This window comes from Rattus norvegicus, chromosome 7 (genome assembly GCF_036323735.1).
Source record: "Rattus norvegicus strain BN/NHsdMcwi chromosome 7, GRCr8, whole genome shotgun sequence".
In the NCBI taxonomy this organism is placed as follows: Eukaryota; Metazoa; Chordata; class Mammalia; order Rodentia; family Muridae; genus Rattus; species Rattus norvegicus.
Window position 1 is genome coordinate 126,007,890 of NC_086025.1, and position 144,179 is coordinate 126,152,068.

Consider the following 144,179-nt stretch of genomic DNA (forward strand, 5'->3'; position numbering starts at 1 on the left):
GGGCATCTTTTGGGTATATGCCCAAGAGAGGTATAGCTGGATCCTCAGGCAGTTCAATGTCCAATTTTCTGAGGAACCTCCAGACTGATTTCCAGAATGGTTGTACCAGTCTGCAATCCCACCAACAATGGAGGAGTGTTCCTCTTTCTCCGCATCCTCGCCAGCATCTGTTATCACCTGAGTTTTTGATCTTAGCCATTCTCACTGGTGTGAGGTGAAATCTCAGGGTTGTTTTGATTTGCATTTCCTCAAGAGCGCTTCTATTCTGTAGTTGTTTTTATTTTAATAAATTCCACAGTGTAATCTCCATAACTCAAGTCATAATGGGCAGTTTGCTCAAAGTCACAAGCTCAGGATCTATGAACACCTACATCACCCCATAGCCCAGTGTGTAACCGGAAGCCACCACTCTAAGGGTGTACAGTGCAAACTGCAAAGGGCAGCTTCTTATACCGGGAGAAACTTATGACCACTGTGGGCATCTAAAGATCCCAGGAGGCTTGAGACAGTTGTTGTAATCTTGACGTGAAGGAATTTCCGGGTGACACTAATGGTTGACACGAACATGAATAGACCCACTTTAAATGTTTCCAATCTGTCAACAGCGTAAGTGTGTACAACTAAAGCTTGCAGGTAAAGAACTTCCTCCATTCTACAAGAGCTGAATATGCTAATTGTGTTTCACTGGGAATGATGGGAGATGCGACGGCTGTTTCAGAGAAGGAGCATGTTTAGCAGAAACAATAACTAGACCCAAGGGTTACTGCTTGAGGGAGGGACTACGCTCTCCACACCACTCATATTATCATCTAATGATCTGGCTGTCCGGCATGATCAATACCAAATAGTGAGCAGGAATACAGTTTCTAGGTCTTGTGCTTTAGGGGTCAGGGACTTTTTACAACACTCCTGTATTCACAGGTATGGCTTGAGTGTGTTAAACTCTCTGAAAAGAAGTGGCATCCATGGGAAGTTATGCCTGGGTCCCTAGAAAAAGTTGGACATGGCTGAACTCTTGCCTGTAAGGACTGTGGTGGTGAAAGGCTCCTGAGATGTCAGAGCTGAAGGTAGTCTGTGGAGGGAAGGCTATTCAAATAGACACTGGGCAGAAACCTCACCCAAAACTGCAATCGCCAAATGATTTCTCCATTGCTGATTGGAGTCAGAATTCTAACCAGAACAGTTCTGGGGATTCACCAGCGATATCGCCACAGCACTGAGGCTGTGGTAATTCACTGTACTATGCTGTTTCGTTTAGATTTGAGCACTGGCCACAGTGGCTATTAAAGAAAGATAGAGCAGGAACAGAGTGTCCCTTCCTTTGGGGACCTGCTGAGGGGTCTCCATGGCTGTAGTTCAACCATGTGAATGGGGCAATAGGGATCTTTTCTGTCAATCTGTCGGTCAGTGCTCAAGATGCAATTTTATACATTAATGATTCAGCAGGTCAGGCATCTCTGTGGCTACGGGGAATTCAGGCTGGGTAACAGTTCCAGAGGAGAAGGGAGCCACACCTGCCTCCTTCTTTCTATATTCTATAATACTGGTGAGCGTGGACGGACTTCCTTGTCTAAATTCAATATCATACTGGTGCTGGCAGATGCTAAGATTAGTTTAAACCCTGTGTGGCACAGGCGTGAGAACAACTACACGGTTTTTAAGAATCTGTTTTAGTCTTTGTTTCTTTTCCCTCCCTCAATCAAAGTGTTCTTTCGATTTTTGATTGGCTGGGGTAAGGTTGTGTATATAGTGGATATATATATATACATACTGAAGAAGAAATAGTATATTCTCTCCACCCTGTTTTATATTTTCACGTTCCTCTTTCCTGGGTGTTCTAAATCGGTGTCATCAGGGACAGTGAGGTCATCACTGTTAGTCACTGCTTTCCTGTGGTTTAGAAACTGCTAAGATTTTAATATAAAATGGCTCCCGGAGGCTCCTGTGTGAAAGACACCGCCCCCACTTGATGGCACCATTTGGAGGAGACCCTGAAAATACAAGAATGTATGACCTAGATAGAAAGGACCTGCCACGAAGAGGTGTGGTTCTGCAGGACATCTTGTCCTGAGTTTTTCTGGTGTTTCTTGCTCTGTTTCCTGATTATTGTGAGTTAAGCTGTTTACTCACACATTCCCCCTGCTCTGATGTTTGTGTTTCGTCTTGGACTAACAACTGACCTTAGACCAAACCCCCTGAAATCATAAACTAAAATTAATTTTTTTCCCCTTAGAAAATTGTTGCTATGGTCCGTATTGTTCAAGTGAGCACGGGGACCTTGAGCTAAGTGGTTGTTGGTCGTGACTGGAAGCAAAGCAATCAATTGTACCATTACAATTGTCCATTAAAGCAATGGTCTCTTACAACTCTTTATAGGCTATGAAGCAGAGCATTGAAAATGCTTTCCCTATCGGTGCCATAGGTACAGTCCCCTAAAGCCCCCAGGATCCCCGAGGGGGTATCGATAATACAAGTACATGCAGCGGCAGAATATAAATTCTATAGCATCCTAGTTATAGAATTAGTTATTAGAATTATAAGTTAGCCATCAGGGCAGCGGGGGAGGTTGGAGTATGGAACTCAATACACAGTGATGGACCTTTCTCATATGAATGGTCCCCCCAATGAAACCAGTACTGCAGTGGATCTGAGCAGTCTATAGAGCCAGGGCCAGCACCTGACTGAAGCACAAGAATCACAGGGTGAAACTTTTCTACCACAAGTCACTGCACCAGACAGAACACAAGACTCACGGAGGTGTCCCAGCTGAAACTCAGAGCCCAGGGCCATGGAACAAGGTGTCAGCATTCTACTCTTGTCCCTGAATGCTAGTGACCACAGTGATTCAGCTTATATCAGTGAAATCAAACAGAGGTTTGCTAGGGGTTAGAAAATGGACCATGAAACCCCACAGCTCAAAGCACATGTCCACCAGCAGGCAGCAGCTCAAAGCGTATGCCCAGCAAGCAGGGAGCAAAGCCACAGAGCAAACAGATAGGTAAAGAGTTAATGTGGAAGTGGTCTAGCTTAGGGTGGTCCACCCTGAGCTCACACGCTGCCCACAGCAGTGATCATTCTGTGGCAGCCTTGTAACAAAAGAATTACTATATCCCGCATACCACGTCTACTTGGAGAGAACAAAAAAAAAAAAAAAATTACCTATATCATGAGGCATAGGTTGATGTCATTATGTAGGTGAAGGCAGACACAAGATAAAACGAGGCCTGTCATTGGACAAGAAGGAAGGGAGGCGGGAACAGAGGTTTTAGAAGGAGAGGGAGAAGCAGAAAGGAGGGAGAGGCAACATGGAGGCAGACGTAAACGATCCTCGCCATGCATCTCTACATAGATACAGGTTGTTATGAATATTTCTTAAGGGATGGATTTCTATAGGTCAGTTTATCTTATCTAGGTGGGTGGTTTATATCTTTATCAATTGGTTGTGAGTTTAATGTGGGGATGTATTGTGGAATGGGAATTTAACATATAAATCTGATTGTTGAGTTATAGTTTATTGAGTCTTGATTTTACCAGATAGCTGGAACCAGAGAGTCCTCGGCTAGCAGAGAGCCGCTGGGAGAGATGCTAACCAGAGATAAGTCATGGTTAGTTCCATATGGCCCCACGGGTGCCAGAACTGACTCCATGGACAGCTTGAGGATCGCGGTCTGAGAGTACATGGGACAGCGCGGAGCTGCTGAAGTACAAAGCTTAAGTGTAAGTGGATCAAGGACCTCCACATCAAACCAGACACACTCAAACTAATAGAAGAAAAACTAGGGAAGCATCTGGAACACATGGGCACTGGAAAAAATTTCCTGAACAAAACACCAATGGCTTATGCTCTAAGATCAAGAATCGACAAATGGGATCTCATAAAACTGCAAAGCTTCTGTAAGGCAAATGACACTGTGGTTAGGACAAAATGGCAACCAACAGATTGGGAAAAGATCTTTACCAATCCTACAATAGATAGAGGCCTTATATCCAAAATATACAAAGAACTCAAGAAGTTAGACAGCAGGGAGACAAATAACCCTATTAAAAAATGGGGCTCAGAGCTAAACAAACAATTCACAGCTGAGGAATCCCGAATGGCTGAGAAACACCTAAAGAAATGTTCAACATCTTTAGTCATAAAGGAAATGCAAATCAAAACAACCCTGAGATTTCACCTCATACCAGTGAGAATGGCTAAGATCAAAAACTCAGGTGACAGCAGATGCTGGCGAGGATGTGGAGAAAGAGGAACACTCCTCCATTGTTGGTGGGATTGCAGACTGGTACAACCATTCTGGAAATCAGTCTGGAGGTTCCTCAGAAAATTGGACATTGAACTGCCTGAGGATCCAGCTATACCTCTCTTGGGCATATACCCAAAAGATGCCCCAACATATAAAAAAGTCACGTGCTCCACTATGGTCATCGCAGCCTTATTTATAATAGCCAGAAGCTGGAAAGAACCCAGATGCCCTCCAACAGAGGAATGGATACAGAAAATGTGGTACATCTACACAATGGAATATTACTCAGCTATCAAAAACAACGACTTTATGAAATTCGTAGGCAAGTGGTTGGAACTGGAAAATATCATCCTGAGTGAGGTAACCCAATCACAGAAAAACACACATGTTATGCACTCATTGATAAGTGGCTATTAGCCCAAATGCTTGAATTACCCTAGATGCCTAGAACAAATGAAACTCAAGACGGATGATCAAAATGTGAATGCTTCACTCCTTCTTTAAAAGGGGAACAAGAATACCCTTGGCAGGGAAGAGAGAGGCAAAGATTAAAACAGAGACTGAAGGAACACCCATTCAGAGCCTGCCCCACATGTGGCCCATGCATATACAGCCATCCAATTAGACAAGATGGATGAAGCAAAGAAGTGCAGGCCGACAGGAGCCGGATGTAGATCTCTCCCGAGAGACACAGCCAGAATACAGCAAACACAGAGGCGTATGCCAACAGCAAACCACTGAACTGAGAATGGGACCCCCGTTGAAGGAATCAGAGAAAGAACTGGAAGAGCTTGAAGGAGCTTGAGACCCCATATGTACAACAATGCCAAGCAACCAGAGCTTCCAGGGACTAAGCCACTACCTAAAGACTATACATGGACTGACCCTGGACTCTGACCTCATAGGTAGCAATGAATATCCTAGTAAGAGCACCAGTGGAAGGGGAAGCCCTGGGTCCTGCTAAGACTGAACCCCCAGTGAACTAGATTGTTGGGGGGAGGGCGGCAATGGGGGGAGGATGGGGAGGGGAACACCCATAAAGAAAGGGAGGGGGGAGGGGGATGTTTGCCCGAAAACCGGGAAAGGGAATAACATTTGAAATGTATATAAGAAATACTCAAGTTAATAAAAAAAAAAAAAAGTACCCCAGAGCGCCATGCGATCCCATGGGTGCCAGTGCTAGCAGGGGATGAAAGGTTACCAGAGTTTTAATATTTACCACAACAATGAACCTGTTCAGAACTATAAAAAAAGACAGCCAAGTGGGTAAAAGATGTCTATAATGAAAGAAATACATTTGTTGTGTTTTGTTTGTTTTGTTTTGTTTTGTAGATCCAGGGTGAGTAGAGCGAAGAAGAATCTACTAGAGTGAAATTCCTTAGGATTAAACTTGGGCAGTACTTCCTGCTATGATAAGAAACCAAGTAAATGTGTGAGAGCCTACAGGATGGCTCAGTGGATAAAGAGGCTTGCCACCAAGCCTGACAACGTAAGTTCAATCCCTGAGACTCACACAGTGGAAAAAGAAAACTCCTGCAAGTTATATGCTGACCTACACACACACACACACATACACACACACACACACACACACACACACACACACACACAAAGTGAAATAAAATTTTTAAAAGAATGTGTGGATTTTCTTACTCATTTACACAGATGGGGGACAGAAAGAGAATGGCTTGAATATAGTCAATTAAAAAAACATCAAAACTGGACCCAAACTCCGTATTAAACATAGTCTAAGGACCTTCACTCTAAAGTAAGCGCTTGTAAAAGTCTTCTCTTGGTTCACTGAGTGATCATTTTCCTCCCATGTCTTAACACAAGACTGTCTACGAGATCTATCCTTCGAGTCCCCGAATCACTGGAATTTTTCCTCGTGCCAGGAGGAAAGATTTAAACTCTAGATGTACGAGTGACAAATGGTCAGAGGAACACCTTCAGGCTTCGACATAGTAAAAGGCATGGATTTAAAATCTGAAAAATTGATTTATTCTGTTTTCATGCTAGATGTAGGAACTAGGTTGCAGCATTTTTTTCTCTTGCCAAAAGAAAGATGTGTTCGTTTTTATTTTAAGAGAAAATAAAAATAAAAATCATGATAGGGAGGGGGGAGATGGGAAGAGAGGGAGAAGGGAAGAGATAAAGAGAGAAAGATAAAAGATAGAGGGGAAAGGGGGAAATAGAGAGGGGAAAACGAAGGGGAGGAATGGAGGGAGGGAGGGGGAAAGAGAGAGAGAGAGAGAGAGAGAGAGAGAGAGAGAGAGAGAGAGAGATCCTAGATCCATAAATGTAAAAATTAAGTTTGAGAGAAACAAAGAATTTGTCTGCACTGAGCACTTATCCTTCTCTGGTGGGAGAAGAAGTAACATCTGCATCCCGGCCTCCTCAGAATCCAGCCTTCGGGGACTGAGTGATGCTGGTGCTTTCTAGCCTAATTGTTTTCTGTTTTGTTTCTTCCCAAACAAGTTTAAAAGATTCCTTCGCAATCAATGAGCTCAGCTATCTGGTCAATTCAACTTAGTTATTAAGAAGGAAACCCCAATGAGCTGACCGTGTTCCGGTGCAGTCGTGTCCCAGGAGATATTTCACTCTGAAAGGAGTGATTATTGCGCGTGGTCTCTGAGAGGAAGTCTGGTGGGGAAAGAAATGGCTGCGTTTGTTAATAAATGTTGCTTTTCAAACCAGCTAATCCTCTCGGAAGATTTCTCCCTGTCTGGAAACTTTGGGTAACATCAGGAAAGAAAATGCATCAGCCCTTGAAGCTGTGTTAAGGTTTCATCAAAGTCACTTTTTTTCCCCTCTTTTCTTTTTAAACTTTTATTGAGAATAGATTCTTTCCGGGTGGTGGTGGCATACATCATTAATGCCAGCATTCAGGAATGAAAGCCAGGCAGATCTCTGTGGGTTTGAAGCCAGCCTGTTCTATCCAGTGAATTCAAAGACATTCGGGGCTACACAGAGAAACCCTGTCTCAAAAACAAAGAAACAAATAAAAGACACAGATTCTTCTCTTATACAATATATCCTGATAATAGCTTCACCCCCTGTACTCTTCCCAGTCACTTCCAACCTCCCCACTTTGCAGATACATTATATCCCTCATTAGAAACAAAAACAAAAACAAGACAAAACAAAACAAAAAGCCAAAGCAACAGGCCTCCAGGCAGTAACAATCAAACATGACAAACTAAAATATAGTAAGATAGAATGCCTATCCCACTGAGGATGGACAGGGCAACCCACAGAAGGAAAAGAGCCCCAAGAGTAGCACGAGAATCAGAGACCAACCTGTTATACACTCCGGAGTCCATAAAAATGCTAAGCTGAAAGCTATGATAGCTTTCATACACACATTCATAAATCCATAGCTGAAAACCATGAAGACCATGTGGGGCAGCCCTGTGCTTGCTGTTTCACTCTCTGAGTTCATATGAACTCTGCTCATGTTGGTTTAAAGGCCCTGTTCTCCCGGTGTCCTCCATCCGCCCTGGCTCTTATATTTTTTCTTCTTCCTCTTCCTAAACTCTGAGGAAAGACATTTAATGAAGACATCCCATTTAGAGCTGTGTGTTCCAAGGTCTCTCTCTCTCTCTCTCTGCACAATGTCTGGCTGTTGGTCTCTGCATCTGCTCCCGTCTGCTAGAGGAGGAAGCTTCTGTGATGATGACGGAATAGTGCACACATCTATGAGTACAGAAGAATATCTAAGGAGGCATTTCATTAATACTTTTTTTTAGGCCAGTAGTGTTTGGTTTTACCCTAGTTTTCTGGGCTCTATAGTCTAGTATAGTCTGGTTCTTGGTCACTCAAAGCAGAGTCAGGAATGAGTTCCGTCTCATGGGACACATGGGCTTTAAGTCAAACCAGGCATTTGTTGGCTACTCCCACAAGTTCTGTGCCACCATTGCTCTACGAGTAGGAGAGACTATATAGGTCAAAGGTTTTGTGGCTGGATGTGGGTCATTGTTTCTATTTTGGTAGCCTTCAGAGTACCTTCCCACATGAATAAAACTAAAATATAAATGGAAGGCTCCATTTAGGCACAAGTTCAGCCTCTCTATGCTCAGTGAATAGTGTGGGTATTATCATCAGCAATGGGGCCCCCACTGTCATTTTGTGGAGAGCAACCCTGTTATCCTGGCAACAGCCTGAATTGTTTGGTGATTTCCATGTGACTCCCTTGGCCAACAACTCAACTGAATGAAAGCCAGTTCTGCTGCTGGAAGTTTCGTTTGGGGCTCCCTATCTCTCATCATTAGGAAACCTCACTAGGATTGGCTTCATATATTTTAAGGAGGTTTTCACTGAACTATGTTTCCATCCAAAAGCTTCTCAGTTCCTACTGTCTCTCCTCATATCCCTTCCCTCAACCCCCAGTCCCCTCCCACTCTTCACTTCATGCTCCCATTCCTGCCTCCCTCCCCCAGTCCACGTGTAAAATCTATGTATTTGCCCCTCCCAGGGGATCCATGTATCCCCTTAGTCTCTTCTATACTTAATCTCTCTGGGCCTATGGATTATAGGTTGGTAAAATACCCTATTCCATTTAAAATTAGAAATGGAGGAGGTCACCACCTGAGGGCTTCCAGCAGGGATAATGCTATGGCATCTCAAAAGGGGAGACAGATCCTGCCTAGAAATAAGGACATCCGCCAGGGGTGGGATCTGGAAGATGTTCACAGAAGTCTTCCCAGAGGTAATTAATTCCTGGAGAAGGCATTTACTTTGTAGGTTGATGTCTTTATTCAGGAAGGCAGGGACAGGATAGAATAAGGCCTGTCAATGGGCAAGAAGGAAGGATGGGCAAAAGGAAAGTTTTAGAAAGTGGAGAGGAGGGAGCCCCATCGAAGGAAGGAGGAGCTGGGAGAACATGGCAACAGATGTTAAAATTCTTCTCTGCACGTAAGTACAGGTTGTTATGACTATTTTTAAGGGATCAGTGTGTACTGGATCTTGTGTTGTCTAGATGGGCAAAATATATCTTATCGACTGGATCAGAGGTTATTGTGTGGTGTGTTCATTCATGTGGCAACTTAACTGAGTTCAAGAGAATGTGTGGTGGTGGGAGGCACCGAGACCACCATGGAATTGGGATGTGTATGCCTGGTGTGGTAACAATCCACCAAGGGAACTACGAGTGAACAACTGGTTGGTCGCCCAGGTCAGAAGAAGCCTGGGAGAGAAAGCACAGAGCGGTATGTGCAGGAGAGAAAGCTTGGAGTGGTATAAGTGGGAACTGGTCGTGAAGCCGCCTTTTTATTTTTACCACATCACTCCTTCCATTAGGGAAAGATGGACGCCTGCTCTGCAAACCCGGCTCTTCAGAAACCTTTCTTTGATTTTTTTTTCTCATAAATTCTTCCCCGAGCCTAAGCTTAGAAACCCCTGTTCTGTCCAGTAACAAACAATATAAGCGGATATATACTACATATTTTCATATCCTTGATTAGGTTTATTCCAAGAGGTTTGATTGAGAAACGGTGATTTTGGGCTGGAGAGATGGCTCAGCCGTTAAAGGCTAGGCTCACAACCAAATATATAAGAGAAACAGTGATTTTTCATTCTTTAAGAATGTAGTAGAATTTCACAACCAATCAATCTGGACCTGGTGTTTATGTGTTTGTGTGTTTGTTTTGTGTATGTTGTGGCGGTTGTTTCTTATTTTTTATTTATGTTTTTCTATAAATCGGGATTTTTTTTTCTCCCTACTTCGATCTCATTACTTTCTTCAGGCCTTTTAAAATTGTTTATCTCACTTTGGTCTAACTTTGGTAAGTGGTATACCTCTTGAAATTCGTCAATATCCCTTGCATGTTTCAATTTGATAAAATACAGGATTTTAATGTACATTATTATTTTCTGAATTTCTCCCAATATCTCCCCCAGTGGGTCTTCTTCTATCATCATCATCATCATCATCATCATCATCATCATCATCATCATCATCCAGTTACCATTGTAAAATTGTTTCATAACCTTGGCCCTGGTTTTCAAAGGTACATCTTGTCTTTGGAGGCTACTGTGGATGGGACCGTTTGCCTGGCTTGTTTTGTATGTCTGTTATTGGTATACAGAAAAACTAATGAATTTTTATATGTTTACCTTGCATCCTGCCACATCGCTTGGAAGGGCATGGTGGTCTTTGTGATCACAGATAAGCACCAAGGGAACCAGGAATATTAAACACACAGGGAAGGAGTGCCTTAACCTGTTCCTGCCCAGAAGGCTGGGAACAGACATGGTTAATAGTCCCATTACCTTTGCTCTATCTGAGTGTCTAGAGACTTTCCTATCACCAGATCTACCTCAGAACCTTTTAGTACATTTATTTATATGGTCTATAGGGCCCATCTTTAGGAACTCTGCAATAAGTTACAGCATAGTGGCGTCTGGTCTGTCCTTGGCTTACTTTGTTCCCCAGAGAGATGTATGTGTGTTTTCTTTTGAACACAGGATTGAGTTCATCATTACCAGGATAAAACCTTACCAAATCGTGCCATGCTTTAAGATATGCCTACAATGAACTACTCATGGTCCAGACAGCAGAAGTTTGAACCAACAGCGGCTACTGAGCCATGTACAACCGAACTGCCTTCTTGTCTCCTGTGGATTGCCACTGCTGGCTGTGGTGGTCACAGAGACCCCTGAAACTGGTTCTCAGCATGTGAGGCATAACCCTTGGTGAAGACAAGAAAATTTTTCTTGAAAACAGAAGCAGAGGGTTCAGTCCTCTGCCCAAGGAGTCGTGACCATAAGTGAGACAGGGAAAGAGTAGGGTTCTTCTCAGACCTCTGAGGCAAAGTATTTCATACAGTTATTAAGACGTATGTAAAGATCAGCGAAATGGAATATTCAGAGCAGCAGCTCTAAAACTTTGTATAAGTGGCTGAAATTCAATCCTTGGCTTCGTAAACAAGGAGCCATTGATGTTGAAACTTGGAAACCCATACGAACCAATGTAAAACAAGTCTATAAAAAGACATAAAATTTTTGTCCACTGTTTTGCAATCTGGACTGCAGTAATGCTTGGATCCCCTTCAGAAGAACCATAAGGATCCGCACAACACCTCTTGGCAAAGGATGAGGCAGGCTAGGGGCCTTGCCTTTGCCCAGGGTAAATTCTGGGCTCAGGAATGGCTCTTTGGTGAGAAAATATTATGCAGGCCCAAGTTCTAGTACAGGGACAGTTGCAACTAAGACATATAGAATCTTCAGTTGGTGCTTGGAATTTTTGTAATTCATAAAAGGGCAAAGACTAAGTTTCAAATGTTAGGTGATTTTGGGGGCATAAATGCTACCTTGAAAATAATGGAGGTCCTCCAGCCAGGGCCTAGGACATCATCATCATCATCATCATCATCATCATCATCATCATCATCATCATCATCATCATTATATTTATTATTATTTGAAGTACTGTTTCTCCTCTATTCCTTTAGCTCCCGATGATGAGGAACGTGTTTGCATTCCCTGTTCCTACCTTAAGCCATCTACACTCAATGACCCTATTACCAAGGGAAAGTTTTACCACCGGGGATGAAGCCTGGCACCATTATATGTCAATGTTATATACACAAAGCACTTAAACTGGTGCTGGTTAAATTTCCTGAGGTATTAATCATTCATCAGATGGTTGATATTCTCCTGTCCTGTTCACCCAATAAATACTTAAATGAATGTTTAACTCCCATGGCAAATAAACTAAAGAAAAGCAACATTTAAAAATTACTCCAGATAAAATACAAAAGCCATCACTGTGTAATTATTTAGGATATCAGCAACAAATTTACCATCATCTTCTCAGCTTAAAACTTCCCAAGCAACGTACCCTCAGTTGTGGGGGAATCCTGCCAGGTGTCAGACAGAGAGTTGAACTGGGCAAAGAGATAAGAATGGTTCAGATAAGGGGTTGGGGATTTAGCTCAGTGATAGAGCGCTTGCCTAGCAAGCGCAAGGCCCTGGGTTTGGTCCCCAGCTCTGAAAAAAAAAGAATGGTTCAGATTGACACAGAAGATTCATTGTCAACAGATTTAAAACAATTTGAGAAGAGGTTTCCAGGCAACAATCAGCCATTTCCAGGTGCACGATAAAGCTTTAGGCGTGACTACATAGAAACTCTTTTACAAAGTACATTTGACCATGAAAGTGGGTTCTAGAGCTAAAGGGCTAGAATCTTGTGTGGTCACCAACCAATAGCATAAAGGTAACCAGGCAACAAAGCACATACAACATCTCTTCTAAAAATGGGTAGTGGTCTAGGGAGGGAAGAGTCTGGGATAATCTTTTTTGGGGAATTTGGATGGGGTCTGCCTCTATAGCAAAAGGTGGGTGAGGTCTGTCTCTATAGGTAGGTTTCCAGGTTGTTAACAAAATCCATTCTCGGACTTGCAATGGTAAAACAGTTATTTTATTTCCTCCACTGGGAAGAGACCCCTGTGTGTTTAACATCGGTGGTTTCCCTTAGCACATCTCTGTGCCTCCAACACTCACTCCCTTACAAAAACCTTGGGGCCAAGTCAGTTGGGCATTCTTATCTGCCTATTACTTATAAGGATTTGTCTCTGTTCTTGAAGTACCTTCCTGGAGACTCTGGGTTAAACTTTTATAAGAAACATGGCACCTGAAACGGAGTGAATTATGAGTTTATTAATGATGACTCTGCTAAAATAATAGTAGGGAATAATAGAATTAATGCCTCACTTCCTTATCAACCACTTATCCTTCCTTTCTTCCTTGTGCCTACCGGAATCTACACATCAACAGGTAATGGTACCTGTTCATAATTCTCCACGGTGATCTGTATGCAACTCCTTACTTATAAGAAATTATAGATGTGATAGCGATGGGAAGGCCATGTCCTCGACAACATACTGGTTAAGAGTCTACAGGAATCACTGTGCAATTAAATAAAGTATATGGTGATGACTCGTCCAGTACTGATACTACTAGGCAGACAGGATTAGCACGTTACAGGGTCACTGTATAATTTTTATAATAAATATCCCTTTCGGGATTTTCACGAAGATACTCCATGGGTATTGATTAAAATTATATCTAAAAATCCTGTCGCTGTCATTTTTAATGTGTCTACAGATGGCTCTTCAGAAGTACAAGGGGTTTATGTTTTATATACAAATTCCACATCCTCCATGAAGACACTGCCTTCTTGCTTTTTCATAGATCATTACCCGGCTGGAAAGTGTTGATCAGTTATATGAGTCTTTCTGGATCCTTTATAGAGTCTTTCATATAGAGAGTCACTTCAGCTGCAGATACTAACACTTCTTTTTCACAGCTCTGCAACCTGGAAGAGACAGAGAGCAGCTGAGTTGTGTGAAAGACGCTCAGACAAACCAAGCTGCCTGGAGGAGACACAAGAGCCCCTTCAGTCTGTCAAGCTGCCTGCAAGTCACCCAGTAAGCTCTGTTTCTAGATTTTGTAGGCAGTCCCTTGCTGAGGTTGGCTTTGGTCATAAATCTGACTCTGAGTCTTCTATGTTCCTCTGAATAACCCCTTCCCCATACTACTGCAGCAGCACTAATGAAGCTCACTGGTTCACTAAAGCTGGACTTGGTGGTTATCATTCCTTTGGTCTGTCATGGACTCCGTACCTCAGGATCGTAGGTATTTGTTCACATCCACTCAAGAATAATGTAACAAAATACAATTGGCAACCAAGACAAGCACTAACAGAACTGAAATGGACTTTGGGGAAAGCAATCGTACTGTATTTTACAGGAGTAGCAAGGCACGCAACTGAGGCTGAACAGCTTGAGAGTGGAGCACCCAAGGAGTGATCCCAACATGGCTACCTTTCCCTATATGGTATGGGATCATGTGCCTTCTTGCTATGATATATGACACATATGTATCATATACATGATCTATGTTATTGTGATGTGATATCATATTATTATATATGTTATATATGACATTTCATTGTGATACATATGAGTGCTGTAATGTGAGCTATATTATAGATTAGATAGATAATATAGATAGATAGATAGATATAGATATCATAGACTCATCCTTGCTTGCACATCTCAGGACCCACTGTAGGAGCTACACAACACACACACACACACACACACACACACACACACACACACACACACACCATCTCAGGATTCCTACAGTGGGTCCTGAGATGTACAAGCAAGGATGAGTCCTCTACCCAGAGGTGTAATTCTAGGTGAAGCATCTTCAAGGGAAACCCTGGCGAGGCTGCCTTCTCCATGGGGTGTGGCATGACACGCCATCTTGATGAGTAGCATCCAATGAGCGAGCATATAGATACCCTAAAAAGACATTTAGACAAAATCTTGTGGTCTGTTGCTTGTATATGAGAAAGTAAGACAGATACGCTGACTTCCTGTTTCCGGGAATATAAGAGAAAGTTGTCAGGGTATAAGAGAATGTTAGATCTTGGAACACACTGGAGGGGTCTGCGACTGAGGAGGAAGTCAGAATGAGGGTTGTTACAAAACACACACCTCAGGCGAACCCTTCAGCAGAAAAGGAAAAAGAATAATCTGTGATTCAGCATGTGTTATGGAAGCCCTAATCATGGTCCAGTACAGGAGATCATCATAATCAGGGACTACTGAATGCCTAAGCTGCCTGAATTGAAAACGACTTTAAACAAACAGTACAAGAGCATCTCACTGTATAGAGAGTGAGGCGATAACAATAGAGGAACACATAAGAACATTCTAAGTGCTGTAGAAGCAGCAAATCTGGGCCATAGGACTACCAATCACTCCTTAAGATGGAGACCGGAAATGGTACCAGAGGAATCATTTCCTGTGGGACCGTCTCATGTGAATCATTTGGGAAGGTCAAGTACATGGCCAACCACATTTTATTTCTTTTACACAGTCCAGCTTAATGGAGTAAAACCCTTTAAAATTTTGTCCTCAATGGTTTTCTGAATTTCACTGGTATGTATTTGTGGTGGTTTGAGGTGGAATGACCAGCATATGTTCATATATTTAAATATATATACATATACATATATATATATATATATATATATATATCCTTTAGTTAGTGCAACTGTTTGGGAAGCATTAGGGGGCTGAGCATTGTTGGAAGAGTTGTATCCACTAAGAGTGGGCTTTGAGAGTTCAAAATGACTTGTGCTATTATCCAAGTTCTCTTTCTCTCATCTGCCTATTGATCTATCTATCTATCTATCTACCAATATCGATCTCTATCATCTCTATCTCCCTCTGTCTTTTACTTATGGACCAAGGTGTAATCTCTGAGCTATGTCTGACATCAAGGCTTTTCTCCACTACCCTGGACTGTGACCCACTGAAACTGTAAACCCGGATTAAATATTTTCTTTTATAAGTTGCCTTGGTCAATGGTGTTTTATTACATACCTGACTCTGCTTAAAGTGACCAAGAATGGACCAGACAGGTCATAGGCCTGGAGTAAAACTCAATACTGTTTGGTTACATGTTGACCTCGTGCTATGCCCTCAGATCTGACCTTTACTTGACCCTAATCAGAGAAACGGCTTCTTGCCATAGATGGTAACTGACACAGAGGCCAACAACTGTGTGATGTGCAGAGAAGGAGAGGCTGTGGAGCAGCCAGCCATAGAGCACCCAGTCATGGATGAGATGACTCCAGGGAAAGAGCATCTTCTATTCTCACTAGGACTGATTCACATATAAACTCACAGAGACTGTGCTGGGAGCACAGGCCTGTCCGGATTCAAGCCTGATAGGCTTCTAGAGCTTAAAGGGTCAAGTGGACATGCAGTCCCACCTCTGACCAAGAATCCATTTGCGATTGATACCTACTGGCAAAGAGAAACTCTGTTTCCTTCCATGGAATATCCTCATATATATGAACTGCAATCAGGCAGGCCCCATGCCCAGGAAGGTGTTTGCCAACATAAAAATGAATTCCATGGTTTTGGAAGGGGTGCTTTTTGTTTCTTTTTTTTTTTCTTTTTGTCTTACTAGTTATTTGCTTTTTTTATTCTGATTTTTGCTTTCGTGATTTTATTTTTATTTTTGAAAACGAGGAGGAAAGAGACGATAAAGTTGAGTTGGTAAGGAGTTGGAGAGGTCCTGGGAGAAGCTGGGGAAAGTTGGGGTGGGGGTGGGGGGCTCCTGGGAGAAGCTGGTGAAGGGGAAAACATAATCAAAATACATTGTATGCATTTTTTTTCAAGAAGCAGTTTGTACTGTTTGGATGCTTTCTTCCTCCTGCCTATTTTTATTAATTTGGTTCTTCTCTATTTTTGATTACTTTGACTAGGGCTTGATTGGTCTTGTTTATATTTTCAAAGAAATAATTCTTTGCCATTGATTTGGAAGGGGGGGTTGTTTGCAGTTCATTGATCTCTACACTGATCTTAGCTATTTGCTCACATCTACCAAGTTTAGGTTTAGTTTGTTCCTAGTCCTCTAAGGTCCTGTAGTGCACTGTCAAGCTATTTATCTGAAATCGCTTGGATTTATTTGAAATCCACTAATTTTTTTAAATGTAGGCATTAGCATTTATCATCTTCCTTCTTCGGACTGATTATTTACTTTAGGTAAAAAGTACTTCCATTTCCATCTGATTCTAACGTGTTTTTAATTCCCTATTGATTCCTTGGATGACATAGTCATCATTCGATAGTACGTTGTTCGACCTCCAGGAGTAATTTGTCTTATTATTGACTTTTTGTTTGATTCCATTATGGTCATCTACAAGAAATTACCTCAATGTTCCTACATCTCCTACCTCTGTGCCCTATTAGACGATACAGTTTAAAGAACATTCCACGGGCAGCTGAAAAGAACGTGTATTCTTCAGAGTCTGAATGGAATGTTCTGGAGAGGTCTGCAGTGCCCATTTGATGCACAGTGTCATTTCATTGAGCGGTTACTATTTCTTTTCTTTTCTTTTTTTTTTAGGAATGACCTGCACTGAGTAGGGTACAGAAGTCACCCTCTGTTATTGCATGGAGATTAATCTGTGTCTCTACAACCAGCAGTATCTGTATTACGATATTTGGTAGGCTTATGCTGAGAGTATGTAAATTTTAAACTGTAATGGCATTTTGATAAATTGTTGACTCCATCAGTATGAAGTGGCTTTATATTTACTGATTAATTTGGTCTTGAAACATCCTTTATCAGATATTAGACTAATGACACTTAGAAAACAAAAAATTATATTTTTTTAAGAGCTGGAGAAATGGCTCAGCAGTTAAGAAGGCATCCTATTCCCCTATGGGATCCAAGTTTGGAGAAAGAGATACTCGGAAAACCTCAATTTGGCACTTGAATATGATAATGATAGGACGTCATTTTGCAAAGATCAGAGGAGTATGAGATTTCATTTTTAAAATCTTGCTATGTCAGAGGCTTGGCGGCCTCAGATCCTCCATAAACCAAACTCTAGGAAAAGTCAGAACAAGGGTCATGGTGCTAGATGACTTCCTCCAGACTGCAGGAAAGAGACAGTAATACCCTGAAGTACTCAGAAAGGTAGAACTCTGATCAGAGTCAGAATGTGACCCCTGGAGGAATGCCCAGCATCTTGGACCTGACTATGCGGGATCACCACCAGAGACAGGAGGAATGTCTGTCCACGGCATTTGCCCACTTTTGATTGGATCATTACGTTGTTCGCTAGTTTTTTAGGGTTTTCTATCTTTTCCAGATGTCAATCCCTTATCAGACATATGATTTTCAAATATTTTCTCACATTCTTTGACGCATCTTCTTACTCTTTTTTTTTCAACAAACATTGTTTTTCGTCTTCTTATTCTTATAATGTCTTTTGATGTACCAAATTTCAATTTTCATAAAGTCTCGTCTGTCTGGTTTTGTTTTGTTTCCTTCATGTACAGTGTAAATTTAAAAAGTCGTTGAAAAATCCAGTACCATGAAGCTTCTGCTGTTTATTTTCTAAGAGTTTTATAGTTTGGGGGTCTTATTATTCAGATTTGTGGTGCACCTTGAATTATTTTTCACATATGGTATTAAGCTTATCTTTTGGATGTGAACATCCAATGACCCAGAACCATTGGCTGAAAAGACCGTTTCTTCCTACAGTGGATCCCTTTGGAAATCTAATCATCTGACACGGCTGATTTTCAAACTTCGTTTTATTGCCTTCTTGAGTGCACTCGTCTGTATACCAGTATTACACTGTTTGTAGCATTGAAACATATATCCTCCATCTTTGTTTTTCTTATTAAGCATTACTTGGATATTCGGGTTAAATATACGTACTGAAATGGGTGTCCATTTAAGGTTTTATGACAATTAGAAGCCCACTGATCAATTAAATATTTCAAATTAAAATATGTCAAATATCAGGAAGAGACAATAATGTTGCTGAAGAAAAAAACATTAGTATTAATCGGGAAGTAGAGTTGCAAAATCTGAAGAAATGTATTTTGAGGAGGAAGAAATGAAGTCTGAGTGCAGAGAACACGAGAGAAAATGCAAAGGCAGAAAGAGCCATCTGGGAGAATCTGGAAGACAGAAACTCACTTCCCTCTTTGTTTCCAGGGAAACATCATGCAGGAGGAGCCATTTAGGATTTGAAATATGGTAGCATTCTAAAATATGGTGAGAACAAGACAAGGACGCTAGGCAAACTGGGATAGATTGGAGAAGAACTGAGGCGGGGAAGTCTGAATATATATCCCATATGAAAGAGACTGGATGCTGTCAGGATATCCGATTGGAGAGAGTTACAGGGGCTTCCACACTGAGGGGATCTTCAAATCTGCCTGAGAGCCGAGTACATAGTCCAGTTCATTATTTCCCCTTCTTTTATTCTCAGAAGAAAAGGTGTGTATGCCGTGATATAAGAGACCATGAAGAAGACCGATGAGGTCACCTCCGCATGGCTAAACAGAAGTGTTTTCACTTTCCTAAAAGTTATTATATATTGTATAGTTTGTATACAGGATCCATTATGCATAGCCTAGGCTGGGCTCAAATTTATGATCCTCCTGCCTCTGCCTCCCACATATAGGGATTTTAGGTGTGCACCAGGAAGCCAGGCTTCTAAATTCTCCACAGTGTTACTATTGTAAGTAAAGAAGAAGAAACAATATGTTGCTGCGGTCACAGAAATATTTACTACAGGAACAGCCCAAGTGAGCATGCTAGAAAGGTTAGTGAGTCCTGAGTGGGCAAGCACATGGAAACAGAAGGCTCCTGTAAGGCAGGGCCTGTTACATATTTAAAAGCAAGTAAAGGAGCCATAGATGGTGACATTTGTTTCCATTTCATCCAGCTGTTGGCAGCAACTTTATCCCCTCTCCCCTAATTCGAAACAGAGAAACAGCCAAATTAAACAAACAAAAAAAAAAGTGCAAGGTCTATAAGTGGCTACAGTGTATCCCCTTTACATAACTGGTTTTTAACAACTCACATTCCATTGTAAAAGAGAAGTGATACAAATGTCCCAAGTTCTGAGATCCTTTCTTTGGAGACATACCCAGAGAAAGTCACAGGGGCTTACCCTTTTTTTCTGAAGACACTGAGGGAGTCGCCAAATCTGCCCAAGAGCAGAGTTCACAGTTCCCTAGTCATTGTTTACCCCCATTTTTATTTTCAGAAGAAAAGGCATGTACACCATGATAAGAGACCATGAAGGCCACAAAAGAGGTCACCTCTGCATGGTTAAACAGAAGTATCATCCTCCATCACATAGTGGGGGAAATGAACATCATAAGAGAGAGAGCCCATCAAAACTGCCAGAGATACAATGGTCCCCACATATCAAATACATATATTAAAGTCTGGACCCCCAGAACCTTAAGAAATGGCATATTCATAAGGGTTATGTGAATAGGGAAGCTTTACCCTTGTACAAGCAGACACCAATAACTTGATCTCTGTGAGGACAGAGCAGGAAGGCATCGGTCTGTTACAGGGAAGAGAGGTCTCACCAGAGCTAAACCATTGTCTGAAACTTCTAGCCTCCAAAACTATGAAAAAGTCTGTGGCTTAGGCTAGCCAGCCTGTGGCATTTGTTATGGGAACCCAAGCTCTTAAAAAAAAAAACCCAAAAAACTTCCTTCTCCTCAGTTCCTTCTTCTCCCATTGTTAGCACCAGTTGGAGGGGGGATTATGCTCATCTGAATTCTAGATGTTTCAAAACTCTATATTGCATGGATATCTGGAAACTAGAAGCCTCTTGTCAGAAAAAGTGTTATGTATGTATTCATCTCTCAGTTGCAAAAAGGAAGCAAGGAGTTACCGTATCCTAATCATGCTACCAAGCCCTCCAGAGGGATGCCAAGCACAAAGTCACGAAGCCCCACAATAGTAAAGGTATATCAAGACAGACATGTATCCAAACAGATATGTAACAAGTAAAATGTGCACTACTGTCATGGTGCATGGGGAAGAAGTTCTTCCTGCACCTGAGAAGTACAGAGAGACTAAGACCTCCCAGGTCCAGGAACTGGAGAGAAAATGAGCTCTCCACAAACAAGGATCAAGCTTTGATTCTGGAGAGGGGATAGTGTGATGCTGATCCCCATGTATGCCGGGGAACACTAAGCAGTGTGTCTGTGCATTCAGGTGCACATACACATGTAGGTACACATGTGCATGGACCTTTAAACTTGTGTGTGTGTGTGTGTGTGTGTGTGTGTATACATCTGTGTGTTCATGCCCTAAAGGCGTTAGAGGTTATAAACGTGGAAACAAGTGAGAACACATACAGGTTGAGTGTGAGTCAGAAAGGGTGCCTGCATAAAAGCCTACCGATATTCTATTTGAAATATCAGGTTTTAGGCTACTTGCCATAATTTTTAATGTCTTTTTATTAGCTCTTTTGAGGATTTTGTACAATGTGCTTTGATCATATCCATTTCCTTCCAGAAACTCTTCCTAAATCTAATCCCCTTTTCCTACTCACCCAATTCTGTATCCTCTTGTTTTGTTGTGGTTAGCTTTATTATTATTATTATTATTATTATTATTATTATTATTATCACTGTTGTTGTTGTTTCTTCTTCTTCTTCTTCTCCTCCTCCTCCTCCTCCTCCTCCTCCTTCTTCTTCTTCTTGCTTTGTTGGTTCCAAGGACAATTTGTGCTGCCTTAATATTCTTAGACGTGTGATTTCCATTGGAGCATGGTCTACTGATCAAGGGCTACACTGCTAGAGCAGGCTGACCCTCCCTCTCCCAGCATCTTAAACTTGCTAATACCACCTCAGCCAGAGCTAAGACTGTGCCCCCACCCACTCACCTACTCCCTCCCATCTCCCTGCCCTGGCATCCCCTACACAGGGGTCGGGGGGGATCAAGCCTTCACAGAGCCAAGGGCCTCTCCTCTCACTGATGCCTAGTAAGGCCATCCTCTGCTACATATGTGACTGGAGTCATGGGTCCCTCTTTGGTTGGTGGTTTAGTCCCTGGGAGCTCTGAGGAATCTGGTTGGTTGATATTCTTGTTCTTTCTATGGGATTGAAAACCCCTTCAGCTCCTTCAGTCCTTTTTCTAACTCCTCCATTGGGGGTCCCGTTTTCAGTCCAATGGTTGGTTGAGAGCATCCGACTATTTGTCGTGCTCTGGCAGACCCTCTCAGGAGACAGCTATATCAGGCTCCTGTCAGCATGCACTTCTTGGCATCTACAATATTGTCTGGGTTTGGTGACAGTATATGGGATGGACCCCCGATTTTTAAGAAGGGTCTTGAATGATCTAATCTTTATTTTAAAAGAAAAAAGTCTCTAGAAAAGAAGACAGTATTTGACATGGAGAACCTAGATTAAAGAAGATTAACAAGGAAACTATCCTAAAGAAATGAAGGAAGGTAGGCAATTTCATGGACATTTGGAATCATATATTTGGGGTTTTTTTGTTGCATTTTTTTTAGGGTGGGCTGTTTGTTCACTCACTCTATATCCCTAAAAAAATGGTAAACCAAGCAACAGATGGAAGGTTTACCGTCAGTGAGTGTAAGAAGGCAAGTTCTGCTGAAAGTTACAGTGTCTCTATTGCTCACAATGCTGGGAGCCCTGGGGGTGAGGGGAGGGGAGGCAACAGATGCCCAGTAAGGCTAAAAGTCTAGTATCCGAAGAAGACAAAAAAAAAAAAGCAGAAAGGGATTTTATAATTTAGCATTTTAATATTGAAAGCAGTATAAGGTAAGATGAGAATTCACAATTGTCACATGTGATTAAAGTAATTCATAATATACAAAGAAGTGACTGTTCTTAGAGGAAATCATGTGAAGGTATTGAGAGACTCAGTTATTAGGTGGATCATAAAGAATGTTGAAGGCCCCCAGGATACGGACCTGGGCTAAAAAGATGAGGCAGACTTCAGGAGATTGCTCTCACCCTCAGAGACATGTGCAAAGAGGTTGCAGGCCCAAAGATAATGGCCTGAGTGAATAAGGAAGTTCTGATTTGGGCTGTTTCAGCAGTCAATGCATAGTGCAGAATACCGTCTGACAGCATAAGGGGGAAACAGGAAAAGTGCAAGCCCTATCCCCTGATCTTATCATGTGTCTGATGCCAATCCTGGTGCCCCAGGATTAGGACAGCCATGATTCCAGAAGCTTGCTTTTTGGTGATCCCAAAAATCTCACTCTGCCCTCTGAGGTCAGCATACTTCCCTGCACCCACATGCCTCTGGGAAAGCCCTGAAGCAACGCTCTTTCTCTATCACAAGATGCACATTTCTGATATTGGACACCTTCAGAGTCTTCTTCCTGTGAAACCCCTGATTCTTCGAACCATGGATATTTGATACAGTCTTTATTACTATCAGTCATCCATCTCTTGGTTACTTCTCCTAACTCCATAGGGTTTCTTGGGTCCCCGTATTATGGTCCTCTGTTTCATAATTCCTTTCTCCATCCTCATTAAATTGACCATCCAACACACAAGCTTAAGCTCCTCAGAATCCACCCTCAGCCACATTCTGCATCCTTCACCTCCAGAAATAGAAGACATCTGTATTGATTTTCAAATCTATTCTGAAGCATGATTTCACCCTCTAAACCCCTTTCTCAGGTACCTCCAATTTTACAAGTCTATAAATATTATTCATCAGAACGTGAGCAACTCGGGTTAAGAACTATGCAGATAGACAGCCTCACTGTCGCAATGTACAGTTTCCTCAATTCATCTTTCATTTTATGGATCCTAAAACATATGTACATCCGTGCTCCAGTTAAGACAAGGGTATTGTCTTATTTTCTTTTTGTTGTTGTAATGAAACCACGACCAAAAGCAACATGGGGAGGAAAGGGTTTATTTAAGCTTAAAGTTTAGAGTATATCATTGGCAAAACTCAGATTGGGAACTCAAGGAAGGAACCAGAAGGCTAGAACTGAAATGGAAGCCATGGAAGAATGCTGCTTACTGTCTTTCTCCCCAGGGCTTGCTCAGCTTGCTTTCTTAAACAATCCAGGACTGTCTTCTCAGAATTGCTGGACCTTCCCAAATGAATCACTAACTCAAAAAATGTCCCACATACTTGCCCTCAGGCCAGTTTGGAAGAAGGAATTTATGGATCAATATTACCCTCTTCCCATATATATCCTAGGTTTGTGTCAGGTTGTCAAAAATTAACTAGCACAGTTCCTCTCTTGTCAAACTGGGACACAAAGACATCAGTATGAAACCATAACCTTTTCTTTATTTGTTACCCAATTTACATGTTGATATCAATATCACAGTTTAAAATATAAGTAACATTAAGTCTCATGGTCTTTTGTAAAAAAAAAAAATCTCAACACTTCAAATATTCAACTTCTCTTTAAAAAATATCCAAAGTTTCTTTCAAGGTCTCTCAACCATGGTCTCCTTAAAAATCAAACGTAAGTTACGTAAATCTTGTCACAAAGGGTAAGAATCAGAAAACAGTCACAATCAAAGCAAAGCCAAACTCCAGCAGTGTTAATCATGTCTAACATCTGAAGCTCGCAATTTTCTGGGTTCTAATGATCTTGGGCAGCTCCACTTATCCACCCACTTCTTCATACGCAGTCTACACAACTTGTCTTACAGGCTCAGGCCAATTTCACTCCACAGCTGTTGCCAACCTTGGCAATTGGTCATTCCACAGTCATGGCACCTCCAATATGCTGAGCTTTTCACAGAAATCAGCTTCACCAAGTCTCAACTTTTTACCATGACCCCTCCGGCCCCTGGGGTTTATACTGGAATTAAGGTGACACTTTCGGCAATGTCCTCTCCTGACCTCTCATGATGCCAAGCCTCAGCCATTCTTCATGATCGCTTCATGCCTTCAAAACCACTACCACCTGGGAGTCTCTAACACATTACCAAGTTCAGCTGTCAACACAAGATGCAGCCTTGACAGGCCCTGGAACACAGCTTGTGTGCACTGACCCTAAAAAAAAAAAAATGCTCCAATAAGACTTCAGCCCAATGACATTGGTCTTTTCTTAATCACATCTGATTTCTCAGCCACGGCGAATAAGCATTGATTATCCCAATAAAACAGAGGTTTAACTTCAGAGGTTATGGTCTCTTGTTAGTTGCCACCGAGTCTTGAACCCAATTGACAAGAAAGCACAGGTTTTTAATTCAAAATATCACATGAATGACCCTGATAAAGTCTTTAAGGGACTGTCAAACTTCCCTCTAAAAGTTCCTAAGCCAGGACTTTATCATATGCACTGCTCTCAGCAATCTTCCAAGTCGCCATCACAGCTCGTTAAGCTCTGAATACTCATTTACCTTCCCAGACCAAAGTTCCAAGCATTTTCACAATCTGCTCCAAACAGCATGACCAGGTCTGTCACAGCCGTATCCCATAGTCCTGGTACCAATCTCTGAGCCAATTTGGTTTGTGTTGCTATGATAAAACTATGACCCAAAGCAACCTGGTGCAATCAGGACAGGAACTCGAGTTGGGAACTGACACATAAATCATGAAAGTTTGCTGACTACTGACTTGCTCATGAGTGACTGGCTCACCCTGCCTTCTTATACAACCTACAACCACCTTCCCAGAATAAAACCACCTACAGTTAGCTGGGCCCTCCCATGTGTCTGAATTAGGGTTTTACTGCTGTAAACAGACACCACGACTGAGGCAACTTATGAAGGACAGCATTTAATTGGGGCTGGCTTACAGTTTCAGAGGCTCAGTCCACTATCATCATGGTGCAAAACCAGGCAGCATCCAGGCAAACATGGGGCTGGAAAAGAAGCCGAAAGTTCTACCTCAGGATCAGAAGGCAGGCAGGAGAAGATTGATTCTTCTGCATCGGGTGGAGCTTGAACAGCAGGAGCCCTCAAAACCCACCTACACAGAGACACACTTCCTTGAACAAGGCCACACCTCCTAATAGTGTCAGTTTCTATGGGCCAAGAGTATTCAAACCACCACACCACGTCAACAACAAGTCAAAATAGGTGTCCCAGAGTTTCCTACAGAGGAATTGGATGGAAGCGATGCCTCGGTTGAGATACCTTCTACCCAGTTATGTCTAGGCTTGTGCGGAGTTGAGACTCATCAGCACGGATATAAAATGACACCAAGGAGAAAGCGGAAGAGAAAGGAGAGAGCATTCAAAATGCCAAAGTAATAGCAATGAATGCTTAACATAGGGTATCTCTTGACGCGAAGACAGGTAGACAAAAGGCAACTAACATCTATACACTGACAGAAAGAAAGGAAAAAGAAAAAGCTAGAAGAGAATGAGTCCACTTGGAGATGCCCTCACTTTCAAATAAGATTCTCACTCTGTAGCTGTAGCTGGTCTGGAAACTCACTTTGTAGACCAGGTTGGCCTTGCTTATTGTGGCCAATATGTAAGGAAGAAAGGCTTATTTTGGCTCGCATTTTCAGAGGTAACATTCTATCCTGACAGGGTGTGTGTGTGTTCATATGTGTGTGTGTGTGTGTGTGTATGTATGTATGCATTTGTGTCTTCCTGTGTTCATGTGAATGTCTACATGTGGGTATGTGTGCATGAGTGTGTTCATGTGTGTGTGCATGTGTGTTTGTGCATGAGTGTGTTCATGTGTGTGTGCATGTGTATGTGCATGTGTGTGCATTTTTATGTATCTGTGTGTGCATGTGTGTGCATGCATATGTGTGTGTGTGTGTGCGCACCTAGAGCATGAACATTGAAGAATCCAGGAAACAGAGAAACAGAAGAGCAACCACACACACACACACACACACACACACACACACACACACACACACAGGTAACCTTCAAATGCCCTTGGTGAGGGTGATGTACCTGACAGAGCACATCAAAGGCAGAGGAAATGAACAAAACAAAACAAAACAAAACAAACAAACAACAAAAAAAAAACTATGGACATTCTACCTCAAAGTTACTGCAGCCCATGGCATAACAAAAAGCCTTAGTAATTCTAAAAAGAAAATCATTTGAAAGGTTTTAACCAGCTTCAGTTTAAAACTGCATGACTACAGAAACCCGCTTCTCAACCCGACTGTATTCTTACAATCATTTGCAATTAAAACTCATTTTGAGGCCATCGAAATTTTATCAGACTAAGTTTGGTCACATGCACAAACTCCAGGAAGCTAATGGGAAGCAAGCCCCTCTAACCACTGCCAGCCCCAAAAGGCAGAACAACAGTGACACTTCCAGTGGCCTCAAATCTAGAACTGTGTGATAGCCACATCAGTGCTGCACTCCACTCTCAGACCCAGGCCGGCACGCAAATTTGCTGTGGTTGAGTTAATGGCAGGAATGAGGAAGCTGTTTCACTTAAGTTGTTTTCACAGCTTCAAGGAGCAAGATATACCTGTCAGTTTGCTCGGTTCTGAAAGAAGAACCAGCCATGGTAAGTCTGTTTTTAGAGGATAACAAGAAAAAAAAAACATCTTACATTTTGGAAATTAACTTGTGCCCCTGCTTCTTTGTGAGGGCCCTCTTCCTGGTTAGTCTACCCCTAGCATCCCAGTCTCCTAGCTTGCTTCACCCTCAAGTTCCACTCACAGGTACCTGTCTGCTTCTGTCAGGTGTGAAGCCAGAGGGACCAGAGCCTTAAAAAAAAAAAAAAAAAAAAAAAGCACTGCCTTTTGCTTTCCTGTGTCTCACGGTTGAGAGATGGTCTATGGTTGCCATGGCAATGATATCTTGCAACGATGCTGGGCAGCCTTCCAGGAGCTGAGGTTGGAAGCAATGGTTGCTAAAATACATCTGTCAGAGGTAACAAAGAATTCTCTGTGCAAACATTTCTGTAAGATCCATCCCCTGCATGGATCCTAATGCAATGGGTGTGGTGCAGGGCTGGAAAGCTGGGACAGGGTGTGTTGGCCTGAGACCACCCTATTACACACTATGGTCTCTGTTGCTCTGTTGTATGCCTCAGAATGAGGCCAAGACTTTTCACACACAGATGATGCTCTCTGGATAGCAAGTTGCAAGCTGATGCTGGGTCTGACCTAGGCCAGCCTTTGTCTAAGATTCATCTAGGATTTATAGTCACTTCCTCATATTTTCCTTCCATACCATCTCTAATAATTAAGTTCCTTGTTCTGAATTTACTGTTTCTATTAATGCTATTTCCTTATCCTATTTTATATATACTTATTATATAATAAGTATTTGATAATGCTTACTCAAATATAAGTAACTGAGCATTCAAGTTGAGCTTTTTGTCCCATCTTCAAACTGTGCCAAGACAAAACAAAACAAAACAAAAACCCCTATTGGATCTGCAGTGATAATTAGGGGTAAAGTGTTTGCTACGCGAGCATGAGGACTTGAGTTTAGACCTCCATCACCCACATAAAATCAGGGTGTGGTAGTGCATATATTTGAAACCCTAGCATTTGAATGGGCAGAGGCTGATGATTTCCCAAAGTTCACTGACAAGCCATTCTAGCCGATCACAGAGCCCTGGGTTCCCTGAGAGACTCTGTCTCCAGAAATAAAATGGAGAGAGATAGAGAAGAACACTCAGAACTGACCTCTGGCCCCTACACTCACATGTCCACATGCACATCTATCTGTACATGTAGATACCACCATTCTCTCGGGGAACAATTCAGAGCATATGTTCATCTAGACCAGTGGTTCCAGTGGGTCATGATATGTAAGACAGTCATATACCAGATATCCTATATATCAGATATTTATATTAGAATTCACGATAGTAGCAAAATTACTGTTATAAAACAGCAAGAAAATGATTTTAGTGTGTGGGGTCAGCACCTCATTAGGAACTGTATTAAAGGGTCTCAGCATTAGGTTAGTTGAGAACCACCGATTTTAACCAAGAACAGATCTGAAGTAATAATGCTAGTAAGTTACTGGAGTATAGCATGTGGTAGAGCAAAGCAGCTCACTTCATTGTTGCTAGGGAGGAAGCACCCACACTAGAAGAGCAGAGACAAGACACATCCTTCAAGCAGGCCTCTGCTGAATACTTTCTCCAAAGCACCATTCTACCTGGTTTCCATCAGCTCCCATCAATGTCACCAAATTATGTATCCACCATCAGTCAATCATTGATAAGGTTAGGTGCCTCATGATCCAATCATCTTCAGAAATGATCTCACAGATGAACACAGTCAAATCGGTGATCAAAGTTAACCCTAACACAGAGCACTGTGTAGTTACCATACCACCAAACTCTCTCAATATCCAGATATCCATGATGGTGTATCCTGCACACGTAGCATCTTTCCCTGGGCATATCAAAGTGCATAGTGAGATAATGACATTTTGGAAGACCTTAGGAACATGGAATCGTGCTCTCCAATGTGCAGGTGCTGCTGTTGAATGTCTATGCTGACAACAGCAGAGTGAAAATGAGCCGGAAGTTTATTACATTTGCCAAGACCACCAGTGATGCCTGGCAACAAATTACTTATAATATTGGAACTCTGAGTTATTTAAGCAACAATCACTGTGTGGCTTCCAACCCAGACCAAACCCCTGAACTGCATTACCGCAAAGTTTGTGTGCAAAAATAAATCTGTGTTTTCCTCACCATCTCAGGCTTGGTTTGCTTTTTCTCCAGCTGTTCTGCGTTATCAGTATGCAAACATTCCTTTAATTATGTAGTAGTAGAAACTTCATGAGAGCTCTGCAGGTATTTTGGGGGTCTGGAAAAACATTGCATCCTTACCAAACGTATTTGCCCAAGTAATTGAACCCATGTCTAAGAGGGAAGAGTGGCATATTACACAAGCCTTGATCGCCAAAACTGAGCAACGCTCTGAGCGCACACTGAGTGACCTGGGTTTCTTGCTTGTTATGTTAGTCAGAGTTTCTACTGCATGATGAAAAACACCTTGACCAAAAGCAACTGGGGAGAGGAAACAGTTTATCTGACTTGAAATTCCATATCACTGTTTATTATCAAAAGAAGTCAGGGCAGGAATTCAAACAGGGCAGAAATCTGAAAGCAGGAGCTGATGACCATAGAGGAGTGCTGCTTACTGGCTTGCTCCCTATGACTTGATTAATCTGCTTTCCTATAGAACAAGGACCTATAGAACAATGGGCTGGGCTCTCCCCCACCAATCACTACTTAAGAAAATGACCTATAGACTTGCTTACAGTTGCGCCTTTTGGAAGCATTTTCTTAACTTTCTCTTCAGCCTTCTGAAACTTTTTCCTAATTGCCTGTGGGATCTCTCCTCTCAGGTGGCTTGGCCTGTGTCAAGTTGACATGAAACTATCCAACACACTTATGTCTGTCAACTTTGCTTATGAATTGTGTGAAGAAAACTTAGCTAAGATTGAAAACCCCACATCTCTCTACCACTGAACAGTTTTTATAACCTTGGGTCTCAGGTCCCACAAGTACAAGACTCTTCTAACTGGATAGACACAAGGACAAGTGTCCCTCTCGCAACAGAACTGTTGTGGCACCTGGAGGAAGTCAAAGGGATTTAACATCCAGTTAAAAAATGCTGAATATGGGTCTGTGCCCAGATCCGACCCTATGCCACAGCTCTCTGTACCCAAATCCTGCCTGTGAGAGCTAGTGTCCCAGAAGTCCTGACACACAGGCCTACAGGAGGATCAAGCCACTGTCAAAGACAGCAGATGAGCTAAACCAGAGATAACCAGATGTCAAGGGGCAGGGCAAGGACTTAAGCAACAGAAATCAAGGCCACTTGTCATCATCAGAACCCAGTTCTCCCACCACAGCAAGTCCTGGATACTCCAACACAGGGGAAAACCAAGATTCTGGTTCAAAATCACATCTCCTGGTGATGTTAGAGGACTTTAGGAAGGACATAAATAACTCCCTTAAAGAAATACAGGACAACACAGGTAAACAGGTAGAAGCCCTTAAAGAGGAAACACAAAAATCCCTTACAGAATTACAGGAAAACACAATCAAACAGGTGAAGGAATTGAATAAAACCATCCAGGATCTAAAAATGGAAACAGAAACAATAAAGAAATCACAAAGGGAGACAACCCTGGAGATAGAAAACTAGGAAAGAGATCAGGAGTCGTAGACACAAGCATAACCAACAGAATACAAGGAATAGAAGAGAGACCCTCAGGTACAGAAGATACCATAGAAAACATTGACACAACAGTCAAATAAAATGCAAATAGCAAAAAGCTCCCACCCAAAATAGCCAGGAAATCCAGGACACAATGAGAAGTTCAAACCTAAGGATTATAGGTATAGAAGAGAGCAAAGATTCCCAACTTAAAAAGTCAACAAAATTATAGAAGAAAACTTTCCTGACCTAAAGAGATCCCCATAAACATACAAGAAGCCTACAGAACTCCAAATAGATTGGACCAGAAAATAAATTCCTCCCATCACATAATAATCAGAAAATCAAATGCACAAAACAAAGGGAGAATATTAAAAGCAGTAATGGAAAAAGGTCAAGTAGTGTATAAAGGTAGACCTATCAGAATTACACCAGACTTCCCACCAGAGACTATGAAAGCCAGAAGATTGTAGGGAGATGTCATACAGACCCTAAGAGAACACAAATACCAGCCCAGGCTACTATATCCAGCAAAACTCCCAACTAACATAGATGGAGAAACCAAGATATTCTGTGACAAAACAAAATTTACACAATATCTTTCCATAAATTTAGCCCTACAAAGTATAATAGATGGAAAATTTGAACACAAGGAGAGAAACTACACCCTAGAAAAAGCAAGAAAGTAATCTTCTTTCAACAAACCCAAAAGAATATAGCCACACAAACATAATTCCATCTCTAACAACAAAAACAATAGGCAACAACCATCATTGGTCCCTAATATCTCTCAACATCAATGGACTCATTTGCCCCAATAAAAAGACATACACTAACAGACTGGATACCTAAAGAGGACCCACCATTTTGCTGTGTAGAGAAAACACACCTCAATGACAAAGACAGACACTTCCTCAGAGTAAAAGACTGGAAAACAATTTTCCAAGCAAATGGTCCCAAGAAACAAGCTGGAGTAGCTATTCTAATATCAAATAAAATCTATTTTCAACCAAAAGTTATCAAAAAAGATAAGGAAGTACACTTCATACTCAACAAAGAAAAAGTCCACCAAGATGAACTCTCCATTGTGAAAATGCAAGGGCACCTACATTCATAAAAGAAACCTTACTAAAGCTCAAAGCACACACATTGCACCTCACACAATAATAGTGGGAGACTTTAACACCCCACTCCCAGCAATGGACAGATCATGGGAACAGAAACTAAACAGAGACACAGAGAAACTAACAGAAGTTATGAACCAAATGAAATTAACAGATATCTATAGAACATTTCATCCTAAAACAAGAGAATATACCGCCTTCTCTGCACTGTCTCCAAAACTGACCATAGAATCGGTCACAAAACATGTCTCAACAGATACAAGAAGATAGAAGTAATTCCATGTATTCTATCAGATCACTATGGATTAAGGCTGGTCTTCAATAACAACAAAACAAGTCCACAGACACATGGGAGCTGAACAATCCTCTACTCAATGAAAACTTGGTCAAGGAAGAAATAAAGAAAGAAATTCTAAATTTTTAGAATTTAATGAAAATGAAGGCACAACATACCCAAACTTATGGGACACAATGAAAGCTGTGCTAAGAGGAAAACTCATAGCTCTGAGTGCCTCCAAAATGAAACAGGGGAGAGCATACATCATCAGCTTGGCAGCACACCTAAAAGCTCTAGAGCAAAAAGAGAAGCAAACACACCCAAGAGGAGTAGAGGGCAGGAAATAATCAAACTCAGGGCTGAAATCAACCAAGTACAAACAAAAAGAACTATTCAAAGAATCAACAAAACCAGGAGCTGGTTCTTTGAGAAAATCAACAAGACAGATAAACCTTTAGTCAGACTTATCAGAGGGCACAGAGAGAGTATCCAAATTAACAAAATCAGAAATGAAAGGGGAGACATAACAACAGAAACTGAGGAAATCCAAGAAATCATCGGATCCTACAACAAAAGCCTATACTCAACAAAACTGGAGAATGTGGATTGAAATGAACAATTTCCTAGACAAAATTCAAATTTAAAGGCAGTGAAGTACTTTTAAATGTTTACCTGCTGCCTTACCACATACCTATTTAGTATTTAACTCAAATAGTATCACAACCAACCATAAGCTTCCCATTCCCATGTTCCATTAATCTTTTGCATCACAAACAAAATTTCGCTGTCCTTAAAAAAACAAAGATCCGAATATGAAGCCCAACAATATGCCTTCATGAGAAGCCGCTTTTCTCTAGAAACATCAGTATCACAGTGTCATTCTTGCAGAAGAGGAGAGTGCCCACTCTATGAGAGAGGTGTCACAGAGGCCCAGAGGCGGTGTCCATGGAGAGTCCCAGGCACAGTAGCAATGTCCTGGCAGACAAGGCAATGCTCATTCAGGAAACAGTAGCAGGAGAGGCAAATAGAGCACCATAAACCCCACAGGAGATGTGGGACACTCTTTTGAAACTTCCCTCACAGAAAGTTGGGAAGAAGTTTCAGAAGGATGAAGAGGAAGTTAGTACATCATAGAACGTTAGGGAACTGGGGTTCGTGGTAACCCACCCAAGGTTAGCACTTTAAGTTCTTCTTTGAGAAGTGTATTTAAATGCTACAAACCCAGGGGTGAAATACATCGTCCAATGAACTCTATGTGCATGTTTTCTGAAAACCTCATACCACTCAAGGCAATACCTACCTGGTGGTCTTTGTTCTGTCCACTATGGAAAGAGGCCTGCTGGTCCCTCTAGAATAACTTATTGAATCACGTTTTATGAATTCTAAGGGTCCAGCTGAAGGTGTCACAGGAAGAGAATGGTGTCTATGAGAGGAGTTCCAGTGTGGTACCAGAAAAGGAGGATCTTCTCAAATCAAATCTATGTTCTATGACAACATAGACAGCTTATTCATCAAAACAGTAGCCCTCGAAATACTTGAAGACGACTGACTGTCACAGCTCTGTGTAGTCTCTCCTCACCCTCTCTGTGTTAATTTGAATGAAAATGCCCCCCATAGGTTCTTGGATTTAACCACTTGGTCTCCAGTCAGTGCTGCTCTTTGGGAAGATAGCGAACCTTGAGGAGATGGAGCCCTGATGGATAAAGTAAGTACCTCACGGGGATGGACTTTGAGGTTTCACAGCAAATGGTCCCACATTCTGTTCTCTTGCACTGAGCTTCCTGCGTGTGGATGAAATAAGATCACCCTGCTTCCTGATGACCAGACTGGCCTCGAACTCCTGCTTCCAGGCCTTACCCAACATGAAAGACCATAGCCTGTGGAGTCTCAAGGTACCCAGTGGTGAGTAACTGTCAAGTCCCAACATGCCCAGTGGTGCTTAAAATTTGGAAGGGAAGATTATCAGTAAGGTAAAACAGAGTGATGGCCTTGAGAACAAACCATGAGTGACCAAAAAGCTGCTATAGAATCATCTGGAAAGGAGGAACAAGGCAAAGCAGCAGCTCCTTCCAAAGCTGCTTCCGGTCAGCCCCGACTGCAAATGGAGGTGAGGCCAAACTCCCTTGCCTGGCTCCAGCACCATATTTTAGATCATCTAATGGAAAACGCCGTCGACTGTGCCTCTCAGATCTCAAACACAAAGCTGTCTCCAATCAGCCTCAGAAATGAGGGCAAAATAATCAGGCTATTTATGTGCCGTGGGATCCATGGAGACCAGAGGCAGGTGTATTTTATAAATATCAAAGCTGACCTAAAAATGTGTTTAATAGTGAATCTTTTCTAAGAACCAGAGCAATCAGATGTACCTTATGAAAGACCAAAACAGTGCTCACCCAGTATCAGGTAATTGCTATAAGGGCCTTGAAGAGTTTTTCTGACCTACTGTTTTGTTGATTTTAGGGATAATTCAATAAGGTCATTTGCAGAGAGTTCTTTTTGGTTTACAAGGCGTAGTTTAAAACTCATTTCTGCTCTGTAGCCAACAGTACTTTAGTGTCTGCAAACAGCGAGGGCCACCGGAGGCCAGCACTCAAAATAAGACCATGACTATCACCGGGCAGGCATATTCACATAAATAACAGGGGCAGTCTTGAATGAGGAACCATACAAATAAATAGAGTAAATTTATACCAGCTGGGTTTTACCTAATCAAAAAAAAAATACACATTGAAATATTCCTTTTTGATCTATTGGAAAGATAATAATAATAATAATAATAATAATAATGATGATGATAATAATAATAATAATAATAATATCCCACTGTGGAACACAAACAAAAGAGATTTTTCCCAGAGCTTCCAGCAAGGTGACCACATGGGTAGGGGGTCACATACCACTGGGACCTTCTGTCTCTAGGGCTGGGGAGATGGTTGTGCTGCATGCGTTTGAGGGCTGGGTTCTTATCCCCAGCACCCATGTAAATGCTGAGCAAAGATGGCCACCCACTTGTAAGGTAAGCCTCAGCAAGTAGAGGAGATGGTTGTGGGGTGGATGGTAAGTTAGATTAGCAAAACCAGAGAGCTTTGGGTTCAAGTGAGAGACCAGAGCAACTGAGGAAAATGTGTGACCTCCAGCTTCCACATGCATGTGTACACATACACCCGCATACACATATGCTCCCCCACATACATGAACACCAAACACATATACATGAAAATTGCCCCTTCTCTCTGTCCAGCTGTTGCCATCCTCGTGTGGCAGGTCCACCCTTCACAGTTGCCTGTGGGATGCATGACATACCTGCTTTCTTCTCTCAGTTGACCAAGAAAAGTTACCTCCAGGCCAGATCATGTGACGTGATCAGTATGACCGAGTCCCTCTCTGCTTATGTTTCCTTTGACTGTCATTCTGAAGATAATGGGGGTGTTTTAGCAGCATGCCTTCCTTACTACAAAAGTGCCATTGCCTTAAGTCTTGCCTCTCCTAGATTCACAGTCGCCCAAGTATCTCTACCGAGTTCCTTGGTCAAGAGTCCCTGTATTTCAGTCTGAAATTTGGTATCAACGTTATAACCCACTGCTTTGCGACGCCAGCGCTTCACGAGAAGACAAGAGCTCTGCTAATTGCGCATCCGGGATACTCGTTAAGTTACTCTGAAGCAGGACAGGCATCACTCGGCCATGTAAGACGAGGCAGCGTGGGCACACGTGCTTAGGGTGGCAGCATGGATATTGGTGTGCCCGAGTCACCCTCTTGTTCTCAATATTGTCCTGCTTGTCCTAATTCAGTGCTGCATCATCTTCTTGCACATGTCTAAATCACTTTGGGAACAGATAAATCAGAGCTTTTCTTGCCCTTGTCTTTCCACACTGTTCCAGTCATCCGTCTGACCGTGAAAGAAAGGCAACGGCTTGGAGGATTAAATAGACCGTGTTGTCGTCATAGCAAAGCCTCTCTGAGTCAGTGTGGACAAGTATGCGTGTGCATGTGTGTGTGTGTGTGTGTGTGTGTGTGTGTGTGTATGTATGTATGTGAGAGAGAGAATGTGAGAGTGAGAAAGTATGTGTGTATATGAATATTTGTGAGAAAATGTGTGCAAGAGGCAGAGAAAGTGTGTATGAGTATGTGTGAGAGACAGTATGTGTGTGAATATATGAGTGTCTGTGAAAGCATGGGTATATGAGAAAAAGTGTGTGTGTGTGTGTCTACGTGTGTATGCGTGTATGTGTGTGTGTGTGTGTGAGAGAGAGAGAGAGAATGTGAGAGTGAGAAAGTATGTGTGTTTATGTGTGTATATGAATATTTGTGAGAAAAATGTGTGCGAGAGGCAGAGAAAGTGTGTATGAGTATGTGTGAGAGACAGTATGTGTGTGAATATGTGAGTGTATGTGAAAGCATGGGTGTATGAGAGAAAGTGTGTGTGTGTCTACGTGTGTATGCGTCTGTGTGTGTGTGTGAGAGAGAGAGAGAGAGAGAGAAAGTGTGTATGAGTATGTGTGAGAGACAGTATGTGTGTGAATATGTGAGTGTCTGTGAAAGCATGGGTGTATGGGAAAAAGTGTGTGTGTGTGTCTACGTGTGTATGCGTGTATGTGTGTGTGTGTGTGTGAGAGAGAGAGAGAGAGAAAGTGTGTGGGTGAGGGTGTGAAACTGTATGTGTGTGTGTGTGCGTGCATATGTGTATATGAGTATTTATGAGAAAAGTGTGTGTATATGTATAAGAGAAAGTGTGTGTGAGAGGCAGAGAAAGTGTGTGTATGAATGAATATGTGTGGGGGAAAGTGTGTGTGTGAATGTGTGAGTTTATGTGAGAGTATGGGTATGTGAGAGAAAGTGTGTGCATGTGTCTATGTGTGTGAGTATATGTATGAGTGTGTGTGTATGTGTGTGTGTGTGTATATGTGTGTGTGAGAGAAAGTGTGTGTAAGTTTATATGAGAGTCTGAGTGTATGTGACAGAGTGTGTGTGAGTTTGTGTGACTATGAGTGTGTATGTGAGTTCATGAAACACACTGACACCATACACCATGAACCGGACTCTGAAAGGAACAGTATCAAAGCCATAAAATGTTGCTCCTTTTCTTTTTGTCCTGTACAGAACATAAAAGCTGGCCTCAATTCTTTTCTTATAAGAAGAAATTATATATCAACATTTCAAAAGCCGTATAAGATCCTATTGTTATGCCTTCGTGAACTAAAGGAGTAGAAAATTAATTGAGTCTTTAACTGGCAAGACCTCTGTCAGACAATAGTCCCTACTTTCAAAGATATGATGTGTTTTCTTTCCATGGTTCAGTGCAGGATGGACAGTAGACCAGGCAGCCCTCACCTAGGTGAACCTGAAGACCACAGCACAGGGCTTTCTCTCTTTAATTGCCTTTTCTCAACCACACCTGGAATCTTTAATATTTTACTTCCCCCTTTGAAGATTCTAACCTTGTCATCTAGAAAACATGGATTGGAAAATGAAGTGATTTTTAAAAGTGTGTGTGACCGAGAGCTCAAAGGGCACTGACAGTTTCCACCCAGACCCCTGACTGCCCAAGAGAGAAGTAATACCAAGATGTACAAACTTCTGCCCACTCTGAACAATTCCCAGGGCTGGGCTGTTAGCTTCTCACTCTGAAGAGTTAGCTGTGGCGCTACAGTAGCACCTGCTGGTGTGACTCTCGTATTTGCAGAGAATCGTGGAAAAACTCCATTTTCCCCCCAGAATAAAGTCAATGAACAGGAGGCTTCAGGATTCCGGCTTTACTGTGTGGCCAGGTTCGAAGCTCGGTTGAAATCTGTTAAATTGCGATTGGGATTTTGAATTTCTCTGGAGGCAAAAGGTAACAGACTGTGGTTGTGCATTGCGTACTCCCAACCCACAAGTTACCTTAAATAGAACTTTCCCCTACTCTGTGGGTTTTTTTAAAATTACAACACATTTTTTTCACTCTTTCAGTGATAACCTGCTTCTTTGACGGTTGCTAAAGTGATGACATGGACTTTCTTTAACGTTTCCCCCTGATGGGTGTATGGATGCAGTGCTGGACATCCAACATCCACACAGGCACAACACAGAAGCATATGCGCTCTATGGTTCTGGGGAGCTGTAGCAAGTGTGTTTGGTTTCGACCCAGACAATTTAAAAACACTAGAAAGGAACACAGATATGTGGGACACCATGAAAAAACTAAGCCCTTCCAATTACAGGCATAGATGAGGGAGAAGAACCACAAGTCAGTGGCATGGACCAGATACTCAACAATTATAGAAAGAAGCGCCCCCAAATGAAGAGAACTGTGTGGGCTTTCATCAGTGCCCATGGGTTCACTGTGTCTGTGAATCCTTCTTTGCGTCTTAATCACGTCTTTTCTTTCTTGCCCTAAGAAACCATGCCCTGAGACTTCACTGGCTATTACTCAGAGAAGAGAAAGTATGAATGACCCTGAAGTATGAATGTCTCCCACCTGGTAGTCAAGAGAAAGTTGACTTGATGATCTAAGGACACACAACAGACTTAATAGAACCCACTAGGTTCCAGAAGGTTCCTCTTCAGAGACTCGTAGTCCCCAAGGTTTCCAAATGTCCTAGGTATGAGAATCCAAGCCACATTGGATACACAGCGTTACAGGGCCTGGTTCATATCTGTGGACCATTGGCCACACGGCATGCAGGGTACTCAAGCTGTGGGAAGATGGGACTCTGGAAGATATGTGTGCTTCTCTGCTTCTAAGATTCTCTCTGATGAACTCAACTGTACGACTCCGTCACCAGAAGAGATCGAGATATGGCTCCTGATTTTTCCTCGAACAACCATTTCAGACTCTAGCCAGAACTCTACCCAGAGTTATCAGGCAGCATCTCCCATGGTCAAATGTCCGTCCAATCTTTACCTATCACTCTATGATATCATAATTTAGAAAGTTCTCATACTGACCAAGGTAAATGTCTCAGTACTAATGTCCACATTACACAATGACTTGTTTACGACGCAAAGAGGTTTCTGAAGACATCCCATTAAAATGTTTCGGTAAATACGTATTTGCAATTTCTTGAAAGAACATGGGAGCTTCTGAGCACAAAAGTCAGTAAGAGGCTCTTATAACACTATAGTCATTTGCCAGCCAAAGCATTTGGGTCTGGATATGAGGCCCTGCCTCTTTATTTCTTTCCACACGGGTATGTTCTCTTGGTATGGGACAAATACATGTATTGAGGGTATAGTGGGGTCATGGACACTACTACCAATGTTTCCAACGTTATCACCAAGTAGTTATTTATAATATTTAGTCATTGCTCACTGAATCTAAAATGAACACTCACTCAGGAATATTTCCTATAAGCAATCATAAGAGAAAGACACAAAGCTATGATGGATCCCCCCCCCCTAAATAATAGGCCCAATTAAAAATAGGGACTAGTGGTGTCTACCATATGCATAAAAACATAATAGCGTAAGCTTTAACAAAGTTTAAATAAAGATATCAGCAACTCACCAAATGCTTCATACACTGAAGGGAATTTAAGGGATGGAACTGCATATTCTTTACACATTTGAATGAAATCTTTCAGCAGCATCTGTTCCACACAATTTAGCTAGCGATCTCAGAGGATTCCAGAACATAATCATGGTAAGAGTGCCGCTCCAGAATAAAAGTCTGAGCAAGCAATGAAAGGAAAATAAATGGATTACAGCAAGCATACTAAAAAGGAAAAATAGCGTGAGACAAATTCCCCCCAAGAAACTAGTGATAAGGAATAGATTGTACTGTGTTTGCCTAGGCTGCTTTGTCTTTTATTTGCAAATAACATGTTCAGCTCAAAGGAAAAGATAAAATCAAATAGAATTATTTGCCAGGTTTCCCCCCCCCCTAGGGCACCATAGTACTTTCAGATAACAATAACAAACAATAACATATTTCCAGGGCTTAAAGTTGATTTACACATGTGCTTGTCCGCACAAAGGAGAGTCTGGAACAATGGCCACAGCTCCCCAGTCAAGTAAGTAGCTAGGAGTGGCTCTGCCTAGCAGCAGTTCCTGAGGGGAAGCAACTTCATTAACATATAAGCAATACACAATGCTGGCCCTTATCTAGCACAGGACCCAGGACTGGTGATCCCATTAGCTGAATTCAAAATTTAGGAACTTGGACTTTGAAGAAAGACTTCAAGAAAGGGGACAAAGGTCTCTCTGCTCTAGCAGGAGGCCAACTGCCTGCATTCTGGGAAGAGAACTGAGGGAGTGACCTCAGTGTTTATAGAGGTCGAACACCATGTGGAAGCTGTTATGACAGAATCAAACGGTGGGTAGAAGCTGATTCTGTCACTGCTGGCTTCCAAATGGAGGTGCAACCCCCAGGTGAGCTGGAGAAGTGGAGCAAGGAAGCAGGCTTGTACTTACTTTGGAGAGAGTTTGGGAAGACTGGCTCACCAGCTCAAAGTTCCACACTCATATACGCCATTTTTGCTCTGTCTCTTGTCGCCAACATGAGGGTCCTGAGGGTTTCGGCCATACATTCAATGAGATGGCAAAAGCAAGCAGAGAGGGAAAAAGACGACGGTGGAAAGGGTAAACAAGGCAGGTCTACTCTCCCCTAGACAGGCTCCAGTGGGGGAACGGCTACTAATATTCTGCCAAGCGGGCAAACTATTAAACTGACTTCTAATGTGAGTTCTCGCTCTATGCACAGATGCACGCACCTCCCGACTTCCATTTGTTGGAGCTGAGGATTGACACGGAGACCCACTATTGGCCAAGGTACAGAAAAGACTGCGGATGGCTGAGCCATCCATGGGGCAACTGTATCCCATTCCCTCCACCCAAGGTTCAATAAACATTGGAGGCGAGGGGGGCAGAAAGACTATAAGTGCCAGAGGGGCAGGGAAAACACGGAAACAGTGACCAATATCCCAATGGGGTAGCTACATAATTGAATCCCGTCACTGTCACAGCAGTTACAAGGTATGGGCAAGATCAAGCCAGACCAAATCCCAACATGGAGAGAAGAGGTAGACACAAAGCCTTACCCCTAGCCAGGGAGTTATTGGTGCTTGACAGTTACTGGGAGAAGGGAAGTCTGCATTCTCTGAGAGTGTAGGACAGTGTTTTTCAACCTGTGGGTCACAACCCCTTGCAGGTCCAACTACCCTTTTACAGGAGTCACCCAAGACCATGAGAGAGCACAGATATTTACATGATGGTTCATAACAGTAGAAAAATTACAGTTATGATGTAGCAATGAAAATAATTTTATGGTTGGGGGGGGGATCACCACATCATGAGAAACTGGGTTAAAGGGTCACAGCATTAGAGCAGTGGAGAACCACTGATGTAGGCCCTGGTAAGTTGACCACTATGATTCAATAGAAGGATATACATCTAAGAGCATATATATGAGCAGCACAAATTCTACTAGATGGGGAAAACACTGATGAATGTTGGATGGGTGTGGAAGGTGTAATGGTTTGTATATGCTCATCCCAGGGAGCAGCATGTGAAGGTGCAGCCCTATTGGAGTGGGTGTGGCCTTGTTGGAGTGGGTGTGGCCTTGTTGGAGAAGGTGTGGCCTTGTTGGAGAAGGTGAGGCCTTGTTGGAGTGGGTGCGTCACTGTGGGTATGGGCTTTAAGACCCTCACCCTAGCTGCCTGGAAGCCAGTCTTCCACTAGCAGACTTCAGATGAAGATGTAGACCCTCAGCTCTGCCTGCACCATGCCTGCCTGGATGCTGCCATGTTCCTGCCTTGATGAAAATGGACTGAACCTCTATAAGCCAGTCCCCATGAAATGTTGTCCTTATAAGAGTTGCCTTGGTTGTGGTGTCTGCTCACAGACAGCAGTAAAACCCCAAGTAAGACAGGAGGGAATGTGGAACTGGAATGAGTTGGTGGAGAGTGAATTTAATTGAAACACATTGTGCGAAATTCTCAAAGAATGAGTGAAAAACTGTTTAACAACAACAAACCAGCATTGGGTCCATCACACACTGCTGCTATCAGACAGTACTGTGCAGTGGGAAATAGGTTGGTTGTCCTCCTAAAAGTGTCACGTAGCCACTGGAACTCTTATGTGGTGTGACTGTACCTCACCGGTGCCTCATTGGGTGTGGAAACAGAACCTTGAAAGAAGGACATCTGCCCACAGCTGTGCCGTTGGAACCCCACCGGGTGGCTGTCCCTTCAGGCACTGTGACATGTCCATCCCCAGTAGATGTTAAGTAAATGAATCCATCTTCAGAAACAGAACCAGAGGATCAGAGACCATGCAGGTGCCACTGCCACACGATGCAGAAAATTAGACAAACCACCGTCACGGCGGCCAGAATAATTGAGAGCCTACCCGCCCCAAATCCATCATCCCTCACAGTTCACACTGCGCAACAGGCGCAGGGCCATGGGTACCAACCTGGCCTTGCTCTGAACATCGTTCATACTCGTTCTCAAGAGAAGAGCACACAGAGACCCTCACACCCCCTCCTCAAAAAACTGCCTCTCCATTAGCTCAGTTTAGAAACAGGGTTTATACAAGATCAATGCAATACAAAAATCAAAACTTATTTTCTGAGAAAGAAAGAATCGAGGATGAAAAATTCCTGAAATCCTAAGTAGCACTCCATCTTTCAGATTCAAATTACTTACAATTCCATAACAATTTTTACCTTTTCATGATTTTTTTTCATTGTGTTTTATTTCTGGGGAGAAGAAGGGGAGTCCAATCAAGGTGTCACAAACTATGGTACACATGGGGGAGGTCAGAGACTCTCGTAGGAGTCAGTTCTTCTACTCTGTGGGTCCCTGGAAACAATCAGATCATCAGGCAAGGTGCTTTGCCAACAGACCCTCAGGGCCCTCTCCTCCTCTAGAGAGTAACCTTGGCTCTGTGGAGCTGCTAGAAGAATCCTGGTCAGACACCTCAGCAGAGCTCTCCTACTTAGAATGCATCACCAAGCACTTCAGGACCACTGCCAGCACCTTATTGCACAGCTCTTCAACAAGGATCCTGTCAAGTCAGTTTAGGCACAGTCTTCCTTCTGCCCTGATGTTCCCACCCAGTAAATCTCGTTCCCTCCCTCTTGACTACAAGCCCTCCCTTCTCCTTGCCGAACTCAAGGTTGTTCTGAGTTCCCTCCCGTTGCAAACCCTACACTGCAGCATTGAACTCTGGGTTTATTCGAGTGTCCTCCTGAGGCAGAGCCCGAACTGCAGCTCTGCAGCACCAGTCTACCTACTCTTAGCAAACCGTGACTCGTTTTTTTTCTCTATGACATTAGGACTCTTCAAAACCACACAGAAATGTCACAGGGTGCTCAGAGAGAGAAATCAGGATATATATATATATATATATATATATATATATATATATATATATATATATATATATACCTATATGTATATATATACCTATAGGTATATATATATGAATATGAATGACAGAGGGATGCAAATAAAATTCAATGGATTCAGTGTCTAAATTGGCAAAAAAAAGTGAGTGCCACTGTTAATAAAAGTTACTCCCCGGTGTTTGTCACCTTGTGGTTTGAGTGAGAACTGTCTCTCATAAGCTTATGTATCTAAAACTTGGTTCCCATTTGGTGGTCCTGTTTGGGAAGGTTATGGGGATAGGCCTCTTGGGTTTGGACACTTAACCTGCTTCCCACTATCTTTTTCTGTATCCTGTGTGTGAATGAAAATGTGACCAACCAGTTTCCTGCTCCTGTCCTGCCCCTGCCCTGCCCCTGCCCCCACCCCTGATCCTGCATGCCTGGACTCTAGCCCCAAGAACCATAAGCTAAATAAACTCTTTCTTCTATAAGTTACCTTCGGTCATGGTATTTCATCACATTAGCAGAAAAGTGACTAATACAACCACAACCAGTAAGTGTGGCAGCCGGCTGGAGTGCATATGCTATGGAGTTTTCCTTTAGTTTCATTTGGCTGCTACTGGGCTGTGAGCCCAGCCGTCAGTAACTGTCTGGAAACATTCCATACACAATGTCCTACAGAAAACCTCTCATCCGCAGCTATCGTTCTAACATCTCTTTAAATTGCCAAACATAGAAACGCTTGTCTGCTGATTTTCGCTCTTACTAAATTCCAAATCTGGAAGTCTTTCCTCAGAAGTGATCGTGGGTGGGCAGATATACTCCAGTCTGTCTTTTAATCAGCGTCACTGTGCTTCAAAGCCAGGAGGAGCGCAGCCGGCTCCGAAAGCCATCTGGACAGTTTTTATAAAGTTCCACAGAGACCCATCATTTAGCTCAGCAGTGCCATTCCAGGGAATCCTCCAATGTACCTCCACCGACCCCCACAACCACTCCTAAAGATTATGACAAATTTAGTCACTTCAAGTCACTCAGACGCATGTATGTTACAGTTCTGCAAACCAGTTCATTCAGAACACACTGATCTTTCATGGTTCAAGCATTAGATCATCAAGGTTTCATTTCTTTCCACTATTAAAGGGGAGCTCTAATCCCTGTATTTCTTTCCTTCTCTCAGAGGCCCATATACCTTATCCTTTCCAGATTTGCTGTGACTGGGGAGCCAGTTTTCTCTCACTGTACCATACTCAGCATCTCCACAGAGAACCCCCTGCTTTCAATAACGCATGTGACTGTGAGGTTGGTAAAGTCTAGACACACCCAGAAGTAAATCCTCAAAGCCACCTTTCACAAGAACCCTCCAGGATCCACTCAAGGGTGATTCAGGAGCGACTTTGCAGGAACAGGCACACATAATGGAAGCTAGCTTGTCTGCCAGTTGATCTCTGACCTTTTCAAGTTCAAATCCCCCAAACACAGTACAGCGACTTTCCCTCATAAGGCCCAGAAGAGACACACAAAAGATCACAAATCCCCCTTCTCTCACGGCCCACCAAGCAGCTTCTCCTTCTCCCTTCTTGTAAAGTCCCCACTGCCAATCAGACAAGCAGATGTAATCTCAGAGTTCCCACCCTGCTGGGTGGTCAGCCATGGAATGAAGCTTATGTCTCTCTGAGAGCCCAGTGCCATCAATGCCAGGGAGATCACAGGCACCTAAAGAAATCCAAGATAGAAGAATGCCCAATATAGTCTTAATAGCAACACTGATAAGGATTCTAGATCAATCATGATGTGGGAAATACATCAGGTCCCTTTGGCCCTTTGTATTCCTGACCACCATCTGTATAGAGCAGGAGCTCTCAACCTGTGGGTTCAAAACCCCTTTGGTGGTTGCATACCAGATATCTACATTATAACTTGTAACAGTGGCAAAATTACAGTTATAATGTAGCAATGAAATAATTTTATGGTTGGGGGGGGGGCGTCACCACAACATGAAGAACTGTACTAAAGGGTTGCTGAGAACCACTGCTATAGAGTCACTGAGGAAGGTGACAGTGGATATGTACTTAACCACCCAGGGTAACTGCAGGTACACAGTAAGCACCAAGATGTCTCAATAGAGTTCAAGCAGGAAGACACATATCTCCATGAGGTCCTTCTTAGTCGGTACTAAAAACTATATATTTAGGGCTGAAGAGATGGCTCAGCCGTTAAGAGCACTGACTGCTCTACCAGAGGTCTTGAGTTCAATCTCCAGCAACTACATAGTGGCTCACAACCATCTGTAAGGGGATCCAATGCCCTCTTCTGGTGCAAGGTACTCATATACATAAAATAAATAAAAACATTTTTTAAAAAACTGAATATTTGACATAGAAGAGAGAGTGAGTAAATCTTGTGTTAATTTGAAGTCATTAAAGTTAATTTATAGGTCAGAAAAAAGGGGGCCTTGTAATTTGTCTATTTATTGGTTTTCAAGAGGGAATTATTTTCCCTGAGGGGGCAGTTTGGCGCTGTCTCAGTCTACACTAACTGTTGAGATTCTCAAGGTGAGTGGTTGAGGACAGACAGGCTGGGATGCTTCCTACAAAGCTCAGAACACTACTCTGAATGATCCAGTCCCAAACTTCAACCTGCTGGGTTTGAGAAAAATCTGACTTAGAGAAACAACAAAATATACTTAGGCAATTGCAGAGTAGAAAAATCTCTTAGGGGAGGTATTTTTTCCTTTTCTGGACACATTACTAATGAGTCTTAGAGCCTTCTGGTCAACCTGCACACTGTCTACAGTGACCACAGCTGAAATTGTTGGGAAAAGACTACAGTCCCAGTGAACATTTGCACCAGAAACAAAGAAGGCTGCTTTCTCCCCTGTGGGTGCTACCCAGAGAGCACCCCTAGATATTGGAGCATAGGTCATCAGCATATCTTGGATACAATGTTTCTCCTACAATTACAGATAAGGAGGAGAAAAGGAAGAAAGAATCCTGGTTGCCTTGGGACTTTTTCTGTCTTAGTTAGGGTTTTACTGCTATGAACAGACACCATGACCAAGACAGCTCTTATAAAAAATAACATTTAATTGGGGGTGGCTTGCAGCTTCAGAGGTTCACTCCACTGTCATCAAGGCAGGAACATGGCAGCATCCAGGCAGGCACAGTGCAGGAGGAGCTGAGAGTTCTCTGTCTTCATCTGGCGGATGCTAGCAGAAGACTGGCTTCCAGGCAGCTAGGATGAGAATCTTATAACCCACACCCACAGTGACACATCTATTCCAGCAGGGCCACACCTTCTAATTGTGCCACTCCCTGAGTCAAGCATATACAAACCATCACACTTCCCAAGCATGCATTGTTTGCCACCAGAGGCCTTTTGTTTGGAAGCTAGCCAAGTGTGTGTGCACGCTGAGCCCATCCTCACAGAAGGCCTAAGGACCCGTGTGCTTATTCCCACTAGTGGCAGAGACTCCTAAACATGTCACGCTGCCTCTGACTGCCTCAAAGAATTATGCTGGCAGTGCTTATATCGTAACAGCCACTGCTTGTGATATTTTACCCAAATGCACAGCCCTGGAGGGGAGAGAAGAGAAGTAATAAAACATCTGCCGGGGGGCTAGCTTGAAGGGAGGGATTCTGTGAGTTAGAGGGTTTTGAATTAAGGAGTAAAAGCTGGGATGTCAAATATTACAGGATGCGCGTGCATTGGCTCCCCGTAGCCTACGTCTCCACATCCACAGGGGGAAATCCTAACCTACTTATGCTGCTTGCTTTGACAAACAATCATAAGCAATGTCAGGAATTACAAAGAGCCTAATTTTGTTTTTCTACCTTCCTACGTGGAGGTGTGGTGGGCCACACTTGACACAGACACAAAGGATTGACTCCCTTTAGTGGGTTTTACTCAGTGTAGATTCTTGATGGGTTTTTCTGTTGTTGTTTGGCGGCAGGAAGAGGGGATGGCTGGGGAATTGGCTGCGTTCCTTTTTAATGAAAAAACCCAGTGTCGAAATGATCGTCAGGGTTTCTTTTTCTTCCCCTCCAGCCCATCACAGTCAAGTGTTCACCACAGGCTCGGGAGCAGTGAGCCGCCCCAGCTTTGTAAAGACCAAGTCTAATAAACAAAACAAACCGTGTCGTTTCACACTAATTCAAAGACTCTTCTGCAACTGCTGTGTGCTGAGGATGCCAAGAACTGAACTGTAACCCAAACAGAAACACATTACACCGCCAGGAAATGGCTAATGCGGCCTCCCATAAACGATCTTTCTAAATGTTTTAAGCATTGATGAATTCATCGTTTTGGAAAGGGTTCAAACACATGCAGCATTACGTGTACAAATGTATCTTTCTCACAAAAAACAAGCCCACTTGCCTTTGACGTGGCTAGGGGAAACAGAGCATTTGAGTAGGGGCCAGCCTGGTGCTTTGGCATGACCTGGTCACGCAGTGTGTTACCACTGTTGCCAGAACTTAGTGGTGTTTCTAGCTCCATTTCTTTTCCTCTTAGGAAGGAGCCCAACTACTCTGGAGTCTTACCCATTGAACATGGGAAATACAAAAACCTCTTTAGAGTTCCTATGTTAACGCAAGTGGCAGACACTTAAACTTCATTTCCAGAGGAAAATGGTGGTGCCTTCTCCTCAAAAGAAATTCCTGACGATGGACAGAGCCCCCTCTGTGCCCATTCGTAGGAAGGCAAAATCCACAAAGGCTGTGAGCATAGAACAGAGCTTCGCTCCATCAGTAAACACCCTGCTACCTTCGAAAGTAGAACTGGGCACACGAGGTCTGACAAACCAAAGCACTGCTTTGTGGAGGCCCATGTTTAGCAATTCTCCAGCAAGCCCAAAGCCACCCCATGGGACATTTCAAACTGAGCCGAACTCAGGACTTAGTACAGATTTAGTCCTAGGCATTTGGAGCTCTTCTCTCCCCTCTCGTGAACCCACGCAGGTTTGTTCCCAAAGTGTCCTAAGTAAGTCCCACATAGCTGGTGGGAAACCATCGTCAGGGCCCTTGGAAAAGACAAGTGCTTAGGTACGCTAAGGTTGTTGGTGTGGTGAGAAAGGAGGGTGTCTTCTCATCAATCTGCTGACTGCTTACCTACTTCCTCGCAGCTCTGTATCACTCTATCCCTGCTTTGGAAGCCCAGTCTTATGCACTGAAGATGGGTTCTTTTAAAGTCTGAACAGTTCAAGACACCATCAAAGTCTAGGTGAGAGGAGGGCAAAGGGATTTCTTTTCTACTTGCCCAGTAGTTTCTGTCGCTTGAGTGTCTGTGGACTCAGGTACCAACATGAGGCTTCCTCAGAGGCTCTCAGACCTTTCAGCAATGGTTACACAGATGTTTATAACCTGAGCTACTTGTGTAGGCTCCTGGTGGCTAGTTCAGGATGATTCTGCCACTCCACTGCTATCCTCTAACACCAAGAATGGTAGCTGTTATGTTTTAACTAGAAATGTTCCCATAGGTTTGTGTACTGTAACATTTGGAGGAGTTGATTCAGGGAGTCCGTTCTGGGATGGTTAGAAGTGAGGACTTAGTTGGAGGGAGGAGTGAAAATTCCAGACGGTATCTGCCACCCCTTTGCTTCTCATAGGCAAATAAATAAATAAATAAATAAATAAATAACTTCCTTTTCCTGCTGCCCACGTGCCTGGGCCAAAGGATGGACTGGAGCTCATGAGACTGCAAGCCAAAGCAGGTAATGTTCCTTGTAAGTTCTTTGGGCCAAGGGTTTTGGTCACAGAAACTATAAAAGTAATACAAAATTATTTTATTATTGTTTCAGAGTTCCCATTACACTTTTGCAACTTACCAACACCCAAGTAATGGATTCTCGCTGTTAATTCTTTGCCATTCCCTGTACAGACCATGCCTTCCCGACCTGCCTCCCAGAGTAAAGCCCGACGGAAGGTAGGCATTTGAAGCTGAGAGGAAACAAACACAGCAGGATCACACTTCATAGTGAGGTCTGGGACCCTTGGGAGAGGATCACTGTGAAGCCAGATCTAGACACACAGTGACCCCTGGGTAGCCTTTAAAGTGTGGCTACGATGGGTGAAGGGCTAAGTGTGAACTGTGTTTTCACACTCAGGCTAGTAGCTGACCAACTTCCATACTCGAAATGACTTAAGTAGCCAAAGCCACTTTTTGATTATATTGATTTTATCTGTGTGTCTATGAGTACATATGTGTACATGTGTGTACATGTGTGTACCGTGGCATGTGTCTGGAGGTCAGAGGGTAGCTTTCAGGAGTCAGTCCTTTCCTCCCACTAGGTGAGTCTCCCAGACTAAGGTATCCAGGCGGTAGAAACCATTGTCTGCTGAGCTTCTGGACAGCTGAGTTCACTGTCTTTAAGTTTTACGAATCCAAATACCAATGAAATCTCCCTGACGAGACCTTACTGAGATGCGAATCAAGGTACGGTGTGATAACTCAAAAGGCAGTTTCTTAATTATGACTTCCAGTTGGAACTATGGTATTTAGTACACGCTGCACTCAAGTGCGTATTTTCTTACTTCTTGTAGCTCACTAAACATTTTAAAGTACCGTGTGAGGGCTGCACTTCTACTGCGTAGCCCTGCCCAAGGCTCTTACCACACATGCTCTCCGTGTCCAGGTTCTCCCCTCCAACACTGCCCGAGTTTTTATTTTGTAGCATGCACAAATCAACTCCCAATGGTTTCAAGAGAGCAAACTATGTGACACACACAGATATCAAAAGAATCAGAGACCTAAACCAAAGAGTGTAGTACGAACATTCCTGAAGAAGCTGGGCATTGCGATACTTTCAATACTGGCCCTGGATGTCTGAGGCAGGAGGATTGATGTGAATTCAAGGCCAGGGATGCTGCCTAATAAGTAACAGGTCAGCGAGGCTACAAAGTGAAACTCTGTCACAAAAACAACTAAATCGGAAGATCGTGACACCAGCCTCACTATGGCCCAATAGGACGCAACCTGTGTGTTCAAGCTTCCTAATCTCACGACATGTTATTTGCTCGGCCAGATGGCTAGCTGAATAGCAGAAAACCATAAACAGCCACAGCCAGATAAAAGAATATCCCTCTAAATTCGCTCTAACAGTTGCACATAATTAGCTTATGATGTTTGGGCTGCTCTCACGTGTCACAGTGAAACCATGCAAGCGATTAGACCTCATCCTGCTACACGTCAAGGCTTTCCTTATGACATTGTGGAGGCTGGCTTCGAGGTGGTAGGGACAGACGCAGAGCGAGATAGCATCAGCAATTACCCCGTACTCTAAAATTGCACGTCTCCCTGTATTTCCATAAGGAAGTCCCACTATTAGCATAGCCCTTTTCTAATAACAAGAAAATGAGTTTGCAGGCAAGAAGTCTCCGTGTTTCAGGCAGGGTGTCTGCATTACAAATTCTGCAACGATGTTCAGATGAATCAAGCCACAGGAAAATACCATGAGACAAAGCCTTGGGTGGGCGGACATGGCGGCTAAGGAGGCAGCCTCTTGGCCAAGAAGTTGCAAACAAGAGATAGAAGGCAGTGCAGAGCAACTTCAGAGTGGACCTGAGAAGTCACTAACACCATCTGTTGACTTGTTTCCTCGTCTCCACATTGATTTGATTTTTAGCAAGATCTTTATGTTAAGAAAAAAAAAAAAAGCAAAACAAAACACCCTTATACAAAGGTAGAGGTGTGAAAGGGATACCACAAGGGAGAACAGGGAGGAGTGCCCCCTGTTGAAGTATATGCACTCATGTGAAGTGGGAGCCATTGCCGTGTACAATCAACACCCACCAACAGAAAGGAAAAATGCGCCCCTGTGATCCTTTTCCCTGGGCCCTTTTACATCTTTCTCTACAAATAGCAGATCTTCCCATATTTAACCATCCCTGTCAGATCCTTCGTCACCCTCCTACTGACAACACTGTCCTACATTGTAGGGTCCCTCGGTGAAAGACAATGAGGACGCCTAGCACACTGAGTCCATGGAGCTCGTGCCTGTGAAGCTTGGGCACTTGGGAAACAGAAGCGGTATTGTGAGTGGGAGGCCAGGCTGGCCCTGCCTGAGACAAACAAATATAACTGAGTGAAAGAGAACGCAGATCCTAACCCAACCCTGAAGGCTCAGTTTTACTAAATGGTGAGTCTGTAAGGAAATCTACTCTGTTGACCATGGACGTTGGGTTTCTCCGTTTCACCCCCACTAACCTCACGAAGATGGGAATTCCACTAGAAAGTGTACCCCTTCGTCCACTCACTCAGGAAGCCCCTATTGTGCTCATGCCTTGTCCCACATGTGAGAAATACTCACTGGATAGAGCAGAAGTGATTTCTGATATCTCAAAGCTCAAAGTCTGGGATGATATGGGGAGGGGTTGAGGGAGAAAGAGTAGTAACAGGGTCATGAGAACATACTTTGCCTACGGCATGCTCCAGGCTGCATGGTCTCCACTCTCTTTCACAGTGATCCATAGACTGTAGTTTCCAGGATTTTTTTTCTTGACCCTTTTTATACAACCTAGAAAGACCCTGAAACAAAATGCAAAGTGCCAGGAACCAACTGACCAGCGTAACTTCAGGCAGCATGATACCTTCCTTTGTTTTAGACAAACGTCTGTTAATACAGTCTACAACCCAGGTACGCAACGTTAAACCCAAAAAAAAGTTCACACAAGCTTATCACATTCAAGTAAGAGCTGTTCCGAGATGAGCTCTTACGCTAACTCCTATTGAAATGAAAGCCCAAAGAGAGCTCACCTCCAGCATGGGGGAAAAGATCAGGGTTCCAGAGGCACATGATAGCAGAGAGTGGGGTGTGATGTCAGCTCACTCACAGAAACACAGACTGGGACCTGGAAAAATCCAAACTCAACCAGGGACCCTTGAAGCTGCTTGCAAACACAGAGAGCGAAATCAGGGCTCTGAAGGAAATTTGTGGCAAATGATGATACATTCTAGGGCCCACAAAGGAATGTGGGCAGCCAGTCCTAAGACTTGGATTTAAAGTGGCACTGTCTTGGGAGATCAAAGAATCTGCTTCCTCTTAACCTAATGGAAGCTTCTAGTAGAGTGCAAACTCAAGCCCCCCATCCTGGCAAGGTGAGGAGTTGGGGTTGAGAAATCAGAGAACTCTACATTGTGTGTGGGGGTGGGGGGAGAACAGGGACAGTTGGTGAACAGCTCCAAAGGTCACAGGCTCAGAGGCCTACCCCTCTTGATGGCAGCCCTCATTGTGCTTGTAAATTCTTCGGAGAGCTTTCAGGGGGGAAAAAAAAAAATACAAAACCGTGTCCATTCTGCCCCTCTTTCATCCCTGATTAAATGGTAGAGGATATTTAAAGCACCGTGTTGGATGTATATTTTATGATTACTGTCAGCATTCCGCCATGCCTCCTGTCTCTCATTAGCATGGTTAATTGAGAACTACAGTACGGCGCATTTAAATCTGTAACATTTAACGCTTAATAGCCTGGCTGCACTGCTGCTTCCTGACTCCCAGCCATCTGATACTCCACCTAACGACTCTGAAGGACGGGGCCGCCCTGATGTCATAATTGGACACAACTTATCGGTCACACATGAGAGGCCCCTGCTCTGTTTACTTTTAATTTGAGTTCCAGAAATGGTTCTATTCATCATCTTTCAATGGCAAACTCGCAAGGGCAAACGGAAAGCTATTGGACAAACACCCTTACAAAAGCACCGTTCCGAGACATCTTCAGTACACGGATACACCACCCAGAGCTGGCAGTTCTGGTAGCCACCTGCTCTCTCGTAGTTCAGTCGTGTGACCCCTTGTTTATTTACATTCCCCAAGTGAGGTACGCCAATATTCTAAATTAGCTGAGAGAGAGAGAGAGAGAAAGAGAGAGAGAGAGAGAGAAAGAGAGAGAGAGAGAGAGAGAGAGAGAGAGAGAGAGAGAGAGAGAGACCGGTAGCAAGCGGGTCCACTTTATTCTACCCGCTGGATAGAATTAGGAAGAAAAGGAGGTGGGAAGGAAGGAGAAAGGCAGGGAGGAGCTGACAGAACAGAGAGTGGTAACAAGCCTATCTCACAGCTCTGCCTTGTGTATAGTAAGTATGGCTTTTCTCTCTGCTTCTGCCTTGTAACTGAGGGGCTTTCCCTTAAAGATTTCTGCGTATGAATGAGTAATATGAATGCGAACCAAACCAAGAAAGCTGTTGTCGGGCCTGAGAGAACAGTAACTGTAGAGTGCTGGGATGTTTTTAACCTCCGTGTGGTTAACATATATTGCTGATCCGTCTAAACTTCTAGGTCTTAATTCTTACAACCAAAGAGTGTTTTCTATATTGAAGGCGGAGGAGGGCGTCATTTTAGACATCATTCAGTCAAAGGCCTGAGATGGGATTGCCCTGGGCCACCCAGTTAAGCCCTAAGAGCTATGGCTTGGAGAAGAGAGACTTGCTGTTTTAGTTAGGGTTTCTATTCCTGCACAAAATATCATGACCAAGAAGCAAGTTGGGGAGGAAAGGGTTTATTCAGCTTACACTTCCACACTGCTGTTCATCACCAAAGGAACTCAGGACTAGAACTCACACAGGGTAGGAACTTGGAGGCAGGAACCAATGCAGAGGCCATGGAGGGGTGCTGCTTACTGGCTTGCTTCCCATGGCTTGTTCAGCTTGCTTTCTTATAGAACCCAGGACTACCAGCCCCAGGATGGCACCACCCATAATGGTCTGTGCCCTCCCCCTGGATCACTAATTGAGAAAATGCCTTACAGCTGGGTCTCAAGATCGGCTCCTTTCTCTGTATTAACTCCAGCTTGTGTCAAGTTGACACACAAAACCGGCCAGTGATACACTTGCCTACAAGTAAAAGAGAAGGGTATGTTCTGACAAGCAGCAGGGACCCTGGTGATGCTACCCCAGTGGGTCCCCAGAAGCTCCCAGCAGCCCCCACCATCTAGAAGTCAGACACAGTGTCTCCCTGACAGCTTCAAAGGACTCATGGCCCTCTTGACTTCAGCCCAGTGAAGATGATTTGGATTCCTGGCCTAAAGACCTGTACAAAAATAAATCTGTGATTTTCGAGACACTGAGTTTATGGCAAGGTATTACAGCAAATACATCCACTCACATTAGGAAAAGAAAAAGAACGAATGGCCAGTCGCTTTGAAAGCAATCTCAGGTGAAGGATCCCTGCACTAAGTTGTCCCTCTACACAGCCCCAAGCTCTAGAACCTTCCGTTCCCATGCTTCTTCATGCTAAGACCCCAAGGATGACCACCTCCCGAGGGAAAGAGAGCAGTGCAAGACCAAACATCAGCACAAACGGGAAGGTATTGTAGACTCTCGGAAAAGGTAAGATAACGCAAAATGTCAGAAAACACTGGCACTTCAAGGAAAGACCGGGTCAGGAAAGAAACACCCTAGAAACAGAAACAGTAAAAGCAAGCAGCTGCGAGAACTATCGGGAGAGCTGCTCAGGGAAGGTGCAGATCTGTAATTCGAAAGCTCCTGAGGGGTTAATAAGGTTAATCCGATCGTCTTTTCGATCGTCTTTTCGTCTTCCCCACAGCGTGGTGAAATATCTAAGCGGGCCTCTGAGGGAGCTGGTTAAAATGCAGATGCTGCACAGTCAAAGCCTGAACTGTCAGGGAACTGAAACCGCCTGGCCCTGAAAGGAATCCCTTTAGAGGAAAAGCCCCTCTGTTTCCTGCAGGAAACCCCACCCAGCCAGCGCCCACTGCTGCCAGTGGCTGCCCGCACTCCGGAAACTGATCATACAACCAGCAAACTTGGTCCACAGGACTTCACTACGCCCGGTGCAGATGGGTCACTCTGGGTTTGGAGTTTGGGTTTGGGTTGGTTGGTTGGTTGGTGCCAAAGGCCATGAGCGCACAGGTACAGTAACTGCAAACTACATTGAGGAGGTTTAAAACAGAGAGCCTTCCACCTGCCTTAGAATTTCTGATCAGAAAGTGCAATCCACGCCCCGCCCTCCGGTCCCACACTCCCCTCCCCCAGCGCTCAGGCAGAGGCAGGCTCACAGCCACCTGTAACTCTAGTTCCAAAGGACCTGACACTTTCCTCTGGGTTCCAGGGCTCCTGCACCCATTCAGTCTACACGAACGTATGCAGGCACACACACGTACCATGAAAATAATTTTAAAAATAAATATTAAAAGAAAGTGGGCTCTGTAACTGACAGATAGTTGATGGTTGTTAAGGGGAAAAAAAGAGTTTTTTCTTTAATGGTATGGCCCCTGCTAGGTCAACCATGTTCCAGTTACTGGCCTCCAGACCCACGAGTATATGGGACACACAGACCGAACTAAATTGACATGAAATTGGGGTAGAATAGATCCAAGAGGAGTTAGAGGGTAAGGGTGAATATGATCAAAATACATCATAAACATGTATAAAATTATCAAAGAATTCATTAAAGTATTTTTTTCAAATATAGACATGCAACATAGCTCTGTGAGTAAAGAGTCCTGCCACCATTTCTGAGGACCCGCGTCTGATCCCCACGGCCCACAGATAGAACAAAAGAACTGACATACAAGTTGTCTACATAGTCACTGTCATACGCACATGTGTATACATACCCCAAAAAATAAATGTAGCAAAAAACAAGTTAATGAAAAATAGCTTCTACCTTAATCCTCAGACTATTATTTAGAGATCTTTTAAATTCTTATTTAACATTTTTGTAATGTTTGCCTGCCTGTATGGGTGGGCGTCACATGTGTACAGTACCCCTGGAGACCAGAAGAGGGCGTCAGATAACCTAGAACTGGAATGGGATGGAAACCACATGTTCTGGGAACTGAACCCAGCCAGGTCCCCTGCAAAAAAGTGTCAGTGCCCTTAACTGCTGAGCTGTCTCTAGCCTAAAGCTTTTATTTTAGAGTGGGGGAGGGAGAGGGGGAAAGAAGAAAGGAAGGAGGGAGGGAGGGAGGGAGGGAGGGAAAGGAGAGAAGGGAGGAGAGAGGGAAGGGAGGGAGGGGAGAGGGAAGGAAGGAGAGAGGGAAGGAAGGAGAGAGGGAAGGAAGAAAGGAAGGAGAGAAGGGAAAGGAGGGAGGGAGGAAGGAGGGAAGGAAAGGAGAGAGGGAGGAAGGAGGGAGGGAAGAGAGAGGGAGGGAGAGAGGAAGGGAAGGGAGAGAGGGAAGGAGGGAGGGAAAGAAGGAGAAAGGGAAGGAGGAAGGAAAGAGAGAGAGGGAGGGAAGGAAGGAGAGAGGGAAGGAAGGAGAGAGGGAAGGAAGAAAGGAAGGAGAGAAGGGAAAGGAGGGAGGGAGGAAGGAGGGAAGGAAAGGAGAGAGGGAGGAAGGAGGGAGGGAAGAGAGAGGGAGGGAGAGAGGAAGGGAAGGGAGAGAGGGAAGGAGGGAGGGAAAGGAGAAAGGGAAGGAGGAAGGAAAGAGAGAGAGGGAGGGAAGGAAGGGAGAGAGGGAAGGAGGGAGGGAGGGAGGGAGGGAGAGCCCACAGTTACAGAAGCTGTGAACCACCTAACTTGGGTGCTGCGAACCGAATCTGGGTCTCCTGAAGAGCAGTGCATGTTCTTTGCTTCCTAGCCTTCTCTCCAGACCCCGTTTGGAGGTCTTGTTTACCTAAACATCTCCATCAATCACACTGTATTGTTGCTGATATGTATTTACGTCATCCTACGGGGGTTGAGGGATGATTGCTGCTATTTATAAACCTTCCATTCTAACTCTGAATAGAGAAGCAGCAGGAGTGGGTAATGGACCAACTATCTGAGTCCCCAGCTTTGGTCCCTTCTGACGTCATCTAATGATGGTGGAGGAAGAAATATTACTTTGCTGAAAGTCTTGGAAATTCCAGTTTCAAAGTCTACAACAAACAGCCTAGACCTTTCGCATGCTAACAGTTGGCAGGGTAGGGCTCTCCCACCCATGTGCAGGTAATCAGAAAATCATCTCCATTCAGGGCTCGGTAACGGACTTCCTTCAGCCACTAATCTGTTTAGCACGTAATTAGAAGAGCTTTAAAAACCATCAGTCATCTTGCTTAGGGTAAGTAATAATTTATGCCAAGGGAGTTGGAAAGAATGCTGAGTTCATTTATTTTATCTCCTTGGAGGGAAGGTGAACTGATAAAGCCCCATGCAAGATGGTACATTTTAAGACTTATTCAGAAGGCTAAATTAAAACAGCAGACATATTGATGACTTGTGGATATCTTTAATCTCTCCATGTCCTCTCCCCACCACCCCCAGAAAAAAAAATAATAAGTTTTGCGTAAATATAACAATCCTTCCCAATTTTTCCTCATTGGCGATGATGGTTGGCTTTAAAAGGGAAAAAGTTTTTAAAGCCAGCATCCACTTCATTTTTTATTAGTGAATAAATTATATATGTAAAAGAGATATTTAAAATTTAGATACGTTCACATTGGTAAGTGCCGGTTCGCCACATATTTTCTTCCTGAAAAACAGCATTACCACCCCACTTGGGAGAAATGAGCTTTCTTTGTAGTTAATCATCTGTGGAGTGCAAGGTGGGAGCTGGGAGATAGGAGGCCCGTGCTCTGGGAAGGCAGAAACCCGCTAGAGAAGGGTGGGCACCGTGGGCGATTTGCATGGAGTACACAGAGTAAACAGCCTGGCCCAGCCTGATTAAACCATCTCCACGAGACGGATGCAGAATCGGCCGACCTTGGCATTAAAATTAGCTTAACCTATCCTTAGAAGGGGCCACACCGAGATCGTTTTCTGCAATGTGAGGACTATAAGCTCGTCAACTGTATAACGGTATTTTGCTATTTCTTTAAGGGAGCCGAAATGGAATATTTGAATGAAGTCTCAAACGCATTCATTTTAAAAATGTAGTGTGTGTGTGTGTGTGTGTGTGTGTGTGTGTGTGTGTGTGTGCGCGCGCGCGCGCGCGCACGGCACTCCCTCACCGACCCACCCACTCCCTCCCTCCTTCCCACCCTGACATTCCCCTACACTGTGGCATGGAGCCTTGACAGGACCAAGGGCCTCTCCTCCCATTGATGCCCTACGAAGCCATTCTCTGCTACATATGCGGATGGAGCCATAGGTCCATCCCTGTGTTCCCTTGGGATGGTGGTTTAGTCCCTGGGAGCTCTGGGGAATCTGGTTAGTTGATATTGTGTTGTTCTTATGGGGTTGCAAACCCCTTCAGCTCCTTCAATCCTTTCTCTAACTCCTCCATTGGGGACCCCGTTCTCAGTTCAGTGGTTGGCTGCGACCATCTGCCCCTTTGCTCCGGCAGAGCCTCTCAGCAGACAGCTACATCAGGCTCTGATTTCATTCTTAACTGATAGCAAAATGGTTATAGAGTAAGAGAACATGCACGCTTTAGACCAAATCCTAATCCAGCCCCTAAGAGAAAAGGAAGTCCATGCCTGAGAAGTCTGGGCTTCCTTCTGGCAGGGTCCCCCCCCCCCCAAATTGAACCACGCCAGCAAGATACCCATCACTACACTGGCTCCATTAACATGTCCTTGAGAGACCCTGGCCTGGCTCCCACGTCCTTGATGCTCCGTTTCATCCAGAAGAGGACCTGCCTGCTTCCCATGTGTCTTTCTCTGAGAGGATGGTGTGGAGGGAGCAAAGTTAGGGAATGTAATACACATGCACAAAGCCACCGGTAACAGCAGCCCTCCTGAAGACAGTGGGTTCCTTACGCAGAGAAACAAACAAACAAATACCTGAAGACCTATTGGCTTGTCCCAGTGAAAAGTTCAGACTAGAACAATCTGAGTGGTCCGTTGCCATGCTGATCCTGAGACTCTTGAAACTCATATATTGAAACTCCACACCTACTCATCTCTGAATGTGACTGTAGGAACAGGACCTAAGAGAACCAAGGTTGAGGGGGGTCCTATGAGTAGGCCCATGTCCAGTCTGGCTGATCCCAGTAGATAGGAAATGAGAATGGAGCTTTGGCACACACACACACACACACTCACTCACACACACACACATCACACACACACACACACACACATATACACACACTACAGAAAAAAAGACCATGTGAGAGACAAAGAGAAGGTTGCCATCTGGGAGACAACGGAGAGGAGCCTCAGAGACCACCACATCTAGCAGAACCATAATGAGATTGAACTCTCCAGACGCATTAAATGTCTGCTGCTTAGGGACCCTTAAGGACCCCCTCAGTCTGACTTTGGAATGGCACCCTGATGATATAATATACCTTCTGAGTAAGACACGACCTTTTCCCGACAAAGCCTTAGGAACTTTCAGAGAAACACATGTACAACCCCACCCTTCCTCAGTCAACCTATACCCGGAATGTACACGCCAACCAGATGTCATGTGAGTGATATACTCGGACAAGAAAGAGAAGATACTGTCCCTATTTCCAGATGCTTCGAGTTGGAGCTAAGGTGAAGGTTAGTACCCATGACCTTCTGGGTTCAGGCTCCCTGAATCCCACAGTTGGTTACCAAGCAACCCTCGGCTGAGACTTATGCTTGGGGGACTGCCCAGTGGCGGAGCTCACAGTCATTCTCTGCCTCTTAGAATTTGTACCAAGATACTCTCTGTCTCATACGCAGCTGTTTTAGATCAGGTGGCCTAGGATTTGCATATATTCTGCAAATATCCCTTTTAATTAAAATAATCTCTAGATTTCTTATAATTAAATGCTCGGCACAATGTAAACGCCGTGCAAACTGATGTTACAGTGTACTCTTTCAGAATAATGAAAAGAGGTCTACAGATGCACATTTTTTTAAGAAAAAAAAAAAGCATTTTTCCACCCACAACTGCTTGAACACACAGATGTGGGTGGCCAGCTGCATTTGCCTTCCCAGCCCTTGTTACAGCTGGGTGCGGTAGGAGACTTGGCACTGTTAACTGGACACCTTAAGGACAGCTCTAGAAAGTCGAACAATCAGGCCTAGAAGGGCCTCTCTGGATGTGGTGACACCTGCAGTCAATAACGGAATAGGGAATGGTGGCAGTGTGGCTAGGCTGGGGCTAAGGAGGGCCAGACGTCTGTGGGCATCCATGAAGCATGCTGTAATGTCCAGCCTGCCGTAGGATGCTGCGGCCCCGGCCCAGCCTCAGACGGATGTCCTCCAGCCCTCCTGGGATGGGCCACACTGCCCCAAGCCCTTTCAACAACTTTATTCTCTTCCCAAAATCAGAGTCCCTCTGTACTTAAAACCAAAATCCGCTGGCACACTGGGACACACCTTTGATCCCAGCACTCTGGAGGCAGAGGCAGGCAGATCTCTGTGAGTCTGAGGCCAGCCTGGTCTACAGAGAATTCTAGTACAGACAGGGCTACACAGAGAAACCCTGTCTTTTAAAAAAAAAACAAAAAACAAAAAAAAACAAAAACAAAAATCCCTGACTGTCTTAGTTAGGGTTTTACTGCTGTGAACAGACACCATGACCAAGGCAACTCTTATAAGGATAACATTTCATGGGGCTGGCTTACAGGTTCAGAGGATCAGTCCATTATCATCAAGGCGGGAACATGGCAGCATCCAGGCAGGCATGGTGCAGGAGGAGTTGAGAGTTCTACATCTTCATCTGAAGGCTGCTAGAATACTGACTTCCAGGCAGCTAGGATGAGGGTATTAAAGCCCACACCCACAGTGACACGCCTACTCCAAGGCCACGCCCACTCCGAGGCCACACCCACTCCAACAAGGCCATACCTTCAAATAGTGCCACTCCCTGGGCCTAGCACATATACAAACCATCACACTGACTGATAATATGTCTATTTAAGTGAGCTATTTGCTAGCTTCCAACTGTCCAGAGCACTTCTCATTCATCGCACCTCACTTGCACAAGAACACAAGATCATCTGGGCTCAGGAGAACTCCCCTTCATCAATATGTATTTCCAATATATCTGCTTGAAGAAAAGCCACCTTCCAACTGCGGAACTCAGTTGCACGTCTATGAACTGTGAAGGTGCAGGCATTTGAAGCGACACTGTTTTGAAGAATGAGTTGACCTAACCGCGCTCTAGAGAGAGAAGACGACGACTCAGCCAGTGCTTTCCCATCCGTGATCATGAGCTCGGTCTGTGAATACCTCCAAGGAACCGACACTTCCCACAAAGAGATTCGTGCGGCTCACTGTACACTCCACCAAGAAATATGAGTTTGCACAAAGAACCCAGGCTGCAGGTGTTGCTCGAGTTGACCGGTAAACGGAGGCCCAAGTTGCAAAGGCAGACCATAAGACCACTAAACAGCTGTACGACTGATCAAAATTAGAGGTAGGGTCCCAGGAGCCATTGCGGGGAAGCAGGCACCTCGACTTCCGGGGGCGGAGTCGCTTCCTCTCTGGGTTAATCCACCAGTGCCTCATCTATTTCAACTTTCCTCATCTCTATAACTCTTTAAGCTTTCTGGTCGCTTTCCATTGTTCATCTTCAAGGTCGCAGTGAGCCCTTTATAGGCACCTATCTTGTCTGTGTGGTTCACTGTGCTCCCCTAATGGAAACAGTGCTAAGCAGGCAGTGGGTACCAAATAAATAACTCATGAGGGATGGGGGGAAAGGGGAGGGGAGTTAGCAAAACCATCGCATCTCTTTTAATCTCATTCCGAGCAATCTGTACGCTTTTCACCGTAAGTGTATCGTATTTTCTAATGGAAAAATATAGATGATCCCCGGCAATGTTGTGTGCTGGCAGGTTTTATAGGGGAGCGTTTGAGCACTAATGAACACACCTACAAAGCTGGATGATTCCGAATTCACTACGGGCAGGTGAGGATAATGCTGGGTTCATTATTCCGATTCTTTTCATCTGTGTTCCACTTTGTGACTGCTTGTGATTGGCCCTCTTCATACAACGTGAGTAACTTGGCAAAGATGGCTACCCAGGTCTTTGCCGAGCACTTGGTCATTATCTTTTACTATGCTTTCTGGATGGATTTCTCTAGTTGGAGGCTCAATTCAGATCCCTTTAAAGCACACTCTATCAAGGGTGATTGATTACTGTTTTAGTCAGGGTTTCTATTCCTGCACAAACACCATGACCAAGAAGCAAGTTGGGGAGGAAAGGGTTTATTCAGCTCACACTTCCACATTGCTGTTCATCACCAAAGGAAGTCAGGACTGGAACTCAAGCAGGTCAGGAAGCAGGAGCTGATGCAGAGGCCATGGAGGGACGTTACTTACTGGCTTGCTTCCCCTGGCTTGCTCAGCTTGCTTTCTTATAGAACCCAGGACCACCAGCCCAGGGATGTCGCCACCCACAATGGGCTGGGTCCTCCCACCCTTGATCACTAATTGAGAAAATGCCTTACAGCTGGATCTCATGGAGGAAATTCCTCGAGGGAGGTTCCTTTCTCTGTGATAACTTCAGCTTGTGTCAGGTTGACAGACAAAAGCAGCCAGTACAATTACCCTATGCAATCAACATTTTAACAATAATCACTGGAGTCACTGTCAATCACTTCAACATCCATGACTCACTCTGCAACGAAGAGAACCAGTCTTCAACCAGAAATGCATCCACCGGATCTGCTTTCAAAGACTCGGGGTCATCTCTCCAAGAGTTGGGTGCAGAAGTCTGTTTCTAGTCCACTTACTCTTCTGCCACAGCCATCCACGGGTGCATTCACAGACGTAGTCTGGGGGAGGGGGCATAGCAATCATCCTGAATTTTCAGAGCTTCACTTCACACTTGACATTTGGGGAAGGGACGAGGCTGGGCAATTAAAATATGGTTGGTCCCACCTCCTCAGAATGGAGGGAGATTCTCTCTGCTGTCTTGTCAGTGCCAGAAAGGGAGAACACGGAGAAACAGAATCCCATCAATCGGTGTTCTTCATGTACGGGAAAGGAGATGAATTTAATCTTCTCTTTAATTGTTTTCCCTGCATACAAGCTGAAAGCGAATGTGGAGCTCACAGATCTGCCTTTCTCTCCAGGAACTGAATTTTAATATCCAGGCAGGGAAGGTCGTCACTGCGTCTGCTTTGTGTGGACTAAATGTGGAGACAGTCTCAAATGTTTACACTCACTGGCAACTCAGCACTTTAAAGGGTAGGAGGGAAACCCGAATGCCATGTGCAGGTCCTGCGGATGCCTTCCACCCACTTGCTCCTCTCTGGAGGAGAAGAGCGTGACTGGACAGTGGAGACACTGTAGGGAGAGACTGTGAGCTCGCCAATCACTTCCCTGCCTCATGGAAGAGCGGGGATCTCTCCCGCCAACTGCCACCCAGCCTCGGCTCTACTGACTCGAGACTCAGAGAGGAGACTGGTATCACATCTACACTACAAATTCTGAAAGTAACAAAGTCACATTACCTTTCCTTGTCTGTTTTTATCTATTTTTATTAGGGGAGCCAATTTAATTTCAACATCTGAATCTAAATAGTATGGGGAAGACTTTGTTAATTAAGCCTGTCATATTTTAAAAATGAGGTTTTTTCCTCCCTTAAATTCTTGCTCCTGCTGTATTGATCTATTCTGTTACCAAGATGAAATAACTGAGGTAGAATGTTTTGTTAAAAGAATAAGGAAGAGAAGGAGTGGGGAAGAGGAGGAGGAAGAGGAGAAAAAAATTGGAAGTATGAAGCTGTTGTTTGGAGTTAAATTCTGAAGGCTCAAGGAAAGAGAGCTACGCCTGGTGATGGCTTTTTTTGCCAGCACTGTCCTAAAACCACAAACACAAAAGGAATCAAAGGCCAAGAAAAAGGGAGCATCTCTGGTCTCTTCTAGAAACTCACTAGGATCTGGTCATGGGTATTGTATAATCGCTTCCCAGAAGCCCAACTGTAAGCCTCACAGGTCCTTTAACTTTCGCCCCTCCTGACAGCTTGTGAAATAAATCAAATTTCAACGCATGAAGCCTTGGGAGACACTCAGTCCATCTGGCCCATGGCACTCGGAAGGAGATCTTTCTTCCAGGGATTGCCATTCTCAGAATTCTTTCTCAGACATTGCTTCTGGTACGGAGAGAATGTTTTCTGGCTGGTGTAGCAAGTAATTCTTCAGAACTACAACTGACTTAGAGTTCCTCTCCTCATAATTTCTGTCCTCGGGGGTCCTTTTACACAAGCAAAAACTATTATGACTTCAAAGCGCTTTGCTCATGTGACCCGCATGCTATGACTAACCATATCAGGAAGCAACATAGAAAATTCAAATTAGCTATCCCCTTATTTTAGAACAATAACAAATATATTATATTACCACTCTGTTAACATCTGTATTCATACTTTTATGAAATTTCTCCAAAGCAAAGGAAGCTTTTGCAGGAAGGACAATGCTATTGTATATCTGTTCTAAGCTACTGCACTGCCAGGCTCACAGACCAACTCTGTTTCTCTGCAGTCCCGCTCAGGACCTACGGCAATACCATCTTAACTGAGCACATGAGGAACAGGCTGGTCTTTTGTCGATTTGTAAGTGAAAGGGGGTGTTGTTTTAAAGTCTTTCTAGACCACAATAGCCTTCTTTGATACTGTGCCAGAGTTCAACAAATGGTAGTTTCTTGGTAGTTCCTAGCAAAGTGGAATTGGAAACAAGAACAACTTCTTATATCTTGCTAAGTCAAAACCTGGTCTGCCTTCTACTTAAATATATATATATATATAAATATATATATATATATATATATATATATATATATATATATAAAATTTACCGGTGCATATCCGTAAAATCACATGCTGGTTATTTAGAGAATACTGATTTACTGACTTGCGCAGCTCTGCCAATATTGACATACCTCCTTATGTTGTAGAGCGTTATCAAACATCGTGGAGCTCTGGACACTCTTTTGAGGCTGAGGGTGGAAGGGCAAATACCTGAGTATGATCTAAGAAAGCAAGGCTTGGCTTCGTGGGGTTAGAGCATAGGCCTGACGCCCCTTTAAGACACTGTTCATGCCCGAAGAGCTCAAACCAAAATCAGCAGCCTACAAAGTCAGCTCACGTCTCCCTGCAATTGGCTCTCTCTGGAAGAGTTAAGAAGCAATGCTGTGCTGTGGCCTAACTACACACAATTTATGTTCAGAACGAGTACCCAGCATCCTCTCTGCTCTCTGTCACCTAAGCTACCCCATATTCAATTGCATGGTAGAGAAACTCCGCATCACTCTGAAATGAAACAAACGTTCAGTGTTTTCCATTGTTCATGAAGGCTCCTCTCTGGGCCTCTGTTCCCCACTCCCTAGATCCCATGGTCAGGAAGCCGCCCTCTCTCCTTACAAAGCTCACATCCGGAGGGTGATTTTGTGCCGGCTCTTTTCCCAAACCAACCTCAGTGCCCCTGGTCTCCAGACCACGCTTCGAGAATGAGACCTGGAGAATGAGCTGAAAGTCCTTCTGCCTCAAATCTCACATTCACAAACTAAGCAAAGAGAACTTTTAGCCAACGAGTTGTGGTGGCATCAGCAGCTAAACTGTCTTTATGGGAAGATGATTTTCTGTCCTTTCTTGTCAAATATTTTAATTAGTACCGAGCTTCATCTTTAGAAGTCAACTAAGGCAACTCATGAAAATGACCTACTGTGAGCACTAAGACTGTCTCCCATCAGACAGCTGGTGAGAAGCTGGGTTGTGTCAAAAGCCACAAAGCTTAACAAAGTCAAACAAAGAAGATGTTTTATCCAGATGAGTTCTAATTGCTTTAACCCATATCCAAAGTTTCTGTCTGGTATAAGGATATTTTAGATATCCTATGAAAGGGTCTACTGAAAGGGGATTTTTCTACTATACTAACATCTTTCCTCTGGAAGTATGATTTGTGGTCACAGAGTTTAATAGGGATGAATTATTAAAGGGGCCACAGAGTCCAGTGACCTCATGAAGACTGAGCAAAGGGGAAAAGCTAAACCAGGCAGCCACGCTAAGACTGGGCTGCCTGAAACTCAGATCACATGGCTTCCAGCCCAGCACCCTCCACATAAACTGAGAGCTCAAAAACTAAAGTATTTTATCTTACCTCTATTTCTCATCTGCCACCCAATCCCAATCACAGAGATGTAAAATTGAGTCCATAACTTTAGAAAAAAAAAGAAGTTAGACGTTTTGTCATGCAAAAAAATCAAATGGCGATTCTTAAAGTACATTTTGAGCCTAAGTCAGAGGTGACATTTTACTGATAAGGGAAAAAATGGATATTGGAATAATTTTGTGATGTTCTTATACGTTACAAAGCTAGCCACAGTTGAAATTATTATCTATTTTATCTGTCTTGATGATATTCTTTCAAATATAATAAACCAGGACTCAGGGTCTTGAAATAGGCAATAAAACTGATACTTACAAAAATGACTGAGGATAGGTGGAGTGCCATTAATTAAGTAATAATCCCTTGGAAATCAGTCATTACCAGCAGTTTTTTGCTATGGGCCATTAACACTCTAACTAGCACGTCATTAATAGTGGTAATAACCAATTCTGAGGGGATTACTGCTCGAATAAACTATATATAATAATTTTAAACTCCAAAAGATTCCACACTTTTACGTTAACCTTTGAATCAGAAGTGTGTGCGGACAAAATTATCCAGCTCATTTTTAAAAACATAAATATCGCCCTCCTCCCTTTGTCTGTTCCCATGCCTTCGCCTAACTTGTCTGAGCATCTGAGGATGGGGTTGTGCATATTGCCGGAATACAGAGGGACGCTCCATCCTTTGACACGTAGATCTATAGGTTAGCGATGTCTGCACTGTCTTTGTTCCTAAGACCAAGCGTTACTGTTCACTTCACCTGCAAAATGCAAGCTCACTTGGAATCCATTTTTGTCCACTGAGTATCACGTCACTAATATTTTTCGCACTACAGAAATTTTGCATTAATCACATATGTATATGCATGCATACATGTATGCATTGGTGATGACGGTGATGTAATGTTCTGTAGGGACAAAAGCAACAGCCAATGTGGGAACAGACTCGAGTGGCTGAGGCAGCGAAAGCACCCTGACTACTGATTATTGGCGTAGCTCTAACCTTGCTGCCTTCTGCTCTCCCAGGCCCTGTTGGAATGCTCCAACAGAGATTTGGACAGAAACTTCTAAAAAATATTTCTTTCATTTTTTTCTGAGGTTATAATTGCATCCCCCATGTTCCTGACCTCTTTCCAAACCTTTCATATAACCCTCTTGCTCCTTTTCAAATCCATGGAGTGTTTTGTGTAGTTATTACACACACACACACACACACACACACATACACACACACACACACACTCCAAAAAGCATAAATAGACCCTGCTCAGTCTGTATAAAGTTATCCATCTGTGTTTTCAGGGCTGACCATTTGCCAATGGGTAACCTATTAGTGTGCTCTTCCCTAGGGGAATACCTTGCCCTTGGCATCCCCCAGCTCTTTGTGTAGTACGGAGGCCCCCTGGGCTCTCATCCATTTGGCATGTCTGCTTTTGTTCATGTTTGGGCAGTCATGTTGGTAAGGCTCTACGAGTGTAGCTTCTGACATCACTAGGAGGTACAGTCTCACTCCCTGGTCCAATGGCTCTCAAAATCTTCCTGACCTCTCTTTCACAATTACCCTTGAACCTTAGATGCAGTAGGACAGCGTATTGTAGATGTATCCACGGGAACTGGGCTCCATAACTCTGCACTTTGATTGGTTGCATTTTTCTGTAATGGTGCACATCGGCTGCAAATCCTTTGAGAAGAGACAAGGACTATACTTATCTGTGATTATAAAATTGTAACTTAGTCACATGTCATATAAATCTAGGAAATTGACAGTTATAGGTTCTCTAGCCCTGAGTAGTCGGCTAGGTTTCCAGTTCCGGGTGAGATTTTTTCATTGTTGAGAGAGTTTCAAATCCCATCAGAGAGCTGCTGGGTCACCACAAAGGTATGTGTATCACAGCTATACCCTTGGGGTTCCTGTGCCATAGAGGTCATTGTGAGTCATTGGCCTCATAGCTGGAGAGAGACTTGATGTTCACTTCCATCCCTTGGAGGCTGACACGGTGTCTTCCTGTACCATGAAGCTAGTCCTCAGGAAGGAGACTTTCAGTCATGTCCAGCTTATAGGCCTCTGCACCCTTGTGTCTCACATGCATGGTATCCTCAGCAATAGGGACTTACACCTTCCACCTCTGGAGAAGAGGGCAGCCTGGGGTAATAGCAATACTCTATAATATTTTGAGATTCTCTTGGACAACCCTGACCAACAACTTAAAGAAAGGCTTCTCATACCTGATGGGGGGTACTTGGTCTTTGGCTTTTAGACACAGTACCATGATATATATAAAACATATATATATATCATATATATCACATATATGCATATATAACTATAATATATAATAATATATTGTATTAATATACATTATATTAGTAAATATTACAAATATATTAATATATATTACACACATACACACCTTAATATAGGTGTTTTAGGTAGATAGTTAATAGCATGATTCCTTATTACTCTTTCAGACAACTTTACTGTGTCCTTTTATCTCCTTCTTCTTCTGTATTTATTTTCCTTTCCTCCCCTAATTACTGCTTGTGGGGTTGCAAACTGGTGCAGCCACTAGGAGAATCAGTGTGGAGAATCCTCAAAAAATCCAAAATTAAATCTGCAGCGTGAGCCAGCCGTAGCATATGTCCTGGGCATATTCCCAAAGGACCCCACAGCCTACTCCACAGACCCTTGTCAGCCGTGTTCACTGGTACTCTGTCCTCAATAGCTAGGAAACGATCCAAATGTCCTTCAGCAGAGAAACGGATACTGAAGGTGTGGTCCATATATACCACGGAATACAATTCAGAAATAAAGAAAAAATGAAACCATGACATTTGCAGGTAAACAGAAAGGGTGGAACTGGAAAAGATCATACTGAGTAAGATAGCCCAGATCTGGAAAGAAAAATGGCACACGTTCTCTCTCCTCTGAGGCTCTGCCACTCTGATATGTCCCTGAAGCATTGATTTCAAGTGAGAATACATAGAAGAAGAAAGAGGGACAGGCTGTTCACCACCAAGCATTCCACACCCAGATACTGCACCAGTTTCAGTGCCTCCAAAGGACAAATTTCTCTCCTTAATTTAACAGCTAGTATGATTTACAAAAGCATCCTACTTACCCCCTGAAACTTAGGATACATTTTTCCTTGTCCTTATGAAGATGTTCAAATATTCATAATCAGATTTCTAAACAGGATCTCATTACTAAAAAAAGAAACTCTCGTGTTTTTATGTCCTTGCATGTTTTAAAGATGAAGCTAAATAGAAAATTGTCCTCCGTTTGAACTAAGTGACAGAAAAATTACTTTATTAGTCAATATTCCTGAGTGCATCCTTCCTAAACACCAACTATTATATTACCTCCATCTATTTAAGGAATAATAATAATAAAATCTTGCTTTCTGAGCTGCGGGGCTTTTAAAAAAAAATCTAGTCAAGGCCACTGTTCAATACAAGGCTGCTTAGAAATTTTAAAACAACACTGCATTGAAAACTCAGATCTTTAGACCTTTAGGATTATTTAACAGTCACCTAATATTAAACAGAAATATCTAATTCTTAAAATTCTCTCTAGTAACTATCTCTGTACCTCTTCTCTGTAAGTAGTCCTTGAAATTACGTTCAAAGAATATCACCATCCCAGTCTATGAAAAATCCCCAAGAAAGCACTGCACCCACCCCCAGGAATCTTTGTACCACCTACAAAACCTGCTCCATATGCAGGCTTCCCAAGTCCTCCTCCAGGGTCTAGCCTAGTGTATACCCATGACATCCTCAGCCATGCCTTTTCACAGTTTACCAGATTTAGCCTGGGTCCCACACAGGTTACCAGCCTAGTCTGTCCTTCCATGCCTGCTGTGATGACTATATTTGGTTGTCAACTACATTTAGAATAAACTAAAGCCTAAGCAACAGAGTATGTCCGTGAGGAATTTTTCTTGGTTGAATGATGTGCGTCATTATCCCATCAGCTCTGTTCCTCTGAAGAACCCTGATAGCGCACCTGCCTTCTGTTGGTGTGGTCTTTCTTCCCACTGCATAAAGATGTTTTTCTGTATTTTCAGTTGTTCATTCTGTACCAGCAGAATTAACAGCTAAGTGCTCACAGGATTTTGATATTGCCATGCCCCATCACCAGGTTTTTTTGTTTTGTCTTGTTTTGTTTTGTTTTGTTTTTGTAAATGTTTGTCCTTCCACACCTGCCCAAAAGATGAAGTTCAGGCAACCCTCAATGCCGTAGACAACCAATGAGACATACCAGGCATCGTCTTATTGCTGATTGGTTATAATGAAGACCCGTCCACCAATAACTGGGGCAGGAAGTAAGGGGGTGGAACTTCCGGGCAGGCAGGGACGCAGGTGAAAAGCAAGCAGAGGTGAGAGAATTGATGGAGACCCTGGAGAGAGCGGAAGGAATAAAACAGTACAGAGCTGTAAGAAAATAGTGAGAACCACATGGGGAGATGGGATGGTGGAAAAGCCAAGGATAATTTAGGTAGATAGCTAGGAGACTGCCCCAGCTAAAGGTCCGCGGCTTTAAACTACATAGAAAACTCTTGTCTTGTTTAAACCTCAAGTGGGTCCTTAAAAGCCCTGGAATAGGCCTCACTACAGAGATCTATAGGCTTGGTCCAGATTCGTACCAGCCTATGCTGCTAACTATAGGACTCTACCATGCCATGTCCACACTTTTCCTCTCAAACTTATCTCTTTGCCTTGAACCAAAAGCAACGTACATCCTTTATACCAGTCCTGTCCCCTCTGCCCACCTGACTACATTCCACCCAAGACATTTTTAACTCTAGACTCTACTTGCCCATTTCCTCATCTCCCTCAACTTGATTATCCATAACAAACTCAGAACTAACAAAGGAAAGTCTGAGTAGCCCAGATATCATCACAGGAATACCAACAATATGAAGTCAAACCAATCGGTTATGCAAAAGTGCTTACCAAAGAGTATTGCATGTATGAACTCCAGAACACAGAACTTAAAAGAACAATTACAATCTCCTCAAAGACTTCAATGAATTTAAAGAAACAGATTCCTAAAATCAACGAGAAAGAGCTTATGGAGACAAATATCTGAGTGATGTCCAAAGAAACACAAATAAAAGGTGGATAAAAATGACAAAGACAATTTAAGATATGAGAATGTAATTCAACCAAGAGATAAAGAAAACCCTTGCAAGTAGAATGAATCAAACAGACGGCATAATATCAGGACTTAAAGATAAAATAAAAGATCTAGACCAAACAAGCAAGAAACATGAAAAAAATATTTTTAAAAAATGAAAGGGACTCACAGGAAGTACAGAACACTGTGAAAAAAAAACAAACCAAAACAAAACAAAAACTTTGAATAAGAGGCATAGATGAGGGAGAAGAACTCCAAGTCATTGGCATAGATCATTCTTCAACAGGATCATTGAAGAAAACTTCCCCAAACTAAGGATACACCAATATAAATATAAAAAGCACACAGAATTCCAAATAGACAAGACCAGAATAGAAAACCCCCACATTATATCATAGTTAAAACACTAAATATACGTAATAAAGAAATTATATTGCGAGCCTCAAAAGAAAAAAGGCAAGTGACAAGCCAAGGAAAGCTCATCAGAACAACAACTGACTTCTAAGTGGAATCTTTGAAAGTCAGAAAAACCTAGAGCAGCACACTCCAAGTCTGAAAAGATTATGAAATCGGCATAAAACACTACATACAGCAAAACTACCTACCATGATGGATGGAGGAAGAAAAACCTTCCATAGCACAAACAAGCCTTTAGAAAGTGAATATCCAACACACCAAACCTAAAGAAAAGGAAACATTCTATCAGGCTGAAGAGACTCCTGGAAACAGCAGGGAGACTATGGAAAAGAACATGAAGCCAAGATTATGAAAACACAAAATACCACTGAGAACACAAACACCACCAACTATCAACAACAGGATGACCACCAGTAACACAGACATTCCGAAAATAACTTTGAGCATCGGTGGCCTCAGTTCTCCCATCAAAAGACACTGACTGACTGAAAAGATCAGAATAATGAGATCTGCTGCCTACAGGACACTGTAGTTTTGAAGACTGGCACCACCTTAGAGTCAAAGGATGGACAAAGGGACTCCAGTCAAAGGACATTCCTATCCTAATAGTTGTCAAAATGGACTTCAACCTAAAACTAACCAAAAGAGAAAAGGACAAAGCCACACGATCATCTCAATACATGCACTGTTGCTGGGATTGCAAACTGGTCCAGCCACTAGGGAAAGCAGTGTGGAAAATCCACAAATCTACCATATGACCCAACTATACCACTCCTTGGCCTATGTCTAAGGGACTCTACATCCTACTCTACAGATACTCACTCATCTAGGTCTATACCTGTTCTAGTCACAAGAGCTAGGGATCGGAAACAACCTAAATGTACAACTGATAAACGAATAATGAGAATGTGTGGAATACTACTCAGCTGTGAAGAAAAACGAAATAGGAACTTTGTAGGTAGACGATGAAATTAGAAAAGATCGTATTTAATGAGGTAACCCAGACCCAGGAAGACAAACATCACATGTGCTCTCTCATCCGAAGCTCTTGCCCCAAATCTTCAGATGCGTGTACTTAGCCTGTAGGAACTACAGAAGCCAGGAAAGTAAAGTGGGACCATTTTTAAGGCAGGGAAGTTGGGAAGCAATAAAGAGGGGAATAGTGGGGTAATTTGGTCAAGGAAGTGGGGGAAGGGGAGGACTCCTTAGGGAAGTAAGCACAGAAGAAAGTAGGATGGACAGTAAAGGGAAATAGCAGGATACAAATGATCTGATGGGAGAAACAGGAAAAGTGGGGGGCTCCTTAGGGATGATTGAGGGAGGTAAAAACAGGAGAGAGAGGGGGAGGTAAAACAACAATATGAACAGCTGAAAAAGCCACCAGGAATCATACTAACCATTTACCTAAAAAAACTATAATGCACATAATTTAATGTATAAATATACATGTATAGTTTTAAGAAACTTTTCTCATCTACATTCATGGCACCATCCTCAAGAACCAACGATCGCAAAAATAAAACCCTGATGCCGGACATAAGAAGCCCTCTTTTGACTTGATAGCCAGAGCTGTTCAAGAGATTCCAAAAACACGTAGCCTATCGCTGTTGCCCACTGCCCTAGAGATAGATGGCAAGACTCTATTGCCAAAGATGCCAAGTACCTCAGAAACAGGACCCAGAGAGCCCTGAGCTGGAACTGACCTGAATGTTCCCTTCCTGGGGACTAGCTCTGATGGTACCAGAAAGTACCAAGCAAGCTTCCAAAGGAGGAAGGGAACCAACTACCCAGCTATAATAAATATGAATCACATCAACAACCACCATGGCAGGATAACCCTATTTCGGTAATAATGGTACATACGCCTTGGTGGTAACCAACAGCTCCCTAATTGGACTTGAGATGCCCCCAATATGAGGGATACCATGCCTCATAATGGAAACTTAGCTACCTATTCAATGCCAGGGAAATGTTTATTGGAGGCAAATCTACAACCATTAACTTAATAAACCAGCACAGTCCCAAACAACAGTGTGTAAACCTTGGCCCTTATACCCACAGATAACTGTAGCCTTCACCCCTCATTGAGGAAATGTCTCTTTGCAATAGAGAGAGATCATTACGGAAAACTACAGGCAATCAAAATTCAGAGTTGCGCAGCCTGGTGCCAGTGGACACACCTGGGAAAACCCTACCTCACTTACGGCTCAGGGAACATTGCAGAAGAGGGCATGGAAAGGTGGCAATAGCCAGGGAACCAGGAACTTTGCTGTGAAATCATGTCTCCTAATAACATCAGAAGCTATATTCATATTGCCTCGCCAACCCAAAGGTGAGCTGAACAAAGACGACACCAACGAACATGCCAAAATGGATGGGGACAGACACATGGGGCCTCAAGCTGACACAAAGAACTACAGTAACTGAGTTAATCTGGGAAGGGCACGCTAGTAGTTTATTTAGTGCCAAACGGTCAGCTCTGAAAACATGTACACATACACATTATATGGACTTGATAGGTTATGTTTAGGAACATATAACATTATATGGACTCAACAAGTTTATACACACACACACACACACACATATGTATATTTGTGCAATAGAAATTAAGAAAGAAAGAAAGAAAGAAAGAGAGAAGGAAAGAAAGAGAGAAGGAAAGAAAGGGAAGAGGTATACAGGAGGCTTTGTAGGGAGGAAAGATAAGGGGGAAAACACACAAACAAAAAAGAAAACAAGAAAGAAAGAAAACAAGCAAGAAAGAAAACAAGCAAGGAAGATCTTCAGTTTTATGTTTGACAGCCCTTGTGACAGTGTGTAGCATTGCTCATAGCTTCACCACAAATTTTAAATTAAGGACCCATTTGTTGTCTTGAACTAGGCGACAGAATCATATCAGCAGCCACCAACCCTGGAGTGACCGCTAAAGGTACTAAAAATGGAGGGGCATAAACTGTTGTCTGAACAGCCATGGAAGCCTAATGAAGATTGGAAGAGCCGCCTAGAAAGTAAGGTATCTGAGGGAAATCCAGAGGGAAAGGAACCCTAGTGGTGCCTGTGAAATGTCTTATCTCTCTGTCTGTCGTTATTCTGTATGACAGAGACCATAAATTCGTCTTAAGCTACAAGTCCCCATCTCAAGAGGATTATATGATTAGAAAGAAAACAATGTGTTATACAACTGCCCATGCCCCTAGATCCAAAGTAATGTTTTATGCTAGTATGTCTCTTCCCTTCTTCCACCAGTGTTTCTCTTCTTATCTCTGCCTCTGTCTCTCTGTCTCTGCATATCTGTGTGCATGTGTGTGTGTGTCTTTCTTTCTCTCTGTCCCTCTCCCTGTCTCTGTCTCTTTCTATCTCTTGCCGTCATCCTTTATCATATATTTTGTTAAAAGTTAACATTTAATGATAATTCTGTGATAATTTTATGATAAAGAGTAAGCAAATGATTTACTCAGGTTTTCATGCTTAAAAAAAAAAAAAAAAAAAAAAACCTCAGAAATACATACTTCAAAGACAAGTAGAGAAGATGAAACTACCAGTCCTCTAAATGCATTGGATGTAAGCATAGACCATACCGAGAAGGGAATGTGGTGGAGAGAAGGCCAGTGCAGCCTGTAGGTGGGGAGTGCTAGAGCTGAGCTACGGGTGAGGAATTCTGGAGCTGAGCTGCGGGTGGGGAGTGTTAGCTGACCTTCAGTCTAGACCACCTCAATTCTGGGTTCAGTGTGTCCATGTTCAATACAGTAGCAAATATCTGCTCCGTGTTAAATATAAATATAAGTGACTATGTGCTTGTGAGTAACCAGGGTGTGTATATCAAAGAACTAACTGATACCCCTTTGGCAGGAGTGTACTAAGACCCTCATCCTCAGGCTTCCTGGGCCAACAGCACCGTTCATTCCCAGCTTAGCTGTTCTTGTCCATCTTTCCTCTGTCTCTGAAGAGGAAGGGAATATTAGGCCCACTCTTACTCTAGAATATGGGGTAAGCAAAGAACAGAGAAGAAACATTCATTTGCCTAATATCTGAATTGTCATTTTGAAGAATGAGGAATCATTGAACATACATCATTTGAGCGACCAGTGAGAAAGAAATAAAATACCAGCCACTGCCTCTCCCAATCCACTCTCACTTTGCAAGAGCAAAAACCATCTTCAGAATTTCCCCAGCCATTTCCTGGAATCCCTAGAGGATATCTGGAATCTGCTGATACATGTTATATATCCTCTGAGATATAGCAATTCTATATGCAATGAATCTAGAGTCTAACAACTCTGCCAAATTACATATGTGTGTACACTCAATATATATGAGTGTGTGTATACTCAGAACATGTGTGTGTACTCAGATTATATGTATTAGAGAGAAAGAGAAAAAGAGACAGACAGAGAGAGAGAGAAAGAAAGAGCTTGGAATATATGTGTATGTGTGTGCACTCATAATATGTGTGTGTGTGTGAGTGTGAGAAAGAGAACTTAGAATATGTGTGTATATATGTGTATGTACTCGTGTGTGTGTGTGTGTGTGTGTGTGTGTGTGTGTGTGTGTGTGTACTCAGACTATACTACTCTGAACAAATTATGAAAGGCCACGCCTTGGTTCCATTCTGCCATGGAAGAGGGCACATGAATTTTCATAGCCACAGAACAAAGAAGGCCAAAACCAATACCCAGTAAGTCAGCTAGAACATTGGAAAGGGAGACACTAGCAAAGAAACATTTTCTATTGATTTCATATATGAATCTGAGCTATAGGCTCGGTGGGGTTAAAGGTCAACTAAGCCCAGCAATACATTCCATGAGTTTAGTTTAATCGTAACGAGAACACTAGGACAAAAACAGAGGTGGAGAGGGAAGGGCAACCAAGGGGACAAATGCCCAAGCTGACTTTCCCTTCTGACCTGCAGTATTATCTCTCCATGGGGTCCTGCTCCACCAAGGTCACAAGTCTGCAGCATCTTTAATATAATTAATATAATAATACAAACATTAACTCCACCCTCTAGAGTCTGCAGAACAGCTCACTCATGTGCCAAGGCAGAAAGAATTCCTCCCTAGCTTTGGACACTAGTGAGAAAGGAGGAACTCTATTCTACATAGCAATGCCTTACAGAGCTAGGGTACACTAAAATCTTGTGGTATTTGGGGATATCCTCTTTCCTGCTTTCTTTTTTTTTTTTTTTTTTTTTTTGGTTCTTTTTTTCGGAGCTGGGGACCGAACCCAGGGCCTTGCGCTTCCTAGGCAAGCGCTCTACCACTGAGCTAAATCCCCAACCCCTCTCTTTCCTGCTTTCTAATGAGAGAACCATTCCGCAGAACAAGAGATCAGGCTCACAAACCACGTGGAGATCAGCTTCCCGGATTCTGACATGCCTTTGAGCCCAGCCTGTATGTTCCCTTCCATAAAAGTCACTCCTCCCCTCTTGCAAGCATACCTAGGTCTGCCTCTCCCAGTCCCCAGAATGCATTTCTACTGAAAGAGAAACTGCACTCCCACAATCCATTGCAATCTGCTGGATTTGTAACACTCAGAGCCATAAACTACCATGTCACATAGCTTTAAATAGAGACCCCTGTAGCCGCTGGGTTCAATAGACAGATGAGGTGAAGGTTCTGGGCCTGAACAGGTTTGCTCAGAAACCTGGCAGCAACAATTACTAACCTCCCATCCTGTACCCATGCCTTCCTGGTGCACAACACACTCTAAGAGTTCCCACAAGCCCCAAGCCACCTCTGCAATGCCCTGCCTCTCTTCCACTCTAGAAGAGATGCTCAAATGTCCAGGAGTATGAATGATGTGTAATGTCAGACGGAAGCTTCGTTGTGCCGCAGTCCACTGAAGCAACGAAACGTTCAGTGTTAGCTCCTATACCCCGCGTATCAATCCAATGGCAGGGAAGAGCAGCTCATTCAGACCCATCAGACTACCAAAGCAAACACAGCCAACCCGGGAAGAAGAGGAACTGTACTGAAAGTTCCAGCGGGGGCTGGAGAGATGATGGCTCAGTGGTTAAGAGCACTGACTGCTCTTCCAGAGGTCCTGAGTTCAAATCCCAGCAACCACATGGTGGCTCACAACCATCTATAATGGGATCTGGTGCCCTCTTCTGGTGTGTCTGAAGATAGCTACAATGTACTCATGTAAATAAAATAAATAAATCTTAAAAAAAAAAAAAGAAGAAGAAGAAGAAAGGTCCAGCGGGCTCGACCACGGCAGCATATGCCTGGAATTCCAGCACGCAGGATGGTGAGGCAAGATGATCGCAAGTCTGAGGCCAGTCTGATCTACATAGCAGGGACACAGTCCAGCCTGAGACCTTGTCCCAGAAAGACAGAGGGAAAAGAAGCATAGGGAAGGGAGGAGGAGAAGAAGAAGAGGGGGATATCAAGAACACAGAAAGGTAGAGTAATTCTGGACTTCAGAGAGAACTTAAAAGCTGACTAGACTCCACTTCCTGTTTCTCATAGCTGTTTCTGCCCTTCTTCTAGAACCCAGCTTCCTCCACATTGTGTAGAACATGGCTACTCAGAGGTCCGACAGCCAGGCTCTCGGGGCCGAAAAGACTTTCTGCGGTCACCAGACAAGAAGTCCAGAAGAACACATAGGTCATCAGCAAGAGCCACAAACAGCCAACCAAACTCCTGAGTCAAATCCAAAGGAGATGCTACTTGTATGTGTTACATTCACAGAGCTCTCATCCTGATCGTGATATTTACTGAACTCAAAGGGTAAACCTAAAAGAAATAAGTGATAAAAAAAAAAAAGGTGAAATCAAAACTCAGAAGGATAGACCAAAGAGCATTTTTGTTCTATTTTGTTAAAAATATAATCAGATACTAGGCTTAAATCGGAGTTGGGTTGAATCTCAAGAGCAGCGGAAGTGAAAGGAAGTTGTTTGTTGACAGTCTGACGGTGGCCCTCGCTAAGACAGGGATCCCCACCTTTAATAATAACCAACGATGCGTACACCACGAGGCTCGCCTCTCTTCTAATATTATGGTTAAAATTGTGCCGGCCGAATCAAATGCAATTACCGCTTAAGGCGGAATGGATGGAAACCCCCAGCTTCTGCACATTAGAAAGATTCAGTGGATGAGGGGAGGAAGGAGGAAGACGTAATCATGTTTTTATGATTATTACTTGCATTGTTATCATTCGGGTTATTATAATTATCAGTATGATAATTACTTTTTTATTGATACTTCCTTACGTTTGTCTTGAGATGGAGACAATAACTGCCCGGCTCTCCCTGTAAAAGCGCCAAGGGAGTAGTTGTAAGTGACAGCGTACGAGTCCTTTTCTTCTGCGTCCGAGGGCTCGCTCTGCCGGCTGCCTCCTCTTTCGACAGAGGAAGCCAGTGTCGCCGAAAATAAAGGCGTGGGGCTTTCCCAAAGCTCTTAAACATCGGTAACTTCTTCACTATGCAATGATGTGTTTGAGTGGCTATCAATCCCCCTGCACCCGTTTGCCCAGTTTCTGTTTGTAAGAGTTGATAAGGAAGACCTGGTTCTGTCATTTTTGCCCTGGATCTCCGTTGGCGTGAATGATTAAAGACTCCTACAGCCGGGTCTTGTGTGATCAGTGAGTTTTAGAAGGAGAACAGAGAGGAAGTCATCTATCTCTGAATGATACTATTTGATGGGAGTTTAATAGGACCTGGTAGATTTTAATATTACCAGAAAGCTGTAAAGGACTTGACATTTCAATTTGTTTCTGAATCACTCAGATGGCTAGATTGAACTGGAAATCTACATATATTAATAAGCTTTTCAGCACAGCGACCGGGAGGAGAGGGGAAGGAAGAGCCACATGGCTCAGTCACCCATGGGAAACACACCAGAAACCAGTTCGAGCTACAGAGAGAGATTGCTCTTCAGTCAGCTCTACTGTCCGGGAATAAACAAGCATGTTACTCTAGAGGATAACTGCACTGAAATCCTGAGGTACAACTGGCTTCACGAAGTTCCCGTCACCTGCCATTCCCAGCTACAGCCTAAGGTGCCACCTACCCTGGACCGGGGCAGCAATAGGCTTCCTGCTCAATGCACCCTCTGGCCTCCACCTTACTAATCCACTCCCTTCCTCAGCAGCAGTCCTCTCCCAGTGGGGCTCACATCCTCCTCAGGGCTCAAACCCCTCCACACTCAGAAAGCAGCAACCTCAGTCCCCCTTCCTCCAAAGCTGTAGTGACTGGATGTCTTGCCTCTGAGGCATTTGTCATCAAAATGGGAGAGGACCTCACTTCCTTATCAAGAACGATGTGGTATTGCCTTCTCTGGCACCTGCCTGTCTGACTCTGACAGGCTTGATGCCCCAGCCACCGGATGCTGGAGAGTCCTGCTTACAAAGCCCTAGCTTCATGGGGAAGAAAGGAAGCAAGATTTTCCGACTTTGCCTTTTACAAAGAGCATCTGTCAGAACTCTCTTTAAGCAACCTTAATAATTCAGTTTATGGAAGATTTGATTTGCAATCCTCATTAGAGGGCAACATTAACGAATTCGTTTAAGTAAAGGTACTTTTTAAAATTTATGCACACATAGCTTCTAGAGAAAATAACGCTAAACTTAGACGTGAACGCTAAGCACGGAAAACAGGTGATTAGGCTGTATCCTTTTTAAGAATTCCCCATCATGGAAACTAGTAGACCGCTGTCATCGCTCCATGACTCTGGGAATGGACCGTCTGGGTCAGCCTATGCAGACTGTGGTTGATCACCACACATCACCCAGAGATGTGACGCCACAGCCCGGTGGTTCTCCACACCCGTTCACCTGTAAGATTACTTCTTTAGCAAACTCTGCAGCTCGGCAACTCAGCTTTCAAGTTTTCTTTTCTTTCTTTCTTTTTTTTTCCTTTTTCTCTTTTTAGTTTTCTGTTTGTAAGAGGGCCTCACAATATAACACATGTCTCCTGTGGTCCTGCAGGCTAGCCTCCTACTCCCAATCTTTTCTCTCTCTTCAGTACTGGGATTACAAGGTAGCACCATCACGCCAGGCTAATTTTGCTGGCTGGCTGCCTGCCTGCCTGTCTGTCTGTCTAAAATAAATCAACCGGGAGCAATCAGTTAAAAGCTGTGCCTCCCTCTGGATGTGTGCTTGTTAACTCCCATGCTCAGCAAACCTAATTACTTTCCTCACTTGGGAAAACATTTACAGGTGTGAGTAAGAGACCTACAGCATCCTTGATGATACAGCCAGGTCCAACGGGACCCTTAGAGAATGAAAACAGGGGACGAAGCATCCACAAAGAGGCTGTGGTGGAGAACAGCAGCATCCACCTCTGGAGACTGAACCTGGGGATACTCCCCTCATGCTTTCCAGAAAGAACAAGCCACCAATACTCGGACTTTAACCCAGTCAGACCATGCCATACCTCCAAACTCAGACAGTATCTGTAGAGTTTGAAACGACTAGCTTCATCCTAACTGCCTACAGCAACAGGAAACTAGCATGTAGGAGAGCAAATATTGTATTATCTCACGATATTGCAAAGAAACCTTAAAAGCCTTAATATTAGGAAGGTACTTTTAAGCTCTAGTGTTCTATTCAAATCAGGAAGCTTAGAAATATACTGACTTTATATTAAAATATAATCCTGATTTCAAAGCTATAAAGGTAATTGATAACAATATTTATTGGATCCTACTCTGTGAAGACATTATATCATGAGGGATAATGGCCTAAGGAACACTGCCCTTGAAAAACTTAGTTTTAATAAGGGAGGGACATGTACAAAATTTGGTTACCTTGAGAGTTACATCTTTTTTTTCACTCCAAAGTCTTCTCCGGCAGACAGCGGGTGCTCTGTGCTCTCTGGCGATCTGTGTAAATTAAGTTCATGGAAAGCAACAGTGCTGGAACTGTCCTGGAACAGCTGTGGCGGAAAGTGACATCACTGTGTTTTAATCGATATCCTAAGAAGAGAAAAAGAAAGGGCAGCAGGGATGGCAGTGGGAGGGAGATGATGAAGAAGGAGGACCTGCCAGACGGATTTTCAGAAGGCTGACCTGGGGATGAGTGGGCTTTTCAGGAAAAGATCCACGGGCCCATCAAGGTGTGCCCCATACTAGGACATGGTCGGCACTCAGTTTACCCCAGTTCATTAGGTTCTGGAAAGGTCTTCAGGTCTAGAGGGTGTGTTTGGAAATTCTTGAGTTCATTTGGAATTATACAGGTGAAATGTTACACTCTAGTTGGGACAGCTCAGGGAGAGGAAGTAACTGGGAGCATGGGTTTGAAGGAGATGGTCTTCTAAGCAAACATTCCACCCTTTTTCCCTTCCCCTCCCCTCCTCCTCCTCATCCCTCTCTTCCCTCTCTCTCCATCTCCTTCTCTCTTCTTTTAGTGCCACGAAGTGAAAAGCTTCACTGTGCCCTGCCGCCTCTTGCAGGATACTTAGTGTCACCACAATGCGAAAACAATACAGTCATGCCACCATGGATGGAAATACCTAAAAGTATAAACCAAGATAAACACATCCTCCTGGATATCCTCAAATACTTTGTTACAGCAAAGGAGACCAATAGAATAAGGTTGCCTTAGCTAGGGTTCTATTGCTGTGAAGAGATACCGTGACCAAGACAACTCTTACAAAAGAAGCATTTAGCCCTGGATTTGTAGAAAGATCTTGTGTAAATTTGGTTTTGTCATGGAATATCTTGGTTTCTCCATCTATTAATTGAGAGTTTATGACTTAGTCAAGTCATAAGGACAGCTAATACTGAGAACTTACAAGATGCTAAGTACTGTTCTAAAGACTGCTACCTCATACAATCTCTTCATGCACTATGGGAAAATGGCTCTCCATTCTGTAAGTGTATAAACAAAAACAGAGAAGATTGCTTGCTCATAGTCATGACAAGAATAAGCTTAGATCTATTGTCCTGTAGTATCAGTACCTTTATCTTAACCCTCATTCTAAGGCCACAGCAGACCATAGTTGTCATTAAGGTGTCCACCTTCAAACTCTATCCCGACCAGCTGTGTTTACTGACTCTCCCATTGCTAGCCTAACCCAAGTCCTCACATCTCACCTGGACTACTAGAACAGCCTCTTATTTTTTTTTTACATATGCCCCAGTAGGGTATCCTTTCAATCCAAATATGCCATACTTCATAACCAACTCTACCTGAAGGATCTGTATTTATACAAAGAATGGTTGACTCAATTACTCAACAAAGAAGTCTAAGACAAAATCATAGTAAATACCACTACACACCATCATGCTACTGCTTCAGATAAGAAACTCAATGCCAACTACTTCAAGCATAGGGGCAACTGGAATGTTTCATAACGGTGGGTGCAATCACGTTGGAGAAGTATTTGTCTACTGTGGGTTTTGTTTTGGTTTTTCTCATTGTTGTAACAAAATTCCTGACAGAAATAATTTATGGGAGGGAAGATTTATTTCAGTTCTTAGTTTCATGGTATTTTCTTTCATAGTTGGGGTTGAGGCCAGTGTCATGGGTGGTAAAACACACGACAGCAGTGGTCCAACCTGTGGTCATAGACCAGGAAGCAGAGAGTATAGGCAGAACCACAAAGAAGTATAATCTTCAAGGCACAATCCCTACTGACCTACTTCCCTCAAGAGGACTCCAAACGGCACTACTGAGCTGACACTAATCATTCAAGACATAAGGACTGTGGGGGACACTCCAGGTTCAAACCATAACATCGGCATCCACTAAGGGTGAACTCGTGCTGTAGCCCCACAATCCCAGTCCCAAGGGCATATCTAACTGAATGCCTATATGCACCCAAACAGAAGATGACTCAAGAATATCAAAACACGGGGTTGGGGATTTAGCTCAATGGTAGAGCACTTGCCTAGGAAGCACAAGGCCCTGGGTTCAGTCCCCAGCTCCAGGAAAAAAAAAAAAAAAAGAATATCAAAACACGTTCTATTTAATAGTTAAAGGCACAAAAATGCCGTGGCATTTACTTTGAGTAGAGAACTCACACGATCTATTGTATATCAATGGCAGCAAGATTACCGCAGAGTACTTGAATCTCATAATGTCGGAGGAAAGGATTCAGAAATGAAAGAGGAGTCCCTTGACTCCCAGATCGAATCTGCAACATTAGAAGTCAGATTAGAGTTATCCTGGTTGAGTGTTCAAGGTTAGCTCGGGTCTGTAAAGGAAACATGGAGAGTTTAGGAGCTGGTGGTGCTCTGTTTCCAGAACTGGACACTAATTTTTACACTGCAAAAGTTCACTAAACTGTTACATATATTTGTAGGTGTCTACCATATTTATATATAACCTGCTTGTGGACAGAGACTGTAGCGAGAATTCTGGAAGTTTGGTATCTTTTAAAAAAACAGAATTATTAAGCGAATGTTTTTGTCTTAACCCCAGATGTGGAGATACGGGCTGCTTCACAGCAGGTAACAATACTTGGCCTCTTGCTCTAGCAGGGGTGTGCCCGATGAAGACAGTTTCTGTGATTGTGTGAGTTTTGAATCCTTTTCAGAGAGTCTCTAAACGGTAGGGCCCTCAGAGGTATGGTGGGTTGTTGGTTGGTTGGTAGTTGGTTTTGGTTAGTGTTGGTCAGAGTTGAGCGTAAAGAAGAAACAAGATGAAGGAGAAATTAGATATTCTGATGGAGAAGATCAAACTTGGACCAAGGAACTCGGTGCCCCTAATATGCAGGACGTATTCTAGTGATAATACAGCCCCACCCCACGCCCCGTTTCTTTCCTGCCTATGCTTTTTTCTCTTTAGTGTCAAGGGGTTGAAAGGGTGGAAGAAAAAGAGTGGAGAAGAGTGAAAGAAAGAACCAACCAAGAGACTCCATGACTTAGAATGATACGTTATCCGACTCTCCATTACTGTAATGAATAGCTGAACTGATAAATTTAATAAGAGAAAAATGCATTTTGCCTCACAGTTTGAGAGCCCCTAACCCATGATCAATGATTCCCCTGGATCCTGAGAGGATGTAGCACATGCCTGCAGAGAGCCCATGGTAGAGCAAAAGCATTCACCTCAGAGTCAAGATAGGAAAGAGATGACCCTGGCCCCAGGATCCACTTTAAGGCTGTGCTGGTGAGATTTAATGTCAGTTTGACACAACCAGGAAGAGAATTTTAATAGGAAATTGGTTAGATCAGGTTGGCCTATATAGACATGGCTCTCTCTGCCTTTAACTGTGGATACAATGTAACCAGCTCCTTCAAATTCCGCCATTGTTACTTTCTCACAAAGACTAACTATAAGCAGGTGTTGTAAACAGAATAAGCCCTTTAAGTTGTTTTTTTCTGCAGGATATTCTATCAGAGTGACTGAAAAGAAGCTAGAACAAAGGCCGTGTGTGAGGAAACATCACCTCCTCACACTGATCTCACCTCCTAGCCCTTCTTTATGCTCACTCCAAAATGACTATGAATGCCCCATTAGTGTTCTTACCCCAAGTCAATGTTCTCTCTCTCTCTCTCTCTCTCCCTCTCTCTCTCTCTCTCTCTCATCTAGTTTGCTCCTTCCTCACCTTTAAATTTTTCATGCAAATTGTCTTTTTGATGAGAATTTTTCTGATTATTTCATTTAAAAAGACAACTCACCAAACCCCAAACGTTTCCTTTTTCTATTTTATTTTTCCTCATAGAATATATTGTCTTTTGTAGGCTTGGTTTCTCAAAACCTACTTTAATAAGGGTTCTCAAACACACTGGTCCCTCCCTTCTAGCCCACTGTCCAAAGGTAGGGGAGAAAAGATGGGAAATAGGACCAGGGGATGTGGACCTGTTTAGAGGTCATTCTCTGGGGCCATCCCAGTCTCTGTTGTCAGGATACCAAGCACGAATGAATGTGCAGGAGTGGCACAATCCTGAATCGGCACCAGTCAGTGGTTGTGACCAGAACCACCCGGGACAGCAGAAGTTCTCTGCCATGCCTCTTGAAATGAAGATGAGAGACCAACGAACTGTTGCAAGGGTAGCTATGCAAGTGCCCCATCAGTGTCCACTGAGACCCACTTATTCTCTTCCCAATTATCACTTGTCCTCCTACGAGTCTTGCCTCAACCAAACACAACATGAGTCTGCATCACATGATACAACCAGAAGCTTCCACTTCAGTCTTTCAATTTGCCATTATACTAGCAATTTACCAAAGGAAAGGTTTATTTTAGCTTACAACTTAAAGGTATATTCCATTATGGTGGAGAAGTCAAGGGGATGGGCATGTGAGAGAACTGGTCACATTGTGTTTGTTCACAATAAGGAAGTGGGGAAATTAGTTCTAGCACCCAGTTTTCTCCTCCCCACTTTCTCCAAAGACCTGGTGCCACCCACATTCAAGATAGCGCTTCCCCCTTCTATTAAACCTTGATATACAGAACCAGAGAAGGCCCAGAGGTGTGGTTCTTAGGTGATTTTAAGTACAGTCAGGCTGATAAAAATGATTAAGTATGGAAACCTTACCCCTTGCAAATGCAGATACCACTTTAAATCATAGCATTACACCCCTGTCCCCTTCAATCTCGTTTTCATCTCATAATGTAAAACACATTCAGTCCACCTAAAACTCCCCATTGTCTTTAACTGTCCTAAGACTGCTCGCTAATCCAAAGTCTCTATTAATTGTGAACCTCCAAAAGCAAAAAAACATGCTTTCAAAATACGACACAGAAAACATTCTCATCCTAATGAGAATAATTAGGGCATGGCAAGAAAATACCAGAAGTTGATTGAGGCTTGGCACCATGAAGAGAGCTTATGCAAGGCTACGGGTGAAGCCCAGTTGCAGCAGAAGAAACCAGTGTATTGGAGATGCCAATGCCATGGGATGACCACCAAGAACAGCAGTGGCAGTGGAGTGGGTCAATGTGAGCTTAGAGTGCTACAGAGAACAGAGCTGGAAAAGTGACACTAGCCCTTTGGAGGAACCCAGAAGATTATGTGAGTATTTTTACATCAATGTTCATAACAGAAACTGATCTGAAATTTTCTTTAGTGAGTATTCATGTGGTTTAGGTTATAAGGCTGACTGTGGCTTCGTGGAATGAATTTGTCAGAGTTCCTTCTGTTTCTATTTTCTAGAATAGTTTGAAGACTATTGGTATTAGTTCCTGGAAAGTCTGGTAGAATTCTGCATTAAGGCCATCTGGCCCTGGTTTCTTTTTTTTTTTTTCTTTTATATTATTGTTTTTGTTGTTGTTAGAAGATTTATAATGACGGCTTCTATTTCCTTAAGGGTTATAGAGCTGTTTAAATAGTTTTACCTGATCGTGATTTAACTTTGGTAAATGGTATCTGTCTAGAAAATCATCCATTTTATTATGATTCTCCAATTTTGTGGAGTAAAAGCCTTTGAAGTAAGACCTAATTCTTTGTATTTCTTTCTCCTCTATAGGTCTCCCTTTTCATCCTTTTCATTTCTGATTTTGTTTATTTGGATAATATCTGTATTGTGGCTAGTTGCATTAAGGGTTTATCTTGTTGATTTTCTCAAATAACCAGCTCTCGGTGTTGCTGATTCTTCGTATTGCCTAGTAGTGTATTCTTATTATTGCTACCACCAATTCTGTGGTCATCGATTGTGTGTCGTGGGCTGTAACAAATTTTGTGTGCTTTTTTTTTTTTTTTACCTTGTATAGTTTGGCAGTGTCGTGACTGGACTGGTTGGTTTCCTCTTACTGAAGGGGTAACAGGGCTGCTTTGTAACTATCCTTTTAAAACCCCAGCAGAGAGAGATGAACCCACACATGTTCAAATCACAGCCCCAAAATCAAGACATATGGACAAGCACAGAGCATGACTCTTGCAAGTTCCTAACTTCTCGATTATCACAATCAAAGACACTGAAACAGGTAAAATACTTGAAGATTTCCAATGTTTTTAATAAAAAGTTATCAATAACTTAAAACAGATATAAGCAAAGTGATGAACTCTACTAGAAAGAAAAGTCAGCAATATAGAAGAAAAGAAAACAAATGGGCAAGAAATTGGTAAGGTAAAAGTCATCAACACACACACACACACAGGGAGAAAGAGAGAGAATAGAGAGAGAGAAAGAGAGAGAGAGAGAGAGAGAGAGAGAGAGAGAGAGAATACCCAGCAAATAAAAATATCATGAAGAAAAAAAATAAACATAGTCAGATGTCAGAAGTGAAAACATAAATATATCAAATAAAAAACCCAGTGGAAAGCATCCCCAGTAAACTCAACCAAGCCAAAGAAAGAACAGCAGGGATGGAGGGCAAGAGGATGCAATGTCTCACTTAAATATCAGTGAGGAAAAAGAGAAGGAGTATGCTGGAGGCGTCCAAGAGCTCTGAATACAATCAAGAAGCCAAAAGTTCTTGGGATTCAGAATAAACAACAGAGAATCTGTTCAGTGAAATTCTAGCCAACAAACATTCCAAATCTAGAAAGAAACGGACATCCAGAAGCAAGAAACACAGACTCCTAAACAGGCACAACCAGACAAAATCCTCTCCATGACACATAGTCAAGACGTCAAAAACGCAAAGAAAATAAGCAACATGGAGTGGGGCAGTCCAGATGTCTTACATAGAACTCCAGAGACTCAACCGAACTCTCACCAACAAACCTAAAAGCTATCAAAGCATGGGAAGACACATTTCAAGCCCAAGAGTAAGTAACTGCCGACCAATCGAGCTTCAACAGCAATGCTATCATTTAATATTGACAGAGAAATAAGGGCATTTCAAGATAAGCACTAACGAAAGGAGTTCCTGGAAACTAAGAGCTGCAGAAGGAACTGGCAAGGAAAACTATGCGCAGAGGAGAAATAAAGACGGTTTTAATCACTAGGGCACGGGAAAGGTTAAATTTCACGAGAGGAATGGCAGGACAAAGGAGAATCCATCACATTCAATGCAGAAAATAAGACAAACCCTGATACTAGGCGTCACCCCCATGTTAGAAGAGATAAAGAGAGCCACTACATATCGATAAAAGAGAACAATTAGTGAAGAAGATGTAATAATTGTAAGTTTATACACCAAATGTCAGGACCCTTTGTTTAGTAAGACAAACGTCAATAGACATAAAGTATCAACGGTATCTTGTTATAATTACCAGTGAGTGGCTTCGGTACACAGCTGGCTCTGAATAGGTCACCCAAATTAAAAATCAGCAAGGAAATCTCAAGAGCACACGGATTTAATAGATATCTATGGGATATTCCATTAAATAGAAACTGAACACATGTTTATATCCACGGCCCATGGGACCATTACTAAAATAGATGGCATTCTAGGCAACAAATCGTACTATAGCAAATAAAAAGTACTTTAAATAATCATGTACCTTATTAGATCATACTGTGTTACAACTAGACATCAATAGCAAGAAATACTACAGAAACTACATATATATATGTATATATGTATATATATATATATGTGTGTGTGTATGTGTATATATATGATACATGCTTAAATGACCCAGTGTGTCTGAAAGAAATTAGGGAAGAAATCAAAGAGTTCTTAGAATCAAATGACTACATACAATCTACAAGAACCTTCAGCATACTGCTAAGGCAATGCTAACAACAAGCTTTATTTCCAGGAGTGCTCACATTTAAAAAGACCATGAGAAATGTCAAGGAATAGATGCTAGAGCATAGCATATGAAGGAAGAAAGAAGAGCAGTGGTGCAAGAAGGGTTAAGTGGGGTGGGTAACAGGAGGGCAGGGTAGAGGGAGGAGTATGGGGGGGGGGGGTAACTAAAACTAAAGACCTCTGAAAACTCCATGTGGAAACCTACTACTGTAGAAATTTCCTAAAATAGAGACATACGTTAAAAGAGTTTAAGTAGAGTAATGTTGTAACGGGATGGAAGAACAATGGCTCTCCCAGACACTAGCTGATATCAAGAAGAGAAAGGAGGAAAAGAAGGAGGCAGAAAAGGAGGAGGTGGAGGAGGAGGACGAAGAGAGACAGCCACAGCGGAGGCAGAATTGGGGTGCCAGGTATGGCCATTTCCTCATGTTCTGTGAATCAAGTACAGGGGTCTTCATCTAAGGGGTCTCACTATTACGTTCTGGATAGTAACCAGGAGCAGGGGCAATAGCCTGCAGTGTCGGAGGGGGCGTCCTGTGGGATCTTACTGACTAACAGCTTGGAAAGAAGATATTCATCATGGGAGTCCTAGAAAAATAAAGAGGAGAATGAGAAAAATCCCTTATTGGTGAAGAAAAAAAAAGCAATTTTTCAGACAAAAAGTCCAACAAATGTCAAAAGCAATGGGTGAGAAAATGCTGGAAGGACGTCCACCTAGACATGCCCTTACGGAGTTTCACACTCTGAAGTAACCCAGAGACCCAAACGCTGCCCAACATAGAAGCAGTGAATGAAACCCTGTTGACTTGATGTTCTCATTTAGATGAGAAGGTAATTAAAGTGTCACGCTAAGATTTTTCTTGGTTTAAGAAAAAACTTCAGAAATTTACAATTCCCTTTGTTTGATTCGCTGGTTTTGGGCATAGTGGCTAGTAGGCTGTTGTGTTGGTTGTTGATGGCTGGTTGCCTGTTTCGGTGGTGGTGACAGGTTGGCAGTTTTGGTGATGGTGGTGGTGGTCATGCTGGCTGTTGTTCTGTTCCACTTCGCTTTGCTCTACTTTTGTGCAGTCTATCCTGTCAGCTTCCTCTCTCTTCCTCTTCTCTGCTCCAATGTGTCATTGGGAATGGCTCTACCAGAATGCTCATGCAATGCCTGGCCATTTTCCCAGGTATGTTTTCCCATCGGGAGTCCTGGAAGGAGAGGAGTGTGAAAGTTATCCGTGTCTTCCCCCGGCCCTAGTACTCTGAAGAAGGATGAACTTTCATAAGAGTTGACTTCATAAATGGATGGACGTAACTTTTCCTATAAGCAATTGGGAACAACAGTGTTTTCAATAAGGGTGAAGGGAGTCTGGAATCTATGCTTGAAATTCCTTACAGTAGACCGGAGGCAAAGCTATCTAGACTGTGTCTGGCAAGGTTTCACTACATGGTGTTACTGGATGTCAGGGTATATGATTTAAATGGAGGCATGCCATAGCATGTAGTAATAAGCCCCGTCCTCTTCCTCTGAGGCAGGAGGTTAATTGCAATTACGCTTAGTATCATTTCCTTTGGCGCAGAGCTGTGGTTTATCCCGAGGCTCTACCCTCGTTCCCACCACGGGATGTGTGTCATTTAAGCTTCGCAACTTCCAAAAAAACCATTCCATTGCAAAGGACTATGAGCTCCTCAGAAAGGCCTCCGGGCGCTCATTGGAGGACTACTGCGTAGTAATTGGGGCTTCCTGAGGTGACCCAGAAGCCTGGGCTGGATTGGTTGCTTGTGCATGCGTCCACAGAAGAGCCATTAGGAAGCATTTTTAAAAGTGGGCGGTGCCCACCGCACAACAACTTAGGAAGCTGCCTTCACCCGGAACACGGTACAGATTGGAGAGCAGACCATGAAAGATGACAGCAGATCTGTCAACAAAGTTTTAATAAGAACGGCTGGCACCTATAGAGAGTCCATCAGGAGCTTGGCTAAATACTTCATACATATTATTTTTCTCGCTGAATTTTGGGGCACAGATCCATGAAGCAGATAGGCTCTGCTCATCTCTATGCTTACAGACCGAAGCTGGAGCTCGGGTGGGCTAAACTACTTGCTTCGAGTCACATGACGTACAGATGCTAGAACTGGCTTTCACCTCATTTTGGTGACTCTCACCCCCTTTGTCTTTTGCTGCCCTCAGGGCACTACCCTGGCAGCTGTGTCTACTACAAGAGGCTTCGTCAAATATGGAACCAAACTCAAGGCAATGTTTTCCATCCCACCCATTGCTCATTTAAGAAAATTACTGGCACACGCTGTCAGTCCCAAGCTTCATTTCCCCCTTTCTAACCATATGTGCCTCCCACTTCAGAGCCAAGAGTTCCTGGATGTTTTTCCAGCAAACGTTCCTCCTTTCATGATAGTCAGGATGGCTGTGAGCAAAGTTCAACTCGGTCAACCCCAGGAGTCCGAATTGGCAGAAGGCCACCAAAGACACTTCTAGAACGGATTCACTCTGACATCCTAGAGGAAAATCATTAAACAGGCCCCGCTGAGACCTACTGGAGGGCACTCAGGCTTGCAACTACACAGTAGCTTTTGTGATGGCAGTTTTGCTTAAAAAAATCCAGCATCGACGACTTCTGTGAGCCACAGCCAGCCAAATAGCTACTGGAACCATGCTGATTTCCTGCTCATACAGATATCTTCCCTTAAAACCCTGTTATGGAGGAAAATATTCGAGTCCCGCAAGTCATAAAAACAATTTAATACTAGCCACTGTCTGAAGACATCCCGAGAATATAGAGTAGACCAGGAGAACCTGAGGAGCAGAATTATTTTTAAACAGCGAGGAAGAAACTTTGAATCAGAACCACTAAGTATTAGGCAAGGTCCAGTGGTGTTCACAGGGAAGGCAGATCACATACTCGGACATAAAGCAAGTCTTGCAACATATAGGAAAGTTGAGGTCGTTTCTTGGATTCGATCTGACGTGTAATAAGACTGGAAATGAACAGCACAAGAAACTATGGGGTGTACACGGAGTCCAGGAGGCTCAATAACTTACAGAAGGACCACTGGATCGTCAAAGGAATCAAGGAGGAAGCAAGCTATTCCTGGGATCAAATAAAATAAACCGTTCTGAGAACCAGAAGTCTCATGCTTAGAGAAGGTGGGGGTCGACATGTGGTACCAGAAGGCAAGCGTGTTTCCCAGGAAGATTCCACGCCGTTCTGATCATTTGTGGAACCATTTTGCAGCAGAAAGTGGAGTCAGAGAGTGCTGCTCAGTTATCCGCACCTCTTGCCTTCTGTTTGAGCCTAAACTCCATTTCAGGGCCCCGCAGAATGACTGAAGAGGTCCTCCGACCTCCTCGTTCCTCCTCACCGTGCGTCCGTATTGAGTACTTCACCTTTTTCTGTGTCTCACTGTTACTGGTTTCAACTGGCTCACTGAGGAGAGGTGGCCGAGCCTTGCTGGCGAGGGTCACCAGGACCCGGGCTCTAACCCCAGTAACTCCTCGAACACCGATAGTTAAAATCGCTGGCACACAGTTGGAGGTGTGGGGGTCCCGTGTCAGTTTTCACTCTAGCTTTGGATTTTAGCTGGCGGGCGTCCATGGCAAGGCGCCCTTTGTCACGTCAGCAGTCTTCTAGGGCTTCAACCCAAGGTAATTGACCATGGCTGGGGGGAATTTTCTTCGAGTCTATCATTTTAATGAAGAAAGTCGAATGGAAATGATCCCATGTGATGGAAATATTGGTTCCAGTCGAACAACTTCAGAAATATCCCTCTTCCCCGCTGTCAGGCGCTCTAGGTTGAGGAAGAGCGTTTATATTTAAAGAGATGAGGGAAGGGCTCCTGGGCCAGTGACTCTCACCATTTCCTGTCTATTACCATTTCCAGTTGCCCAGAGATATCAAAATAGTTCTTTTCAAAGTGTAGCTTAAAAAAAAAAAAAACACGCCAATAAGGAGAGACTTAGTTCCTATCTTGCCCTCATATATTTTCCATTTTATTTATGAATGCAGGCAGTGACCCACTAAATTGATTTTTGTAACCCCCCACAAACAGTTTGCATAGCCTGCAACCTGCATATTTTTTTTTTAAGTTACTGGAACAGAGCATGTGAGAAACTCTCAGAAACGACTAACATTTCATTCATTCATTTTTTTACCCACTGGCCCATTAAGGGGAAGCTTTCTTAATTCACACCGCTCTTCTCCAAGAGCGATGGATGTGATTCCAGGACATGGCAATAAGACAGTCTAGCAAGAAGAATGTGTGAAGAGACCGCAGCGGGATTTTTAAAAAGGCAAGCACCCCCTGGGAAGGGATAAGGTGCAGGAGGGGACACCGCCCTCCCTGGTCTTCAGAAAGCTCCCTCCATTCTCACCCTGTGCTCGTCTCTCTGCCAGAGCAGATTCAGGGGATTCTTTCCCACATTCGTGTTGAAACACGAAATTCTAAGGCAAACGAGTGGGCAAAGTCTTTCCACCTGTAGCGCTAAGTAGTAAAAACCAACAACACATCGGGCCTCCGCAGCCGCCCACCGCCAGAAGCTTCCACTATGGATCCCCTCAAAGTGAGCGAGCTTCGGGCCTTCGTGAAGATGCATAGGCAGGACCCAAGTGTCCTGCACACCAAGGAAATGCATTTCCTGAGGGAGTGGGTGGAGAGCATGGGGGTAAAGTACCACCTGCTACTCATAAAGCTAAGTCAGAAGAAAACACTAAGGAATTAAAAAGAGACAACAGAAGACAACGTAAAGACAGAGGAGCCATCGAGTGAGGAGAGCGATCTAGAAATTGACAATGAAGGTGTAATTGAAGCAGACACTGATGCTCCTCAGGAAATGGGAGATGAAAATGCAGAGATAACTGAGGAGATGATGGATGAAGCAAATGAAAAGAAGGGGGCTGCCATCGATGCTCTAAATGATGGTGAGCTCCAGAAAGCCAATGACTTGTTCACAGACACCATCAGGCTAAACCCTCGCTTGGCCATTCTGTATGCCAAGGGAGCCAGTGTTTTCGTCAAATTACAGAAGCCAAATGCTGCCATCCGAGACTGTGACAGAGCTATTGAAATAAACCCTGATTCAGCTCAGCCATACAAACGGAGAGGGGAAGCGCATAGACTCCTGGGTCACTGGGAAGAAGCAGCTCGCGATCTTGCCTTTCCTATAAACTGGATTATGACGAGGATGCCAGTGCAATGCTGAGAGAAGTCCAACCTCGGGCTCAAAAGATTGCTGAACATCAGAGAAAGTATGAGCGAAAACGTGGAGATCGAGAGATAAAAGAACGAATAGAAAGGGTGAAGAAGGCTCGAGAAGAGCATGAAAAAAGCTGAAAGGGAAGAAGAAGCCAGGAGACAATCTGGATCTCAGCATGGCTCTTTTCCAGGTGGTTTTCCTGGGGGAATGCCTGGAATGGGAGGGGCTGTGCCAGGAATGGCAGGAATGCCTGGGCTCAATGAGATTCTCAGTGATCCAGTGGTTCTTGCAGTCATGCAGGATCCAGAAGTCCTGGTGGCTTTCCAGGATGTGGCCCAGAACCCATCAAATATGTCAAAACATCAGAACAACCCAAAGGTTATGAATCTCATCAGTAAATCGTCAGCCAAGTTTGGAGGTCACTCATAATGTCAAAGCCTTTGCTGAACGAAGAACAGCTTAGCTCACTGACTGGATGTGGCAATAATACAAACCAGTGTACCGCTGACCTCACCGGAGAGCTGGGGCGCTTCGAAGATAATCCCTACCCTCTGCATCATATGTGGCTGGGGCATTTTACAGTGGTTTGCCATTAGAATGTTCGTTCAGATAATGTTTGCCTACTAGGAATTACAAACTGAAAACATGTTTCAACCTTAAACGTATTCTTTTAAAAATGTAGGGGATGTCAATTCCTACATTTTTCATTACTGATCTTTTTTGGGTTTTTCCTTCAGAGTTACTGGGCGAGGAAGCTGAGTGTGGGTGATTTACTGCTTTCATGAATGAAAGATTTGTTAGTGGGAAGCAAATAAAACACATTTAAGTTGATTGAGTCGAAAAAAAAACAACAACAACAAAACCACCAACCCACACTCTTGCTGGCTCCAGCCTGCTACATGGCATCTTGCGGGGTATTTTCATCTCCATCAGCAAACCATCTCCACCCAGCTCGCTAGGTTCCCAATTTCCCTCCCATGTTGCCTCTCCAGCTCCCCTCTGGGCCCTGTGAGCGATCTCACCACCCATCTAGTTCCCAAGACCAGGCGCTGCCACGCCAGTTCCATGCAGAGACCGCCTATGCCTATCTGCGTGCACCTCCCTTGCTGTGGACTCTGCTCACATTCCCTGCACCCACCCTCTTGTGTTTAGGGTTGTTTTCTGAACTAATGCTAGAACCGAGGGTTTTCAGCTGTGCTTGGCAATGACTTCTCCCACCTGAGAAAGATTCTAACCAAGAGTGTAGGTAGCCTTTCTAAAATGTCTGCCCTACCTCCCAACCTAGCCCTAGGACTTAAAGACAGTGAGGATGATGTTGACTGGTGTATAAACGTATGTGTCCAGGAAATGATCTTGTCATTGCCCTCTGTCTCATGATTAGTGAAGAGAGTGATCTTTGGTCAACATCAATGTGAGGTAAAAGCAAACCTGAAAGGACATTTTACCTCCTACAACCGCATGTCTACGGTTTCTTAATGTATGTGGCCTGCTGACTAAAAGTCAAAGATCCATAGGTAATTCTGTTAGAGTCTAAACTATCACTATCAACGTATGCGAATTTGAGAGAACTAGTCAAGTTCAAATACCATCCAGTGTAGCCTGATTCCAAAGTTTGGGATCTCTTTAACTCTGACTTTTCCTTAGCAGAAAATGCATGCTTCTGGATGGTAAGCACACCTCTTTCCACCTCACCAGTCAACAGTGCATGGTTCTGAAGAGGAACCAGCTCAATAGCTGTTGTATCAATACAAACGAGATGAAAAATAAGTATTTCTCCCAAATACGTGCTGGACTCTAAGTCCGCATATCCCAGAGGTAACAGCACCCTGTGTTTTATCATGGCGCAACCCCCAACAAGGAAATTATAGAATCAGACTAGATGTCATCGTCACACAAGTAACTTTGAAGGGATGCTTCATCATCCAAACCACAGGTGGAGGGCAGAAACAGATGGGTTGGCGCCGAGAAAATGAGACCAAGCCAGGGACCCGGTACCTCTGAGCATCTGTTGGATCAGCACCCAAAGCCCCTTGGGGCTCAGGGCTATGTCAGAGATCGAAATTCTACTTTCGCTCTTCCCCACGCAGAACCTAGCCATGCAGAGGCAGGAGCTCCCCGTCAGCCAAGGCCAAGAGATTTCAAAATTCTCTAAGCAACAGAAGTCCCAAAACATCATAAACGCTAACAACAGTAAATTCACCCATCAGCACCAGACCCGGCGTTTCTGAACAAAGCTAATTCGGGCAGACACCACTAACCATCCAAGAACGACTTTCAACCTTAAAATCTCGAGACAAATATGTATCTGACCAGAGGTTAAGAGCTTTGCTCCCTCTCGCCGAGGGCTCTGGGCTGCTTCATTTTTTTAATCGTCCGTTTTATCACCACCACGTTGTCCGAGTCATCGCCCCGGCATCTAGCATAGTTTTTATGTGTCATGCAGATCCTTATCAAGTACGAGAAGGGTCTGGGTGGGATGAATGAGAACCCTCTGTCTTCCATGAAAAGCTCTCATTTATGGGCCTCTGGACCATTTGTCTGATCAAAGGATTTCAGGGGCCAGGATCATGATTCACGACAAAGTGAGAGTTGATCCGAAGAGCCCATCCAAAGGCTTCTGACAGCCATGGTTAAAAAAAAAAAAAAAAAAAAAAAATTGAAAAAAATAACTCTTTCCAAAATCTACACATAATGGGGAATCTTAAACAGGCTCACATACAACTTCGTGCTTATTAAGCAGAGATTAAAGATTAAAAATAATAATAATAATAATAATAATAATGATAATGATAATATAATAGTAATAAGAGACTCACCCATCTGGATTCTCTGGTTTTGTTCACACAGCTCAAAGACCAATTTTTGCTCACTGTACTTTAACAATGGAGCGGCATGTCGCCCTGGAAGGACAGCATGGTGATTTCAAAGTGACAAATTGTATGCATGTATTGGTATCTGACTGCATTAAATCACTAAACCAGGCACCACTTTAATGCAAGCTCATGAGTGGGCTTTAGCATAAAACGTCCAGCAAATCAGTGCTGCCATAAAAGGAAATCGTCAGGGACAGAAACTTTTGTCCTTCAAATAAATAAAAGGAATCTCGGTGAAACAGGCTGCCTTATTTCCTCCCTGACTTAGCGCTGTCTAATAATGATCCTGCCCAGAGCCTAGATTTTTACACTTAGGGTTTCCAGGAAAATTCGCTCTGCGTGATACAGTTAACAAGGGAACCGTGATTTTTTTTTTTCTCTTTTAAGTACACTGTTGATTTGAAAGTTAGAGATGCTGATACTTTTAAGTCAGCAGGCTGTAATTCTACTTTCCTGGTGAGATTTACACCTTTTTTAGGAACAAAGAATTCCCATCATTCTTAAAATCATCCTGGTGGCTGCTATGAGCTGAGTAGCTGTTAGGTTCAGCTGGCCCTGCCTGCCTCTCTGAACCTTGCGTGACCTTCCCTTTGTCTCTTTTCTGTCTCTTTTGGGTGCTGGCCAGAACCTCAATGTACGTTTCCTGACCCTTGGGACCTCTTACTCGTTCTCCACAGCTGCCCTCTCACCATGCGGCCATGTGCCCTCCGTATGTCTGACCTCCAGCTTAAACAGCCTCTGGTTTTCTCCTCCTCTGCTCCGTTCTCCTCTTCTGAACAGCTGCTGAGATTTATAGCTTGTCGGGCCCTGGCGGGCTTTGTTTTGGTTTGTTACTCTTAAGAAATTGTCCTTGAGCTTCTGTTTGGGTCTGTTCTGAAACTATGTTATTAATGAGGCTAAGACCAACACGGAGAGGGTCTGACTTCCCCCTTTATTATCTGGTAGGCACAAAGGGGCTCCCCGGAATTCTGGTACCACATTTGGGGGCCTGTATATTTAAGAATTGTCTCTAAAGACAAAACAGGTAGGCTCCTTCATCTGTCTTGCCTTGGGGCTACAAGATGCTTGTGTGGTACTCTGTCTCCCCAGAAGAAGAAAAAAACAAGTTCTTTATTGCAATACCTCTTCCTTGTATTGTTTTTGTGTGTGTGCGTCTGACTAATGGCCAAGTGGTAGGGAACTAAATAGTTTTGTTTAGTTTCCTTCTCTCTCTCTCTCTCTCTCTCTCTCTCTCTCTCTCTCTCTCTCTCTTCCTCCCCTCCCTCCTTTCCCCCCCTTCTTCTCTCTTTCTCTCTTCCTCTATACAGAGGTGTGATGGTTTGCATATGCAAGGCCAGGGAATGGCACTATTAGAAGGTGTGGCCTTGTTGGAGGAAGTGTGTCACTGTGGGGTGGGCTTGGAGACCCTCCTCCTAGCTGCCTGAGGATGCCCAGTCCATTCCTGGCTTCCTTCGGGTGAAGTTGTAGAACTTAGCTCCTCCTGCACCATGCCTGCCTGGATGCTGCCACGTTCCCACCTTCATGATGATGATCTGAGCCTCTGAACCTGTAAGCCAGCCCCAATGAAATGTTGTCATTTATAAGACTTGCCTTGGTCCTCGTGTCTGTTCACAGCGGTAAAACTCTAAGACAAGAGGCTTCTCTTCGTTCCCTCTCTGTCATGGTTACCTCCAAGGAACTCAAGGAAACCGGGAGAGTTTGGGTCAGGTTTAGAGGAAGGAGAACAGGAAAGAAAAGACTGGTGTGGTCAAGCCAGACTCTGCTTTAGACCCCATGAGGAAGCTACCACATTCTGCACATGGTAAAATGCCACCCAAAGAGTTAAAATTAGGATTAACTAGTTTTAACAAGTTGGTTTCTATTGGACTTAAGTTCCCACTAGTGTGGAGGGTCACAGATCTGTTTGACGTCAGTTCAGACCATGCTCGGGAGAGACAACTTGGATGCAACAGTAGCTTTCCCGTTCCCCGTTTCTCCATGTTTTTACACGGTAATAGCATACGGACATTCTGCCTATCCCTTCCACTCTTCTCATAAGACCATTTCCCAGCAACTTTCACCTGGGTGCCAAGGGTCGCTCAACACAGAATCCAGATGACCTCATTCAGGGCTCCTGGTTATAATGGCAATAAGACTGAAGGGTAAAAAGAAAAGCTTCTCTAGGAGCCTAGTGTGTCTCAATAAACCCAGCTGGCTTAGGGGAGAATTACACAAAAAGTAAAGCCCATGATTATCTCTTTGTTGTAGAAACTACGGTGACAGTCCACTGTGAAAAGTATATTAAAAGTGACCGCAGTGAAACTTCCGGCACAGCAGTCCCCTCGTTCACTGTGTGTGACCCCTGGTTCCACAGATGCTGGTTCCTCTGTTGCCTCAGAACAAATTGTAGCTTGTCAAGGAAAATATTGTCACTCCCATTTGTTTTTAATTTCTTCCTGTATTTTAAATTTTCTGTGCATATTTGTTTTGCCTGTATGTCCTGAACCATGTGCATTCAGTGCCAAGAGAGGCTGGAAAATGGCATTGGGTCCCCTGGAAACACAATAGCAGATGGCTGTGAGCCACTAAGTGGGTGCTGGACATTGAACCCACAGGACGTTGGTCCACTGGAAGAGTAGCCAGAGCTCTCAACTACTGACCCATCTCGCCAGCTTCTGTGGGCCCATCTGAAGTGAAACCTTGGAAGCCTACAAAGCCCCAAGTCACAGCTCCACCATTGTTCCGAACCAAAGTTCTTTGTAAGGTTCTGTAACTTGACAGTCTCATTAACTAAAATGGATCAGGACATATATTCACAAAATGGCTAGTTAGTCTCTTTCCCCGCGGTCAAAGGTGAGTTAGCCCATGACTGGGCACATACCCTAACAGGTGGCAATTCCAAATCTCCAGGACGGCCATTTCTTTTCCTCATTGGGCACAGACATTGTCCACGAGAGTCATAACCAGGCCATATGAACCTGAGCACAGTGTTACTTAATAAAGTTTTCCGGTTGGTAAGAAATTATCTTAGTTTGGAGCTTCAATTTCTATGATAAAACAAAGCACCTTGGGGAGGAAATGGTTTGTTTCCGCTTACAAGTCTCGGGTCACAGTCCATCACTGTGAGAAGACAGGGCAGGAACCTAGAAGCAGAATCATGGAGGATTCCACTTACCAGCTTGTTCCCCACGGCTTGCTCAGGCTGCTTCCTTATACCATCCAGGACTGCCAGCGCATGAGTGGCAATGCCCACAGTGCACTGGGACTGCCCACATAATCATCAATCAGGAAAATGTCCCACGGGCCAGTCTGGTGACTGCACTTTCTCAGTTGGTGCTTCCTCTTCCCAAGGGACTAGCTTGTGTCAAAGTTGACACAGCAATAGCCAGAATTCACACTAAATCTAAGAGTTGCCCGCCTCGTTAGTTTCGAATTATGAAATTCAAGAAGACGCCAATTTTAGTGACTATTACAAGGGTTTTGGCCCCTTCCTCTCCACCCAGATTTTCTTCTTACTCCAAGTTGCACACATGCAGAGTGCTCACAGGGGCTGGTGCCACAGCTCAGTCACAGAGCGCTTGCCTGGCACAGCCATGATGAGGCCATCATCACTACCACGACAGAACAAAACCCCTACCAATCTTCCCCAATCACATCTTTTCCCTCTTTCTGTAAACAGACCTGCTGATCCTTACCACTCATTTCTTCCCAATTCTTCTTTTGTTTGCCCAGCCCGCCCCCTAGCCCACCACACCATCACTTACAATGTAATCATATATACATCTTAAATGATGATGCTTTCATGATAAAATCAATCTACCACAAGCTGCAGCTATGCTACTCTTGGGCATCTACCCAAGAAGCACCACATCCTACCACACAGACACTTGCCTTTACAAGTGCATGGCTGCTTGACTTATAGTAGTCAGAAAATGAAATAGCCCAGATGTCCAAAACCGATGGATAGATAATAAAATATGTGGTATTGCTTCACAATGGAATATTACTCAAGTGTTAAAAATATGAAATTTGCAGGTAAATTGTTAGCAACATAAAGTCACCCTGAGTAACTTAACTCAGACCCAAGATACAAATATCGCATGTTTTCTCTTAGAACTAAAGCTTCTATTTTAAGCTTTGGGTATGTGAGTTTCGATCTGAATAACCACAGAGGTTTAAACAATCATAACGGAAGAAAAGTGGAAATAGAGTGCAGTGTTATAAAGAGAAAGGGGGTGAATTAGACCAGGAGAATGGAATGGGGAGGGAGAGGAGAGGTCGCGGTAAAGGAAGGGATGGGAAGGGACATGGACAGTAAAGGTCTTCCGAGATGGCTTATGGAAACCCACTAATGTAGAAGCATCCTAAAACACACACCTGAGTGAAAGAAATCTAAATAGAGTCACCGTATTGTGGGGAAGACAATGTCTAGCTAGACATCTGATGACACCAAGTAAAACTTCAGCTAGGAATGGATGGCATCTTACTGAGTTGTTGGCCAAAGGCTTTCATAGACGCCCCCAAACATTTTGGATACTGACAAAGCTATCGGATACTCTCCGTAACCTACTGGTAAGGCCCCAACTCTGAAGAAACAACTTACTTATGTCAGCAGACATGGAGAAACAGAGGCGGTGCCCAACTGGAATGACATACCACATAGGAAAGGTAATTAAAGTAACACAACAGGTTTGCTCCCCACACAAATAATCTGATTTCAGTTTCCACCTTCAGCATGTGTTATTTTTATTACTACTGCATAGCAAGGAGAATGTCTGCACTTTGTCAAAGTAAATGTTGAAATCTTTCAATTGCCTTTTTGTTTTGTTTTGTTTTTAGGGAAAGATGGTTCTATGATTTTTCTCCTTCAGTGAACCACAACCCTGGGACAAACTCAAGTTTCTTTGTGAGGTGTGTGACTTGTCCTAGAGCGATTAGGCATGAGCTATTAACCCAGGATAAGGCACTGATGAAAGACAGGCCAAAGAAATCATTGCACCAAAATCCAGCTAGGCGAACCGGTGAGTTTACTAACGTTACTTCTAGGAGCACAGGGGACTCACTGAAAAGCCTACTCTGGCAGGAGTAGAGTCAAGAAAGTCGCATCCTATCAGGCAATCAGCCAATCAGAGACTCTCTCCTCTCCAGCAACTGTTACATGCTGATACAACTTTGCAAGGGTCCTGTAACTCTAGTTAAGTTTCCCATGCTTCCTAGAGCCATAGGCCCCCTAGGAGGGAATGTTTCCCTTCTGAAGGATACAATATCGTGTTAACTCATTATGGAACTCTCCTTGGTGATATTTAATGTGGCATTGTGTGGCAACATTTATGAGGGAAGTTGAGCCAAAGTTTGGGGGCTGATACATCAGTGACAGGATGGTCTGCACTAATACTGTGATTTTCCGTTTTGCCAGTTCAGCTTAACCAGCTTTGGAATTACATGCAGTTGAAAATTGAGATAGATGTAACTGGATGTTTTTGCAAGAAACAACCTTTGAGAATTGTACGTTTTCTATACAAATCAGTCTATTAAACCAGAGCTTCCAGGGACTAAGCCACTACCTAAAGACTATACATGGACTGACCCTGGACTCTGACCTCATAGGTAGCAATGAATATCCTAGTAAGAGCACCAGTGGAAGGGGAAGCCCTGGGTCCTGCTAAGACTGAACCCCCAGTGAACTAGACTGTGGGGGGGAGGGCAGCAATGGGGGGAGGGTTGGGAGGGGAACACCCATAAGGAAGGGGAGGGGGGAGGGGGATGTTTGCCCGGATACCGGGAAAGGGAATAACACTCGAAATGTATATAAGAAATACTCAAGTTAATTAAAAAAAAATAATAATAATACTGGAGATTAAAAAAAAAAGTTACAATCTCATCCGCGGTTCTGAGGGATACATTACATTTTCACAGCATTTTTCCAGTTATTTCCTCCTCTAATTTGCAAATTGAAGACAATACCTGTGGGCTTTTTATTTTCCCTTGATTTCATGATGATTTGCCCTTTCACCCTCTCTTCCTCTTACGCTTGCCCTTTCCTCTGCTTTTGGATTTCTTCAAATCGCTTTCACTTTTTCTAATTCGTGTTTATGTCAAAGAAAAAGCTTGACCGCATTTATCCATCCTGTTTGTCTATTTTCTGTTTGTCTATTTTCTAAGTCAGTGATTTATTCTCATGTGTCCACGCGCTTTTCTGTGTACATCTCACTTATTCTGATAGCTTTAAAACTTCTTTATTTAGATGCCTAATTCAAGTGTTTCATCCTATGTCTATTCACATATTTAAGACCACATCTCTGAAAATACCACTGACCTGGACCTGTTAGATGTTAATGCGGTTTTTATTGCTGTTTTTAGACATTCTGCAGTTTTAACTGATGCATTATCTTTAAACTAAGAATTATTTCTAAAAGGGAAAGACTTTGGTTATTTGTTCTGATTTTTTGTTCTTTGTTTTTTATTTGTTTGTTTTGTCTTTTGCCTGAAACTTTCCAAGTTTAGTTATATTGTGATAAAAGAATTCTCTTTCTCCTCCTCTCTCCTCTTTCTCTCTCTCTCTCTCTCTCTCACACACACACACACAAGCACACACATACACACATACATGCACACATACACACACACAAGCACACACATACACACATACATACACACATGCACACACACGCGCGCACACACACACACACACACACACACACTCAAGCACATGCACACATACATGCAATGTGTTGTATAGCTCTTTCTCCACCTGTTTAGTTTATCGTGATGGCTTCCTGTCCATTTTTGACACTGGTTCAAGGACAGTTGAAAATAAAACCGACATCTAGTTTGTCTACAAGGGTTTTGGTCCACCTCACAGTCTATTAAAGTCTCCAGTTCTCTCACCTGCTACGTTTTATCTTCAAGTGTCTACAGAGCACTCCACAGGGGCTGCTGTGCTGCTGCTGCTGCTGCTGCAGAAGCGCATTTATTGATTGCCCTCTCTGTTCCAGAAAACAGGTTATTTCCTTGGCTAGAGTGTGTTGTTCTTCCTCTAGTCGCATGCATATATATGTGTGTGTATATATATATATATACATATATATATGTGTGTGTTTGTGTGTATATGTATGTGTATATATATGTATGTGTGTATATACGTGTGTGTGTGTATATATATATATATATATATATATATATATATATATGCACTCATGTTTTCTCTAAACTGACACAATGCCTCCAAATTAACTTCCAAACTCGGCTTTGACCCACTCAAGTCTCCATTCACTATGACCACGCGGTGAAGCCGAACTTGGCAAACATCAGGCTTCACAGCCTCAGAGTCAATGAAAACAGGAAACTTTATTTCTTAAGGAAAACCAAGGAAGGCCTTTGGCAGACTCGAGATGTAAAAGCATTAACTAGCCATCAGAATGCAAGACTAATGCATGCCACATGCCATATAGTATTCCATGTTTTGAAAGAAAATGCATAGCTGTAACTATTCAGGTAGTATTAATTATTTGGTTGGGTGATTTATATTATAAAATATATGCCATTAACAGTGAAAGCTCCCTTCTATAGTTCAGCTCTCATTCCCCTCCCTGTGGATCCCTAATGTTAATATTTGGTGGGCATTCTGTTTATGCCAAGTGTGGATCTATGATTGTTTATTGATAATTAATAGATATTAATACCCAGCTTCTTACTTTCTATAAACAGTAGTGCAGTAACATTGGAGAAGCTGATATTTCCTGCAAACTCATGGGAGGCCTTCGGTTGACAAGTCTCAAGTATGTCCAGTTGTAGCCATTTGCATCAGGAGAGCTACGGAAGGGGCCCAACACATTTGTAGATAGCATTGTCTTGCTACAATGTCAAAAGGTTGGACAGCCCTGAAACTGGAATTCAATGAACGCCATTTCACAGCCCCCCTTCCCATTCCTTCAGCCTTCCCTAACAGACTTCTTCCTCCCGAGGCGAGTCCACTTCACTAAGCGGTCGGAGCATCCTGTTCCCTCAACCACACCAGGAATTACAGACACTGCTTCCACTCTGATTGCTAAGGCAAAGTCCAAGACTGACTGACTCTCTCTCTCTCTCTCTCTCTCTCTCTCTCTCTCTGATTTGATTAGTTTGGACTGTGTATCCATTTCTGCATCATCAGTAACAGGCCCAGAGGGATAGTCTCTTCACTGACTTCAGGAACACACAGACCCGCAGAGCTGTGATTGAGACCCCCTACCCAGAAGAGTTTGATTGCCAAACAGAAATAACATACAATTGGCATGAGTGTCCACCAAAGAAAAATTATTCATTTCGATAGATCAAAACCACATTACCTTCCAGAAAGGCTGTCTAATTCACACTACCACCAACCATGTGTGAAAGTAGCTGTTTCCCAACATCCTCACCAATGTTTTCTAATGTTTATATTTTACTCATAGTTACCTAATTTCAAGTTTATGAGTGCCTCTTCGTGTGTTTATTGGCGCTTGGCGTTTCTCCTGTAAATTGCCTATTTATATAGCCTCTACTCACATTTTCGAATGATTTATAGACGGCCCATATATACTCCACACAATAATCAATCAACCATTAAATATGCGGCGAAGGGTTCTCGCAGCTTGTTACTCATCTTTTAAATGTATCGTGATTTTTATTGTGCAGAGATGATTTTTAATTTTTATGAGGTTTTATATGTCAATCATTCTCCTGTAGGGCTTCTGGTACTTGTCCTATTAGCAAAGTCGTCTCTGCTTTTAGATTTGTAAAAATGCACTGCACTGTAGTCTCCCGAACACTCCTAAGTTCCTTTTGTATTCAGCTAGGTGTTTGTTTATATGGCTGATAGAAAGAAATAGTGCGCTCCTTCTTTTTTTCTGAATTGAAATCCAATTTCCTAGCATTATTTTATTGCCCAGGTTACACTTTCCCATGAGTCTGAAATCTACCTTCGTTGTAACCTATGTGGAAACAGATGCTACCTAAGTCTGTTCTGCTCTCTACAGCATCCAATCCCAATGCAGTCTACCACACTGTTTGTTCTTTTGTTTCTTAATTAGCATATGTGATCATGGGTTTTATTATGATATCATCATATATAAATATGTGTACTAATATCCATGTTCTCCTTTGTTATGCTGCCTCCCGCCAGGCCCCTCCCTTTCTTCTCCCAAATCACCTCCCTTCTGCCTTCATGTAGTATATATTAATATAGTCAGTAATGTATTGATATAGATTCCAAATAGTTAAAAACATGGTATTTGTCTTTGTGAGCCTGACCTGATTTTCTTGATGTGGTGGCCTCCAGTTTCATCTAATCCTCTGCAAATGTCATGATTTCATTTTATTTATGGCTGAATGATACTCCGTTGTATGAGTGTATCATATTTCCATCACGTTTTCCACCTGTAATGCGGACATAAGTATCTATGCCGATTCTCCACCTTCGGGACTGTGACTGGTGCCACAACACATGGGCGTGCAAGTGTTTGTGGTAGTAGTAGAGCTAAGTCATGTAGCTCAAGAGTTAACTCTCTGTCACAACACCCAAGACCCTCGGGTGTGTTCATAATTATTTTCCAGCCTTCTCACCCATTTCCTAGCTCTCGTTTGGGATTTTGGTGAAATCAAATGTAGGTCCTACCAAATAGACGGAATTCTGGAATGCAGTTCAGTCTTCTTTGTCTTCTACCTCCTTCTCCATCCACCCCTTAGCACTCAGCTCAGTCAAAGCTAAAGCAGGTCAGCCCCAGGTAGGCTCCCACAATGCTCCTTGCCAGTCACCTTCCCTTGCTTTAGACCCACAGGAGAACAAATGATACCTTCTTCGTACTCGCCTGTAAAAGACTTTGATTCTCTTCTTTAATCTATTCATATTCAGAAAAATAACTAGTTTATTTATAGTTACCGATGATCCAAAGACTCACCCCCGGTCTGAGAGGAGTTTCCTCATCCTACAGGTTACACTGAGCCACCCAGCTCGTCACCCAGGCTAAGTGACACAAGAGGGGAATAAGCTCATCTCTTTGCATCCAGGCAGTGCCAAGTCTGTGAAGTAAATCACACAGCACAGGACCCCAGACCACACCCTTGGTAAGCAACCTCCCTCGGTCCCCCTTGCTTCCTTCCCTCCTTCATTCAACCCATGCTTCCTCTGTAAACCCCAGGAGCCAAGTCCTTCTCAGGCTCTGCTTCCCCGAGACCCAGGCCGACAGTCCACCTGGCAACCGCACTATTTCTCTATTGAGCAATGTTTCTCCAGACATCTTTATCTAAATTTGATGATCTGGGGAGATGAAGTCAGGAGCTGGAGGGATAGCTCAGTACTTAAGAGCACTGGCTGCTCTGCCAAAGGACCCGGGTGTGATTCCTAATAACCACATGGCAATTCACAACCATCTGTAATTCCACCGCCAGGGGACCTGAGGCCCTCTTCCTGTGTCTGTGGGCAACAGACATACACACATGATACACACACATGTATGCAGGCAAAAATATATGTGTGTGTACATATATACATATATATGTACATGGATATATACATATATATGTACATGTGTGTATACACACACACATATATATGTATGTATACATATATATATAAATTTTTAAATATTTGCTGTCTTGAGCACCTCTATATCCCTGCCCACTCCTGAACATAACGCCATAAAACCCTCATGTCTCCCCTCAGGGATAGCTCCTTTGTTACACAAAATCTCCTCATCTGAACCTTATACTTCCAATACGCACCTGACCATTCTAGCTATATCTGACAGAACTGGAGACTCCCTCTGGATGATACTGTCTTCTCCATACTCCCGCCAATTCACTGTCTTACCAGTCTTCCTTTTTCTCTTTCCACTGCTCTCAACTCCCAAATTGTTTCTTCAAGACTTGATCTGTGAGCTTCTGCTTCTTCACTCGCATGGCTTCTGGGTATGGACTGTTTCCTGTGGTAACTGATACTGTCAGACTTCCATCTCCAGCCCTGGATCCCCTCTGAACCCCAGAACTATAGTCCCGCTCTATCTATAGTCATACTACCTGTTTGATATATAATATATATATAATATATATATTCAAATGACAACCGACATCTCAAATTTAATATGTTTAAAGCAAGTGCACAATCCGTGACCGTGCCCTAGCTCAGACGTGCTTCCCTCCCCATACACACACCTCCAGAACTCAATAAATATCAGCCTTCCCTTTTCATTGCGTAAAGTATAAAGTTTGAAGTTGTTATGATTTTCATTCTGCACAGAATTTATTGAGAAATATAGCTAGTGTCAGCCTTCAGAGCGTGTGCTGAGTCAATCCTTCTCCAGCCATCGTCTACGACACACCTCCCTTATCCAAGCTTCCCTCATTCTTGGCCTAAACAGCGGTCCTCTTCCCACACCTTTGTGTCTTATCATCTGTTTTCGACAGACCATGCAGAGTGATTTCTCTAAAGTCAGCCCACACCACCCCCTCCCGGGCATGAAGTGGTGGCTAAAATCATAGCGTCTTAGTTACTTCTCTATTACCATGGCACAGTACCATGACCAAAGCAGCTTATAAAGAAAGCATCTAATCTGAGGCTCACAGTCCCAAAGGGTTGGAGTTCATGGTCAGGATGGCAGGGACAATAGCAGCAGCAGGCAGACCTGGCACTAAATCAGTTGCTGAGAAACTACATTTGAGCCTCAGAGAAAGACACTGGGGACGAAATGGCACTTTTGCCATCTCAAAGCCCGCGCCCAGTGACACGCCTCCTCCAATAAAACCCCACCTCCTAATCCTTCCCAAACAGCTCCACCAACTGGGAACCGAGCATTCAAATGGACGAACCTGTGGGGGCCATTCTCATTTAAACCATCACACAGAGAATAGTCAATTTTCGGTCAGGTTCCTGTTTCTCCATCTCTCATCTGTAAAGTGGGTATGCTGGTAGTAAGAGATACTTCTCAAAACTGCCATAAGATTTGAATGGGGCTGTATTCAATAATACACACACAGCAAGGTCTGGTGTTGTACTGTCCCATAAAACAGTGACCCCTTTCAGCCATTTTCTTTTACTTCTCCTTCATTCTATTCTATTCTATTCTATTCTATTCTATTCTATTCTATTCTATTCTATTCTATTCCACTCCACTCCACTCCACTCCACTCCACTCTACTCTATCTAATTTAGTCTTGGGATGCACAGCTTAACAATGAACACACCAAGCCTAATCCAGGTCTCCTACTGATTGAAACACACACACATTTACTGCCTGACCACCTTCCAGTCGCCTGTGCAAAACTACCTGATCGATGAGGTTACCACTGAGAATGACTAAGACAGCACCCTGCACCCCAACAGTCCTTCTCCACTAGCCGGCCACACGTTTGTCCATGTTGTCTGTTTCTAGAACCCTAAGGAATCCGCCTCTGTTTTGTCGCTGTTCTAGCCCATAATGGCACAAGCTCTTTAAGGAGAGGTTTCCTCTTGTTTTGTTCATAGCTTAGGATAGTCCCAAGGAACACCGGGTATTTGATAAAGATCTACTGAGTCAACGGATGAGGAGACTATCAAACCCCTTTAAATATTTCACTGGCCTGGGAATTAAATAGGAAACAAGAAAGAGCCTGTGAGAGCTGGCAGGGCGAAGCCCCAGACAGAAGAAGCACAGAGAATAGAGTTGACAGTAGAGGGCACCAGAGAGAGTTTCGGGGAAATTATTTTGAAATACTTGTCAAAGCGAAAGGCTGCGTGGGACGGAATAAACACATAAGGAGAGAAACCCGGGGCAGGCAGCTGGAGGTCTGGCTTTGCTATTAGGAGTTGAACTGTGACTACGTCTAAAACCATGTTTTGAACAAAAGTCCCATTCGAAGCCACAGGCTGCAATGAGGCAGAGAGGGAGGAGGAGGAGCAAGCCCGTATGAAGCAGCCCATGTGGGAGCTTGCACTGACTATAACATGAAATAAATAAGAGTAGGGACACAGGCTGGGAGAGCCGAGAGCAATGAGCAGGAGAATAGAATGCCTGTCTTAAAAGTTAAGTTACTGCTCACCTCGACCAAAGAAGCCGTTTCTACTAGAAACATTTTCAAGACCGTAATTAAGATAGAGTATAGGACGATGGGATTTTACACCCATTCTCTGACTGAGCAAATGGGGGATTTGCCTGCCAGTGTGGACCCTGGAGGTCCCTGGGCTCTTCTCCACCCTCCACATAGCCTTCTGGGTCTGATGCCTATCTCAGGACCCACAGGGCTTCCCTACCTGTCATGTAGCTGGCTAGACTCATATGGTCTCGCTACCTTGTGTCTTGTCTTCCAAGGCTCGCTTCTCTAAAGGTGTTCTAAATCATTTTTCAAAGTCTCACTAATCCTTCTTTGTTCCAGACATAATTCTGTGGGGGCTGCTTCTCCACGGTCTGTAACTGGAACATGTTTCTTCTGTATCAGTGCAGCCACATCCTCACAGCTGAACACCTTTTCTGCCAGCTCTGCCTTCTGCCTTAAGAAATGACCCTCTTCTCAGAAGGTCTCCAGCAACAGGCAATTCATGATGTGTGAGGACCTGCATATTTTGTACCTAACAAGCTATCTTCAGCAGCGGTGGAAATGGTAATTATTTACTCTGGACGGCATGCTAAGGGTTCAGTTAAATCATTATTATATAGGTAAATGGGCCTCCCTCATCTGCCATTGATCATATGGGTGATTTACCCAAAAAACAAAACAAAACAAAACTTCACAATGTGCTATTGGCTAATTCATTGCCAGTACTATATATATTAGTACTGTGTTATGTATAGTGCTGTGTTATGTTATGTGTTATGTGTTTATGTATGATGTATTATATATTATACAATATATTTATTATTATATATGATATATTTATTGTTTATTTATTATTTACTATGCTATATGTTTGCTATGTGTTGTACATTGTATATTTATATAGCATATATTTATATTATATAATATATATTCACCTATATGTATAGTTGAATGTGAATAGCATATACCTGTTTGCTGAATGTTTCATATTCCCCAAATTTGAGATTTATGACAATATTCTCAAGAAATGCAAGGTAAGTGAAGAATACAATTTCTAATGTAATAGTCACTGTTCATAAATATGCCATATTAGAAATTACAGGCAATGAGCAAAGCAAGGAAGTCAGCAGGCTCTGGGTACTAACGCTGCCTCCTGCGGGGACCGTATGCATGGAAATAAGCAAAAATGGTGTGCTATGTTGAAATAAGGACTACCCCATGTACAACATTTGCAGTTTAATCCTTTTGTTAGCATGCATACGAGGTGGGGGCACCTCTTCATAGCTACTAATCTACATATTATCACACTGAAGACAGTTGTTAGGGGAGTACATTTGTACTCATAGAAATAGTAACAGTCTGAGGGCCTAAAAGAAGTGATTCTCCTAACATACTTTTGGTTAACATAATATCAAGTCGAGTTCATTTCTCAACTTAACTCTTCAAAATTGTTTGTGTACATGTGTGAACATGTGTGAACATGTGTGTACATGTGTGAACATGTGTGTACATGTGTGAACATGTGTGTACATGTGTGAACATGTGTGAACATGTGTGTACATGTGTGTGCATGTGTGTACATGTGTGAACGTGTGTGTACATGTGTGTACATGTGTGTACATGTGTGAACATGTGTGAACATGTGTGTACATGTGTGTGCATGTGTGTACATGTGTGAACGTGTGTGTACATGTGTGTACATGTGTGTACATGTGTGTGAACGAGTGCGAGCGTGCGTGTGTGTGATACAGATAACTCTTTGGTTGTGGGGATATAGCTTTGATCATCCATTCCACACACACACATGTTTATTGTATATTTGCTAAGCACAGTGAACAACTCCGTGTCTCCCAACTCACAGTCTAGACTGACTACTGAGCAAGGACACACAGAACACATCGCTGCTCTTTACCTCAATGCACAACATGAAGAAGAAGGAGGAATGCTGTGGGTGGGAAGGTTTGAGCAGGAAGATGGTGCTAGGAGATAGAGAAGAGGAAGGGAAAAGTTAGCCCAAACTAAGACCATAAAGAAATATCGCACAGGGACATTTGCTTAGACATTTATTTATGCAGGAAGCACAGCTTGCTTCATTTGTAGTGTGAATGTATCAAGACCGGTTGGAGAAAATAAGCAAACTAAAATATGCAGTCTCTTCACACAATCTCTAGTATACTGAACAAGAAAATATCCATTCAATGGGCCCAGGAAACAATCCCCAAACAGAAACATTTCTAGAACACCCAGGAACATAGTACAGGCATGAAATAACGAATGGGTTTATTTTCACCATGCTCTATACCCTAGACAATAACTCAGAAACTTTTGAATTCTATTGCTCATAGCTCAGGGTGCTAGGAAATCGAGTATCAAGGGACCAACAGGCAGCATCTGGTTTAGACCCGTTCCTTCCTTGTATTAGAAGGGCACAAAGAATGTACAAGAAGCTAACGGTATATCTGGACCTCCTTCAGAAGGGCACTGACTCACCGACTAGAGAAGAGCCATCCTGATCAGCAACAGCCCTACCTTTGGATACAAAGGCAATACAAAACCGTCTCAGTAAATATGACAACCACAAATAACGTTCAAATTCTTCAAGAAATAACCCTTCCTAAAATGAGCCAAGAAGAAACATAAAACCTAATTAGCCTGCTAGTTAGCGAAGAAACTGAAACTGTCACTTAAAATCTTCCTATAAAACAAAGAACTGGTAATCTGTGAGTTCAAGGCCAGCCTGGGTTCTATCATGAGGGGAAGACCATGGGGTTACATGGCAAAGTAACCATGGGTGTGCAGCCATCCACTGAAGCATAACCTAACAGTTGCCAAACCTACAAGGAAAAGTGACTCTCCCTCTCCAAGAAGCCATCAGCTGTGGATAGATAGTTCCTCAGCTAGGGGTAGGCGTTGTGAGATAATCTCTGATCCATGAGTTTGTTTGTTTGTTTGTTTGTTTGTTTGTTTGTTTGTTTAAAATAATACCTTCAAAGCATATGTAACTTCAGTGGTAAACCTACCAAACATTTCATTTAGTAATATTCAACTAACTTGAAAACCAATCCAAGTATTTCAGAAAACAAAGCAGGAATAAACATTCCCAACCCTTTCCTCTTTCCTTCCTTCCTTCCTTCCTTCCTTCCTTCCTTCCTTCCTTCCTTTCTCTTTTTATCCCATTGGTAAGAATCAAACTGAGGCCTTTGTATACTAAGAAAATGTTTTGCCACTGATATATATTCTAACCTCTTCTGACATATTTTATAAGCTCAGTATAATGCCAGTATCAAAACTAGAAAAAGCATTACAGTGAAACCAGCACACGTCACAAACCTTAATAAACCTAAATTCAGGCCTATTAGCCCCAGCTAATCAGTAGGCTCACCCAGGAAGATAGTAAGCTCAGTGTCTGCCTATGCTACAGAGTAGGTTCCAGGACAGAAAGGGCAGCTTAATAAACCCTATCTTAAAAATTAGAAGTTCAGGGGTTGGGGATTTAGCTCAGTGGTAGAGCGCTTGCCTAGGAAGCGCAAGGCCCTGGGTTCGATCCCCAACTCCGAAAAAAAAGAACCAAAAAAAAAAAAATTAGAAGTTCAAAAAGTGCTGGGGATATAGACCAGTGACAGTATGTTTGCCTAGCATCCAAAAATCCAGGTATTGGGAAATTAGACTGGGGTAAGGTCTCTGGAGGAGATCCCAATAGGGCACGGTCAATTTATTAGTGAATGTGATTGACTACTGCCAACCACTTTGGTGATCAATATAGTTAGCAACTTTGCTGGATCTGGAACCAACTTAGAGACTTGCCTCTGGGAAGGCTTATAAGAGAATTTCCCAGAAACATGAATAGAACCTTCCCCAAACTCATAGCACCTTCTCACAGTAACATGGGTATGAAAAGGTCCCCGGGGACCTTGCTTTTTGCCTGACTGTCTTTATACCTTACCTGTGGGCTGATCTACGCCATGGTTTCTACCACCAATACTGGCATCCTATATCATCATCATAAGCCTGCTTCTCTGGCCTTCCAATGTGGGCTGAAGACCAGCAGCTCTCCAGGAACCCTTCAGGACCTTGGCACGAGGTTGGAAATGGTAAAACACCATGGACTGAGCAGCTACTGTCTCATAGCAACCAAGCCATTAATATCCAAAATACATAAAGAAGACCAAAACAAACAAACAAACAAATAAATAAATAAATAAAAGCCAAAAACTTCAACAGCAAGGAAAGAAAACAGTTTCAAATTGGGCCATGGAAATGAATAGAAGATCTTCAAAATTTACTGACAGCCAACATAGATATGGGGGAGGGGGAGTGACTAACATTGCTAATCATTAGGAAATGTAAGATGAAATCACAGTGGGACACTTTTCTCACACAGGACAGATCTGTCATCAGACGATGAAATACGACAGGTGCTACCAAGGAGGCCGTAGAAAGGGAACCCTTGCAAGCTCGGGTCTAAGTCAGTTTGTTCACAATTGCCAGATCATACAACCAACCTATGTGCCAACTAGATTAGTGGGTAATAAAAACAGCGTATTGACATAATGGCATCATTTATAGCATGAATTTCGGTAAAAATTAAAAAGGAACATTTTCTATCAGTTCCTGCGAGCTAAATTTGCTCACTCCGGCTGCCACTCTGACACGACATCCTCAAGCCACCCACTCCCAGCTGACTCCCTTTTAGTCGCCCTCTCCACGAGGTCCCCTAGGCGGTAGTTACCACACCACACACACACACACACACACACACACACACACACACACACACACACCTCATTCTGTGGGCCCTGCGCGTTCTCACTCTGAGAGGGCAACAGAACCAGATCCACACACTCCAACTGCCTCTCAGCCATTTCTTTCACACACTGTCCTCTTTAGCCTGGTAAAATCAAAGTTCCAGAAACTCGTAATTTAGCATTTAGATTTACATGTTAAATTCTCAATCCACAATTCATCCGCACAATAAATTCACTGCCAATTGATAAAGATATAAACCGCCCACCTAGACACGATAAAATCGATCAGGTTCACCTAAATCTGAACCATCCCCTTCCGTGGACCCCCTTCCTTCCCCTTTCTCCCGCCTTACAAAAACTTTGTCCCCGCCCCACTCTCTACTGTCCAATCCTGTATCGCCTTGACATCAACCTACACGCATGCATGATGACATCTTTGTAAACATGAATATTATTCTGTGATACCATCACGCATATTATATGCTAGGTTACCTTTGGGGGATTGTGAGGCACTTAAGCTGTGCGACCAAGGAAGAGTGAGGTCCAGCGAGGCGTATCCAAACCCCAAAATCCCATCCTGAGACCATCAGGAGTAAGGTCCTTCCCTGTCCCAGTCCTGCATGCCCCAGTGCACATAGTTCTGCATAACCCTCACCTCCACCCTTCTTGAGGTCACCCAGCCCATTAGCCAAATTACAGGTTTACGTACCTGAAATCCCTCCTCATGCAAATAAGGCATTCCCAACATCTTAGCCTTAGCCAATAATTATGCTCTCCTTGCAAACCCCTACCTACTCCCCAAGGATTTTACAGCCCTTGTTACCCCTGAATAAAGAGAACGATTTCACTGAATATCATCTAGAAGAGTTGTACTTCCCACAATAGAGCTGTAACATTGACAAAATTGCCCGGAGACGATCTCTCCCTTACTCGGCCTGATTGAGATCCAGATCCTGCAAACTCACCAGGCTGAATACCCCTTGGGCAGAAGCAGAGCCAGCCCATGGGGGATTGGAAAATAAAAGGTGATAAGAGTCATAGAGTGTAAGTCCGCATACAGAAATTTTCTTATCATAAAGCTAGCTATTGGATTTAGCCTCTGAGTCACGTCAGTTATATCTGCTAAGACTCTGTTTACCAAGGAGATCACATTCCAAGATTTCAGGAACGTGCAGATCTAGAGGGGACAGTATTTCCCACCATTTAGCTTTAAGCTTTAGAATACCCCAGAGGCCCATTAATTAAAAGCTTAGTCACCAGCTATGGTACCCTGGGAAAGATAGACCATTGGAAGATAAAGCGTAGGAGAAGGAAGTTAAATCATAAAGAACAATGACCTCAAAGATATGACTAAAACCTTCAAACCCTTCCTTTCTTCTTCCTGGCTTTCCTGCCACCCTGAGCAGCTTAAGTAAGCCTCTATCGCACACTCCCACCAAGACTCTTGTGCTACAGCAAGACCGAGCGACAGGGCTAGCAGTCATGGGCAGACACCTCTGAAACCGTGCGTCAAATGAGCCTTTCTTCCAAGTTGGTTTATTGTGTGTATTTCGTACAGAGATGGAGATCCAGTCCACGCACTGTTCAACCTCCTATAGGAGGCAATTTTACTTTTAAATTTGGTGTTGTGTTGATGGGTAATGGAATTCAGAAAACTGACAAGTTAGAGGCAACATCGTAGGAGAGTGAACTAAGAACGAGATTCGGGCAAGCTGGCTGGAAGACAGGCTGGCAGGCCTGGGACAGGGGAAACAGCTCAGAGGCAGGCCTGACTGACAGAGTTCTGCCTGGGAAGTGGAGGAAACTAAAATTGGATAAACACAGTGAGCCGACGTATGAGGGTCCTTGAAAGCCTGGCAGATAAATTTAGACTTGACCCAGTAGGAAATAGGAAATGACTGTAAATTCTCGGGCGGAGAAGTGACATGGTAAAGCAGTGTTTCAGGGAGATTATATTGGTGGCAGTGGCTAGATGGATGGGAGGCGAAGGGATTGAAGGCTTATGCATTCTGTCTTTCTTGTTCTGGATGGATGTAGTTTGCTTCATAAAAAAAAAACGAAAAGTCATGACCACAATGACTCTCGTCAATCTTACACTCTCTGAACTCATTCTGAAATAGAAAAGTGGTCCAGGGGAGAGGGGGTATTTGAAAATGCTAATTGTTTCTCAGGCTAAAATTCCACCTTAGGGAAGAAAAGTTGAGAGCTGACCACCGTCCTTTGTTATGAGATAGGAACTGTCCTTGTCACCTGGACAGAATTTCGGAATCTGCTTGGTCACCGGATTCCCCAGCTTTTCAGCTTCTTGGTGGCTGGGCACAGTAACGTTTTACTGACTCTCTGGGTCCGTGAGAATGAGCGTGTTAACAGTCAGAAGAGTTATGCCAACTTCGAAAGCCCAGTGGGAACCCCTTGCTTCCTATGGGCAGGCTGTCATTTAGAGGTACTTGCCAATCACAGGGCCAGGATACCTGCTCACCAGGCTCCCATCTAGGGCAGGGTCTGTTCCACAGAGGAGACAGAGGCATCAGGTTGCCTGGTGAAATGTGTCACCCGGCATACACGGGTGAAATCCCGACAGCTGCTCCTCTCACAAGTATTCCGTTGACCTTTGCTCGCTAAGTGGACAGTTAACTTTCTGTCGCAGGGATCGAACACTACGACCCAGCCCAGTTACAGGGAGGAGGGTTTATCTGGCTTGCGCTCCCATATGAAGAGCGACACGATGGCAGAGTAGAGGCCCAGTGGCAGGAGCTGCAGGCTGAGGGCTCAGGTCTTGAACCACAAGCAGGAAGCAGCGACTGAGGTAGAAATGGCGTGAGTCTTTAGAATTGTCAAAGCCCACGCCCAGTGATGCACTTCCCCCACCCCCTACCCTCCCCAGTCAGTGCCACGAACTGGAATTAGGTATTCAAATATCCTAGTCCATGGAGGCATGGCATCACAGTGATGCACATTTTTTTTACCCGGTGAAATATATCTTCACAGCATAAGAGCTCCATTGCTCTGCTGAGGAAAGGTGGGTAAGGAGGGCAGGCACTGGTACAGATAATGAAAATAAGTATTTGTTAAAATTAGCCACTTATCTAGAGTCATGTGCTTGGGACTAGGACGCCAACTCTGACTCTGGATCCCATTCCCCAACACAGGACAGCAAGGCAGCGAAACCATTTGAATCATCTTCACTACGTCAAAGTCGCCAGGGAGAGCTGGGCTCTTTGCACCTCTGGTTAGAAAGGAACTCCTTAAACCTTCACACACATGCAAGCTGCCTGGGCCCTCGCCGAGATAAACCGGAAACCAGGAGGCCTGGAACAGAGCAGAAAGCAGAGCTGTAGTTCCTACAGGCTCACAGGTGAGGCTGGTCTGTTATTACAGTGCCTGAAGTATAAGACCAGCAAGGGGCCTTGTATCTTGATGAGGCCTTCAGATGACAGGCTTTGGTTTTTGTTTTTTGTTTTTCCCAACCACAGAAATAGTTCTACTGGAAAACAAGGCCAAGGACAAGAAGAAACGTAAATGGGCCCAACTGGAAGGATTAGAAAATACGATTTAAAAAAGAAAAAAAGAGCTAATTTTTAAAAGACAAAGACATAATAAAGACAAAAAAACGACAAAAACAACAAAACGGTCAAATATTGCAGCAGGGTTGACCTAGGAACCCAGAATTTGGCTAGCAACATTCTACCGGAGACATCCACAGCTCGCAAGACTTAATGGGGATTTTCAAATCCCTGGGCCAGCAGGATGATAGGGAAAAAATATTGACTCTGGCAGGCAAGATCTTCCTCACTGATCCTGGACATCTGGTCACTAAATCTTTCAGAAGGGCAGATTTAGAGATGATGAATTGAACACCCCCTCCAGCAGAGGTACCAATGGTTGTTTTTAAATGGGGATGGAAGCCGGCCAATCTCTAGCCACTGGATCTACAAAATCACACTACGCATTCAGTTGCAAATGGAAGCAGGAGAAAAAGAAAACTGCGGCCATATCTGTTAAGACCCTATAGGGTTTCCAAGGCAGTAGGGGGTGTAAATTAAGACATTTTTCCACCCAACAAGAACTCAAATCAAGTAACCACTAGGAAGATAATTTCCACCAGGTTTTAGGGTTTCTGTACCATGAGCTCGACCTGAAAAGCAAGCACTTTGTCTCGGAAGATGTGGCAATCCCAGGCAGACAGTTAGCAAGCAACAGGCTTCGCACCCCTCTAAAGAAATAACAAAGGAAATGTTCTTTTCAAAGCCGCTGGTGAGTTTCCTTGTGCCTCCTAACAGACTTCTAGCGAGAACTAAGATAAAAAGACAACTCTTCTCTTGAATGGATGCCCTAACAACTGTTCCGAATCTGCGGGTCTCCGCCCCTCCGAGTGCCAACCGACCCTTTCACAGGGGTCGCCTGGCACCATCTGAAAACACAGATATTTACAGGATGATTCAAAACATCAGCAAAACAGCAGAAGGTAGCCACGAAAATAATGTTGTGGTTGGTGGGGGTCACCAGGACACGAGGGGTCGTATTAAGTAAGGGGTTGCAGCATCCGGTTGAGAAGTACTGCTTACGAAGCAAAAACAAGGGACAAGACAAACCCAAGGATAAACCAGCAGTAAGAAATCTGCCAAACCTGCCAGTGTCATTACACCCCTCCCCAACCCACCCGCACACACGCAACTGAAGGTGTCAGGTATGGCCAAGGCAGGCAGTGGTCTCTAACTAGCGGTAAGCTGCCAGCTGTCAGCAAAAACCATTCCCCAGAAGGAACAGCTCCACTCAGATTGCTGGTGCGAATGCGCGGGCTTTTACATTCTGATACCATCCCCAATCCACGTCAAAAGTCCTAAGGGGCATACATAGCCTACACTCGGTGCTTGTCTTCTGTTTCTGCCTTCATGACACTGGTCTGATGACCTGGTCTGCCTCTGCAGTCCGTAGAACCTGTTTCCGTCCATCTCACCCCCAGCCTGGAGGCTGAAGAGAGATCTTTAATGGCAGAGACACAGACAGGAAGGCAGCTGAGCCATAGACTTCATGGTCTCTCGCCTTCCAACTTTGAATGCAGAGGCAACATTCTGAGACCCCGACCTCATCATTTCTCCAAAACCCAGTTCTTGATTCAGAAGTAGAACTGCCTAGGAGGCACGGGGTGCAAATCCGAAATCGTTAGGTAGCATAGTGTGAATTGCAGAAAACTCAGCGCTCAGACGGGAGCAGTGGGGCCCCAGAAAGCCCTGCTTTGGTTCACACCCCAGTCCTGCTACCGGGAAGCTTTGACAACAAAATCCCCAGGCGCTAGGTAACAAAACAGAGATGGCAGATAGCACCTGGAGCACAAGTGTTTGAAGATCGAGTGAAAGTATTTTTACAACAGCAAACACGTGCCTCCACAAAGCACTGAAGAAGAGTCCTGGATAGAAAATGAGAAGGGGGAGGGGGTGTGGGGTGCATACCCTTTCGATCAGGAAATGTTCCTGTGCACCAGAGGCAAAAGGCAAAGAACAAAGCCTGTCAGTCTTAGGAGTTTCTCTGTAACAAAAGTACCGATCCCTTCCTGAGATATGACAGAGAGAGAGAGAGAGAGAGAGAGAGAGAGAGAGAGAGAGAGAGAGAGACAGACAGACAGACAGACGGACGGACGGATGGATGGACAAATGGATGGATGGACAGATGGATGGACAGACAGGTTAATAGATGAATCTGCATATAAAGGAGATAGATAATAGACAGATATAGGTGATGATAGATAGATAGATAGATAGATAGATAGATAGATAGATAGATAGATAGATAGATAGATGATACACAGATGGATGGATGGACAGATGGACAGAGGGACAGACAGACAGGTTAATAGATGAATGTGCATATAAAGGAGAGATAATAGACAGACAGACAGATATAGATGATAGATAGATAGATAGATAGATAGATAGATAGATAGATAGATAGATAGATGATGGGTGAGTGGACAGGCAGACAGGCATACAGACAGACAGAAGTATCGATATGTCCTCTGAAACTCTTCCATATAATTTAGGCCACTGTTTTCCTTAGCTCATTTTACCTTTTTGTGTGGCAACATTTTCAACCACAGCTGTCTGGGAATGTATTTTGCGGATGAGGCTAAGGCTTATGACCTGAGCTGTGATGTCCTCTCATCTAGCACCTGGTAGTTAAACTCCTTCTGTGTTAACAGTGAGGCTTTTGTCTCTGTCTGGCTTTCCCAAAGTAGGATATCGTTTCCTCGACATCCCCTCGCAGCAGGTGCAGCTCGGCTCTGGCGCCTCCCCCTGCCCCAACCCCCACTGGCTCAGTGGCATCAGAACAGATTGCACGGGCTGCTTTGGGGGAGAAACGGGTAAGGCACAGCCTCCTCGTGGCTTAAGGAAGGATTCTGAGGCTTCTACAGGAGGCTGCGCTCGCCAGCCAAGCACCCGACACGGATGGCTCTGGATAGATGCCACGCAGCAGGCCTTGAGCTCGGGTCCCCAGGCCACCTGCTTACCGCGCGCCTCTGCGGGGTTCCCATCTGGCGATCTCCAACATAGCTTTGCCCACCGCATGAGCAGAGTCTCGTGCCTTCCCACTGAGGGCCAGAGGACCTTCCTCTCTCAGCCATTTCTCTCCATTGTGGAGTTAATCACATGTGTTTTCAACAGTACAACCATCTGGGCGCCTAATGCCAGTCACCGAGTAATTAGTGGGGGAGTCAAAGCACAGCCGATGTTTAATAAACATTTCTTATATTAATAAAACCACCTCAGAAGTTCCACATTTGCCTCCCCTCTGGGACACTGATGGAGAGCAACTTGGTTCACTCCCCTGGCCTCCCTCGGGTTTCCTTTAAGGGCCCACTTCTCTGTGCCTGTCTAGACCCATGCACGGTGACTGGTGTCCATCCTTAGACTGCCATCCTCCTCAGGCAACCTCAATCTCTTCAGCAAGCTCACGCCTGTCCTGTGTCCAAGAAACACCTATATCGAGTAACAGCAAAGACTTCCAGCCCCTGGAACTTCCACAGCAGACTTAGAAATCAAGTGTCCCAAAAGGCCGCTTCCGACAGAAATTCCTGCCACCCGAAACTACATACGAGCACCGTTGACTCTTTTGCCATCTGAGGTTTCCATCACCCTTACAGCCCACTACTCTGGTGACCTGGCTATGCAGAGCCTGCCCTGCATCCTCCATCGTGTAGGTTCTGAGCTCTGCAGATTCTACTGCCCAAGTGCCGGCCAACATGGAACCTTGCCTTTACTTCCGGCTCCCCCGTTTCTACCTCAAAACCCTTAAACAGTCTCTCCTGGCATCCCTACTTCGGGCCCAGAGAGAAGCTAGTGACCCAGATCAATTTACCAGCCTGACCCTGCCATTCTCTCCTTTGAAAACCTTGAGGCTTTCTCTCCAGCTCACCGCAGAGCTCACGCCATACGGTGAGCATTTGCACCTTCGGTATCTCAGGGTCCACAGCGTGAGCTTCATTGTTCTATGAGAACAAGCCCAGCTGCACATCCGACAGCCATGAAAAGTCTGCATTGAGTCTGCACTGTGACACTTGGGAACTACAAGTTCACTGCCAGGGAGCCTATAGGCCCATGGGAATGACTTCCACCCACCCACCTCCACCCTCCTTTCCTAGATTTTCCTTTGTTCTTGTCGTTTCCAAAAAAAATATATCTCTCTTCCATAAAAGTTAAAATTTGATGTTTTTGTTGTGGAGGTTGTGGAGTTTATTTTAATGCATTATGTTCTTCAACGGTCTTAGAATATGATCGGCACATAGCAGTTACATAATATACTATTACTGAATTAGCAATTGAAATTATCAAAATCCATCTCCCAGCAGAAGTCACCACAAGGTGGTCCCCTGGTCTTTCACTTGGGCTCTGGTTCTCTCTACAGCTGCCAACTCTACGGGAAAACATCTGAGGTACACCCACCATCCGGATTACCCTACACACCAAAGAGAAGCTCCCCCCAAAAGAAGCTGGGCTCTCTACTGATGCACAGAGATGCCCCCCCACCTAAGTCTCACTGCACCAGGAGCCACAAATGTCCTTGGGCTTCCAGTCCCCAGCTGCTTCTCACCTCAGGAATTCGATGCACAGGATGCTGCTGACTGCATACCCTCTCTACAAAGCCAGTTTCACCACAAAGACACCACGTGTAGCAGTGAATACCCGGGAAGCACTAAGTCCTGATGTGAGTACAAGACTAGAAAGAAAGCCCTCGATTTAGGCGAGCCACCCACAGCATGCAGTTTGTCTGGAGAACTCCAGAATTCTCAGACCTCAGCTGAAGTGTGTCCTCTTTCAGCAGTCACCTCACTAGGACCTCCCTTTGAGCATCCCACCTCTCCACCCCTAACCACAAACCCCAGGTACAGCCTCCAGGGTGGGGTCTGGAAGTCAGCACTGTTCACATAGCCCCCATTTAAAATAAATTTACAAGGTAAAAGTGGCATTATTTATAATGGAGGGGAAAAAAAACCCAACACTTGAGGAACAAATTACCATCTATCAGAAAACCAGAAAAGTGATAATAACATTGCATGTGATTAATTGACCACCTGGTCCTTCCAAACTCTGTCTCGTTTCCCACTTGTTGAACACACACTCCTCATCATCTCTTCAGACAACAATGACGTTGGAATGTTTTCTGTGAACAGAAGGAGAGTGTAACCCAGTCATCCCTTAGCCGTAAGAGAGTAAAACTTGTTTCTATCACTCAGAGCAGGGGGCTGGGGGGCTCAGAAGGCAAAGGCATTTGCTGCCAGTCTCCAAGACTCACACAGTAGGAGAGAACGGACTCTGACAGGCTGCTCTTTGACATCCGCTTGCCCTGCATGTGCACGTGAGCACACATACAAATAAATAAATACATAAATACGTGGAATCTTAAAAAAAAAAAAAAAGACAACTGAGAGTTGAGCTTCATCAAAATTCTGGAGCCAACAAGACGGATAAGCAGGCACTTGTCATGCAAGCCAGATCTAGGCACCTTAGCTCAATTCCTAGATCCCAAGGTAGAAAAATAGATTAGAGTCCCATTGTCCTTTGATTTCTACCTGTGTGCTATGGCAGGAGTATGCCTACGCCTACACCTACACACACACACATGCACACATACACATATACACACACTTAACACACATGCACATACATATTATATATATATATACACACACACATACATACACACACACATATACACACACCTACACACACACACACAGACACATATACACACACACATGCACATACATATATACACACACACATATACACACACATACACATACACACACATAAACACACACACACACACAAAGAACAAAGTGCTTTTCAAAAAACATTCTATATTATCTACAGACAAACTCTACTGGCTGCACAGAATTCCCGATGAATTTTTTATGATTCACATCAAAACCAATACATAGTGTTTATAATTATAAAAGATACTCATTAAAAGTACACAACAGCCTAGCAAGCACAAGGCCCTGGGTTCGGTCCCCAGCTCCGAAAAAAATAAAAAGAAAAAAAAAAGTACACAACAATGAGAAACAAAGTCTTTGTTTACAATTTTACATACTGAACGGGGCATTTATTTTTTTAAAAAATAGAGATATATTAAGAAAGAAACAGTTACCCTTAAGGGTGGGTGTACCCTAGCAAGCTGGGCATATGTTCAAAAATGGAGCACCGTAAAGCTATGACCCCTTATGGACCATTAAGACAGGGCTTGCCTTTTCGGGGGGTTCTATATTTCTGTTTTTCACATTGCCGTATTACATGAGACTCAGATCTAAAATATGGCTCCCAATCTTTCGTTGCTCTGCCAACTGGCTTTAATCTTGTCGCCTCTTTCCACATGTCCCTAAGCTCATGCCACAGACAGAGGTTTTAGGAAACGCACATTGTAATCATTGCCTGTCATCTTCACTGGTGTCTTTAAAATGCTACAGTTGTATGAGAAAGAAATAACTTTGAATTCATAAACGTATAACCTCGGCCTCTGGTTCCACCATGCGCATGATGTTTGATCATGCTCTTCACCCCACGTGGCTTCCACCTGCCATACCTCTACCACCGTCATGGGTTCTAATCCCTCAGGAACAGAAGCCGAAGTAAACTTGCTCCCACGTCGCTTTGTACCACAGTGTTTATTACAGCGATAGGAAAGCAGCTAAAACAGTGATGTTACAAACTGGCAAGAAAACAGGATAAAGCAAAATCTCTATTTCAGATTCTAATTCTAAAATGGTAGCATATGCACTGTTGTTCTTTTAAACCAGAAAGAAGGACTGAGGTACTGTCTGTATGTCCCATGAACTCAGACCCATCTATTTGAAAAGCAGGTTATGCTTTAATTTGATGAGTTTCCTCACTACTGGTTTTCTTTCTTATAACCAAGGTTCCGGTTTTATGAGGAGATTCGGTAGGCTGGCTTGCCAGTTGCTAGAGCCTTCTAGACACTTAATTTCCTTGTCTCTGTATCTTTATCTCTAAATCAGTGTTGATGATGATAATAACGCTTTGGTAAATAGCTCCACGATAGATAGAAACTCATTTCTGAGGGATTTGTCTGGGAAACTTCACAGTTAAATGGCTCGCCAACTGTGTGAATGGTACTTACCTTTACAAAACGGACACTGTTTGTGGAAGAGATTTGAAAACCCTAAAGCCCGCATGTAACTACAGGCTTAGTGGGCAGTCACATCAGTTATAACCCCACGGTTAATAAGAACTAATATTAATCACTGAATCGTGTGAGCCCTCAGCTAGAGCTTTGGAAAAATATACTGGTATAATATAATAATCTTCACAAATGAATAAAATTACAACTTTTTTCTGTTCTATAGAACAGGGCTTTTTTTTTTTTTTTTACAAATTGGTTATGCTCCATACATTTCAAATTGTTTTTAATCTCTGCCCACCTTCTTTTTATTCGAGCACTATGGAACACATTCATATCACCTTACAAACACTAGCCATGTCACCTGCATGTCACTGTGTCGGGTACGTTCACAGTAGGCCCAACACAGCATGGCTCAAACCCATTGTAACCCAGGATGAGTAGTGATGTCTTAAATACTCATGGGAATGGCTTTGAAAAGCCACCAAAAAAAAATGTGCAAAAACACATCCTCAACTCGACGTGTCTGTATCTCAAAAGGTCTGCTGCTAGCCAACCCGGGATCCGAGTGCAAAAGAGTCCGCTCTACCCAAGCGTGCATAATAGCTAACAATACAACAGTTTACAAAAACACAGAATCGTGTGAGCCCTCAACTAGAGCTTTGGAAAAAAGTTCAGAGAGTGAAATTTCTAAAGCTTAAGCTTCATTAACTTTATAGAAAATCTATTTCTAACCACAGTACTTAGCAGATTGCATATTAATTAATCAATCAATTAACCAATTACGGTGGCTGGAGAGTGACAGTTGGTGAAGAGGAAGAAGTGAACCAAATCCTGCTGAAATTGCAGAAATCTGTGAGTCCGTTCTATGCGTTTCGAGATTGGTACCTTTAAGGAACTGAGCGCTGAGCATGATGGGAGGAGGGCACAGGGCATGATGGGAAGGGGGCACAGGGCAGGCATGAGAAGACCCTCCCTGCAGCCGATGGCGGTGGCGGTGGGTTCTGTTGGGGGCAAGGCTCAGATTCTGGTGTGAGTAAAGAAAGCACTGACTAGGAGTCCTAACTAATCCTGAGGTGAGCACTTGTCAAAGGCTCAGAATCTGGAACTTGAGCTCAGAATGGGGAGCTGGTCAGGAGAAGGGCACACTACCTACTCACACATATTCACAGGATCGATTCCCTCACTCACAATAGGAACATGGTCTCTTCTCCAGTTTCAGCAATAATGCTTCACCAACTGTCGACCGACACTGATGTGGTGTTTCTGTCGTGGCCTGAAAGGCTTCCAACAGGCTGCATCAGCAGTGACGATGGTATCTGTGGTGAATGCTCCTGAAGTAGCTAGGACATATACAGCATTTCTGGCCTGTGGTCCAGCAGGTCCAAGTGCTTATGTCTAAGTAGAAAAGCTTGACAGGACAGCTCCCAGCAATCCTGACCTTCACTGACAAATTACATAAATATGCCATCACATAATACGAAATGGTTTATGGGAGAGAATCGTTGAGGGGACTCTCTTGGGTTACAGCCCTGGACTCTGAGAGCAGCGACCCCTGGAATTCCTGTCCAAGTCATCCAGCATGAGGTTCTAAGGGGTCCGTTTACCTTTCTGAGTTCTGACTTTCCCTTTTTCTTCCTTCCTGTCTCTTTCTAGCACATTCTACCAGAACCTCCCTATGCTTTCTGGCATTCCGGCCTTCTTAGCACTTTTTCTGGAGCTACCTCCCATCTTGTGTGGCTGCTTGCTGAATCCCCATGCCTAACCCAAAAAGACCTGGCATTCTCTCTTCCTCTTCTCCGTCTTCTTCCTCTTAGCAGCCACTGAGATTTATAACTTACCTACCCGGGCATTTTCTTTAAAACTCCAGTAAGATGTTCTTGACTTCCTTCTGAATCCTTTCTTAAATACTTTTATTAATAAGACTAAGAACTTTGAGAGGGAACTCCGATCTCCCTGGTAGCATACACCATCCCATGTGGGGCTTTCCAAGATGTCTAGTAACACTTTTATGACATTGGCACTTTTTGTGCCTCTGCAGCAAAACATCACAAACTGGAAGGTTAATAAGCAATAGGTAGTTCTTTCTCAATTTGAGAGATGGGAAATCCAAGGTCAAGCTAGGGCAGGGTTTGGTGAGAGTAAAGTTCCCTTCTTCACAGATGAAATCTTTGTCCTCACTTACAAAAGGAGCAAACAAGCTCCCTTGGATAATTTTACAATTGTTATTATTGTGTAGTAGTAGTAGTAGTAGTAGTAGTAGTAATGGTAGTAGTAGTAGTAGTAATGGTAGTAGTAGTAGTAGTAGTAATGGTAGTAGTAGTAGTAGTAATGGTAGTAGTAGTAATAGTAGTAGTAGTAATAGTAGTAGTAGTAATGGTGGTAGTAGTAGTAGTAATGGTAGTAGTAATAATAGTAGTAATAGTAGTAGTAGTAGTAGTAATAGTAGTAGTAGTAATAGTAGTAGTAGTAATAGTAGTAGTAGTAGTAATGGTAGTAGTAGTAGTAGTAATGGTAGTAGTAGTAATAATAGTAGTAGTAGTAGTAGTAATAGTAGTAGTAGTAATAGTAGTAGTAGTAGTAGTAATGGTAGTAGTAGTAGTAATGGTAGTAGTAGTAATAATAGTAGTAGTAGTAGTAATGGTAGTAGTAGTAGTAATAGTAGTAGTAGTAGTAGCAGCAGCAGCAGCAGCAGTAGCAGTATTGACATGGGTCTTGCTGTGTTACCCAGGTTGGTTTCAAACATACAAATACAGGTGACCCTCCCACATCATCCTCCCAGGAGCTGAGATTCAGGCTCATACCTCCAAAGCCAACTCCAGGTCTCCTTTACAAATGCATCATTTCATGACTGTCCGATTGAGATCAAGTGTATAGAGGACCAATGGGGGACCTCCCTTCATCACTTACCTCCCAAATGACCCTACATCCTATCATTTTGAGGTTTAGGATTTCAGCATGAATTTGGAAAGTGGAACATTTAAACATTTAAACAAGAGCACACATTTATTTATTTATTTTTAGTCTATGATTCAGAAGTTATTTAATGAACCCCTGCCTTATTGGAGGATTGTGTGCCAGGACCCGTGATTAATGCAGAGATTCTGTCATGAATTAAACCCGACGTGGTCCCCAGATATGAGAAGTATGGGCCCTTACGAAGCATATAGACATGGATTAAATTATTACACCAATAAAAGGATAATTAAAAACCCAGACATAAAAAGCGTCTAACTCTACAGTGGAGAGTTTAGAGCTATTAACCAGCTGACGAACAATGGTGGGAAAGACTTTACTAGTCAAAAATGATCAGAAATAAAGGAGGTGCCCAGATCCAATGGGGGAATGGGCAGGAAGCTATCAGCCACCACCCTTCCCTGCCCATTCTCCTCACTCTGATCTGCAACTCCAAGGGCTGGCTAACCACAGTGACTCTCCCAGATCTTCTGCCTCTTAGCTTCTGATCAGTTTAAGCCATCGTTTTCAGGTCAGTCACTCTGCTGGCCTTCTCCCCGAGGACCTGGGATTGACCGTAACCATGGTCTTCTTCCAGAAGGCACAGTTCTACTTGGTAGTTTTATCCCATAGCCATGGCCCAGCATGTTCGTAATATTTTTTTTTAATGCATCATCATTTCTTGCACCCATGATGACTTTTATTCTTGTTAATAACTCTTGCGGACTTCCTTTGTTACTGATTTCGCTCTGCCCAGTCCATATCATTATTGCAGCCTCTGCTCAGTCCTGAGTTATGTTTCACCAATTCACTCTGAGAATAGGACATAACGTGTATTGAAAAAACTGAAAGTGAATGGCTGTGCTGGTAAATGAAAGCAGGGGTGAGGTGTGCCTGGGGCAGGGGTGAGGTGTGCCTGGGGCAGGGATGAGGTGTGCCTGGGGCAGGGGTGAGGTGTGCCTGGGGCAGGGGTGAGGTGTGCCTGGGGCAGGGGTGAGGTGTGCCTGGGGCAGGGGTGAGGTGTGACTGGGGCAGGGGTGAGGTGTGACTGGGGCAGGGGTGAGGTGTGCCTGGGGCAGGGGTGAGGTGTGCCTGGGGCAGGGGTGAGGTGTGCCTGGGGCAGGGGTGAGGTGTGCCTGGAGCAGGGGTGAGGTGTGCCTGGAGGTCTCTACAGGAACCAGGAGCTTGGGTCTTAAAGAGTTTTAAGAGGAGAAACATAAGGTTTTCCATATTGGCCAATACTAGACTCTTGGTCTCCCGAGGGAATCTGGGCTTGGAGGAGGAGAAGCTTTAGGGCAATAGCTAGCGACAGGCACAGGATCAAAGGACAGTGTTATTAGAAAGTTAAAGAATGTGATGAGGAAGGTGCCAAGATGGAGAAGGCAGTAGGCTGTATGTGGAAAAGGAGGATACTTCGTATATGGATGTTAGAGGTAGGGAAGAACAGAGGAAGGCACCAACCCTGAATAAATACAAAGCCTTTGCGTTGCATGATGGGAAGGGAGCAAGACATTGAAGGGAACTCTCCACTAGTTGGCTTCAGCTTCCTTTGAAAAAGTAGAAGTGTCAGTCATCTCTGAGACTCAGAGAAGGCTGAGGCTAGGGGGAACACAGGGCCACAGGCTTGATAGTAAAGAAAAAATGGTTCAGAATGTCTGTTACTGTAAGGGTCCATGATTAGCCAAAGAAAGATATCCAGGATTCAAAGAGTCTGCAAAAGCAAAGAGCGTTTTATTCTGCAGAAATTCAACATGCTGGGGTCTACCATCTTCCAAGATGCAGGCCCCAAGTGAACTCAAAGGCCCAATTTAAAGCACATTAGGGGAGGGGTAGGTGACCTCTCTCTTAATCTGTTGGCTCTATCTCTAGGAACATTACAGAACAGTTGCTGTGTCACGGGAGGCTGGAAACTGCTGCTGGGGAGGTCTGGAAACTGCTGCTGGGGAAGTCTAGAAACTGCTGCTGGGGAAGTCTGGAAACTGCTGCTGGGGAAGTCTAGAAACTGCTGCTGGGGAAGTCTAGAAACTGCTGCTGGGGAAGTCTAGAAACTGCTGCTGGGGAAGTCTAGAAACTGCTGCTGAGGAAGTCTAGAAACTGCTGCTGCCCCACTGTCTTTGCTTCAGGCCAGATGGCGGGGCAGCTTCTGAGGCCTGGACTTGCCCAGTTCTTGGAAACAGAGATTTAGGCCTAGTCTCTTAAACTGCCAATTTGAAGCCTGTCATGGGTCAGCCTCATGACTTAGTCCTATGCCATAGCAGGTTGGTAACCATGGCAGGACCTCCCCTTCTCTGAGTAGAAAAGGAGAAAGGGATTGAAGGAGGAGGGTTGAGGGAAGGACTGGGTAGAGAGGGGGGCTGCCATCAAGATGTAAAGTAAATAAATAAATAAACAAACAAACAAACAAACAACAAATAACAGAATAAAGTATAAGAAAAACTTTTAAAAGTCTGTTACTAAGCGTAGAAATGCAGCTTGAACCTAAATTGAGTAAGAGGGGAGGTGAGCAGTTTTGAGTCGACGTCTAAGTTTCAATATGGCAGCAATTTCCCCTCAGATACGGCCCAGGAGATTTAAGTAGACCAAGCCTGGATCACAACCCTACATAAGAACGCAAGCCTGGCCCTGCCGAGCTGAGACTTTCCCTCTCCTTAGCTCGATGAATGCCCTCTCTCTCTCCTCCACTGCTAGCAGCAAAAGCACCAGGTGCTGTAAGCCTAGCTAAGAGGGGCACGTCTCATCTTGTCATCCGGAAAGAAAAGATGACAGAAGAGAGCATTTAGGTCCAAGCCAGGCCTAAAGCTCTCTCCTCTCCCTTTCCACTCCTATAATAAATATAAGCCGATGGGTGGCTTTTCGTTCCTGCCTGAGGAGAGCACGCGTGGGCTTCCTTAGCCATTTACACGTGTAGCAGCCATAACCATACAGTTCTATCGATATTTTGTCATGCTTGCTCCAGAGATAGTGAGCGGCTTGAATACAGGTGTGGGGAGATACTGGCAATGACAGCGGCTTATCTAGGGACAAGAGAACAGGGGGAAAGACACAGGAAGTGGGTGTGAGTAAGCCCAGTGCTGACTTTCTAAGAACAGGAAGACAGTTAAATGATACACATATTCAAAGTTAACTCCCCACTGAGAGAGATTCAATCCACAAACATGTCTCCTCCCCCTCCCTCTCTCCGTCTCCCTCCCCTTTCATTTAACACTTTCCACAGCAAAGAGACTGCTGGCAACACTCTATTCACTGCAGACAGGATGGTGGCTGCAGTGACGCCTTGCTGATAACGGAGGAGACTACACTAGGAAACCCAAAGACTTGGGGGACAGAGAGAGATTAAAGAATTCAACCTGCTGTATTTCCAGACCCCAGAAGTGAGAGTCAGCAGTTGTTACAGTGGAGTTCGTCTGGTGAACCGCCTGCTCTTCAGATCCGCTTATCAGGGACAGAGAACAGGGAAATGCCACGGGCTCATGAATCATCTACCCTCGTGCCTGGCAGGAAACTTCTAGTAATTTATACTTTCCATCTGGATGCAACTTAAAAGACTAATTACCAGCGATAGCAGTGAGCCTCCATGATTAATGGACGAGGGTCTTAGGAGTGAGGCCAAGGAGGAGCCCGAAGTCAGCATGACAACAGACAGAAAGTTTTCCTTGACGTAGCAGATGCTACCTAGAGCTTGCGATCTGATATGAGTGCCCTTGTTGAGTGAATTATTTAAATTTCACTCCAAGACCAGTAATTGAGTCTCAAATGTCACTTGTTATCTGTGGTATCGCGCCTACCTCTTGAGTAACTGAATTCATAAAGAAGTTTCTGAAAGGAGGAAAAGGCCATCTGGCCCACCCTGGTTACCATTCACGGTTAATTATTATTAATATTAATAATTTTAAATACAAGCGTACACACCCCGAGGCGTCCACGCCCTCAGCAGGCGTTCTGTGTCAGTAAGCATTGCTGAACCACGCACCGAGCTGAGGAAGTAATTAGCTGCTAAGTCCCGCTGAAAAGAATTTAATCAAAATACAAGTTGAGCCCCTGTACAGTGTAGAATGACCTTTTCCTGAAGGCCCATATATTTTCCGCCCCCATCTTCTCACCATATCCAATTCCCATTGCCCTTTGAAGTCAGGGTCACCTTCAAAGTCTGAAGACAAGAGATGGAAACTTGGAAGCAGAGTGCATCCCTCTAGCTAGATCCCAGCTAACTTCTGGAGAAGCACACTGATGGGTCTCTTGGAAACGCCACAGAACTTGCTTTAGAGCATCTTCCTTCCTGGCAAAGCTTGCCTAATAGTGCCTATTTGATTTACTTTCAAAATAGTTCATTGTTCACACACAGTAGGTATGTATTTGGTTCCAGGTTAACTTGGGGGAGTTCTATGGATTAATTAAAATTGCATTAATCAGTAGTCCAATTGGGGGATCAATTGGGTTTATCATTTAAACCACTGTCGGGACCATTCGTTTTCCCATGCATCAAATGCAGACAACACTTCAGAAGTAACAGAGCACAGCGGAGCGGGAGACCGCAGCAGTAGCAGTGATAGCTTTCTCTTTTCCCTGTTTGGCTCATGTTTCTGTTTATCTTCTATAATTGGGACTCCTGGGACGCAAGGGGAAGGGGCATAACCCTTGTGTATGGGTGCACATGTGTGAGTAGCACACCCATCCATGTGTATACGTGTGTGGAGATAAGAAGACAACCAGATCCCATTCTCAGGAACCATCCAATCCCAGATAGGGAACACGCCACAGAGACTAGACAGGCTGGTCAGTGATCCCCAGAGATTCACCTGTCTCCAGCCCCCCAGCATGAAGATTTCAACCATGCCTCTGTTCGTTAATGTGAATTCTGGAAATCGAGTTCAAGACCTGGACCAACTGAACTCTCTCCAGCTCTCCACACTGCTTCGACTGTCTCCCAGGACCTGCCCATCACTAAACAGTTTCCCCATCCTGATCAGCTGGTTTCCCTCTTTTCTCAAGTTCCCAAAGAGTCTTCCTTTAAACTGAGTGTTTTCCTAATGACTTAAAATTCCCCACCTGTTCCTGGATAATCTCCGCAAATACATCCTCAAACAGCGTTTGCTCTGTGCTACCACCATCCCTTTTGCAAAGTCCCTGAGAGTTTAAAAACCTCCCCCCTGACACTATCCAATTTACAAGGCTTACTAACTGCCTTCCCAACTTGTCCTAACTCAGACCTGCACGCTGTGGTGAGGGGGTTGGGGGGCGCACTCATTCATCTCACCTAAGTAGACTTTACATCCTTGTGACAGCAATGTTCCCCCAGTCCATGCCCTCTGGCCTCTGCCACTTCCATGCCTTGCGATTGGAAAGGGAAATGGGGGTGGGATGGCCAGCTCGGGAGGAGGTAGCCTCTAAGCCCTGATTACAAGTGTCAAGTGCTCTCTGAAATATTCTGGAGGAGAGGGAGACTGCACAGATTTATAGTGTTCATACTTCACTGGGTTTTATTTTGGTGGTGCGTGTAGATGAGAAAAGATTAAAAGCCCAAACAAATGTCTAAATCATTTTGCAAACTCCTCACCGGGTTGCACGGCTCTGGCTCTGTAGACAGCACTCCAAAGGGACAGCTCCCTTGCTGGTTCCTCAGAGGAACCTCAAGTGGGGAGAGGGGGGGGGAGACACGAATCAGGAGGGAAGCAAATTGTCAAAATATCATCGTCCTCAAGAAATATATCATGAGAAAAGTGATTCCATTTTTAATAGAGTTTTCTTTGAAGTTTTAAGTACCAAAAACTAATTCAAGGGTTTGGGTATGGTGCAATTCACGGCATGATTTATATATAACATTTAAGGGTGCAGGCTATTATTTCTTTCAGAAATATAAGTCTAGAGGAAGAATAACATATTAGTTTAAAAAAAAAACTGTTTCTGGTCTCCCAGCTAAATTAAAAACCTAGCTTGAACTTTTCCCAGCCGAACAGGCAGGAAAGTTAGCTCTCCTCCATTGTGTGAGCAAGGGGAAGGATGCTTAATCTCTCCAAGCACATGTTTATAGCATGGGAGTACAAACACATCGCCCCTAGAGTTAACCAGAGCAAGACCGGGAGAATGGTGACAACCATTCGACCAGTAGAGTATCCATTCCAGCTCAAGAGATGGGAGACGCAGACTAAAGCGGCTGACGGAAGGGCAACTGGGATTCTTGACTTCCCCACAGAGAAGAATCCCTCAAGACAAGTCAATATTAAGCAAAGATGGGTTTATCGATTAAGGAAGTGTTTTAACACAGAGTAAAGCACAGGCATCACATGAGAGGGTGGGGAGAGAGAGCTCAGATGGGCGCTTAGGAAAAGAATAATATGTCCGTTTGTAGGGGCTTCTGAAGAGAGTCACCCTTCAGTGCCCGGGTGTCCTCACAGTGGTCATATAAACGATTTTGGTATGTTGCAAAGTTACATTCTTTAATTTTTTTTTTTTAGGGAAATTTTCACTATTCTCATTTTTATGAGATCATAGGGTAGATCACTGGCCGGGATTTCAGCAATTAATGATTAAAGTAAAATCGAAGGTCCTAGGGGTTGAAAAACCTTTATTGTGCTAGATGTGGTAGTCTGAATAATAATGGCCCCACAGGCTCCTTGTTTGAATGCACTATTTGAGAAGGATTAGAGAAACTGGGAGGCGTGGCCTTGTTGGAGGAAGTACGGCACTAGGGGTGGGCTTTAGGGTTTCAATTGCTCATTATCAGGCACAGGCTCCCGCTCTCTTTTGCTCTCCTTCAGCCTATGCATCAGGATGCAGCTCTCTCCTACTGCCCGAGTGCCGTGCCTGCTGCCATGTCATGATGGGGAAGCTCCAGCCACAGATCTCAACAGTATATTAGCCTGTACCTGCATAAGACCTGGACAATGATTATATCAGCCAGCAAACCAAAAGCATCACAGGGCCCAGCCTGATGAAGAGCTTTAGGTAACCAGTTGCTGCTGAGAAAGGGAGAATCCCTCTCTTCCGGGAATGAGGCTTCCAGATGCTTTATCCAAATGGTCAGCCCTAAGCATTTATACACATAGATATGTCAATTGGACTCTGGTTTATATATGCATGTGTGTATACATACATAACAATAACAATTATAAAAGAGGTCATAAATTCAAGGTGTGGGGCACACGGGAGCAGCTGGGGTGGCAAAGGGTAGGGTAGAAATGGTACAAATAGAATGTACTCACGTCCCTGCCTTTGGTACTAAATCCTATTTAATGTTTCAGTATCTGAATGCACCATTCATGCAGGTGTCTTAGTTTGGGTTTTACCACCGTGAACAGGCACTATGACCAAGGCAACTCTTATAAAAACAACACTTAGTTGGGGCTGGCTTACAGGTTCAAGGGTTTAGTTCTTTATCATCAAGGCAGGAACATGGCAGCATCCAGGCAGGCATGGTGCAGGAGGAGCTGAGAGCTCTACATCTTCATCTGAAGGCAGCTAGCAGATACTGGCTTCTAGGTAGCTAGGGTGAGGGTCTTAAAGCCCACACCCACAGTGACTCACCAACTCCAACAAGGCCACACCCACTCCAACAAGGCCACACCCACTCCAACGGGGCCACACTCACTCCAACAGGGCCACACCTACTCCAACCAGGCCACACCTTCTAACAGCGGCACTCCCTGGGCCGAGCATATGCAAACCATCCCATCAGGCGACTCCGATCCATGCAGAGTCCAGAACTTGGTTGAAAAAGGGGAGCTGTTTGTCTCCAAGATGGTGCGACAGTGAGAGTCACATTACACATGTGATCAATGCTGCCTTTTCACACCGGTTAACATATCACACTCAGATGTTTGATTGAAAGCAAATCATAGAGGAGTGTGAGTATGCTCATATTTTAATAACTTCAGGGTCAGGGTCTCACCCACAGATATCCCTGGTATATATTCAAATGCAAAACTGCTAGCTTTATCACTTTAAGTGGTTTGAGCCGATGAAAGGACACCCCATTTGTTTGCTCAATATTCAATTGAAATGGAAACGGTTAGTTGAGTGCACATCCCCCAAAAGTCTCCTTCCCTCCCGCGCCAATCACACAGAATGAAAGGTGCGCTCGGAGCCGCTCGCCTTGGATAATAAATCGCTAAATTGGAAGCTTTGATTACGTTGCTGGATTTGATAAGAAAATTAATAGAATTAGCAACGTATCTTTGAGTCAGGGAGAGTCACATATGGAGTAGAGAGAGACGGGGGCAAGAGGGAGGAAAGAAAGAGAGGAAGGAGGGGGAAGGAGGAGACAGGGACAGAGAACAGGAGAGAACAAGCCAATCTTAGACCAAACATCAAGTAAAGCTGCATCCTGAAGACTCCAGCAACCACCACACCGCTGGCAACAAATAATAATTATTGTTTTTATCTTAAACAGACCCAAACTGGAACGTGAGAGACTGGGAGTAGCTTCTCCAAGGGGATTCACTGTCTTCTTGCTTGGGGAAGGGAATAGATAGTGTAACACTTTCATTCTCCCCGTCCAGGGAGGGAAAGCATTTCTGTGAAGCTGCTGCTGTGCAAACAGAATGGAAGAGTCATTTGTTACAGGGGACCCTCGGTGGCCTTCCTCCTGCTCCTTTTTCTTTAACTATATATGAAGATCTGTAATTATGCTTTGAAGAACATTTCCAACAGCTGTAAGTGACAATGGGCCAATCACTGTGAGCTCTTTCTCTCTCTCTGCAGCTGCAGAGCTCCCCATTCAAAGCAATTAATTGATATTTTGTAAAGCCCCTTGAAAGGAGAAATGGGGCCTCGTGAGTGGGAAATACTGTTCTTACGGCGGCCTCGCCAGCAATTAGAAAGCCAGGCCCTCTTCAGACAAGCCTTGGAATAAAAAGGGGCAACGCTAAGGGGTCTACAACTGTTTGAATCTCCAGGGCATGCTCACAACTATAGCCAACCTTCTTAAGAGACATCATAGGGTAATGACTAACGGTGACTTTACTGAAAATTATTCCGCATTAAGTCGAGGAAAGCTTTGATTCCGATAAACTTAATTTACATGTCCACGCCAAGGCGCCAATCTGCACTAAAGTTTTCCTTCAAATGCACTTCTTAAGCCAAGTATGTAGGACGAGAAAGGGCTTCCTTATCCTGCAAGTCTAAAATGCTCACAGCTTATCAACTTAGAGAAGGTGGGCCTCATATACCGTCTTCCGATAAGAAATACCAACCCGAAAGATATTGTAGGTTAACCCAAATAGTTCTGCTTTTCCTAGCAATGCCCAGATAACAAGAAAATGTCTGAGCATGGGACGTCAGTGTGGTTTCCAGCAGACCTCCCTTTCTTCATTCAATATTTCAATTTAGAAATTCCTAATGGACATACTTATGCTTCTGCTGTCTTTGATGTCACCAAAAGATACATGCCCTTGATATCATCGGCCATAAGGAGAGCTAGCACACTGACATTATATGTTTCAAAGTAAAAGTGAGTCTTCCTGGAGATATTTCACGGAGGTGGCTACAACTCAAATATTAATTCTCAAAGCAGTAACTCTAGAGATAACGTCGTAAACCTGCTGGCACCCGTTGCTGTTAAGAATCACGGCGAGGAAACCCTATATCAATCAGAGACCGAGTGGACGGGTATGTTTTTTTTCCTTGATCCTGGAAACCCAAGATTGCTTGAAAACACTACGTTGCTAAGCAATTAATTGCTGGTTTCTCAACCCCGTTTCTTGAAAAGGGAAACGAAGATGCTCACAGATGCTTAGCAATACCCAGCAATGCTTCCACCGCGCTTGGGGTATCTCTGGGTCAAACAATGGCACCACTGGGCACGAGTGCTGAGGAACCCCACAGAGTGCTGTGTGAGAGACACAGGCACAGTCAACCACGCATCTGATGCCAACAAAAACAAACAGCAAACCAACAAAACTTGGTCTCCTAAAACCACCCTCACGCTTGAGACCTTTAACTTTAACTTTTTTTTTTTTTTTCAAAATTGACGGCTTCGGGGGGCTGGAGGGATGGCTCAATGGTGAGAAACACAGGCTGCTCTTCCAGAGGACCTGGATTTGATTCCAACCAACCACATGGCAGCTCGCAACCGTGTAACTCTTGTTCCCATGGATCCAGCGCCCTATTCAGGTCTCTATAAATAATGCATGCACAGGGTACACAGACAAAATTCACCCAGTCATATAAAAACACATAAACATACATACATACACACATACATACATGTATACATACATACACCATATATACATGCATATATTTTTTTTTAAAAATGATGACTTCAATAATGACTTTGAACACTAGGAAAATACAGTTATCTAAAACCTCCATTGTCGATTTAACTGTCTTAGCAAAAATGGAAAATTTCATAAAATTAAAGCAAAGACCTCTGGTCTTGTCTTCCCCTCCATCTTGGATGTCCAGAGCTTGAATAACCGAGCCAGGTTTAATTTCTCTAACTCTAGGGAAGGAGTGGCCAAAAGAGACAACTAAAGGCAGTTCTGAAATACCCGGAGGCCAAGGGGAAAGAAGTGAGAAGACAGCACCCCACCCAGATGCAAGGCTTACAGTATCCCCCAACAACAACTGCAGCTGAGGGTCCATTTACATAAAGGGCTCACCTAAGTGGTCTGACAGACGGTTCCATCTCCTAGAGAGTAATAGAAAAGAGAATTACATCACCAGCTTTCCTCTCAACGGACACTAGATGTATCCGTTACTTCTCTGTTGCTGTGATCGAGTACTACGGCCAAAGCAACTTATCCGAGAAAAAGTCTATCGTGGCTTACAGTTCCAGAGTGAGATCCCGTAATGGTAATGGAGGCAAAGAAGCAGGAACCGGGATTGGGGGGTTGAGAGAGCACATCCAGAACTACACATATAAGCAGAGAGTGGGAACTAGAAGTGAGGTGTGGTCATAAAATCTCAAGGCCCACGCCCAGTGATGTATTTCCTCCTACAAGGTTCCATCTCCCCAAACAGTGCCAAATGTGAACCTATGAAGGACATTGTCTTTCATTCAAACCTCCACGGTGTTGAGGGAGGGGGTCATTAATTTTAAATAGTGCAAATAAAATCCCATGATCATGTAACAGAGGGATGGGAAGAGAATTTGAGAAAAGGAATAGAAAATGAACTTTGCTGTGTTGGCTGTTTTTATCATCTTAAAATTACAATCTGATTTAATTCTCATGACATTGCCCGAGAGGTACCATCACCCTCCTGACTTTGAGCTTGCGAGCCGGAGTAAGAATGTGGAGAATCTGGTGCCACAGGTCTGTAATCCTAGCCACACGGTGGCACCGGGAAACCGAGACAGAACAGTTATAACTTCAAGGTCTGCCTGGGCTGCCGAGAAATTGCCAAGCACGCACAAGGTCCTCCATTCAATCCCCAGTGACACCAAATAATAATGATAAAAACTAATTTGTTGAAATATAAAGTGACACTTAAATCTGGATTAATCCATACTAATGTGCATGGGAACCCCTTTGTGATACAGCTTGCTACAACTGAAGTTTTCAAATACAATAATTTATCACTTCTTTGAAAATTCAAGCATACATACAATATATGTGAATCATGTTCAGCTTCTGCCCCCTCCTCCTAAGTCCTCCCAGAGCCACTCTCCACCTCTGGGTCTTTTTCTTTTTATAAATCTGATTTGTGCTGCCCATGTATTCACGGGTAGGAGGCCTGTATTAGTCTGGGTTTTCAAGAGTCGCAGAACTTATGGAATGAATAAATAAATATTCCATATATATGGGATTTACTGGAATGACTTACAGGCTGCCACCCAACAATGGCCAGCTGTGAATGGGAAGTCTTAGAACCTAAGAGTTGCTCAGTCCCCCGAGGCTGGGCATTTCAGCTGGTCTTCTGTGCAAGCTGGAATCCTGAAGAAGTGGACTCCAATAGACGTGCTGGCCACATGAGCAAGCAAAGACAGAACAACCCTCCCTTCTCCCATTGTCCTTATGGAGGCCTCCAGCAGAAGGTATGGCCCAGATTAAAGGTGTGCTTGGAGATCTGGAAGGAAGGCCTGTGTCAAGCTGGATTGAGAGCGCTGCCATCCCACCTCAAGGTCTGGATCAGAAGCTTGTGTCTTCTAGCCTCAAGATCTGGATCAAAGTCATGTTGTCTTCCTGCCCCAAAATCTGGGCCACAGGGGTGCCAGATAAATGGAGATTTATGGACTGTAGTTCATTCCAAACATAGTCAACTCAACAGGACAGACACCACAAGGCCATCCACCAAAGACTGGGGGAACTAGCAGAGGCCCCGTCCACCCATGCTACAGTGTTTACTGCCTTGAGCTTATACAAGTCTCGTCCAGACAACGACAGCTGCTGTTCGTGCATGAGTACAGATGCTCCGTCATATCAGAAGATACTGTTACCTTCCTGTCCTCCCTGAACTCTGGCTCTGAGAACCTTCCTGTCTTCCCGACTTGAATTCTCTACATTCTGTGACTAAAATATGTGGCATGTTGGGCAATAGGTCTTAGCATCACATTCTTGTGGGCAACCAGGACAATGGCAGCAAGCTGCACTATTTGGGATGTCTCCCGGACTCACCTTACCAACCTCTAGAGGAGGAATCCCTGGCACTAAGCTTTATATTTGATAACCTACAGCTTCTGGAAGAGCATTATCCCTGCGTAGGATAACTCCAATTAAATATTTTTTTCCCAATATGGCTTTTTCAAACATCCTTCTTGTTGGTTTTCTCTCCTCCCACTCCTTCCTCCACCCTACCCGTCCCTCCCCCTTAAACTTCCCTCCCCATATTACCCGTGTTCTACTATCTCCTGCCCCAACCCCCTCCTTTAAGATCTTTCTTCTCCGCCCTAACAGTGGTCTCTTTCTAGTTTCTTGGGAGTCTCTGGGCTGTTACTCCACATGAAGGAACAAGTTCAAAACTCGAACGGGAGGATCCACATAGGAGGGAGAACCTGTCACTTTTGTCTTTGGCGGGCTGAGTTACTTCACTTAATTTCATAATCACACTTTCTCTTTACAGCCCGATAAAATCTCAAAGTGTATAGGTGTTGTGTTTTCCCTACCCGTTCGTCGGTTGAGGTGAATCCAGGCTGTGTGCATTGGGAAATATTTGGAATCGAGCATCAGTGAATGGGGATGAGAAAGTCTCCCTGTGGTGAGAAATGGAGCCCATTCTGCATATGCCAGATGACGTCTATCTGAGCTGTAACTGTTTCTAGTTTGTTTGCTTTTGTAAGGAACCTCCACCCGGATATTTCAACAGTGTCTGTATCCATTTGTCTTCCCATCTGCAGTACATAAGGGTTCCTTGATCTATGCATCCTTGCTAGCATTTGCTGTCTTTCCCAACTCTTAGGTAGATTTTCAAGCCACCTCGTCACCTACACAATAGGAGACATCAATGCCCTTAGGATTGTGGCCACAGCATGATTTTTTTTTTATTTTATTTGCATACTGGATCAATATAGAATATATATACATATATATACATATATATCCAATAGCAGCGTTCATTTTAAAAGATTCAATAATTTCTCCATGTCAAGACTATTGCACATCAAGCCCCCAAGAAGGCACCTAGCATCTACCGAGAACTCGGAATGCCTCGAGCTGGAGATGCCACTCATCTTTTAGAGTCCCTACGTAGAAATAACAGTGACTTACTTTTAACTAGAGAAGCATCAGGCAGCTGGATAGTGTCACCGGTTGTCGGGCTAATCACCTGAGCCATTTTTCCAAGTAGCAGCAGATGCACTAACCCCAAGAACAGTGCTCACCCATCCATATCCGAGCACATCTTTTAAGACTTAGCACGTTTGTACTGAACTAATAATAAAATCAGATTATGTCTATCCCATAAAGCAGTAAGAAACTAAATTCTGCATAAAGTTCATCCTGTTAAATCCTTCTCTGACCACGGATCAACCAGTCTGATGACCATAAAGGGCATCTTGAGACACGCCGAGGGAACGCTGCCCCTCACTTCAGAGCTCATTCCCTGCCTTCTTTATTTTCATTAGATGAACTGAAATCTCACGAGATGCACGTTCAACCTGTGCTCATAAATTCCACTTGACCTCCAATTCGTGATCTGAAATGGCCAAGAGAGCAAATGGTATTCCTCCTTCCGAAGATCAAAAACTCAGGCTCATTAAAAGCAAAGAACCCTGTTCCAAAAAAACAGGGCTGTGTGTGCACACCTAGATCTCGTCTGCTTGCTAGGTCTGCGGCATAAAGGGATGGGGGAAATTCATCAAGACACAGGCCGCTTCAAATCAAGCTAAGTGAGAACAGAGGCGGAGTGGTGCTGTGAAATCCACAGAAAATTGTGAAGGATTTGATTTGAGATCGAAACTCTCAGCCCAGAAATTCTAAAGTCAAATAACAATGACTGCCTTCTATACTTTCCCTCTATCAAAGGATGCTTACACATTTCTGTGTGGACTGGCTAGCCTTGATGTATTGCTGCAAATGGGCTCCCACCTTGATGGCACTGCTCTTACACACCTGCAAATGGACTTCCACCTTGATGGCACTGCTCTTACACACCTTCAAATGGGCTCCCACCCACACCTTCCCTGAGGCTCCCTGTGATGGGCTGAACCGTTCTCCCCTCCGCCTCAAACTCCAGTACTCAAACCATTAACAGTACTAAAGAGTATGGTCACAGTTAGAAACTGGGTCTTCGCAGAGATTACGTGGTTAAAATTGGGCTGTTAAAGAACCTTAAACTGACCTGGGGTGAAATTGCATGCCCCACTTAACACTGCACTTCTATAATCAGAGTTTCTGGGCTGTGATGGACAATTCTAAATGTATAAGAAGATATGCAACTTCCAAGCCAGAGGGAGAATGTGCACCTAAAAGCTGGCAACAGAAATGACATGAGTCAGTGGGGTAAGCACAAGCACTTAAGATACTATAGTTTAACCCAAAGACAATGATACAACTCTCTAAAATATATATTAGCTATCCCAAGGTTCATGTAAGGTTTTAATTCTAAAAAAAAAACCTAAGTAATATGTAAGATATATGGGGCTGGAGAGAAAACCAGCAGCTAGGAGCACAAACTGCTCTTGCAGAGGGCCACAGTTCAGTTCCCAGCACCCAAATAAAACGGCTCACAAGCGCCTGGAACTTCAGGTCTAGGGAAATCTAACACCTTCATTGGTTTCCACAGGCACTTGTATTCCAAAGCATGTGTCTGTAAACACACACATATGCACTTAAAGGATAAAAATACTTTTAAAAGCGTGTATCTCTGTGAGTACTGGCACACGCCTTTAATCCCAGCACTTAGGAGGCAGGGGCAGGTGAATCAATGACTTTCAGGCCAGCCTGGACTACAGAGCAAGTCTCAGGACAGCCGGGGCTACACAGAGAAACACTGTGTCTCTTTGAAGCAAT

The 144,179-nt window shown here is 43.7% G+C and overlaps 4 long non-coding RNA genes and 1 pseudogene across 8 annotated transcripts; 4 read left to right on the forward strand and 1 right to left on the reverse strand.

Annotated features, from left to right (window-relative positions):
* Window positions 1-12,465: 12,465 nt before the first annotated feature.
* On the forward strand, window positions 12,466-52,124 carry LOC102552608 (uncharacterized). 5 transcript variants are annotated; one of them, XR_005487329.2, is made up of 6 exons: window positions 12,466-12,580; window positions 13,552-13,672; window positions 40,768-40,835; window positions 48,515-48,612; window positions 49,270-49,314; window positions 51,327-52,124. It is a non-coding gene; the product is annotated as an uncharacterized LOC102552608 (long non-coding RNA). The 5 variants fall into 5 exon arrangements; XR_005487330.2 differs by lacking the exon at window positions 48,515-48,612; XR_010053500.1 differs by lacking the exons at window positions 48,515-48,612; window positions 49,270-49,314; window positions 51,327-52,124 and adding an exon at window positions 47,440-48,503.
* Window positions 23,875-40,856, reverse strand: LOC134479775 (uncharacterized). Its single transcript, XR_010053501.1, has 4 exons — window positions 40,479-40,856; window positions 39,574-39,735; window positions 25,360-25,425; window positions 23,875-24,611 (listed from the first exon to the last, which is right to left on the reverse strand). It is a non-coding gene; the product is annotated as an uncharacterized LOC134479775 (long non-coding RNA).
* A 9,786-nt stretch (window positions 52,125-61,910) lies between the features above and the next one.
* On the forward strand, window positions 61,911-78,964 carry LOC120093712 (uncharacterized). The gene is made up of 3 exons (XR_005487331.2): window positions 61,911-62,185; window positions 74,738-74,864; window positions 78,348-78,964. It is a non-coding gene; the product is annotated as an uncharacterized LOC120093712 (long non-coding RNA).
* Window positions 78,965-93,935: 14,971 nt separating this feature from the next.
* On the forward strand, window positions 93,936-95,148 carry St13-ps5 (ST13, Hsp70 interacting protein, pseudogene 5; annotated as a pseudogene).
* Window positions 95,149-126,761: 31,613 nt separating this feature from the next.
* Window positions 126,762-133,755, forward strand: LOC134479770 (uncharacterized). Its single transcript, XR_010053494.1, has 2 exons — window positions 126,762-126,914; window positions 132,008-133,755. It is a non-coding gene; the product is annotated as an uncharacterized LOC134479770 (long non-coding RNA).
* The last annotated feature ends 10,424 nt before the right edge of the window (window positions 133,756-144,179 follow it).